This window comes from Emydura macquarii, unplaced genomic scaffold (assembly GCF_026122565.2).
Source record: "Emydura macquarii macquarii isolate MOO-44397 ecotype Brisbane River unplaced genomic scaffold, CSIRO-AGI_Emac_v2 contig_2863, whole genome shotgun sequence".
Taxonomy (NCBI): domain Eukaryota; kingdom Metazoa; phylum Chordata; order Testudines; family Chelidae; genus Emydura; species Emydura macquarii.
In genome coordinates this window covers 1270653-1414831 of record NW_027133000.1, presented here as the reverse complement: position 1 = coordinate 1414831, position 144179 = coordinate 1270653, and the positions used below count along the sequence as shown (strand labels likewise).

The following is a 144179-nucleotide window of genomic DNA, read 5'->3' as shown; positions in this document are numbered from 1 at the left end:
TGTACCTGGCCCAACATACAGTCCCTATTCCAAAGTGCATAAAGGTTAAATAATAACTTCTAATGTACCTGTAAATAATAAGAGTACAATATGGCAAAGACCTAATTTAAAAAAAAAATCTTCCATTAGTTTGATCCATATTCTTGCATCTTCATAGCACTGTCTGTCTGTTTGCACTAAGTATCACATTTTGCTGATGTCTGAAAAGTGAAGTCCTGTATTCACAAGAGAGAGAGTGCACTATTCAGCTTGGGGAGACATTTTTCTTTCCCTGGGGCTAAAAGCTGATAATTGTGTCCTTATGCCAGCTGAGTCCTAGAGCTTCCCTGAATGAGAACATCAATTCTTTCCACTTAGGTGTAGTCAAATTGTGATGTGACTTCTTGTCCTCTGGGAATTAAGCTGCTATCACTTCCATCATTTTTGTTAACCCCTTACACTTGGTAATCAGAATTTACTGACCTGCTCTATTAATGTGAAAAACACTACTGTCAGGGAGCTATCAGCCTCAACAGGGATGAGGTTAAAATAGTTCATCATGCAAGGCACTGTACATTAATTTGCACGTGAGATGAGATGACTCTGAAAGTGAGTACATAGCAAGGGGACAAAGGGTGGGGGGAAGAGAAAAAAGGAGAGCAGCATGCCAGTTTTGTTTTGTTTGCTACCTATCTGTCATGTAGATAAAAGAATGAAGGTGATTCCTTTGGGGTCACTAAAAAGCACTAGATTCGTCTTAGTACGATTGGATGAAAACCATTCTGCACACAATACTCCAGCAGTGTTGATAATTAACATCAATTGCTGATTTTCCATTAACCAGGCATTCCGGTGGACCCTGCCAGTGTATATTTTCAGCTTTAGCCAAACTGATAACGTTCTCTCACGAAAGGCTTGACCATATGCTTAAATGTTAATTTGTTGGAGGGCAGCAGTTATCAAATGTTTACACATTAAAGAACTCTAAACCGAGTTAAACTCCAAGAGGGCTTTGTTTGCAACTTTATTAACTGAATTACACTATTAGCAGCAGAAGTCATTGTGATGAGTGAATGCTTTGTTAATTTTTAATTGTTAATTTCTTGCTTTGTTAATTTTCGAAATAGGTTCAGGCAAAGCTATTCTTATTCCAAGATTTGTTTTAAATATTATTGGAACTGATAGTGCAGTTAAATAGAGTGAGAATAACAGAAAAACTCCACTTGGCTCTCAGCTATACAAGAAACAAGGAAAGCGAAGTCAGGGTTTTACCCCTGACCCTTCCCTCCGACCGTTGACTAGAAAACACTGTATTTCCTTCCTTTGACATTACTACTATATTGTACCAGCATTCAACTTCACAGTACTTCACGGAGATGGATTATACACCAGGGCAAACTGAAGCATGGCGAGGTTAAATGCCTTACCTTAGTCACACAAGTCAATGACAGAGTTGGGAGTAGAAGCCAGCAGCTCTGACTCTCATTCCTCTGCTCAAAGCACTGCTCAACGCTATTTCCACATCTCTAGGGGAGTTATCTGACTCGTGGTGGGAGGGTGAACCTCAAAGAGTCTGCGACAGCATCCAGTCTTTCAGATGCTAATCTAAATCGCTTTGGGATGGAGCCAGGTTGAAAATAGCATGAGAAGAGCCTTTCTTACTGTGTTTCTTCTTCCCATCTGAAACCAAGAGCTAAGGAGCCATACAGGCAAAAAGAAGAAGCTGAAAAGATTTAACTGTTTGTGGTTCATGGGATGGGCAAATATTCCAGTGGTTTGTTTAATCTAAACTTGTTCCCCTTTTCCCAGTTATCTCAGAAAGAGCCTGGGGTGGCTGGGAATTAGAAACTAATGGGGCTAAGCCCCACCAATATTATCACAATATCGTCATGTTGCAGATGTACTGCCGGCTGCAATATCACCTGTCACGGGAAGATTTCAGTCCTTGGATGTTGCAATATACCTGACTGCCATTCAAGAACTTCTGGCCCTGTAGCGCAAGTTCCAGAGGCAACAGAAGGAGTGGGTCCAGAGCAGAACTCATTGAAAACATCTGAAATTCAAATTTTTATATGTATGTGTGTATATATATATATTTTTTTTTGGATCGGCTATAGAGTAACTGGAGAAATTTCAAAATGTTTCCACAAGAAAAAGGGACGTTTGTAGGTCTGGGCACTTGTGAAGCTGCAGGGTTTTTTGCATGGGAGATGTTCAGAGCCCGGGGGTGTTGTATGGATAAGGTTCAGAGTTGAGGAGGAATTATTCCATGTTGTGGATAGATTAGGGCAGAAGATGAGTTCTTAGCCTGAGCAATATATGAGAGACAGTGAGAGAGAGAATGTGTGTTTGTTTCTGAGCTGGAGTATGGGGAGTATGAAGGAGTATGGGGAGTTTCTCAGGTTGGAGAGGGGTATGTTATGTTGACAGGGCTTGGTGTGAGGGGAATTAAGTTAATTGGTGAATCAGGTGAAGTAAATTTGTGATGTGGGAGGGTGGTTGAGAAAACGGTGAAAAAATGACAGGATAAATAATATTCTCTTTCACTCTACCCATTACTGTACTGCCCTGGTTTTACATTCTGAGGGAGAAGGGGAAATGGGAGAGGGGCCCTTTCTTTTTCTTCCGAGTGTCCCACCAATCTCCCTTATCTCTTAAGAAAATCCCATCAAAATACATTCTGTGACCACAGTTTCTCAAATTTTCACTTTGAAAACAAGATCCAGCAGTGGCAGGGCTGGAGCAGTGGTCGTATATAACAGCGTTATCTGTAGGTGCACCAATTATTTTGGGTTCCAGCCGTCACTGAAGGAGGACCAGTCTAAAGTGATACAGTGTTTTGTTGACTCATTTAATGAATCATCTGCCATAAATCGGAGATCTTTCACTGTGGTATCTTCCTAGTAGTATCCTTTTCTCTCTTCTTCTAGAAGAGAGCCAGAACAGTGCAAGCACTTACTTCCCCCTCGCTGCCTCCCTCCTGCCCCCCGCCCCCCCCCCCCCCCCCCAAAAAAAAAAAAAAAAAAGATGAGGTGGGATCCTCAGGAAAAATGAAGGGTGTTACTTCCAGGTTTGTAAAAGTGTAAACTTCTTACCAGTTTTGTTGATGATTGCCGCATGGCTTTAATAAAGACATCCAGTTCCCCTCAATAAGTTACAGAAGATTCCTCTGCCCCATGAATTAGATCAGGTTTAGACAAGTTACAAGCATTTTTCAAAGAGGGGCAGGTAAACAGAAGTGTTGCATTAAAAGAAAAAAAAAACGTTGAAGAAAATGTAAAGCTTATGTACATACTTGTAACCTACCATCCAAAGCAAACAGTTACCCTGTCCACTTTCCCATTAATTTTTCCTTTTTTGGAATGCCTTTGCAGTGACCACTGATTTTCCAAATTCAGGATTTAAAGCACAGCCACATACAGCAAGACTTGACTCTCACTAGAAGTTTTATACATGTTGATTTGTATACATTCTTTAGCGGTTATAGCAAGAGAGAGGTTATGGTATCAGGACTTTTGACTTTTATTCCAGACTGAATTGCTTTGTGACTTTGAGCAAATCACAAAGGCCAAATTTTCAAAGCTGGGTGCTTAAAAACCCTATATTTAGGCAGCTGCAGAAATGGCCTACTCTTCAGAGGTGATGGACACCTCCAGGTTCTGTTAATTTCAGGTGATGCTGAGGGAATACAAATCTACCTTTGTCAGGCCTGTCACTACAGGAAGGCAGAAATGACCTCCCCTACTCTGTTTTTAAACTCTGAATGCCCTGCAGTTCCTGCCTCTCCTCAGTAGGAGTAGCTGAGATGCAGCCTTCTCTTCTGTTTAACCAGCAGCATGCCCTTGCTCCGCATCCCCTCTGACCATAGCACTGTTAAGGGGGAGGGGAAAAGCACTAAAGTTCATCACCCCACATGCACAAGCATGCACAGACCATGGCAACATCCTCCCAGAGATGTGAGGCAGGAGGAGGGAGAGACAGATGAGCAAACTCATTGATTACTTTGCCTCTACGTTTAGAGGTGGGACTCATAATTCTTACTTTGCTCTTAACATTAATGATACTCATATGAGAGAGGAATTTTCTGTCACAGCTGGCGCCTCTGTACACAGTGGTCATTCGGGTGCCTAATGTTAGGTTCTCAGGGTTGTATATTGGCCTCTTTTTGTTCCTTAGTTTACCCAATTACATAATGGCTGGAATACCATCTACCTCACAAGGGTGTCCTGGTGCTTGCTTAATGCTTGTAAATAACTTATAAGATCCCTATGAAAGATAGTATAGACTGGGGTATAATTTCATATGACAGGCCTGATCCAATATTCTGCCATTTGGCATAGCCAATGTTCAGCAAAAGTTAATAAAATAGAAAGAGATAAAGATAAACCAGGTTGATAATTACTTACATTCACCATTTGACTTATCTGAAGTAACCTTTCTTTGATTTGCCGGTTTGGGGTGTCTATTCTCCAGCTGGAGAATAAGCACTCTTCAGTGCCACTTCTCCTCAGCTGGCTTGTACTGGCTTCCACCAGACATATGCCTCGCCAGAGCCTCTTAAACACAACCAAGTGGTTCTATGCTTGTATGTGAGGTTTTGCTGGATTGCTGTGCTGAAGTCTGGACTACCAGGGGGTGATTTGTAGAGCACATCACTGTGTTGCACTCTAACTTCTCCATGTGGACCTTGCTGGGGTGTGCTAAATGTTCTTTAGTACAGATTGATGTAGTCCTGTTTCAAGCAGAACTGCATCAGTGGCCAAGTCACACAGGAGAATTAGAGAGCAACATGGGTATGCTCTACAGCTCTCCTCCTGTAGTGTGGACTTGGGGTGTGCAGACAAGCCCAAAGATTCATGAGAAGGCTGCAGGTCTACTGAAACGGTTATGGGGACTGGATCCAGCTAGGGGGCCTTATGTTTGACACCCCTGGTATAGACTATAAATGGAAATTAGTAATGTCATATTATCTAGTCCTTACAAGAATTGTTTGCATATATATTGCTCAGTAGTCTGTGTCTTTGTGCAGCTCCTACTCTACATTTCCAGTCACGTTTGGACAACTGAGAAGTTATTCATACTGCGTTTGTCTGTTCATGCTATTAAATTGTTTTGCACCCCCTCTCCATGGTTTTTAACATTAAAAATGATGAAATACTAAGGCTTTTAGCCAACTGTCTTGCAGCATGAAAATGAATTAAGGATGACTTACAGGAAGTGAAACCATTGAATTACTCCATGTCCCTCTGTTTCACATTACACAACATCAAACACTTCTGCTACTGAAAAAAATCATTGGTCATATCGTTACCATTAAAAATATTAAAACACAATGGCCGTATACAAATGGTGTTCCTCAGTTGGCCATCAGCTCACATTAGAAGAGAGTTACGTTCTGTTCTTAAAACACATGCCATGGGTTTAACAGCAATAGCAAGCAGGAGAAGGAATGTGGGGAGAAGATGGGAAAATGGTTAACTCACTTAGACCCTTTGTCATAAAGCTACCACATGAGGAACTTTTCATAGGGCAGCAGCAGAAGTAGGAGGTAAAAGAGGATGCAGGGGCTGGGAAGTAGCACCACTCATGCTCCAATTGGGATGGCCTCAGAGGATATGAATCAGAAACCTTGCAAGCATCTCGACTTGAGGCTAGTTTCCTGTAACTGGAGAGATGGAATTAGGATGAGGCGTATGGCATAGGCCAGGTCCAGCCTATTAATTAAAGTCAATGGCCAGCCTTCCTTTTACTGCTGTGGGAATTGGAGTGGGCCCAGAGTGACTATGTCTGGACTGGCCCCCAGAAAAATTAGTGCCCTCCTACTCATGTATGACTGAGGCCTGTGTTTTGAGAACTGAAAGCTATGGGTTCTAGTCCTCTCTCTGGGGTCTGTGTGTGAGATCCTTTTCTCAGTTGTCTGGCTATGTTATACCCATCTGCCACTCCTTGATGAGGGTCTTAGGGAGATAGTGCCCTCACAGTATCTCTGCTGCACCTTAGTCATTACTGTAGTCATTCTTATATCACAAAGATTATTTGGTTAGCCAATCATGTTGTAGCTATCTTGGCCACCCCTCATCAAAGCCCATAAAATGCAGGTGTATGTGTGCAAACCAGCCTAAGCAGATGAGTCACTAGCACCACAGTTATTTCATTTTCTCAAACACACTCTCTCTTTAAACCTATTACTTTTTCACTGGGGAATTCTTGACTGTTCAGATTTAATGGCTAGTCTTCAAATGTTGTCATTAAAGATCTCTAGTATGAACAGTCAAGAGAAAATAACTTTTTTCAGTCAAGTTGAACCAAGTTCATCACTGATTTTTTTTTAAATTGTCACCTGGGCAATGACTTACAAAATATTTAAGCTAATGGTATAAAAAGCTTAAATAATGATATTACAGCTGTGGAAGTGCATCCTGGGATTCATAAATTATGGGAGCCACAGTCAATTGCAGTTGGAATTAGATAGATGTTTGGAAATGACCTAGTCTGAAGAGATTTAATCTAATCAGATTTTTTTTCTTTGTAAATGCTATGTACTTTTTTTTAAGTGTTGCCCCAGTTGATACTTGGGTGACCACAAAATAATGATGCTTTAATTTTGTTACTACTTTGTGTTGGCAGAGCAAATTATTTTTTTCAAATGAAAGGTTAATGGTGAGTTTTGAATTACATGAATTGAAACATTTTAAGAAAAAGTTTCCTCCCCAATGTTTTCATTATAATCTCACAATGCTGCAGTGTGATTTATTGCTCAGCAACTAATATGAAGGAAATACACTAACAACTAGGGATATGGGTACAATTTGTACCATTTGTTTAACTCTGTACATTGAGTAATCAGGGAGTGAAAAGACTGCGTTGTAATGAACAAGTGTTAAGATTGCTGTTTGAATCACTCCATTGAATGTCCTGAATTTTGTGAAGCTATGGTACGTAGAAAGACTATATATAAATAAAAAGGGGGGTGCCCATTTATATTACGTAACAGATCTTAATGGGAGCAATCCTGAAAAAGCTGAATGTGAGAAAATCCCAAAGACTTCTGTGCCTGGAGGCTTTCCTGGGTCTTTCTGGTCAGACCTGTTTGCTGTACTGCTGAACATGGATTTACTCTGCAGCACCAACATAGCCGAGAGCTGGATTATATTCTGATTGGTGCATCTACAACAACAAAATTGAATTGTGTTACAACTTCAAATAAGAAATTACATGAAATAAGGGATCAAAAGCATACACTTTTGACTTTCAGATTCTAAGAAGAGTTTCAAAGGCCAGTGGTTACATAACACGTCCCCCTATTATTTTGCTGAAAAATTGAGCAGATTTGATCTGGAATGGCTGGGACACAATAAAATGGATCTCTGCTATGCTATTTGTAGTCACTTTTCAGAGTAGAATTGCACTTCAATATAAATTAATTTAGCCTTTCTGGATAAGATACGGAAATAAAGGCACTGGAACATGTTGAGGCAGAAATATGAGATGTGTCCTAACCCAAACACCACGCAACTTTGCTTAAACTCAGAATCTGGTGTGTACCTTTTGGTTTGGGCCTTTTCTTAGCAGTACATGCAGCACAGGGCCATTTCAATTCTGTGGTTGCGTGTGGTGTGCCCTAGATCTGGTATGTGATGTAAAGAGCAGCCAGAGCTAAAGGGGTGGATGTGACCTTAGGCAGGGGGGTGGATGCCTGAGTCAGGAGGTTGCAGCTGTGGTGCCACCTGCAATTCCTCCTTGTAGCCACCATGTGGCATCAGGCACCAAAGCAACACTCCCCCACACAATGCCTTGCTTAGCTGCCTGCAGCCTGCTTCAGCTGTTCCAAAAGGGACTCTATTGTCACCTGCCACTCTATTGTCACCAAGAAGCCAGTGGAGCAGCTGTCCCCTTATCAAGGGAGTCATCGGAAGAACTGGGATGGAGGAAGGAGACTTGGAATGATGAGAGTGGAAGAGAAATGTTGGATTCTTCATCTGACACAAACCCACAGTCTCCAAGCAGTGATTTGGACAGAAGCCTGGCCTGATTTCAAATGCAGCAGCCAGTGGTAACTCACACCCTTATATACATTAAACCTGTCATCATAATAGGTAGCCTCAGGAATTACATAAAGTAGTAGAGAGGACTAGATTAACATATACCCCATACTCACCTTTCTCCCTTGCTACCATTCTGGCAGTGTAGGTTTCTGTGAGAAAACACTAAACTGTGAGAATTATGGGATATGAGACACCACAGAGAGCTAATATGTAAAAGCCAGTTCTCTGACACCGCACTGGTGGTGATCCCAGAGGATCAGTGATCAGCCAATGGCAGTTTGGTGTGATATGCTTTGTTGGCTGAGTGCTTTGTCATTCTATATCCTGCAGGGAAGTTTTCTGTAAACCAGTATGAACTGGTTTATCCTGCTTATAAGTCATTCCAATTTTCCTGTTCATGCAGTTGAATTCAGCATGACTACATTAGAGCAATTGTTTTTCTTACTTGCTTCTGGACTCTTTGAACTATGTCTGCAAACACAACGATGTTTGTGATGACCTCTTTTTATCTTCTGACATGATACTGTCAGGCCTTTCTTAATATAAGAAGAGGGATATTATTCTGCCTTGAATGGCCGTTTTCTGTGGCCTTTGGAAATTTAAGCTTTTAACATGTTACGGTAGCATCTGAGATGCTTTCATAAAATCACCAGCCTATTGCTCCCAATGCCATGAATTGGAAGTGCCTCATGCTTTCTGAGTGCCGGTATCTTAGTGCTTTTTTTGTCTGCCATCACATAATATCTGGGGAGCCACAGGTTTACCACCCCCACTTTACTTTGGAGAGGGATGCTGAGCTTGTTTCCTTCTATTGCTTTTTTAATAAATTTGCCCAAAGAGCATGTGGTGGCCTCTGTTGGTTTTTTATTCGGAAATTTTTTAAAACCCTGTAACTATAAAACAAAAATCTGCCACTGAAAATTGAAATAAAGGAGGGAAGCTACATAAGTATATATAAATCAGTGCAGGCATGGTAGCTTCACTGGGCCAGCAGTTGGGGTAGCTCAGGTACATGCATGGATCACCCACATACTGCCTGTACTCTGGGCAAGTATGATGATGCTTGCTCTTCATGATCATGTCTGTATTAAAGATTTTGGCTGAAATACTCCCCACCCTTGCGCCCACTGATTCAGTTGAAGTGCTAGCATAATTAAGTTGCTCTTGGTCACCAGATTTTTTCATTTGATGTCAGTTTGCTCTTAGTGTGGTGAGGTGATGTGGTGCTGAAAACCAGTTGTTGCCTGGAGCCTTGTCTACATGCATACTTTCGCTGGTGCTGATAGTGGTGGACGTGTGCCAGTGCTAGCAACAGGGAGAAAAACTTAGTATACACACTGCCCACACTGAATGCTAGAATTATGTGCATTCCTGCTGGATGGAAACAAACAAACTTTTTAATGGACCACACAACTAGTCCTGACAACAAACAAGGACACTGAATGGGGAATGGGGCAGGCTAGAGAAAGTTGGAATCACACAATTACAGTTAAAGTTCCCAAACCAATTAAATGAAGGTTTTCTTCCACTTAAATCAGTTAATTGGATGAATGGAAGAACTGACTTTCACATTTTCAAGTTTTAAAGGTAAATTAGTGGGGAAATGGCCGCAACAGGAAATTCATTTATCATTGAACAGCATAACACCTTTATGTCTAAAGCGAGGTAACAATGATGAGTACAAACAAGGAAAGATTATATGTGTAATTGTTCTGTTTATTATGATGGCCATTTCTACAGGGTTTTCTATTGTATCTTTGCTGTAATATCTTACTCTTAAACCTCATGAGCCTGCTTCTCCACTTTATGTGCTCATTTACAGCTGTGCAAAGTGGGTGTGACAATGCCACCAAATCAGAACGTCAGTGTGTTACACCTACTTTACACAGCTGTAAATTACTACCTCTAGATTGTAGAGTAAGGCAAGGGAGAATTTGGTCTGTTAGTATCTCCGCACACCCACCTCTCAGACTTTAGTCTCCTGTGATGTCATGTTCCTCGTTCTAAAAAGACTGACGAAGATCTTCAGGAACAGAGGTCAGCACTTGAGATATTTAATGTGGAAAAATGAAGGGGAAGGGACTATTATGAGGGTAGCTTAGAACATCACAAAGAACAGAACTGTAATTAAGCTGAAGTTCAGTTTCTCAGCTGAAGTAGGGATTCAACCTCTGTTTTGCATGAAGGATACAGTATAGCCTTCCCAAATTTACTGAACTTAGTTTGTGAGTAAATACTAAATCTTTTTCTGGAGATTTTCAACTAAATCTGTTAGTTTGACCCAAATGACTTTGAAAAAGGAAACATTTAACTATTTTTCAGTCTGGCCTATTCCTCAAACCTTTTGCTAATAAATGGCTGGTTTGAAAAGCGTGAATGATTGTATATACTTAATACTCATTGCTAGCTACCTTCAAATATATATTAGAAATAATTAGGTTCTTCACGATTGTTTTCCCCCATCTTTACCATTATATTCATAGCTTTCCTTCTTAACTTACAATTGGATTGAAGCTACCCATACCTACAGGAAAGTACTACTCCACTGAGTCATGCTGTGTGTGTGTCATAAGCCATTGAAAAGTGTGTAAAATGATGAAATGTGAAACATGTTTTGTGGAACAACACACAATGAATGACCTATTATAATGAAGGTCATTTATTTATGGTTATATTATATTATATTATATTATATTTATAATTATAATATAAAACTTATTTTTGTTGATATTTTCTCACTATATGAATTAAACAAGATAATGAAAAAAAATCCTAATTTCAATCATGTATCCCCCATTTCCATGCCCTTTACCCCCAAACTGAAGCAATTCCTTAAATAAAAAACTTAATTTAAAAGGGGTTACTCTTGCACAAATGTGACATAAGTGCATGGGTTCAATGTGTGGGGTGATACGTTTTTATGGAGGGAAGCACAAGGTTGTGATTAAGGGTTTGTGTTATTCTGTGAGGGAGATTAATGTGGTGTGTGTAGTGTGTTTCCTTATCAGTTGAGGGCAGAAGGAAGTTCCTTGTGATGCTGCAAACTCTGTCACTGTTGGTGAAAACATGCTGTGTTAGCTTTAGGACACAGTTAAATCCCATAATTTATTATTGTCTTGCTTTTGAGGATTTTGAGTGGATGGGGATGTCATACTTATCCAACCATAATACAGTATAAAATACATGTGTATGGGATGTGTGTGTGTGTGTGTGTGTGTATATGTATATATATATATATATATATAAAAAATACAATTTTTGCTTTTCATCTGTATCATAAGGACATAGGAATTGTCAGTCCAGAATAGATCAATGGCCTATCTAGTCTGGTATCCCATCTCTGACAGTAGCACTATCAGATGCTTTAGAAGATTCTCAATGTTCCAGTGAGACACCTGGCCAACTGTATAAAAGTATACCATGAGCAGATTCTCTTCCTAATCTTGAAAATTGACCATGTGTCCTTGTGCCCCCATTAACTTCAGTGGGAGTTCATATGAGCACCAGGGCTTACCTGCGTATGTTGGCTGGCAGGATCAGAGCCCCAGTGAATAGCTAATGCCTGAGAATTAAGAGCCTTGGTAATTTTTAATCTTAGCTTGTTTTACAGAAAGGTTAATTTTGGAACTCTAACTAAATGGGAAAATTGTAGTGAAATTGTTTCTGATTTATGTATTTTCAGATAGATTGTTATTGATACAAGAGATTTGGTTTTGGTCCAGCTAAATGTAGTTTTGGTCCACATTTATCATCTGAATGTTACTGATTTCTTTATTTCATGTTTACTTTTACTGCTACTGCTTCCTCAGCATTTAAGCATGGGGTTGTATTTTGCAATTGTTTCTTGTGATTGCTACATGAATGTTTTTGTAAAGATTGCTAGAACGGGAAGCTTCTTCCTTTAGCCAATGTTGTGTTTGCTTTTATAAGACCTGATTCTGATACCAAAGTGGTGGCCCAGAGGAAAGCACTATTTAGTGAGCATGTCTAACTAAAATGTGTTAATGAACATGTGTTATAACACTGTTAAAAATCCTAGTGCAGACAATCTCTGTGTGAGTAAGGCTGACAGAATGTGGCCCAAGGGGAATATATACATATATAGTGAAATTTATACCACCCTTATTAGGCAATCCTCTGTGTTAAGGCTAGTTTAAAAGAAAACTTTAAAGTGCTCAGTACAGGTCTAATTCACCTTTACTAGAAGTCCATCTCTGTTAAAATCTTTTGCAGACAAAAATAGATCTTTAAGCAATTTTGGGCTTGTCCTCTCTTTTCTTTCCTTCTATGATGTATAAATAAGACCCGGCACTCTTAAGGTTTTATTGTGTTGTTTTTCTTTTCTTTTTCTCCCCCTCCTTACTTGTATGATATCTTAGATATAGGAAATATATTTCTTCTAGGGTTTTTGTATAAAGATCTCTAGATGGTCTCAGGGATTTTTTTTAAATATAAGCCTTAACATCTTACTGGAAAGGAAAATGGTGTTGATCTTTAAAAAGGCTTCGTTTATCCCAAACTGGATAAAACTGAAATTAAATAGGTGATCATTTAAAAAAAAAAAAAAAAAAAAAAAAAAAGCTTTTCCTCTCTAATTAATTTGACTGTGTTGGCTCTTTGAATGTCACCTCTTTATTAGATATCCAGTCATCTTACAGTCTTCCAGCCTGGATGGACCAAACTTCTGTTTTAATTTGCAGATCACCTTAAAATTAAGCACAGAGAAACTGAGGGCTGGATGTGGCATAGTTAAGAAAGGGTTTGAAGGTGATTTGGCTGATTTTTTGTTTTTTAACTTACATTAAATGAAATTATTCACTGTCAATGCCCTTAAAGTTTCTGTTTTTATGCTTCTCATGGTAATATATAGCTATATGATAGGCTATGCAAAGGTGTCAGGAAATGTTTGAAAAGCCTGTTTGTGACTTTTGACCTCAGTGTATAATGTAAGTTTTGTTTAAAAAAAACTTGTTAATTTCCCTTCAAGTTAAGAATTTTCTTCTCCCTCACCTTCAGTTGTAGTTTGAGCTAAATATATTTATTAAACTAGTTACTGTGTTGCTACTGAGTGAAGCGGATAGGAAACAAAAACAAATGTTGCCAGTTCATGATATTTTGGCAATGGGTTGCGCCAAGAGGCTGCACTTCAGTTACTGTTTCTACCAAGAGGTTAAATCCCCCACCTAGCAGACATAAGCAAATGTGCATTCCCTCCCTCCTTCCCCCACAAATTATAGATGAGAGCATCTTCTCAGCCTTCCTGAATTAATGCAAGTGATCATGGCAACTCATCTTCTCCATGCCTTCTCGCTTAGCAGCTAACAGTGGGCGTTGCTCTTGAGTGCTAGTGAGTAGCAGACGGACATGTGGGGGAGAGGTTCTGCAAAACAATTTACTGAAATAATCAGCTTTTAAGGAAAATGAGACAATGAAAAATAAAAACTGCTAAAAATAAGCAGAGTCTTGAAGCCTTTTTCCTGTCAGAAGTTTTTCAACAGACTTATCCTGATACATTAATCAGGAAAAAAATGCTTAGTAGAGAGGGAACAGTGCGATACCCTGGGAGCTGTTAATAGAGCTTAGCGGTGGGCTGTTCCCTTCCCTGATCTCTGTGTCTTAACCACAGGAAGCTGTAATCAAGATTGGCCAATTTCAAATGAAAAGTTTCTTGGGGGAGGGGAAGAATGATTTCTTTCTAAGGAGGACAGGCAGTGTTCCCACTGTTCGTATTATTATATATTTATATTGCAGTAGTGCCTAAGAATCCCAAACAGGGATGATGATGATTTGTATGATGGTGGTGACTAGATGGACTATTCATCTACTCTAGCAGGGCAAGTCCAATATTCTAAATGTGTTGATTAGTATTTCCCCTGACTGCCTTATCGATACCTTCTTCCTAGCCAGTGCCACCTACTAATTGGAATGCACTAGCTCCTGGCAGATGGGTGGTTGTGGCTGCATTGTGTCACTGCGGATTTTTCTAAAGGGGGCTTGCATCACCAAGGTCCCTGCTGCTGAAGTAACTAACATAAGCCCTAAGTGAAATTTTACCTTTTTACTGCATATTTCATTTCTCATTCATTTTGTCAGCTGAGATGTAGAACCAAAGTCCTGATGACTGGTGGTCCTTTAAAAAGCACCTGGTGTTCTAACTAAAGTTGTAGGGGTGTAAAGCTGTGGCCGGCTAAATGCCAGCTCTGAAAATTATATTCTCTTTTCCTAAATTCCCCCTGCACTTTCAGTTTGTGAAATCATTTTCCATGCTAAACGATTGAGTTTCATCCCAGAGGTGGCTGAATTTCTTGGGCATACAGTAATCTTTGTTAATGGTTTGTGTTTATGTCTTTGTAAACGCCTGGGGAGATAGTAGGTGCTTTGTCAAATTATTATTTAAACAGATAACTTGTCATTAGGTAAAATACATTATCCTTTATTAGAATGCAGAGAAATTACAATCCTATAAACTAGCTGCCACCTTTCTCTTTGACTCGGCTTTCTACAGTATTGCTAAAGGTGACTCTGAATTCACACTCAAACTATCCCCTCCACCCTTCCTTTAACATAAGAACAAAAGAATGGCCATAATAGATCAGACCCATGGTCCATCAAGTCCAGTATCATGTCCTCTGATAGTGGCCAATGCCAGATGCTTCAAGGAGAATGAACAGAACGGCAATATCAAATTGTCCATCCTGTGTCATCCAGTCCCAGCATCTGGCAGTCAGAGGTTTAGCCATCTTGGCTAATAGTCATTGATGGATTCAACCTCCATGAATTTATCTAATTCTTTTTTGAACCCAATTATACTTTTGGTCTTCACCACATCCCATGGCAACAAGTTCCACAGGCTGATTGTGTGTTGTGTGAAGAAATACTTCCTTTTGTTTGTTTTAAATCAGCTGCCTATTAATTTAATCAGATGACTGTTGGTATGTGAAGAGGGAAATAATACTTCCCTGTTCACTTTTTCTAAACTATTCTTGATTTTTATAGAGCTCTGTCATATCCTGCATTAATCATCTCTTTTCTAAGATGAACAGTCGCAATCTTTTTAATCGCTTCTCATATGGAAGCTGTTCCATATCCCTAATAATTTTTATTGCCCTACTCTGTACCTTTTCCAGTCCTAATACATCTTTTTCAGATGGGGGCAACCAGAACTGCACAGAGTATTAAAGGTGTGGGTGTTTTATGGATTTGTACAGTGGCATTATGATGTTTTCTCTTGTTATCTATCTCTTTCCTAGTGACTCCTAACATTCCATTAGCTTTTTTCACTGCAGCTGCACATAGAACAAAGGTTTTCAGAGAATTATCCAAGATGATTCCAAGATCTTTGTGTTGTAACAGCTAATCTAGACCCCATCAGCTCATATGTATAATTGGGATTATGTTTTCCAATGTGCATTACCTTGCATTTATCAACGTTAAATTTCATCAGCCATTTTGTGGCCCCATCACCCCGTTTTGTGAGATGCTTTTGTAACTCTTCACATTCTGCTTTGGACTTAATTATATTGAGTGATTTTGTATGATCTGCAAACTTTGCCACCTCACTGTTTACCCTTTTTTCTAGATCATTTATGAATATGTTGAACAGCACTGGTCCCAGTATAGATCCTTGAGGGCCCCTACTATTTACCTCTCCTCATTCTGAAAACTGACCATTTATTCCTGCCCTTTGTTTCCCAACTTTTAACCAGTTACTGATCCATGAGAGGACCTTCCCTCGTATCCCATGACTGCTTACGAGACTTTAGCCTTGTCAAAGACTTTCTAAAAGTCCAAGTACACTATATCAATGTCCACACGTTTGTTGACCCCCTCAAAGAATTCTGATACATTGGTGAGACATTATTTCCCTTTACAAAAGTCATGTTGACTCTTCCGCTCAACAAATCATGTTTATGTATGTGTTTGATAATTCTGTTCTTTACTATAGTTTCAACCACCTTGCCTTGGAATGAAGTTAGGCTTACTGGCCTGAAATTGCCAAGATCACCTCTAGGGCTTTAAAAAAAAAATTGGCCTCACATTAGCTATTCTCCAGTCATCTGGTACAGAGGCTGATTTAAATGATAGGTTAAGTACGGCAGTTATTAGTTCTGCACCTTCATATTGGAGTTTCTTCAGAACTCAGATGAACTCAGGTGAATACCATCTGGGACAGTTCCTTAGATTTGTCACCTAAAAAAAATAGCTTAGGTATGGGAATCTCTGTCACACTCTCTGCAGTGAAGATGAATGCGAAGAATTCATTCAGCTTTTCTGCAACAGCCTTGTCTTTCTTGAATGCTCCCTTAGCACTTCAATCGTCCAGTGGTTCTACTGACTGTTTGGCAGGTTTCTTCTTCTGATGTACTTAAAACAAAATTTGCTTTTAGTTTTTGTGTCTTTTGCTAGTTGCTCTTCAATTTTTTTTTTCAGCCTGCCTAGTTAGATTTTTACACTTGACTTGCCAGAGTTTATGCTCCTTTTTATTTTCCTCAGTAGAATTTGACTTCCAATTGTTAAAGGCTGCCTTTTTGCCTCAGTCTGTCTCTTTTATTCTGTTGTTTAGCCATGATGGCATTTTTTAATCCTCTTATTTGTTTTTTTTTTTTAATTGAATTTGAGTCTCTATTATGGTGGTTTAAAAAAGTTTCCCTGAAGCTTGCAGGCATTTCACTCTTGTGACTGTTAGTTTTAATTTCCATTTAACTAGCTTCCTCGTTTTTGTGTTGTTCCCCTTTATAAAGTTAAATGCTACTGTGGTGGACTTCTTTGGTATTTCCTGCCCTCACGCCATCGCTGGCTGTTAAATTTAATTACATTATAGTCGCTATTTCCAACCAATGGAGCTATACTCATCCCTTGGACCCCAGTGCACCACTTAGAACCAAATCAAGAATTGCCTGTTCCCTTGTGGGTTCCAGAACTAGCTGATCCAAGAAAGTCATTAATGGTGTCTAGAAATGTTATCTCTGCATCCCATCCATCTTGAGGTGACATGGACTTAGTTAACTTGGGGATAGTTGAAATACCCCATTATTATTGGGTTTTCTGTTTTTGTAGCCTCTCTAATCTTGAGCATTTCATAATCACCATCCTGCTCAGTCAGTCAGTAGTATATTCCTATGGCTATACTCTTATTATTCAAGCATGGAAATTCTATCAATAGAGATTCTATAGTGCACTTTAATTAATTTAAGATTTTTTTATTATATTTGAGTCAATACTTTCTTTCACCAGCACGACCTACTTTGTTATATTTTTGCTTCCCGGTAGTACGGTGTCCTATTGATTATCATCCTTCCACCAAGTTTCTGTGGGGCGTTATATTAATATCCTCTTTTTAATGTCATGTTCTCAAGTTCACCCATTTTAGTATATAAACTTCTAGCATTTGTATGCAAGCACTTATAAAATTTGTCAATATTTAGTTGTCCGCCTTCATGTGATGTAATTGAATGGGATTCTTTCTAATTGGACGGTCTCTCTTCAGCTCCTACCTCTATTTAATCAATGTCTATCCTCTCCTTATTACTCCAGAGCAGACCTTATTAAGAGAGCTGTGCCTAACTGATGGGCTGAGGAGAACTAAGAGACAAATTAAGGCATTAGGCAGATGATACAAAAGGCACAGGAAGTAAGTGGGAAAGGGGGGGAGCAGAGAGAGAGAGAGAGATTGCTCTTTCCTCCTTGCCTCAGGAGTTGAGAGTTCCCTGGGATTGTAGGGGTGAGGCTATACAGTGTATAAAGGTGGTGAAAACTAGTATTGTAAATAAACTGTACTGGATGTTTTACCAGCAGAAAGGGTCTCTGAGCTGTTTGTTGGCTTGAGCAGAAGCCATACCACAGTCCCAGAAATTCTCATCTGCATATCTCTCTGCCTCCCTCACCTCCTCCAGTTCAACCATGCTGAGCTCAAGAGCCTGTATTCAATATCTGAGGGCCATGAGCTGCTTGCACCAAATGCACACATATTTCACCTGTTCACAAGGCATGTAATCATACCTGCTGCATTCAGTGCAATAAACTGGATAGCCCTACTCTGCTGCTGGATTTCTGCCTGCATCTTTTTACTCTTACAGCTTGGTGGGTGTGGGGGTGGGAAGGAAGGTGGTTTGTGTTGTTTTTTGGCCTTACTTTATTTAGACTCTGTGAGGTTTATCTGGCTTTCACATTCCCTCACAAAACTCCGGTTTGCTGCTCTTGGTCACTAGTTTCTCTGGTTGCTTAGAAGCTGGCTTTTAAAGTTCTCCCTCTTATGCCAGGATTTTGCCAGTTTTTCTTAAGAAGCAAATTGATAGCATATGGACAGAGCTTTCCTGCTCTAATTCTCCATTCCTTCTTTGCCCATCACAGACTTCAGTTACCCTCCTCCTTTTCTGTTACGAGCTTTATCTTCTTGTAATTCGTTGCATGGTGGGTACAAATGATACAGTTTATCTCATTTAGATTGTAAACAGTTTGGGTCAAGGACTATGTTTAGCCTCTGATTTGTTTACAGCCAAACCCAGTGCTGTAGATTAACTAATACTAGTGCTTGCATACAGAAAATAATACAACAATCAACTAAATGAATACAAAATTGGCTGTCTCACTTCCATGTAAATTCCTACACATTTTACAGTTACTGTTTTACAGTTACCATGTAGAAAGGCAAGATGATCTTGTCTTGCACTTTCTTGGAACCCCTCGTACTGAACGAACTAGAGCAAATGAGATCTTAATTCCATAGAGCTTTTAAGAATGGTGTCTCAGATGATGCAGCTCTCCTTTGGAAGCTTATACTTGGCAAAACTGCTGCTCTGAAGGCTGGCTGGCTGCATCTTGAAAAGTTGGTAGATAAGTACTGTGCTGTTTCCCAATGGAAAGAAATTTGTTCCATGATAGAAATCAGCATTAAAATCAGGAATATTTAATATAATCTACAGTCGATCTCTCTCCATGCTCCAGAACTTATTGTTCAGCTTTTGCAATGCCCTGTAATAATAAATTATAAATGCCATGTAGAATCGATCAAAAAGCTGAAGAAATTAAATCTATTTCTAATTCTCTCTAGGAGAATAAAAATGAGGGTGATTGTTTAAGCCAATATCAAAACAAAGGAATTATTACCCAGCTTTTGACCTTACTTGGGTCCCCACACAAAAATACTTTCAACACTACACTTCTTTCAGAACAACATTTACAAAAATTGCTTAGTGATTTCCTGTCTGCATTTTTGGGTGCCCAGCATGAGATACCTGATAGGAGCCTGAAATGGGCTGAATAGCCACACTCTGCTTATCAGGTCCGATTGATAATCAATCCCAGGCAAGATAATGGAGTGGCTGATATAGGGCTCAGTTAGTAAAGAATTAAAGGAGAGTAACGTAATTAATGCAAGTCAATTTGGATTTATGGAAAATAGATCTTGTCATACTAACCTGCTATCTCTTTTTTTGAGATTACAAGTTTGGTTGATAAAAGCAATAGCGTTGACATAATATACTTACACTTTTGCAAGGCATTTGACTTGGTGCTGCATGATGTTTGCATTTAAAAACTGCCTAGCTGATAGGTCTCAAAACATAGCTGTAAACAGGGAATCATCATTGAGCAGATCTATCTCCAATCAGGTCCCACAGGGATCGGTTTTTGGCCCTGTGCTATTGAATGTTTTTATCAGTGACCTGGAAGAACCCAAAATAATAATTGATAAAGTTTACAGATGACACAAATTGGGGAAATGGTAAATAATGAAGAGGACAAGTCAAGTCACAGATTCACAGTGATCTAGATCACTTGGTAAACTGGCCTTAAGCAAACAATATGCATTTTAATATGGCTAAATGTAAATGTATACATCTAGGAACAAAGAATGTAGTCCGTAATTATAGGACGGGGAACTCTATCCTGGGAAGCAGTGACTCTGAAAAAGAGCTAATGTGATCCTGGGATGTATAGATGGGGGAATCTCAAGTAGGAATAGAGAGGTTATTTTATCTATGTATTTGGCACCGATGTAACTGTTGCTGGAATAATGTATCCAGTTCTGGTGCCCACAATTCAAGCAGCATGTTGATAAATTGAAGCGGGCTCACAAAAGAGCCATGAGACTGGTGACAGGATGAGAAAACATAACTTAAATTGACTTAAACTGTAGTGTAGCCATAGCTGAAGACTACACGGCATGTAGCTCAGGGGTGTGAATTAGCCACTTTCCCTTAGCGACATAATTTATGCCAATTTAAGTGCTGGTGTGGACAGCATTATGGTGGTGAGAGAGCTTTTTCCCATCAACATAAGTACTGCCACTCGTGGGGGCTGAAGTAATTAAGCTGATGGGAGAGCTCTTTTCCATTATCTTAGAGTGGCTACATTATAGCGCTCATTCGTGTAGCCAGAGCCTTAAACTCAAGAAGTTCAACTTACTTAGCTTAACAAAGAGCAGGTGAAGGGATGACTTCATTACAATCTATAAGAACCTACATGGGGATCAAATATCTAACGGTGGGCTTGTCAATCTAGGAGAGGGAAGTATAACGTGATCAAATGGCTGGAAGTTGAAGCTAAACAAATTCAGACTGGAAATGAGACATATGTTTTTAACAGTGAGAGTAATTGAGCACTGGAACAATTTACCAAGGGTTGCGGTGGATTTTCTATCTTTCTGACAGTTTTTAAATCAAGATTTAAAAAAAAAAAAACTCTAGGAATTATATTGAGGAAGTTCTATGACCTGTGTTATGAAAGAGGTCAGACTAGATGACCACAATGGTCCTTCTGGCCTTAGAATCCATGAATCACTAAAAAATAATAAATTGGGAACTCAAAAGTGGAGGCACCCAAAAATCACTGGTCACTTTTGGCATGTTTAGGCTATGTAGCTCTAGAATTCTAGACCTTTTGTAAAGTTGTTTCATACGTTCCCCTATTGGGAGAATCACAGTGGCTACCTTTTGAATATTTGGTGTTAGACTGCAGTAAAGAAAGTTTAATTTTTTATTAACTTGTTATGACTCTGAGATAAAACAAGCGCACATTTAGGTCTGCTTAACAATGGATAATCCTTTTGCCTTGACTACAGCTTTATAAGCTAAAAAAAATGTTCGAGTAGTTTTTTGTAGTTTGCTATCACGAGTTTGTAATGATGATGCTCTTAATGCTCATTGAGTTGACCAAAATATTTTAGATGCATTTCTCTGCAGTGTTTCCGTCTCTGAGAGTCATTGGAGGGATTTTTAATCAGGGCAATTAGCTCACGAAGGAGACTCAGAAAAGCTTTGCACGATGAAATATTTTGTTTAGCAGCTTTTTACAGCTAGCTTCAAATGATGAGATGGACAGTGTCTGCATAATGCTGGAGGCTGTTCTTTTTGCATTAAATTTTACTCTTGCAGACAAGCTGTACTTTTGTAAAGCTGCGTGGCACTTTTCCAGTGGGAAGTTATTTCTGGCCAATACTTTTTTCAAGCTGGCCAGTAAAGTCCTAGCTGTGGTATCATTAGGCATCAGGAAATAAATAATTTGCTAAAGATCTTCATTAGCAACAGGTCAGCACGTCTATATTTGTTCTTTTGCAGACAGATGGCAGCATCTTTCCTGTCGCCTGGTGATGCGCACAGGATTTCATGGGCCATACTAAAACATTTCATTGATCACATTATGAGAAATCAATTCAAAAGTTGCCCAGGCTGTCAATCCTGTGACATCTTCTATATATACAATGACAGGTCTGACTGCTCATCATTGTGACTGAGAACAGAATACCTCGGGGTGCTCAATTATAACTGCAGTGAGAGGAAATTCAGAAGAGTAATTTTGGCTTCCTTCACTGCCTTTATGTTGGCCTCTGAATGAGCAGCCATTCCACTCCTTTCAGATTTCACAGCAGCAAGAGCACTAATGGCAACTCTCTGCAATTTCAGCTACTCTTGTCCACAGGTTTGAATGAATGCTTTTCCCTCCACATTTAGTAAAACAATTTTTCACACATGCTGAGCAGCTTTTCTTGTCTGTACATGTTTTGAGATGGGCTAGATGAACTGGAAGATTTTATGGAGAACTTTCTTTTTCTCCCTCCTTCCCCATCAGATATAGATTGACAAGTCTTTGAGAGGGTTGGGAGAGCATGCAAATGGAGGTGGGGGAAAACTCCAAAAGCAAACCCCTTTAACGGAGCTGAAGAAATACCGGAAAAATACCGGTCCAGTTAGCAAGAGCTTTTCCTTAGGGATAAAGTTTCAAATATGAAAGTGAAATGAGTTAACACAGAGCTGGTTCTAAGGGTAGTCAGTCACCCTGGGCACTAACTTTATTTTTTTTATTTTGCTGATGGACCAGGTGTGTTGTGGGGTGTTTTTTTTTTTTTTATTGTTCATTTGTTAGTTCGTTTATTGTGTTTGGCCACTGGGGGGAAGAGGGGGTGGAGTTTACTAAAAATTATTTCCCACCCTGGCTGGCAAAATGGCCAGGGCTACTCCAGAGTTAACGTAAGCAGAAAAGGACACTAAACTCCTCCATTTCTATCTAAGGTACATACACTCGTGTCCCCATTGCCAAAGTACCCGAGCACTTCACAGTCTGTAACATATTTATCTTCACAGTACCCTAGACCATAAGAATGGCCATACTTGGTCAGACCAATGGTCCATCTAGCCCTGTATCCTGTCTTCCAACAGTAGCCAATGCCAGATGCTTCAGAGAGAATGAACAAAACAGGGTAATTATTGAATGATCCATCCCCTGTTGTCCAGACCCATCGGGAGGTTTAGGGATACCCAGAGCATAGGGTTACATTCCTGACCATCTTGGTTAATAGCCTTTGTTGGAATCTTCCTTCATGAACTTACCTAGGGCTGGTCTACACTACAGAGTTTTGTCGACAAAAGTCAGCATTTGACAAGAGAGCCAGGCAGCTAGAGCCCAGCTGCCCCCTGCTCTCCTGGAGAGCTGAGTGGCTGGACCCAGCTCCCACCTGGGATGGGGCAAGAAGCCCAGGCAGTTGGACCTGCTTCTGGCTGGGAGAGGGATGAGAAGCCCGGGCAGTGGACTCTGCTCCTGGCAGGGAATGAGGTGTGTGTGTGGGGGGGAAGGAGGAACTGGGCTCGTGGCTCAGAGCTGAGAGACTTCTTAGGTCGAGGGAAGCACTTCAGGTGAGTATGCACACTTCTGACTCAAGGAGGGTAGCGTGGCCATCAGGTGGCTGTAAATCTACCTAACATAGGTCAACTTACCTTTGTAGTGTAGACAAAGCCTAATTCTGTTTTGAATCCAGTTGTTTTTGACCTTCACAATGTCCCTTGGCAATGAGTTCCACAAATTGACTGCTTTTTGTGAAGAAGTACTTCCTTATGTTTGTTTAAACCAGCTGCCTATTAATTTCATTAATTATCTTGAGAAACTTTGTATGATCTGCAAATTTTACCATTTCTCTGGTCACCCCTTTTCCAGATGATTTATGAATATGTTGAACAGCACTGGTCCCAGTGCAGATCCTTGGGGGGAGGGACCCCCACTATTTTACCTCTCCCCATTCTGAAAACTGTCCATTTATTCCTGCCCTTTGTTTAAGTCTTTTAACCAGCTACTGGTCCATGAGAGGACCTTCCCTCTTATCCCTTGACTGTTTACTTTGCTTAAGAGCCTTTGGTGTCAAAAGTTTTCTGAAAGTCCAACTACACTATATCCACTGGATCACTCTTCACATGTTTGTGGAAACTCTCAAAGAATTCTAATAGATTGATTTTTCTTTACAAAAGCTGTGTTCACTCTTCCCCAAAATATCATGTTCAGGTGTATGTGTCTGATAATTCTGTTCTTTACCACTGTTTCAACCAATTTCTCTGGCACTGAGGTTAGGCTTATCAGCCTGTAATTGCCAGGATCTTCTCTGGAGCCTTTCTTGAAAATTGGTATCACATTAGCTATCCTCCAGTCATCTTGTACAGAGGTTGATTTAAGCGATAGGTTACATACCACAGTTAGTAGTTCTGCACTTTCATATTGGAGTTCCTTCAGAAGTCTTGGGTGAATACCATCTGATCCTGGTGACTATTACTATTTAATGTATCAGTTTGTTCCAAAACCTCCTGTACTGACAGCTCAATCTGGAACAGTTCTTTAGATTTGTAACCTAAAAAGAATGGCTTACGTGTGGGAATCTCCCTCTCACCCTCTTCAGTGAAGACTGATGCAAAGAATTCAGTTAGCTTCTTTGCAACAGCTTAGTCTTCCTGGAGTGCTTCAGCAGCACCTGAAATGGTGAGTGGTCCCACTTACTGTTTGGGAGGCTTCCTGCTTCTTTTGTACTTAAAACATTTTGCTGTTAGTTTTTGTCTTTTGCTTGTTGCTCTTCAAATTCTTTTTTGGCCTGCCTAATTATACTGCTTCCCTTGGCTTGCCAGATTTTATACTGCCTTCTGTTTTCCTCAGTAGGATTTGACTTCCAATTTTTAAAAGGATGCTTTTTTGCCTCTAACCACTGTTGTACCCATTTTACAGATAAGAAACTGAAGCTTTGAGAAATTTAAGCCTACACCAACAAATATGTTTAGGGTTCTAACTTACATTGAAGGAAAGTTGCTTAAGTCCCAATTTTAGGGACCACAGCGATCCACAAAATCTTTGCCTTGCTGCCATTTAACCCTGTGGTTGCCTAAATTTTCACTATAAAATTCTCCCGGTATATAATTTTGTGCATCTGGACATGTGAACTGTAGCCTCCCTCTAGGCATCGGGGTTCAATCTTGTGCATAAGCTTCAGTGTGATCCACGAGCTGGGGGAAGATAGGTGGAGTAGTGTTTGTCTCAGCTGTGGGGCCTGATTGGGTGGGTGTACTCAGAGGCTGCCTATTGGATTGGGTCCCTCTCCAAATCTCAGGGTGGCGGATGCCCACTTTATAACTTTTAGCCCAGTGGTTAGAGCATTCACCTGGGATGTCGGAGACCCAGGTCTTTTTTCGAATGATGGTCCCTATGTGTATTCCACTGTGGGTGCGCATGCGCTCCATGTGTTGAGACCGGAAGATTGTTGCTAGTAATGTCCATTGGTTCTGCACCTTTCTTCTCCTCATACTCCTAACTGAGGATGTAAAGGGAAGTGCAGACCAACCATCTCTCCAGTTCCTTTGTATCACCCCAGAGTCTGAGAAGTCCACATAGCTTGCAAATATTTTATTAGTTCTTAGTTCTAGTTAGAATAAGTTAGAACTTTCAGTCCCCCCACCTCAATGTGAGATGACTTATACCCAGGATCCTGGGATTTAAGAACTGTGCTTCCTGCTCCCAGCCCTTCAAGGTCAGCAATGAGCATCAAAGGTGTCTCTACTACCTTAGAGAAGCTCACTTTCCTTTGAGGTGCAGTATTCGTCGATCCTTCCCCAGCTGAATCTCCCAAGTGTGAGTATCAGCTTCAAAAATTTCTTATGGATGATGCTAGGAGGATTCAGGAGATTTACCTGGGGCGTGCAGACCTTCCTGTTCAATTGTCAGAGGCACCAAGAAGCATGCCTCCTAGCATGGTGACCTCTGATCCAGGGGCTGACGAGTAGAATCCAGGACTTCTTGTCCTTGTGCTGGCAGCAGAGTATGAAGCACTCTCATAAAAGAGAATAGAGATCCCCCTCCAGATCTTCTTCCAAGAGGAAGTCTTCTTTCTCGGCAGCATCCAAGTGGGGTGAGGCTCTGTGCTCCAGTATTGGAAGCTTTGGAGCTCACAAAGGTCAATACCTCTAGACTGTCACCATCCACAACAACGGGACCATCCGTGGTACTAACCAAATGTAAACATTGAGTGCCGCCTGAAAACAAGGTTACTTACCAGTAACTGTTGTTCTTCGAGATGTGTTGCTCATATCCATTCCAATGTAGGTGTGTGCGCGCCCAGTGCACAGATTCCCGGAACCTTTTTCCCTAGCAAGCCCCGCAGGGCCAGCTCAGGCGCCCCCTGGAGTGCCGCGCTCATATCGCGGTATAACGGGCGCTGCTGGCCCCGCAGGCCCCCAGTCCCTTCTTTCTGCCAACTCCGACAGTGGGGATGGGGGGTGGGTTTGGAATGGATATGAGCAACACATCTCGAAGAACAACAGTTACTGGTAAGTAACCTTGTTTTCTATCTTCGAGTGATTGCTCATATGCATTCCAATGTAGGTGATTAATTAGCCATACCTTGGAGGAGGGTAGGAGTTATCGGTGACCTGCTCTTGACAGCACGGCTCTGCCGAACCCCGCATCGTCCCTTGCCTGCTCCACGATGGCGTAGTGCGACGTGAACGTATGGACCGACGACCAGGTCGCTGCTCTGCAGATGTCCTGCAGGGGAACCCGCTCCAGGAAGGCTGCGGAAGAGGCCTGGGCCCTAGTAGAGTGTGCTCTTACCGCACCTGGAAGGGGCACCCCTGCCTGCTCGTAACATGCTCTGATGCAGGCAGTAATCCAGTTGGAGATTCGCTGGGTGGAGACAGGAGAGCCTTTCATCCTGTCTGCCACAGCCACGAACAGCTGTGTCGACTTCCGGAAGGGCTTGGTCCGCTCGATATAGTAGGCCAAGGCTCGCCTGACATCCAGCGAATGTCCTCTCCTTTCCTCCTCCGAACCGTGGGGTTTTGGAAAGAACACAGGGAGGAAAATGTCCTGATTACAGTGGAACTGAGACACCACCTTAGGCATAAAAGCCGGGTGAGGTCTCAGCCGGACCTTATCCTTATAAAAAACTGTGTAGGGGGCTCCGAGGTCAACGCCCTTAGTTCGGAGACCCTCCTGGCCAAGGTGATGGCCACCAGGAAGGCTACCTTCCACGATAAAAGGAGAAGGGAGCATGTGGCCATGGGCTCAAAGGGGTGTCCCATCAATCTACTGAGGACCAAGTTGAGGTCCCAGGGTGGCACTGGGTCCCGCACCTGAGGGAAAGTCCTCTCCATCCCCTTAAGGAACCTCACCGACATGGGGTGAGAGAACAGGGACCGCCCTTCCATTGGCTGGTGGAAAGCTGAAATGGCTGCTAGGTGTACCTTGAGGGAAGCTAGGGCCAAGCCTTGCAGCTTAAGCTGCAGCAGGTACTCTAAGATAGCCTGTATGGGTGAGAAGCTCGGATGTAACCCTCTCGATTCTGCCCACCCCGAGACCCTCCGCCACTTAGCTGTATACGTTACTTGCGTGGACGGTTTTCTGCTGCCCAGAAGGACCTGCTGAACCTGAAAGGAACAGGCCCTCTCTCCCTCCGTCAGCCACAGAGTCTCCAGGCAGAGAGGTGGAGGGAGTCCAGCTCGGGGTGCAACAATCTCCCGTGGTCCTGGGAGATCAGGTCGCACCGTCTGGGTAGCGGAATCGGTTCGGTGATGGAGAGGTCGAGCAGCATGCTGTACCAATGCTGTCTCGGCCAAGCTGGGGCGATCAGTATGATGTTTGCCCTGTCCCTCTTGATCTTGAGAAGGACTTGGGGCAGGAGCGGAATGGGGGGGAATGCGTACATCAGATCCCCCGTCCAGTCTATCAAGAAGGCATCGGACAGCGAGCCCGGTTCTCGACCCCTGAGCGAACAGAACCTCGGGCATTTCCTGTTCCCAGCTGAAGCGAACAGGTCTAGACGGGGAACACCCCACCTTTGGAAGATTAAAGCCACTATGTCCTGGTGCAAGGACCATTCGTGGCGGGGTGAGAATGATCTGCTGAGGCGATCCGCCTCGCTGTTCCTGACCCCCGGGAGGTGAGAGGCAGATAAGTGAAATTCGTGTCTCACCGCGAAGTCCCACAGTCGGATAGCTTCCTGTCAAAGAGCCGAGGAACGCGCCCCCCCCTGCCTGTTCACGTAGAACTGGCCGCCATATTGTCCGTGAGGACTCGGACCACCCTGCCCTTCAGGAAATGAAGGAAGGCCTTGCAGGCCAACCGGACCGCTCTGAGCTCGCGTACATTGATGTGTAGAGCTCTCCCCTCCGGTGACCAAAGCCCCTGGGTGCCCTGATTGCGACAGATGTGGGCTCCCCAACCCATATCGGAAGCGTCTGTGATGATCGTCACAGATGGGAACGCCCATCATCACTTCCCTTGGGTCCCTCCACCAATTGAGAGATGACAGCACCTGTGGGGGAACCATGACCACTCTAGTTAGAGAATGCCTGTTCGGTACATACACCGAAGTCAACCACGTCTGGAGAGGTCTAAGCCTCAATCGCGCCAGCCTCACTACATATGTCGAAGCTGCCATATGTCCCAGCAGCTGCAGGCAATGCCTGGCTGTCGTCGTGGGGAACCGGTGGAGATTGGATATAATAGCCTTCATTGCCTCGAACCTCGATTGAGGGAGGAAGGCTCTGGCCTGTACCGCATCCAACCTGGCTCCAATAAACTCTATGCGTTGTACAGGAGTGAGTGTGGACTTTTGCTCATTAATAAGCAATCCTAGTCTGGTGCATAACTCGCGAGTGAGGAGTAGGCTATTTCTCACATGAGTCCTCGACCTCCCCCTAATTAGCCAGTCATCTAAATAGGGGAAGATTTGGACCCCGCTGCGGCGCAGGTGGGCCACCACCACCGCCATACACTTAGTGAAAACTCTGGGTGCCGAGGAGAGCCCAAAGGGTAAGGACCGAAACTGGTAGTGTCGCCCAGCTACCATGAACCGTAAAAACCTCCTATGGGCAGGCAATATAGAGATGTGGAAGTATGCGTCCTTCAAATCCAGGGCAGCATAACAATCCCCCGGGTCTAGGACTGGAATAATCGTGGCGAGGGAAACCATACGGAATTTAATTCGTCTGATATACTTATTCAGACGACGTAGGTCCAGAATGGGCCTAAGGCCTCCCTTCTCCTTGGGGATTAAAAAGTATCTCGAGTAAAAACCCCGACCTTCCTCGGCCACTGGGACTTCCTCCACTGCCCCCAGCATGAGGAGAGACTCAATCTCCTGTACCAGGAGTTGAACCAGGGCAGGGTCCCCAAAGGGGGACAGCCTAGGAGAGGTGTCGGGGGGAGGCAGTGAGTTGGAGGGTATACCCTTTGGCAATCACCTCTAGGACCCACCGGTCCGTAGTAATGGCTTCCCACTCTGTAAGAAAGGGGCGAAGCCTGTCTGCAAACGGACGGTTTAGATCCCAGGGAGAAGGAAGAGTGCTACCCTCCTGCACCGGGTCAAAAACGTTTATTATTACCATTACCCCCTTTGGACGGCCCTTGTTGGCCCCCCCGCAGAGGACCCTTGACGGCCTCCTCTGCCAGGACCGCGGTAGCGCTCGCGACCTCTCCTCTGCTGGGCGGGTCGAGGAGCCTGCCTGGGCGGAGGCGGCGGCTGCCTTTGGACTTGTGGCCTGGACTGCCGTCTTGAGGCCTGGGGGGTATACAACCCAAGGGACTTCAGGGTGGCCCGAGAGTCCTTGAGCGCATGGAGCTTCTCGTCAGTCTTTTCTGAAAAAAGACCTAAGCCGTCGAAAGGCAAGTCTTGTATAGCCTGTTGAACCTCCTGGGTTAGGCCAGACGCCTGCAGCCAAGAACAGCGGCGCATAACTACCGCCGAGGCCATGGCTCTACTAGCCGTGTCCGCTGCATCGCTAGCAGACTGTAATGCAGCAGTTGCCACCGCGGCCCCCTCCTGAAGCACCGTGGCGAAGTCCGCCCCTTGGTCAGGAGGCAAGTGGGACACAAACCTCTGCATCGAGGCCCATAGATTTTTGTTATACTTGCCGAAGAGGGCCTGGTGGTTAGCTACTCTAAACTGCAGCGCTGCAGTAGAGTAAATCTTTCTCCCAAACAAGTCTAGCTTGCGGCCCTCCTTGTCCTTGGGAGTATTCCCCTGGTTCCCTTGGCGGTCTCTCTGATTAGCCGCATCGACCACTAGAGAGCACGGCGCTGGGTGGTTATACAGGAACTCAAAGGGGTCTTTAGGAACATAATATTTCCTCTCCACCCCCTTAGATGTGGAGGGTAGAGAGGAAGAGGTCTGCCAGAGACTCCTGGAAATCTTCATGACCCTGTCATGAACCGGCAGGGTCGCCCGGGATGGCCCGACAGCACTCGAGGGCCCAAAGAGGGGGTCCTCCTCCTCGGACATGAGTCTGAACTCCATGCCCAGGTTCTCAGCAGCCCTTTTCAAAAGGTCCTGGTGGGCACGAAAATCAAACAGGGGGGCCCTGTGGTCTCTGGCCGCTGCCTCATCAGGAGATGAAGAGGAGGTGAGGGGTAATGGTGCTGTGGAGGGTCCCTCCCCTGGGTCAGAGTCTTCCTCCGAGACCCGCTCCTGAGCCTTAGGGAGCGGGGGCAATGGAGGTGTTAGCACCACGACCAAGGGTGTCGCTGTTGAGAAGTTTTCGCAGAAGGAGGGTCCCTGTGGTAGAGGCCCACAGGACCAGAAGAATATAACGATCAGGCCAAATGTGCTTCCAAACTGATTTATTAAAAGGGGGAAACAGGGTCACATGTAAACTAGGATGGGACAGGGATCCAATCAGGTAAGTGTCTCTTTGATTTTAAACCACGCTCACGCTTTGCTTCACCGGGCTGGCGATGTCTTCTCCCGATCGTCTGCTTCTCGTCCTGGTTTTCCTCGTCGTCTTCTCATCCTCGATATTATCCTACCCGCTCCTACAACCAGATCTACCTCCCGCAATGATACCAAAACCTAACACACCTCAAACAGACCCACCACGCAGAACCGAACACTCTCACACGCGCGCGCACACACACACACACACACAGAGAACCGTTGGTTAGGTCTTCTATATGATCTCCGAAGACTCTGAGATCCAATCAGAGTGCGGGATTTTCCCGCCTCAGAAGACCTTTGCACACGGCCCTTAGATTATACACACGGCCCTCTAATGTTGTATAGACGACCTGATTGGTCCTTGTCTAATACATATTTAAATTCAACTGCCACCTGGGCTGAACTTTTAACCCCACCTAAGTGGATTCTCTATTGACTAATATAAAAAGATAATCAAACTATATACAAGGGAGAGGGGCAGTATGGGGTCTAAGACCCACAGGTCACAGAGGGCCGCCACCGATTGTGTTGAGATCAAACCCTGGGGCATAGGGGCATTCCAGGGTCCCCAATATGGCCACTGCCAAGGGGCCTGGGTCCAACCAGGGGCTTGCAAGGGGGCGGCTGATGTCTCGCGGCCCTCTTGTCTCCTGAGCCTCCCATACGCCGCTTGCTCCGTCGACGTGTGGACTGGTCAGATGACGAAGACGATGTAGACCGGTGCCTACGTCTGCGGTGCCGGCGATAAGAGGAGACCGGGGACGACGACGAGGTGGAGGACCTGCCCCGACGTCGAGAGGACTTGCGGTGCCGCTTACCCCCTCGAGAGCGTGAGCGGTGCCGACGATGGCGATGCTGAGGAGACTCCTCCCTCCCCGCCATCGGTGCCGGGCCCATCGGCGGGGGCTCCCGGGGTACCGGTGCCGCTGGGTGTGGACCATCGCCTCTCGAGGCCACGGACAGCGACCTGGATCGATGCCGGGACGGGCTCCGCACCGGAGTTCGCGAGCCCGACAAACGGTCCTTGCCCGGGTCAGAGCTGGACTGGCGACGACTCCAGCGATGGACTCGGGACCGCCCACGGTGCTGCGGTGCCGAGTCGCTCGACGACACAGAGTCGGAGCTCGGAGGGGAGCCGACGCTCTCCACCCTCCGTGACCATCTGGAAGGAGACTGAGATTGAGAGCGTCTCCAACCACCAGGACCACCCAGCGCGGGTTTGCCCCGAGACGCAGGTCCCTTGTCCCTCGGCTGAGGGGGGGACGGAGGCGTAGGCATGGCCATAAGGGCTCGTGCCGCAGTGAACGCCTCCGGCGTCGACGGCCCTTGCAGGTGCACTCCCCCACCCCCAAGAGTCGGGGGAGGCAACCCGCGCGGAGACCCCGGGGCCGGAGTGATCTCCACGGCCCGTGGCTGGGGCATCTCCTTACTCCCCCCGCTCTGCGGCGGCCGGGGGGAGTCTTTAGGTGCGGCCAGAGGCCGTGCCGTCTTCTTCGGCCCCTTGGAAACCTGTCCCGGTGCCGAGGACGGTGCCGGTGGGGGGGCGCTCCGCACCGACGACACACTCGGTGCCGACGGAGACCGGGAAGGCTCGGACGCCGGTCAAAGCGCCGACTCCATTAAGATTGCCTTTAGCCTCGCGTCCCGTTCCTTTTGGGTCCGAGGTTTAAAGGACTTGCAAATGCGGCACTTGTCTCGTCAATGCTGTTCACCCAGGCACCGGAGACAAAGATCGTGCGGGTCACTGACCGGGAAGGCTTTAGCACACAAGTCACAGTTCTTAAAGCCTGAAGAGCCCGGCATGACTTCCAAAGAAAAAACCCCGTCCGGGGTTTTACTTAACACTAACTACTAACTAACTTTAAAACAACTATACAACAGTGAAAACTCCAAAGAACAGTAACAAAGCTAGGGAATGAGCTACTTGCACACAGCAAGAGGCGATAGTTCCAGCAACCGTCACAGGTGGAAAGAAGGAACTGGGGGCCCGCGGGGCCAGCAGCGCCCTTTATACCGCGATATGAGCGCGGCACTCCAGGGGGCGCCTGAGCTGGCCCTGCGGGGCTTGCTAGGGAAAAAGGTTTCGGGAATCTGTGCACTGGGCGCGCACACACCTACATTGGAATGGATATGAGCAATCACTCGAAGATAGAACCGATGGTACCGTCACATTCCAGAAAAGAGAGGTTGATAGCTAAATCTGCAGTCTCAGGCTAGCAATGCGTCAACCATCCTCTGTCTGAGTTGGTGTTCAACCCAATTCTATGAGACTAGGTGTCCTACCTGGCCATAGGATATAGGCACTGCCACACCCTCACTGAATTAGAGTTAACCCCAAGTCAGTTTCCCCCATCCCTTGAAAAAGTGCTCAGGGTAAGGACTGGAAATGGTCTGAAGACCGAAGGGAGAGAGGGCCTTTGAGAAGATCATATTTCATACCCAGGATTTCTAGAACCTTTGCCAGGTTTCACTTCTTCAGAAGAGAGAACATATGTTAACTTTATTGATAGGTTTATTTTCTGATGAATAAATATATTAACTTTGGCTGATCCAATAAGAACTCGGTCAATTTATTATCACTGGAAGCTAATATCAGTACAGTCCGTGCATCAGAGGATCATACCCCTGACTCTCATATCCTGGAATCGTGCAATCAGATATGATCAAATAGAGATCAATCCCATTTATAGGGAATCTGGGTTTTGTGATATTTCCAGTCATGTGTATTTATATTAAAAAATCTAGATGAGTGCAATGTTCTCACTAGAGACAAAGCCAATAAATTGTATTGTGAGATTTATATAAAGAAGCAATTAGTCCTACTCAGAAAGCATTTATCATATATACCAGCTGTAACCAGAAGAATTAACTGGGGTCTTTCTCAGGGAAAAAAACAGCAGCTGATACTCTTATCTAAAAAGGCATACATTAGTCTCTTCTGCAAGCCCGAACACATGTGCTTTACTTTATGCATACTAGTAGTTCCAGTAACGTCAATTGAACTATTCCTGTGTGAAGTTAGGGGATGTCCACCCACCCCTTGTAGTACTTTGCAACACTGAAACAGACAAAAAATTAAGCACCCACATCCTATTGTGATGTAATTTATGGATAGCCCCTTAAGCACAGGTGCAAATGCTTCCTGCATCAGGGCCATACTTAGAAAAGCCCCTCCTTTGAGGGGATCACACAATTTTCTTATCTCAGTTCTTTCTGGAAAGTAATTTAAGGCTTCCTTCCATAGCTAGTGCTGAGGAGCTCTTTGTTTAAATACAAAATGTTTCCTTCCATCTACTCTGGTTCCTCAGACTTCTTCATGCAATCGAGTTATAACATCCTAATTTGTTACCAGACATATTGTCCTATCAGACCCAGTGGACTGTATCATCTTTGCATAGAAAATGATCATAAGATGGACCCTGAGGAAACACCTCCCCCAATACAAACATTCATTAGTATTAACAAAGAAATAGTTAATAATTAAAACTCAGTCAAATCTCATTTTCCATAAATAGCAAATGTCCTGATTCCTAAACATTTTATTTTAAAATGCTCCGTGCAGTTGCTGAAATTTGTAAAGACTCTGTTTATATAGGACCTACAACATTTTCTGCATTGCTACTGTAAAAGCCAATCATCAGAGGGAGGACAAGTTTATTAGCAAGTTATTTTCCTACAGTTGTAGGTGGGAGGAATCAATGTGACTGATGCATAAATGAAGAAATTAGCTAAAGTTTTAATGTATTGATTAATTTAACTACTTAATTTCAAGTTCAATTAGGAACAGGTGGTGGTGGTCACAAAGCAATATTTGCTAAATAGTAATAATAAACACAGCAGTGGAGGCAAGGATTTTTTCTTGTATTGTAAGAAGTTGCAGACAATAGAGAAGGCGAGAGCTAAATACACTGGATATTTTTAAAGCATGTTTTTTGTTATCAAAAACCACATTTAAATCTTCAGGCTTTGTTCTGAATTTAAAATATCCAAGCAACCATGACACTATCTCGGAACACTGAAAGTTATATGATGCCACGAATTCAACACAAGCTCCAACAGCTGAAAATAAAGATTACATACCTGAAAGCAATTCCTACTGTCCTTTAAGCAGTCACCTGACAGAAACACAACTTTGTTTCATGTTCTTTGATTTCTAGAATTCATACTTTTGAGAATGTCTATACTACAATATGCTGTAGAAAGCCTCTGAAAATCCCATTTCCCTTTTTCTGGCCCCTATCTTGTCACCATTAGATAGGTACCACAACTGTGGAGGTTGATTATTGCAATCATCTACTGTCCTAACATTAGATCTCTGATTCCATCAGTTGCTGTTTGGTGGTGAAGGCTTCAGAAGGACCTAATACTTAGCACTCTTTTTATGGCTAGAGTGCTTTATGGTTGTTATCCAGTTAATCTTCACAAGAGCCAGGGAAACTGAGACAGAGAAGTTAAATGACTTGCCCCAATCCTCTTAAAGCGTGAAAGTAGGACTAGAAGTCAGAATATCCTGATTCCCAGCCCGTGTCTAAATCAGCTGAGTGCTCCCTATATCTCAATATAATTTCTTCTTTACCGGAAGTAAGTAAATAGATGGGTGAATAAATAGCACCTTCCAATTGCCACAAATTATAAGCCTAAAAGCTCCACTAAAATGCACTAGTCTATGGAGGGTAGTAGCCAATCAATACACAGCATAGCAATAGCAACAGAGGGGCAAGAGAGCGATTTGGTTACTATGATTAAAAGAACCATGGATTCTTTAAATTACATGCAGAGCAGACAGGACTTGGGTTTTAAAAGTCTTTCCTGCAAGACCCACATGGAACTTGGAAGGATGAAGGACTGAGTCAACCCTAGTGGGCTTTGAACTTGTGTTTGCAGAGAATCTGGGTATTTGAAACTTGAGGCTGAGGTTCTTCTACCCTTACAAAATGAATATGGAAAAAAAATGATATCTTCTTATCTGACAAATTGGCTCCCTTTTTGTGGTCGCAGTCACATCTGGTGACTGCAGTGACAAAAGTATTTTTTTTATTCCTGCTAGTGAAACTCAAGAGACGACACATCCAAGAGGATTGGCTCTATTCCTTGATGTACAGCAACAGAGCTATTTAAGTTTTATTCAGTTGCACCTGTGAGAAGCCACTAAAGGCACCTGGGATTGCACAAGCATCTTAAGGCACTAATTTGCCTTATGGAGTCTATTCCAGGTGATAGTGAACTAGAAATAAAACATCCATCTAGACTCAGGTTAGGAAGAAAAATATCTCTACTGGTAAACTAAGCAAGTTAGATGCAGAAATTATTGAGAAACAAACTGAGTACCCCAGGATACCACTTCTACAGTCATTTTTTAGAACAGACCCATGCTCATTTTTAGAGCAGACCCATGCAGAGCCATTCCTTCCAGCTACATCTTTTTATTGAAATGCTCTCCATTAACATTTACTATAGAAAGAAAATGGTGCTGTCCTTTTCACAACTAAACCACAACTAGAGTACAAAAATGAAGGAGGCAGATTATTTCACACATAAATCCAATGAGGTTCCAATAATTGGAAAAAAAAATGGGAACTAAGAGAACTCCTCCTCCAAAAAACAAGCCAGCAACTGCCTGTCAGACCCTGGGTAACATTTATAAAAAGTTTCTAAGTGATTTAGGAGCCTGAGGCTGTGTCTTCACTATAAAAAATAAGTGTGTGTTTCACATTGAAATAGCTAATTAATTGAAAAATCTTAGTGGAGACAATGACACTAGTAGTTTTTATCTGGATATAGCTAGTCGAGGTCAAGCCTAGGTGATGCTATAGGACTGACTTTTACTATGAGTCTATTAGAAATTAGTTCATTAAAAGAGACACACTCAGGATATTTTAAATTAAAACACGGTAGACTTTGTAAAAAGTTGAACTCAAACAGCAGTTCTGTGGCCTGTAATGTGCAGGAGGTTAGACGAGATGATCATGATGGTCCCTTCTGGCCCTTGAAGTTTGAGTTTTATAATCTGTTTGAATCCAATGCTAATGAAATTGAAAAGTGTCAGGTTTTTAGAAGCGAGCTTCATGGAGGGAGAGGGTTTGTGACTTCTTTTGGATCAGCGTGGTGTATAAACAAGGGCTGAAATGTTGTTTATTTTATTTATAGATATATTATTGTTTTATTTATAGTTATATTGTTATTGCCTATTACCTATATCAGGTATGTCACATTTGGTCATCCTGGTTTTGCTGGAACACTCATTGGAGAGCACAATATAGGTTTCTCCTCAACTTAGTTCTCCCTCCTTAACTGAAGGGTAGCATAAGGTGAAGTGGTGGATCTTTAATAAAGACAGTTTTTTCCCCACATTTCATAATAGTTGGGATTTTGGGGTGGTTTTTTTTTTTTTTTTTTTGAAAGCAGGAAAAAAAATTGGAATACTCACCAACAGTAAACCTTCTCAGGTCTCATTTTATACCAGCCCATCTTTATATTCCCTTTGCAGGTCACTGTTAGGCAGAACATAAAGTTTAATTCTGTTGAACCATCGTAAGAATTAATTCCTTTCACAATGATTACCTTAACAAAATAAAGTTAGAGAAAAAAAATCACAGACCAAAGGTGAAGGGACTCACTTAAACACATCAGCTCAGCTGGAAAACAAAATGTGTGGTAGTGAATGATGGAGAAAACGGTTGGTTGTGCCTCTTGGAAAAAATAAAATTGTTAGACCACTCTCTCTGAGATAAAATTGCCAACTACTGTATGTCTCAAAGAACAAAATGATTAGTTACTGCATAAAGTAAAAGTAATTGGGTGTAAAAGAAATGTCTAAAAAATATGCCTTTGACAGGTTCTTAGCCTTAGCCTTTAGTCAGTTAAATGACAGAGTATTAATTCACTTGCAAACTGTGAAATTTATCATTTTTAACCTCTGCACTGTTTACTTGCTTTTGAATTCTACTTGTGTACATTAAATAAAACCATGATCCAAACCTCAGTTTTGAGTATGTATAACTCAAACATGTCTGAGGAAATCTTGTTCTAAGTTGTAGATATTACAACTTGTCCTGTTTTGTAGATATTACAAAGATACAAGGCATTAGCCAGTTTTGTTGGAAATTGGTTTAGTAGCTTTATGAGCAACTGAAGTTCATGCAGGCACACTAATTTTTGCTATTTATGTTTTCTGATTGATCAGAACATCAGTTCAGAACATTTTAGGTGCAAAGAAGTGCTTTTGTTTTGGATTAGTATAAAGTGTGGCACTCCAAATCATTTCGACAATGCTGATCTACATGGAATATGATGAAAAAGCAATACTACTTGGAATAAAGGCCTGAAATATCACACCACCCTCCTTATCTCATACAACTAGAAAGCCTCTTCAAGTAGAATTAAATGGGACATAAGCATAAGCTGGTCACCCAAATCAGTTGAAGAAGAATTTAAACAGAGAAATGCAAATGATAATTGAGAATTGTTTAAGTACGCTTTGCTAGATGCCCAAAAGCCACAATCCAGAAAGAATGCTGCACTGGTTAAAAAAATCATTCTGCCTTGGAGGGGAAGTGAAGACAGCTAAAATATATAACAAATGGACAAAAGAGGAATTTGATAGTAATGAATATAAATCAGAAGTTAGGAATTGTAGAAAACTGATAAGGAAACAAAAGGACAAAGAGAATCTATAGCCACTAAAGTTAAGGACATTAGGGAATTTAAGCATATTAGGAACAAATAGAATCCTAACAATGGTATTGGTCCATTGCTAGATGGAAATGATAGAGTTGTCAATAATTCAGAAAAGGCCAAAGTGTTCAGTAAATATTTTTGTTCTGTATTTGAGGGGGGAAAAAACAGATGATGTTAAACAGCAGCTACTAAAGTTAGCCATTTTTAAATAAGCAGGTCCACATAACTTGCATCCAAGAGTTTTAAAAGAGCTGGCCAAGGAACTCACTGGACCGTTAATGTTGATTTTTTTCAGTAAATCTTTAAAGAAAGCTGCTGTTATGCTAACATTTTTTTAAAAAGAATAAATGGGATGATGTGGGTAATTATTGATCTGTTAGTCTAACATTGATTCTAGGCAAAATAATGGAATGGATGATAAAGCATTGTATTAATGAAGAATGAAAAGAGGGTAACAGAATTAATGCTAACCAACATGGAGTTATGGAAAATGGATTCTGTCAAACTAACTTTTCTTTTAGTGAGATTACTGTTTGATTGATAAAGGACATACTATTGATGTAATATGCGTAGACTTCTGTAAGGCATTTGGTTTGTTTCCACACAATAATTTGAAGGAAAAAAAAAACCCTTCCAAACCTAGAACGATACAAAACTAGCATGGCACACATTAAATGAATTTAAAATGGTCTAACTGACAGGACTCAAAATGTAAGTGTAAATGGGGAATCATCATTGGGGATGTGTTTCTAGCTGGGTCCTGCAGGCATTGGTTCTTGGCCCTACACTATTTAATGAGCTGGAAGCAAACACAAAATCACTGATAAAGTTTGTAGGTGACACAAAGATCATGGTAACTAATAACAGGTCAGGAAGACAGATCAATGCTAGAGCTCTGGATTGTTTAGTAAGCTGGGTGCAAACAAACAATATGCATTTTAATGCAGCCAAATGTAAACATCTAGGAACAAGGTATGGAGGCCATACTTACAATGGGGAACTTTTATCCTGGGAAGCAGTGACTGATAAAAACTTGGAGGTCATTCGTAGTGGATAATTAGCCGAACATGCACCCCCAGCATGACACTGTGACCAAAAGGACTAATGCAATCCTTGGATTCATAAACAGGGGAATTTTCAGTAGGAGTAGGGAGATTATATTATCTCTGTATTTGGCAGTGTTGTGACTGATATTGGAATACTGAGTCCCGTACTGCTATCCACAGTTCAAGAAGGATGTTGATAAATTGAAGGGGGTTCAGAGAAGAGCCATGAGAATCAATAAAGGATTGGAAAACATGCCTTATAGTGATAGACTGAAGGAGCTCAAGCTTAACAAAAAGAAGGTTAAGGGGTGACTTGACGGTCTGTAAGTACCTACATGGGGAACAAATATTTGACAATGGGCTCGTCCCTCTAGCAGGAAAAGGTATAACCTGACTGATTCAACATGACTGAATGGCTAGAAGTTGAAGCCAGACAAGTTCAGACCAGAAATAAGGTGTAAATTTTTAACAGTGAGGTTAAATAACCATTAGAAAAATTACCAAGTGTTGTGGGGGATTCTTCATCGCTGGAAATTTTAAAATCAAAAGTGGAAGTTTTTCTAAAGGTATGTGTAACCCCCTTCTATTTCTGGATTACTTGGGAGCCGGCAACACTCACCTGTGTGCAAAGGCGCCTAAGATTGTTAACAAAGGAGATCCTGAGAGTATCCCAGTGGTGATGTAGGATAGGTGGGAATCCTCTATCCAGCCTCCTGCTGCAGTCCCTTTACTTTTAAAGGAATTTAAACTTGGCAGTGCCTCTACCTGGCTGGCCCCTGCACACGCTTAATAGCGGGCCTTGGGAGCTTCCAGGACTAAACCTCGTCCGATGATAATAATAATAATAATTTGAGACATAGGTCTAACTTAACAATTGCAGTTATGCAAACTAAACATCCAATATACTTAAATTAGAGTTAACACAACTTTCCTTAACAAATTAAAGAAGTATGGCATAACAGACTGAAATTAAACATCACTATTATGTTAAATCCACAGGGCAGTTAATCAGTTAATAAAAATAGTATACAGCAACAAATGAAACTTGTCTAAACTTGCATTTACACTGCCACTGTTTACCCCACCTGCAGAGTATACACTCCCCTAGAGTTCAGAGCCCTGACCCCTTGCTTGCGTGGGCGCGCTTGAAGTTCTGAAGACAGCACTCTGTGGGTTCAGTGTTCCAGTTCAGCCCAGTTTTCACGCTGGAGATTTGGAGCTGGCCCAACCAAATGTCTGCAGTCCTGGCCCTGCTTGAAGGGACTCTCTCTCTGCCTCTTCTCAGGCCCAGTCAGTCTCTCTGCACTGCCCCTTCCTTTACACGCCCTGCCCCAAACAACGGGGGGGAGGGGGGAACGACACTCACACTACCTTCACTGCAGGCCCACCTCAGGCAGCTCCAGGCTCAGTCCCTGCCCTGGCTTGGGCAATGCCACCAACCTCCAAAGCTCCCTGCTCGAGCAGGCTCCAGCAGGCTCTTAACAGCAGCTTTGGGACCCCAGCAGGCACTAGCCAGCAGCTTCCAGTTTCAGCTGCACTCCACCCTAGCACCCAAAATGGAGTCCCCCACATGCTTTTCTCTGACTCCATGGAAGGGGAAGAGTCTCTATCCTTTTTCCCCAAGGCATCATGGGAGTTGTAGTCTCTCAGGATCTTCCCAACTGTAAAACTCCCAATTAAATCCCAAGGGCCCTGAAGTACAGGGTGCCTACATATGCTTGAGTTCAAACAGGAATTATTTTGGGATGTTCTGTGGCCTGTATCATCCGGGTCATATGATATAAAGATGATCACTTTAGTCCCTTCTGTCCTCAGAATTTATGAAGTCAGTTGGAGTCTAGAAGAGCACAATAAAACCACAGTATATGTACTGAGTAGTGGGTAAAGTTGTATTATAAATTCCAAGGTTGGTTTTTTTTTTTTGACAGCTATAAGAAGGAGAGAGCATATACAGTAATGAACAGAATTAAAGATTGAGCCCTCACCCTGGTCCTTTGGAATTTCCTGACTTTTGAGTGTTTGGTTGCTCAAACTTAACCTTATCACTAAGTTTTGTCATGAAATCATATTTTTATTTGTAAAGTCTGTGGGCCTTTGTCAGATCACCACATAAACGTGTTAACTAAATGATGAGGATCTACCATAGTAATAGTGCTTTCTGAAAAACTCATTAACTCCATGGTGGCAGGGTGTATTCTTCCTTTAATGTTCCAGGGGCCTTACAGTTTACACCTATACAAAGTAGGTGTAAAATGTTACCATTCTGACTTATCTAGCATTCTTTACCCACTTTTTGCACGTGTAACTGGCTTTAAAAGAATGCAAAATCAATCTTTCATTGTTAATCATTACAGTGCAAAGTTAGTATACACAACATAGATGAGACTTGTACCAAGTCTATCGGTGCCCCCATTTCCTCAAGTTTTAACCATGTATGAAAAAATACCTACTGGAAACCTAGTCTGGGCAATATATGAATAGCACCTGGAACTCTCATAAGAGCCTGTAACTTGATCCTTAATTCCTTTTTATTCCTTATACCTGTACATCTCCTAAAACCACAACTGCAGCCTTCCTGATCTCACCCAGAAAAAACACTTCCAATGCATTTGTCAGAATGGGCCTATGTGCTACATCTGGGTAGCATCAAGGCAGTAGGAGAAAGCAAACCAAATGACCAGGAGAAAAGAAGGGGGGAAGGGGAAAGGCTCCTTCCTTGAATCTAGCTTCTTAGCTGGTCACCTCAGTTAGATCCAATCAGAGTTCATCTTTTTCAATGCAGGCAAAAATGCCGTTTAGCATGTGAATTACAATTAGCTGGAACACAAAGACCAATTGCCTCCTTGTGCCAGTTTCTCACATGAGGGCAGGAACTCACCTTTGTGGGAGAAACTCAGGTAGTGGGTATCACTTGACTTCCTGACATAAATCAGCAGAGCTCTTCATATAGCACCAGCAAAGTACACAGGAAGGTTATCCTTTGTCATGGTGTCAACAAAAACTTTGTAATTTTTGGCTTGCTTCACTTAAGAGTGAGAGGTATATGTGAAAAGAGAAGATACATTCATTATTGGCTGTCATTCCCTGGAAGTCCAAGGAGGTGATAAACCTTTGTTAACGCTAGTCCCTCTGTCAGTTCTAGCTGTCTAATGCATTAAAGCACACCTGCAAACTCAAAAGAAGCAAGGCTTCACTACTGCATTGTGTAAGCCTGTCTCAAGACATTCTCATGTGAGAATGTGCTGAGAGCCAGTAGTGAGCGTTACACATCTTTTTTAAAGTTTTAAATTGCTGATCCCTCAGCTGTTTATCTATGTAAATGTGGAGAATGAGACAGCTTTCCCAAGCTGTTTAGATGTGATGGATAGGGTAACCAAGGTTGACAACAGATTCAGGGCCTTAAAAAGCTTTGGAACAACAATTATAACAGCAATATTTAACAACCACTGAGAGCAATTTCTGTGTTGCTGTGCTGGAGATACCATTTCACGGTTCAGTCATCACTTGGGAAAGACACTCAGGCTATGTCTACACTACAGACCTTACAGCTGTACCACTGTGCATCTGCGCTGCTGTAAGGGCTTCCAGTGTAGCCACTCTATGCTGATGGGAGAGAGAGCTCTCCCGCTGGCATAATTGTACCACCACCCCCAACGAGTGATGGTACCTATGTCGGGGGGAGAAGCATCTCCCGCCAACATAGCGCTTCCCACACCAGCGCTTATGTTGGTCCAGCTGCATGGAAACTTTTGAAAAACATCATAAGAGGCTCAAGCTATATGTATACCCCAAATAAAAAAATAAAAAAGAACATTAAAGCATCATGGCTAAATAACAAAGTAAAACAGACGGTTAGAGACAAAAATAAGCTTTTAAAAATTGGAAATCAAATCCTACTGAGGAAAATAGAAAGGAGCATAAACTCTGGCAAGTCAAGTGTAGAAGTATAATTAAGCAGTCCAAAAAATAATTTGAAGAGCAACTAGCAAGAGACACAAACACTAACTGCAAAAAAACCTTTTAAGTACATCAGAAGCAGGAAGCCTGCCAAATAATCAGTTAGGCCACTGGATGACTGAGGTGCTAAAGGAGCGGAGAAGCTAAATGAATTCTTTGCGTCAGTCGTCGCTGCAGAGGATATAAGGGAGATTCCCAGACCTGAGACATTCTTTTTAAGTGACAAATCTAAGGCACTATCCCAGAGGTTTTGGAACAAATTGATACATTAAATAGTAACAAGTCACCAGGACCAGATTAGTATTCACCCAAGCGTTCTCAAGGTACTCAAATATGAGAATGAAGAACCTGTGGTATATAACCTATCGCTTAAAGCTGCTTCTGTACCAGATGACTAGACTGTAACACGGCTTTTTAAAAAAGGCTCCAAAGAGGCAATCCTTGCAATTACAGGCAGGTAAGCCTAGCTTCAGCATCAAGCAATTTGGCTGAAAATGTAGTAAAGAACAAAATTATCAGACATGCTGGGGAAGATTCAGCACAGCTTTTGTAAAATGAAATCAAGTGTTACCAATGATTTAGAATTATTTGAGGGAGTAAAACATGGACAAGGGGGAATCCAATGGATATAGTGCATTTGGACTTTCAGAAAGCTTTTGATAAGGTCCATCACCAAAGGCTCTTAAGCAAAACAGGCAATCATGGGATAAGCGGGACGATCCTCTGATGGATCAGTAACTGTTTAAAAGATAGGAAACAAAGGTTAGGAATAAATGGTCAGTTTTCAGAATGGGGGGAGATAAGTGTGGGGTCTCCCCAAGAATCTGTGCTAGGACCAGTGCTGATCAACATATTCATAAGTGACCTAGAAAAGGGGTAAACCGTGAGGTGGCAAAATTTGCAGATGATACAAAATCACTCACGACTGTTAAATCCAAAGTGGACGGTGAAGAGTTACAAAAGGATTTCACAAAACTGGGTGACTGGGCAACAAACTGGCAGATGAAATTCAGTGTTGATAAGTGCAATGTCAAACATGTTGGAAAATATAATCAAACTATAAATACAAAATGATGAGGGTCTAAATTAGCTATTACCACTCAAGAAAGAGATCTTGGTGTTCTGGATAGTTCTCTGAAAAACACTGCTCAATGTGTTCAATGTGCAGCAGTGGTCAAAAAAGCTAACCAAATGTTAGGAAAGGGATGGCTGATAAGACAGAAAATATCATAATACCACTGTATACATCCATGGTATGCCCACACCTTGAATACTGCATGCAGTTAGGGTTGCCCCATCTCAGAAAAGGTATATGAGAATTGGAAAAAGTACAGACGGACAACAAAAATGAATAGGGGTATGGAACAGCTTCCATATGAGGCAAGATTTAAAAGACTGGGACAGTTCAGCTTAGTAAAGAGACAATTAAGGGGAGGGGGGCTATTATAGAGCATTATAAAATTATGAATGGTGTGGAGAAATAACATAACACGAGAACCAGGGGTCTCCCAATGAAATTAATAGGCAGTCAATTTAAATCAAACAGAAGGACGTGCATCTTCAAACAACACATAATCTGTGGAAGGTGTTTACAGAAGATGCTGTGAAGGCCGAAGTATAACTGGGTTCTAAAAAAAAATTCGATATATTCATTGAGGATAGGTCCATCAATGACTATTAGCCAGTATGGTCAGGGATGCAACCCCGTGCTCCGGGTGTCCCTTAAACCTCTGACTGCCAGGAACAGGGTCTGACTAATGGGATGGCTCATTCGATAAATTGCCCTGTTCTGTTCATTCCCACTGAAGCATCTGGTACCAGCCACTGTCAGAAGACAGGATACTTGGCTAGATGGACCATTGGTCTGACTCAGTATGGCCATAATTATATTCTTATACCAATAAAGTCAGTGGGATTAGTCCCTCATTTATATTTTCTTAGTCAGCTCCTAAGCCGGTGTCAGTGAAACTGGAATTATTGAAGCCAATGGAACTGTTGATTTGAAGTAGTTGCTATTTTGTCAAGCATCTAAATTACTGAAGTCATGCAGCTTCCAGAACTTTTAACCAGAGAGTTTTAGAGTGTAATATTTTAGATTTTAAACAGTCTGTTAGCTTTGCTTTTTCCTCATGTTCAGTCTAAATTTTCTTGTACTCAGCTGTATTAGGGTATCTAGTAGATCATTCTTCTTAACCCACTCTAAATAATCCTCCTATCTGGTGGCTACAAACTTTGCTGATAGTTATGTTTTCCCCTTTAGCAAAGCAATACCTATTAACTCTAGTTTCTCCAAATTGCTGCAGTTCTTTAATTATTTTTCTTTGACTTCTTCAAATCCTTTTCAGTTTACTGACCTCTTTCTTGACCGGAGGAAACCAGAACTATATACATCCTATTGGGCGGTATGTGCTTGATAAAAATTATTCATCATGAAAGACAAGATTCTGTAAGACAGACTTTGAGTGCATTAAATAAATATAAATTTTATTAAAAACACCCACATCTCAGCGTTATCAGGAATGATATAATAATAAACAGCTTTCAAATAACCTGCATTCATTACATTACAATACTTACAGTATTTATAATCATCCTCAGATTTTTATAGACTTATCAAACATTTCATGAAAATGAGTGAAACTAAAGTTTAAAAAAAAAAAAAAAAAAAAAAAGTAGAACATAAGCCTGGAAAACACACACAGAAGTTCATTACCTTAGTGTCAAACTGCTAAAGTTTCCTACACAAGTTAACCACTAGCTTTAGAAGTGAACTTTACACCACTGTGCGTCAATCAAGATGAAAAATTCATTCAAGTAAAGTTGACACCACTCAGAAGCATCTTCAAGTATGGCTATAGTCAACCTGATAATCCTATATAAGCAATTTTAAGTCTTTTTCATTCATTCTGAGGCAGGGTCTGTACATCAGAAATTACAGTTCAGGTATTTACAATACATAATTGAATCCCCAACTAAGCTTCCTGCTGTTGTTTGCCAGCAGTTTGGCAAATGACAGTGAATGGTATATTAACCAAACATCTACTATGGATGGCATGAAGAATATGATTCAAATAAAAAAAAATTCAAGAGATTAAATTTTAAAATGATTTAATTAACCTAATGCATAAGGTGTGATTATAGTTAAGGTTTTAAAAACTTGAAACTCTTGTTTCAATGAAAACAAACAATTTTTAAAAAAACATTTGTATTTATAGTGGGTAAAGCCAAAGACTAAGAATTTCAAAAACTGCCATAATATAAATATTTGACCAATAAAACCAAAAGGCCTCCTTTCATGTGATAGAATTGGGTTGTAATTCTGTTAGAAGACATTTCTTTAGATCAAACTTAATCTTACAGTATATTGCACAACAAATATCTAAGTGATGGAGGTTTGCTTGTTTAGGGAAGCCCACATACAGACGGTACCTTTTTAAAAAAATTTATTCATTACAGTATCCCAGCAGCTTTGTTTAGAGAGTGATTTGAAACACTCTAGCGAAGGGTCACTTGCCAAACCTCTGCCTTACAATTTTCCCTTTAATTAGCTCAGTGCATTCTACTTTCTTTTGTTTTTTGTTTGTTTGTTTGAAATAGGCAAAACAGTCTAAAACTTTTAAACACTTTCATTACAATAAAAAGAGCTAACAAATTTACAAAATTAGTTTGTTACATCAATACATATACAAGTAAAAGTAGAAGAGGGATTCAAAAGAGAAGAGTTAAATCCCTGAAAAAATAAAACCCACAAGAATAATATACTCATTAACCTATAACAGCTTTACATACACACAGGTGACATGTTGGCATAAGGAGAACATGAGCTGAAATATCCCTGAATTTGTAGGAGAAAAAAAAGTTAAAGTTCAAGTTATACTTGTTAAAATATCAAGTACTGAGAAAAAGGTATTTTTTTCAAAGGCTACTGGGGGTGTGTGTGTGGGGGGGAAGATGGTATACAATATTATAAACTTTCACTCTGTTTAATATCCTATTGCCAAACTAGTGTTGAGGTATATGACAAGTAGGAACATCACTCAAATCTTTTAATGTATTTTTAGCTCACATTATGATATATCTGTAGCAGGCTGAGTAGCACCATGATGTGAATTCAGCTTCAAACCCAAATATATATATGTGTGTGTGTGTGTGTGTGTATATGTATATAGTTTTTTTACAGTACTAAAATACTAAAGCATTGCATTAAAAAAGGTTTTGTTTACAATTTAATTTACTATACAACTTTTGCTTTTTTTTTTTAATAGAAATTAATGATTTAAAACCACCGTAGCAAGCCAGTTGCCTTTCTCCCCCCACCCCCTTTAATCACTGGAATCACACAGAACTAACCCTGTTTCATTCATCTTATGTAGGCATCAGTCTGCTCAATCTTCCTGGAAAAGAGGACACTTACACTGAGAAATGACATATACCACATTGTACATAATTATCAACACAAAAGCAATCTGCCATTCAATTATCTGAAGAGCATACAGATCTTTTAAATACAGCAGAAGCCTAAGCTAACTAGTTGTAGTCTGTCACATGCTGCTAATTATTACCTGTGGTTAATATAAAATTCTCTCCTTAAAACTGTACTCATTTGAGCAACGAACTTGTCATAATAATTGTAAAAAACTGTTACAGTATAGCTGTGAGAGATGAGCACCAGTAAAATGTGTTTTGTATACTAAAGCATTCCCTTGTATCCAGTAAACCCCATTTCTACTGTAACTGACTTCTTAAAAATGGATATGTAGCCCACCAGCAGATGTATGGCTAAAACCAAAAGTATTTAAAAACTTTTTTTTTTTTTTTTAAATTCTTTGCATTTTAAAATCAAAGTAAACTTTCTTTCTTTCTTTCTTTCTTTTAATGTCTTAGTACCTTAGCACTGTTCAAGTTGCCAAGCTTAGGTAGACAAAGTGCTTCTGAAACACTATTTAAAAAAAATATCTCTCTCTATATTATTGTCCCTTAACCAGGACTTGACTGAATGAGCAAAACCCAGAGGTCTTTCATCCCATATGTTAAAAAGTATGCTTGTTTTAGTAACAGGTAAATTTGATACAAACGTGAATGAAAAGGTCCCACCTGTTGTTCAAGGACATTTGAGTACACCATTAACATTTTAAACTAATATAAAGGCATTAACTGTTATAATAAAGACACCATTCTCTTAGATAGCACCATGTTTTAGAATATCCAAACAAATTCAGTGTTTTGCTGTCTATTCATTATGTTCTATATGTATCTATTTTGTTAAATAAAATCAAGAGCCTATTAAGATTACAGTAAAAACTGCATGTTAAAAAGCCATAATTCCAGTATTTCAGTACATCATAGATTCAGCACCAGATGGTAGTTTAAGATTCCTGCTGTTGTAATACTACAGTATTTTAATTTTTTGCTCCTGTTCCATGACTATGCAAACTCGATATTATTAGAAGTGGTCACAGATGTGCAAAACTGTAAGGAAAAAAATTACATTTGCGGATTCTTTCTTCCAATAATGGAGCCAGTGTTTTTTAATGTAAATTGTGAAACACTTTTTTTGCATAGGATGCTTTGGTCTTGTTTCTACATGCCATCTGTGACCACTTATAAGTCACTGGAAAATAAGTGCAGTGGTAAGATTACCTCTTTTTGCTGGTGTGCTGAGGTTTTTCCACTGACAAATCTAACAAAAATACTGTTTCTCTCCCTCCCTGCTCCTCCCTACAACCTAAATGAGAACTACTCTATTGACAACTTTTTTTTAAAAAAAAATGAGGTAACCAACAAAGGTATGAAGTTATATATATCTGTTGTAAGGCCCTGTAACCCGTGTAAAGGCATATGGAGATGTAGTTACTGTGGAGTTTGTGGTGACTGACATAGTTCTTTGTGCAAGAGACTTGACGAAGCGCACATATGTTGGTTCAGACGGTTCGTGTGATTCAATAGGCTCCCGCTTTGATTTTTTTCCATAAGATTTTTGAGGCATGTAGTCTGGACCATATTTTTCACACTCCTCTTCTTTTTCTCTTGCCTTCTCAGCCATCTTTGCCTCCCACAGAGCCAGACCATGTTTTGGCTCATTCATACTCTTGTGTTGGTAGAAGACAAGTGATATCCGGGTGGGATGGTTCCTGTTGGGATTTTTCAAGGGGGTTGTTGCATGGAGCTCACGTTTTGCACATTCAATGAGAATTGATCCATGAGACGGGGCAACTGCCACTCCTCCAATAGTTGGATCCAGAAAGCTGTGCTCACTATCTGACCAGATGTCATCGGGATCCTCTGCTTTTTCTGGATTCAGACTATTAGTTTTATTTAAACCTCCTTGGGGAGTAGTCCTATCGTGGTTAAGACCTGGAAGCATATTAGACAACCCATTAGCTGTATGTGAAGTCATTTCACTATCCTTATTTTGGAGCTGTAGTGAATGAGGAGGACCACTGAATATACTTGAAGTTGAGTTGTAATCAGGTGCTGGATGTGAAGGTGGATGTAGGTGATGTTCACCATTTTTATTCATGGAAGTATAGTCCACACTTGGATGACTAAAATTAGATTTTAATCTTGAGGCAACATCCATAAAGTGGCTGTCAGCCTCATGAGTGGAATAAGGGGAAAAAGACCCTGCATGGTGTACATTTGGTCTAATGGTGCAGTTATTGAAAGAGTCTACCTGCATATTTTGGTTTCCATAATTCAAGTACTTGGGAACAAAACTCTGGTTATTCCCAAGTCTATGCTGGTATAGTGTATGAATGGGTGGTAGACTTAGTTTAGATAAAGGGTCTTGGCTCTGATACCTATACAAGTCCATGTGTTGAAGTTGTGAAGGATAGGAACCCAAGAAAGAGGGGCAATTGTCCATAGGCATGTTTCCATTGCATTGGTAAGGTGGATATTGGTTATTTTGACTTAATGATCCTGAATAAGGGTTCATAGGATGAGGAGAATTCAAATAAGACCCTGCAGGCTGTGACGAGGTTGTATAAAGGTTCCTGGGACTGGATCCTCCATAGAGATCTGAAGTGTATGAAGAGCTTGGATAAGCATTAGCTGGATTAGGCAGCCTCATATAAAGATTTGCAGGAACTGAACCAGAGTAAGAGTTGATAGGATTTGACTGAGGGCTGTTAGATAGAGTACGCTGTTGATGTTGCTGCTGTTGTAGCATGGCTGATCCTGAAAGACGTAAAAGATCTGAAGATGTGAAAAGAAAAACAAAATTAAAATAAACAAAAACATTTTACATCAACTCTAGATAAAAAAAACAATGCAATTTCCATTAAATTTTCCACATATATTAGTAGAAGGATCCTTTTCTAGAGTCACAAATACAGTTCCTCTTACAGTTGACTAAACACTTCTACTTTTCCAAGTTTCTGGCAAGGTGAAATGTGAAAACCTGGAGCAAAAATCATAGTTGTGACCTGTCCTAGGGAAGAATCAAATGCATAAAATATAAAGGCTAAATTTTCAAAAACAGCTTCCAAAAGGAACCTGCAAAAGGTGCATACAAATAGATGCTAATGAAGATTAGATAATCATCTTTTTGCATGAGTGAAAGAAAGTATTTGCACATGCAAGTTCATAGATCTTTGAAAATTTGTCCCTAAGTGTGTAATTCTGCCTATGTAATACTAAAGAGTGAAATTCACTACTGGAGATAAGAATGTAGTAGTGATCAAGACTAGCACAATATACGCACAAGAGAGAACAATTTAATCCTTTTTTAATGGAGACAGTAATGTGACCTAGTGATTAGAGCACTTGACTGGGACTTGCAAGACTTGGGTCCTAACTCCAGTTCTGTCATTGACCTACTGGGTGACCTTGGGCAAGTCACATCATAGCCATGTGCTTCAGTTTCCAAAATGGAGATGACACTGACCTCTTCTGTATAGGGCTTTGAGATGTACTGATGAAATTCACTCTAGAAGAGCTAGGTATTATCAAGTGGGTTTATTTGTTTCTGGCTATGTAGAAATCATATCTATTCTTGATCCTGAAGCAGCAAATGTGGGTGATGATAGAGAAGTTCACCAGTACTTTACTGGGCTGGGACCCATCAAAACTTGGGGCCTTTCAAAAAAATCTTGAGCCTTTCTACCTCAGACAACAGTAGGTGGGGTGTGTATGCCACACAGACCACCTCCTTTGGGATCACCTTATGCTCCCCCTGATCTTATAGTATCATTATGGGACCAGGACCAAATATTTAATGTATTTAGGTGCCTAGAGATGCATATAGGCATTGAACTCCCTGTCTGTTAACTTTCCATAAATGGGAGTTAGGCACTTATCTGGAACACTAAGCACTTTAAATAAAAATCAGGACCTCTATGTCTCTCTCTTCCTCCCTGATTATTGTACTTTCGGCATGCTGCAGATCAGAGGATCCTGCTTTAATCCTCTCTTGGTAAAACTTCTATTGCTGGTGGCTTGAGGGATGAGATAACTATTCCCTACCTCCACCCCACAGATTACTTTGCATTTTTCTGCTAGAATGTCCTTAAAAAAAAAAAAAAAAAAAAGACAATACCCATTCCTTATGTAAATTTCTTAGCAAATGAAGCGTTCAGAAGTAATACAACATGAACATTATAGGGTTGTTTACATTAATTTAGTAAAGAAATGTGCCAGGGAAAGGAGATCTAGAGGCAGAAAAGCCACAGAACAAGTACAGTACAATGTGCCTAGAAGCTGTTCTGGTGGGCCCATCCAGGGCCCAAGCAAATTTTTTTCAAGCCCAGTACAAACTTGTAACATGGGCCTCCTCCCACACACATATCACAATCCCTCATCCCATACATACTATCTCACGAGACATGAAAATTTTTTTCCTCATGGTAATGGGGGTTGCAGCCTGGCCCGGGCCCTGGTAAAATGTACCCGTTCCCCTCTCCATGTGGAGACCCTGGGTGAATTTCTCAGGGGGAAGGGTAGTTAACCTAGGTCAATTCTCAGCTTCTCTCATGTCACAGGGATATCAACTGAAGCCATTTGTGAGAGTGTTATTTTGTGTTACCCTTGTCCACTAAGAATTGTACTGAGACCATATAATTCATTTCATATAGATCTAACAGCCACCAAGTAATGGGGATTTTTGGTAAATACCAACCTGGGCAAGATTTGGAAGTGGTGACCTAAAGTGGTTGCTATTTAAAAAAAAAAAAAAGAAAAAAAGAAAAAAAAAAAGCCAGTATTTACTTGCACTGGTATTTGACATGCCACATTTCCCTAAACTTAAGAATGGAAAATAACTACAGTATCTCAGATGCCCCTTGTGTAACAACTGATGGTACATGATGACTTTTTAATGGCAACAACTGTGGAGGTGACAGAATCTTTCTAGAGCTGCCTGGGAGTTTTCCATCAGAGTGATTTCCTGACAGAAAATATCCTTTTTTGCAAAATCAAAATGGGAAGACTTCAGTATTACCAAATAAATAAATATATAAATAAAAGTTATATTTTTCATTTGCCTGCAAGGAAAAAGCAAAATTAACAAGGGCCTTCCAGGTGGGCCATTGGGGAGCGTGAGGTGCCACAGAGCTCTACTTCCTCCACAACCCGGCAGCTACGCTGGAGGAGATGGTGGGGAGGAGGTGGTGGTGTTTAAAAAGAGAGTGGGGGAGCTGGCAAGCCAATAAAATTCCATTTTGGTTCTCCCATATTGAAATTTTTCAAAATTTCTGTCCCACAAAATATCCCCCCCCACAATTTTTCTCCTGAATTGGGACGCTTTCCCTTCAAAATATTGAAGTTTTCCACAAGGTGGATGTTTTGTTTTTTGGACAGTCTAGTTCTAGCCCATTGCTAATTAGCTGAGCTCTCTCAGCCCATTCACAGAGCTTTCTACTGCCATAATTTCTTTGCCATAAGGGCACGACAATTTGGCTCCCTAGTAGGGGTGCTGAGACAATTTGTATAGTGGGATGCTGAGAGCCATTGAACCAAACTGTAAACCATGTATATAATGGAAACCACTTCAAGCCAAGGGGGTGCAGTAGCACCTCCTCGCCCCCATGCTCCCTAGTATGCTAAAATAGAGTTCAGTTCGTATTTTTCTTCAGTAATACTTTGCTTTTTCCCTGTAAATGTATTATATACTGAGGCTCATAGAATCAGAGAAATGCAGGGCTGAAAGGTACCTCAAGAGGTTATCTAGTCCAGCCCCCTGCGCTGAAGCAGGACTAGGTATATCTAAATCATCCCTGACAGGGGTTTGTCCAACCTGTTCTTGAAAACCTCGAATGACGAGGATTCCATAACCTCCCTCCATAACCTATTCCAGAGCATAACTAGCCTCATAGTTAGAAAGTATTTCCTAATATCTAACATAAAACTTCCTTGCTGCAGATTAAACTGATAACTTCTTGTCTTACATCTGGCAGATGTGGAGAAAAATTTATTGCAGTCCCCTTTTTTATAGCCCTTAACATATTTGAAGACTGTTATCAGATCCCCCCTCAGTCGTCTTTTCACATGGCTAAACATGCCCAGTCTTTTTAACCTCTCCTCACAGGTCAGGTTTTCTAAACCTTTTATCATTTTTGTTGCTCTCCTCTGGACTCCCTCCAATTTGTCCACACCTTTCCAAAAGCGTGGTGCCTGGAACTGGCTGCAGTATTCCAGATGAGGGCTGAGGAGAGCAAGACAATTACTTTGTGCCTGAAAAACGACATTCCTGTTAATACAGCTCAGAGTAGTAGCCTGTTTCACAGCTGCATTACACGGTTGATTCATATTCAATTTGTGATCCTGTATAACCTCCAGATCAGTAACACATTTGCCTAGCCAGTTATTCCCCATTTTGTAGTGGTGCATTTGATTTTCTTACCTCAGTGAAGTACTTAGCACTTGTCTTAACTGAATTTCATTTTGTTGGTTTCAGACCAATTCTCCTATTTGTCAAGACCATTTTGAATTCTAATCCTGTCCTCCAAAGTGCTACCAACCTCTTCCTGCTTGGTGTCATCCATAAATTTTATAAGCATGCTCTCCACTCCATTATCCAAGACATTAATTAAAATATTGACTAGGAAGACTTCTGTGGAACCCTTCCAGTTTGGCAGCAACCCATGATAATTACTCTGAGTATGGTCTTCCAACCAGTTGTGCACCCACTTTAGAGTAATTTAATCTAGACCACATTTCTTTAGTTTTCTTACGAGAGTATCATGTAGGACTGTGTCAAAAGCCTTACGAAAATCAAGATACCACGTCTACTGCTTCTCCCCCATCTACTAAACCATTGCCGCAGGAAAGAAGGAAATTAGGTGGTATGGTATGATTTGTTCTTGACAAATCCATGTTGCCTATTACTTATAATCCTATTATCCTCGAGGTGCTTACAAATTGATTGATTAATAATTTGTTCTAGTATCTTTCCTGGTATAAGTTACACTGACTGGTCTATAAATCCCCAGGTCCTCTTTTTAAAGATAGGTACTATGTTTGCCCTTCTCCAGTCCTCAGGGACCTCACCTGTCCTCCGTGAGTTCTCGAAGATAATTGCTAATGGTTCGGAGATTGATTTAGCTAGTTTCTTAAGTACCCTTGGATGAATTTCATCAGGCCAGGCTGACTTGAATACACCTAATTTATCAAAATATTCTTTAACCTTTTTCTCCCTATTTTGGCTTGCATTCCTTCCCTCTTGTTGTTAACATTAATCGCATTAAGTCTCTGATCACAATTTACTTTTTTAGTGAAGACTGAAGCAAAATAGAATATTAAACATCTCAGCCTTCTTGACATCTTCCGTTATTAGCTCTCTTTCCCCTAATTAGACGACCTACACTTTCCTTTGGCTCTTACTGCTAATATATTTATAGAACCTCTTCTTACTGGCCTTTCATGTCCCTTGCTAGATGTAACACAGTTTGTGCCTTAGCCTTTCTGATTTTGGCTCTATATGCTTGTGCTATTCTTTTGTACTCCTCATGAGCAATTTGTCTATGTTACCACTTTTTGCAGGATTCCTTTTTTATTTTCAGGTTATTAAAGAGCTCTTGATAGTCATGCTGGCCTTTTACTATTCTTCCTATCTCTCCTTCGCCTAAGAATAATTTGCTGTTGCACTTTTAATATTGTCTCTCAGAGAAATTGCCAGGTCTCCTGAGCTCCTTTTTCCCTTAGATTTTCTTTCAATAGGACCTCATTTATCAATTCTCTGAGTTTGCTAAATTCAGCTTTTTTGAAATCCATTGTCCTTATTCTGTTGCTCTTATTCCTTCCTTTTCTTAGCATCATAAAATCTATCATTTCATTTTCACCCAAATTGCCTTCAACCTTCAGATTCACAACCAATTCCTCACTGTTAGTTAGAATGAAGTCTAAAATGGCTGTGCTTCCTCCACCTTCTGAAACCAAAAGTTGTTCCAATACATTTCAAGGACATTTTGTGTTTTGCTGTGTTACTTTTACAACAGAAGTTTGGGTAGTTAAAGTCACCCATTACTACCAGGTCTTGTGTTTTGGAGAGTTCTGTTATTTGTTCCAAAAATGCCTCATCCACCTCCTCCTCTTGAGATGGTGGTCTATAGTTAGGCTTGGCAGGATTCAATATATAGATCAATCTGTGCTGGTAAACGTTGATTTCACTTGACTCACTGAAATCGATGAACAAATATTGATCGGTAATGGAGGCAGTGCAGTCTGCCCTGCTTGTGCCTGCAGGGATTTGGTGTCACCAGCCTTGCAGTCAGAAGCCATCTGCAGCTCTGCTGTCATGGCCCTGCTCGTTCGCTCGCTCACTCACCCAGCAGCCAGCAATATGCGGGCTGTCCCTGGGCAGGAAAGGTTCATCCGTACACTGTGGCGGGGAGCTCGTCCATGCCATTGAAGTTCTGGCCGGGAGTCTCTGCTCTGCTGGGCCAAGATTGCAGCCTCCTCCACACCTTGCTCCCCAGTGTTGTGGGCCCCTTGGCTGTAGAGAGAACTCCGTGGCACCGCTGTCTGTGCTGGGAGACCCCTACAGGCCCGCTGTCAGCGCTACCCTAACCCCAGTCCCAATCCTATCCCCCCCTTCATTTCCAACAACTGTAAACATTGTAAAAATAAATCTTAAACAAAAAATTATTAATCTTCAAAATCAGAAAAAAATAAAAATCAATGATATCACCCGTTTCCCCCCTTTTATCTTCACCAGTGACTTGCTGTTGGTCTGTCTCTTTCTGGACCTCATGGTTTTCTTAAGGCTGTTTATAAACTGCCTCCCTATCTACGGCTAATTGTTGTTATTAACAAGCATACTTACTAACAGAAGATTCTTGCATTTACCTGCTAACTGTTTCGCATGACCCGCAGCCTCCAAGCTGGTTTGTTTGTGGCGTGCTGCAGCAGACTTGTCTTTTTCAGTTTTGCCAGAGCTATTCTCCAAGGAAGAAAGCTTTTCTGCTGCCGCTTTCTTGGCTTCTAACTTCTTTTGCCGGCATGTCTTAACAGGCTCTGCCAGCATCCTTACTTTGCGCTTAAAGGAGCTGAGGACTTGGATGCTGCCATCCTTCTTTTTCTCTTCCTGGGCTTCAGTGCTTCCAAACTCATCCACATCAGAGACTTTGTATAATGGGAGTACATGCAGCTGTTCATCTTCCGGCATTTGGCCAATTTCACGATTGTCTTCTCTGGTTAGAGTGCACACCTGTCAGAAAGGGACAGTAGAAAAACTCTCTCAAATCCACCTGAGAAGAACAGAAATCTCTGGAGTTTTGCTTTACACTGTCATGATAACTGTAAAATAGCATATAGTTGGCCAGTAACATCAGATTGCAAGGTTTATGACATGACAGATGTAATGCCAAAGAGAACATCCAATGTAGGTATAAACTGAATGCTAACCTTTTTTTGAAAAGTTAGTTGTAAGCTTTAACTTCTTTTTTACTTCTAGATTCAGCATCCATGCACGCAACTTTTCCCCCCCTCACCCTTCCCATATTTGGCAATATTAATGGACACTTTTTTATATAAATGCGTATTTTCCTCACATTCCATATATTGGTCGTGGAGGTAAGCAGCATAGCCAAGTGTTCCCAAAAGTTACGTGAATTCTTTGGCCAATGGTTCCATGTTCAGAGAACTGACATGCTAGAATCCCTGGAACTCTACAGCCAGCAAGATTTTTTTAAGGGCATGGCACGATAGCTAGCTTCATATTGGCAATGCTGTTGAATATATAAAAAAAAAAATTCTCAGAACATTTCATATACTTTAAAAGACTACCCTGAAATTCCAAGTTTAGTGTAACAATATGGCAGACTCTAGGGTCTTGCACTGGAATGCAAGGCTCCTTTGTTGAGTCATCCTCATGTTAGATATTTGAACACCATATATAGATTAAAGAAACTGCGGCGGAGAAACAGAAGTAGGCACATTTTATGAACTGCATCCAGAAATATAAGAGGTGTTGCGGGTGTCTCTCAAAGGGAATAAGGGGCTGAGAGAGAGTAAGATCTGCAGGAAAACCATAGGATCAGCCAGTCTTGGGACAACTCAGACAGAAGTGTATATTTTGTTAATGTTGTTTAAAAAATCAAGCAAGTCAAGTCCAGGGGGAGTATGTTTAGACTTTGTAAAATATTTGGATGTTCTGCTCAGACCTTGGTGGGAATGGCACCTGCTTACAGGCACTGATGCAGTTACTGCAAATTACAGCAGGCTCGTCATGATTTTTTTGGCATGTTTTCACAGCATCTATATTTCGACTGACAGCGGGCAGCAGATAGAAAGAACCCATCAAACTCTCCAAATCAATGAAGCCAGCTAGTCTTGCTCATGTATATTTTTACAGTGTCGAGTTCTGGAGAGTAGCAGAGTTTTGTGGGGCAAAAGCAAGAGTTTTATTTAGTACTGGGCAAAGAATGGAAATGATGCTCTAAAGGATTTTGACATTTTGTTTTTATTCTGATTTGAAATGAAACCTGAAAATTTTGAATTTTCTGCAGCGTAAAATGGAGGAAAAAACCTTTCCAACTCAAAATGTTTCGGTTATAATATAATAGAAAATAAAGTTGAAATTTATAATGTAATACAACATTTTAAAAATTCAAAGTGAAAAGTCATTTTGAAAGGAAAAATCAAAATATTTCACTTCCAAAATGTCAAAATGGGAAGTTTTAACATCATCAGAAATTCCCCTCTTTTTACTCCTAAATGGAGTTTTGGTAAAATCAACATGATTTCACAACCTCTTTCAATTTCAATGGAAAATGGTTCCACTGAAGTTTTTCCACCCGTATCTATTTTAGATCTTTCTTTAAAGTCTCATTTAAATGAAAAATCCTGTAGGGACTGCACATTTTAGCTCCAGCTACTGCTGTTCTCTTCTTTTTGCAGTTAGCATTATGTGCAAACTTAATAGAAATGTAGATAATGAATTAAATGAGAGAAATCAGTGCTGAAACAAGGCAGCTTTATGCAGCACTGACTTACCAATGTACTCCCATTCTGCATATTGTGCAAGTCTCTGTGAGCATGAGCACAAAAATCCAGGCAGGCAGTGACCCCTGAGAATGGACGACCTTCTTTTAAACCGAGACGGCACTCTGGCGCTCTGTGTTCATACTCAATCTGGAAACAGAAGTCAAGTTTTTATCACTGAAACTTATCTGGACAGCCCATTACATGGAATTACTACTCAATATCCTATCACTACAGAGCATGTTAGCCTCCTAATATCTTGGCAATGGCAAAGTATAGATCTTAGAGGTGAACAATTCCAAGAAATTACTTTACGGTAATAAAAATGTCAGGGGAATACAAGCTCTTCTTTCTTTTCTTGCTACTCAGTTCCATGTTGCCTTCCATTGTTCATCCTCCATGCTTCTGCTATTATCGTATTTGTGTATTTAGCTGATTAAGACTTCTCCTTCAAGATTACATGTCATTTTCCTGCCATTGGCCAATTTCTTCAACTGATAAAATACAGGGTAGTTTGAATGTCTGGCATGTTGGTAAATTATAAACACAGGCTCAGAAATACTGAGTTACTTAGGAAGAATGCAGTTCCTTGGAAAATTGACTTCAGATGGGCTGTATGGAGAAGTTGTTAGTGGAGAATTTGACCATTAGATTGTAATTTCTTGGCACACTGACACTCTTTCACTACATTTGATATAACACCAAGTACGATGGTGCTCAAAAATAGATAAATGATCATCAGCACAATATTTTCTATATATGTATTCATTACTAAAGGAGCTTTGTGAAATGTTCACAATGAAACCACAAGTCACACACAATTCTTGGTTTCATGTTTTATTAGAAAGTTAAAAATTGGACCACATTTGTCAAAAGCATCAACAAGATTCATGAACCTTTCAGGTGAACATGAGGAAATTTATGGGTTGGCATTAAAATGTGAAACCTGAGGTTTGGATTCCATACCAGGAGAAACCTGGCCCATTTGCTGATTATTTTATTTTTAAATTTGAGATATTTATTTCATTCAAATCTGAAAATCAAAGCAAAACTTGAGAGATGTGAACCTGTGCAATCTGAAACAAGAGACAGTATTTGAATTCAAATCTGGATTAGAGTGAGGTTAGGGTTCTGGTTCATAACTAGTACAGAGATAGGGATCATGTTCAGATTCCATGGGGCTGAAGTTTCATGAGATGTTGTTGCAGAATTTCTGCAGGATCTAAACTGGAAAATCTAATAATGGATTTGCCCTGGAACCAAACATGCAAAGACAGGTTTGGATTAGAGCAAATCAGGGAAATTGAAGATCTGTCAGCCTAGCCAGTGAATAATGCTGACTCTGGAGACCTTAAGGACCCTATCAATCATAAGGGCAAAGTGTTCGCTAAATGCTATATAATGTATTTAGACAAGAGCAGCCAGTAGCTTTCTTACTGGGCCAGATACTGTTGATTCTACTCTTGAAAGTAGTTTAACTGAAATCAGTATCTCTACTTGTTTGAATGAGCAGGATTTAGTCGAATATAAGAGCAATATTGGCATAAACTCTAAACAATTACTTGCAGCAAAGAACATGCATTGGCAAACTAAAGCAAAAATCAAATTATTTTAGTGACTTTACCAACTCTTTTCAACCTACCTGGTTGTTATATGCATCTGGAGCAAGTTTCTTATAGGTAGGTGCCATTAGAGTTGATAGGTTCTGCAAATTGGACTCTAGTTTTTCTTCCTGTTATCAAATGAAATAATTTTACATATCATCTAACCACTCATATTGGTATACATGCAATCTACCATCTTCAGAAGGTACTGGATATTATGATACCACACAGATGACTGGTATAAATGCCTAGTATGCATTCTTGCTGAGGTAACAGCCCCTATAAATCTCAGTTATAATGATCCCTTTACTGTTTTTAAAAGCACAACATATATCCAGAAACCTGAGCTTCTATGATTCTTATGAGGAGGCATCACATAACCCTTATCTGATTTATAAGAAAAGACATGCCCTAGTGGAGTGGTTCTTAACCTTTCCAAACTACTGTACCCCTGAAGCCTGAGTCCCACCCCCACGGGGCTGAGGCATGTAACTTAGTTTCATGGCGCCCCTGTGGCTCCAGGCAATTGCCTTTCTTGCCACCCCCAATACCAGCTCTGCACTTGCGACCCCTCTAAAACCCCAGGTTAAGAAACACTGCCCTAGTGTGTAAAGTTTAAACCCAAACATGATATGACTAGTTATTACAGTTATCTGAAAAATAAAAATATTCTCCCCTTTAAAAACCTTAAGAGGAAAAAGAAAAAAAAAAAAAGCAGAATGCTCAAGCAGTTATCAATTTAATCCATCTAATTTGAGAGTTTTACATACTGAAATTATAACACTTCAACACACTGAAATTATCTCTCCATGTAGTAATTTAAAATTATTGAAATACTTCAGACTTTGAAAAAAACCCGATAGTTTTTAAGCAATTAAGAGTTGTGGGTGTGCTTAGTGCAGAGCAATTTGGGATACAAATGACCACTTACTTTTTATTTTTTGAGTGGTACAAACTTTCAAAATGAAAGGCTCTTAAAAACATGAAGTGCTCTAATAATTTTAAATTGTTCCACTGTTTTTTCATGCCCAGAATCCTAATTTCAGATCTGTTGCTTAAATTAAAAAAACACAGGTCTCATTCCAAATGTTTAAAAAGAGCAGCAGATTTACAGAGAGAGAGAGATGTAAACATTTTTAGGAGTTTGTATATTCATGAAATCAAGTAAAAAGCTGTGAAAAATCCATCAGTTTTGGTATGCACTAGTTTCGTTAAAATTTTTTGACCTGTTAGTGTCAATTTAAGCTCTGGGTCCACAGGAATCCAAAATCACAATATGAAATTATCAAAAACCTTTCACTGTGCCCCTTTCTTTGGCTGCTATTAAGATCTGGAACCAGTATGCTGCTTTCATTTTCAGCCTACAAGTTACAATTCATAAAATGTCACTTCTTATTTGTGTAGATCACATGTGTAATGTGTATTATGCTTTCTTCATTGCAGCATCATCTATCATAGCTATTTTATAATAGAGGGGAAAAGAGGGTCAAAAGTGATGTGAAAGTTTTTAAGAGTCTATCTAGTATGCTGATGTCCATATGATGACTGCTATAATACAACACCATAAAAATATCACATGAACAGATGGTTTAAAAAAAAAGGTAAAAAAAATTCCATTAAAAATGTTATCAAAATGTTTGCCTTGTTTTGACTCCAAAAAAATTGGACCAGCTCTCTAATTACATGATAATTCACTGACTACATGTAAGAAATTATAAATATTAGGGGTTTTGCATAGACTGTCCCCAGCTTTTAGTAGTTATGGCCCATCCATCAACAGACAAGTCCCATCGTAGGGGCCATGTCTACACTGGTACATGCCATAAAGAAAGGCAGGCCATCAGAGAGAACCCTCCACAGAGAGGCAGCAGATTAACAGTTAGCTGGCCTGTTAGCTGTGGGTATCTGGGACTCATGGTAGTCAGAACTTCAAAGTCAATTTGTGCCCCAGCTACAGGCAAAGCTGCTTGCTCCATGACATGCTCTGAATGATCAGCATGCAGTTCTGGGGACTTACTGCATCTTAGAGCCCACTCTGGAAACCTTTACTGTACTCTCAGCATCGTCCATCAAATGAGTATTCCCAGTCCTCTCATTCTTCACTCCTACTGTATTTCACAGCTCCCTCACACTGTCTCCATTCAATTTATTCCAGCTTGGAACTGCAAAAAGTTGTATGCCTCAACCTAGTACAGCCTCTATTCTGCCATTTTGGAAACTGCATGTGCAAAGAGTATCCATGGGCCTGATGTAGCCACAACTGTTCTGGCTGTGCCCCTTCTTACCCTTTCATGAAACCTGAATATGTGATTTCACGTCTCATGGTTTTGACCTGCTGCCAGCATTTTGGCAGTCAATTAAGCTGATTCAGTGGCTGGGGTAAATCCATTTTGACTGGCATCTACTTAATTTCCCTATGTGGGTGGAATTCAAGTGAGATTCTGGCCCTGTGTCTACTGTACCTCAACTCCACAAGAACAACAGAAACATTTAATACAATGAGGCAAACACCCCTTTAAAATTAATACCAACCTCTTTGGGATCATCCCCCAGCAGTTTAAATTTCCTTGGGACCTTGCTTCTGGCAAACTTGCACCCATTGTAGTACATGCTCCAGGAGCAACCAAAGGAAAAAGAAGCACCACAGGTTTCAGGGTCCAGCCCTTGACATGCACAAGTCCGTCTAAGAAACAAAAGAATCATTTACGTGGCTATCAACAGCAAGCAAGCTTGCAAGTGTGAAAATTCATGCAATATATGTCAAGAGGGCACATTTTCATCTATATGGGGGCAGATTCCTTTTGTGTGGCATTTCTCCTTATTTGTCCACTATCCATGCAGGATTTCTGCTCCTTTTTGCCTTTCTATGCTTGAATATCCTGGTCCAGATTTTGGCCTCGTAAGATAAAGCTTTGTCCAAAAAGGGGTCTTTTGACTTTCTAGGAAAAACTAAACTCACTGTTGTTTGCCACCTGGGATAGGACTCAGTTCCTGAAACAAAGCCATACCCATGTTACCAAAAAGAGAGAACAGAATATTTGTAATAAAATCAATCTTGTTCTGAATGGGGTTTCTTTCTGTGTATAGCCATCAAAGGGAGAAAGAGGAAAAGGAGAGCAAGCTTACAATTTCCTAGCTGTAAAATAGTTTGCTCAAACAAAGATTTTACAAATCATTAAATATTTTTACAGACTATCAAGATTTTGTTAGCCCCAAAGCTTTTTAAAGTGCTTCTCTGGTTAGATGAAGCCTTGAGAGAATCTGTGTTCACTTCTCTAATTTTCTTTTGTGCGTGAAGGGGGATTTAAAATTAATTGTAATTAAAAACTGTAGCCACATAATTAATGTTACATAGGAATCATACAACTAATTCTCTTTGCAGGGCAATGGTATGCATTCCCATGAGCCTAAATGGGAAAGCACATATATTGAATACTTGTTTTATATTGAGATATTTTGTAAGTGTGAGTGTGGGAAGAGGTCTTCATTAACTTTATGAAGCTTAATTTGTCTCCCTCACAAGGACAGTAGGGTTTCAAAGTCTCAAAAGTAGCTTGCTCTTGAGAGAAGTTTCTACAAACCCTGAATGTGAAACTTGAATTGGCTAATTTTAAAAGTGATGTTTTGCAACTTCTGAACCAGAATCCTCCCCCATCCCCCATATGACTTCACTGGTGTTACAGGGGGTGGAGCCCAGCACAGAATTTGGCCTACTGGACTAGATAAACTTTTGTGAGTCAAATTCTGCTCTCTATTAGATCAGGACAACTACAATTCCCACTGAAGCCATGAGCCCTGTCATGCTCTCATTTACACCAGCCTAAATCAAGAGTAACTCCAGTGAGGTTAATAAGGACACCAGTGTAAAATCAGTGAGAGGAAAGTCAGATCTAAGACTTAAGTGGGACTTGCATTTATTTGAGAGCAGCCTTTTTGGCTGTAGCTTGACTGCATAATCCAGGGAAAGGAGAATATGATTTGTTTCACTTACTCTTCATTTAGGGCACACCGTCGGTTTGTGAGTGTGCCATACTTCCTTAGAGTGTCGGTGAGTTCAGAATACAGCTTGTCTGCCAGACTCGGGGAAATCCCCTCCCATACAAGGATAAGGATCACTATCACTGCTGTTTCACAGGTATGGCCAGCTCGTTCCCGCACCAAGCAAAGCAGCTTTTCTTCGTCACTACTTCTACGAACTACCTGCATGTACGGCAATACCATCGTCCCCCCCACCCCCCAAAAGGCATTTCTTAGAAAGAAGCAAGAGAACATGAAATCTCAGCAGTCATGGTAAAAAGTTACATTTGCCAATATATGTTTTCCCCCCTCAATGCTTCTGAGACACAGATTCTTGCCTCCATTGATTAGTATATTGATAAGGGCCAGGAAGCTTCCTGAAACAGAGGGAGTCTAGATTAGATAAATCCTGGCCAAAGGGCATAGAAGAGCTGGGGTAGGTGCAATGCCACCTTTGCAGAATATCTCCTTTATTCTCTGAGCCAAAAGAAATGTGTCCAGAACGGAGAAGCTGTATACTCCCTATGGTATTTCCCTCTGTAGAGATGGTAATTATCTGTACCCAAATAAATCTCCCTAAAGCAAGTCTGTGAATAATTTAGGCCTCTCTTCTGCATGAGCCACACAAGTTGGGGGAAGAGACTAGAAAAGCTTCACAGAGAAGCATGCCCTCAATTTCTCACCCCTGATTCCTGCTGTGCCCAGATGATAAATTGGAAACTTGAGCTCAGACTCTGAGTTTCATGACTTCGTATGCCTCTATTATTAATTATCATGTATAAACATTATGGTAGCACCCACACTGTGGTAGGTGAAATTCAAACAAAGCAGAAAGACAGTTCCTGCCCCTTAGCGCCCATATTACCATGGCTATTTCTACAAGAGGGTACAGTCTGCCGTACAAAAAGACTATTATTAAAAAGGCATCAATTTGTCCTCATCTTGTCTTTTATCCAACAACCCGAAATACTCAGAGCAGACAGTGTTTACTAAGAGGGTGTGTTACAGCCTCTGTTGAGTGCATTTTCAAAACATTGTAGTAGTGCTGTTGTACCTATTAATTATTTCTAAGTTAAATGGAACAGTAAGAAGAGTGTCTGACCTTCTGGATCTTAAATCTAAAAGAACATACCTTTCTTTTCATAACTGTAGACCAAATTTTTGCTTTCCCTCACTCCCATGCAATTCAGCTGAAGGAACTGCACAGGGCTGAGGGCAGGAATTAGCTTAGAGTATGGAATTGGGCAGCCTGAGATATTGTTGATAGTTAGCTATTTTAATTCTACTTCAATTAAAATAAATACATGTGTCATTCCCCTTTACTTACATGAATGATCAACCTGAACTAGATTATTCTTAACGAAATATGGACATCACTCTTACCCATTTAGCAATAGGACATCCCTGAGAACTTTTGCCTTCTTTTCCAGTATAGATGACCCTCTCAATTCTTATAGCTTTACCCTTTTGTCCAAATCTTAAACAAACAAGCAAACAAAAAATACAGTAAGCAGCTGAATTTGAATATGGTCTTCACAAACACTTAAAGTTTGAGTACATTTGTGAGTCTTATCTTAAGAAATAAACTCTTAACTCTCAGCAAGAAGGGATGAATCATAATGTTTCAGTCTCAGTCATATCAGTACAGTAATATGCTGCTACAGTAAGAAAGGCCATTTTGTAGAATGCATTTTTAGTTGGTCATAACGGAATAAAAATCATGCATCTGTGCTAAATTTTTTCAACCCTATAGCTCCTTTCTATAGTGAATTTGCATTATTTGGTCATTTGTTAGTTATTTTAAAACCTTTTGTTTAACTCTGGGTAGTCATTTTTTAAGTTTATCTTTGTCATGGAATAGTTGGGATGCAATAGTTACGTTCAACTCACCCTCAGCTCACTCTCTGATTTCTGCTTTAGACACTGCATAAGTCAGCAAAAAGACATGAATCATTTATTTTAAGACATACTCATTCTAGATTATCGTCCATTCCTAGTCACCTGCATTTAGTTATTAATTATGAATAAGGATTATGCCTGCCTTCTATACCTAAACAGGGCTATAAGGAAGCACTAAAATAAATACCTTTGTTAGTGTGTCCATAACCCTTTGCAGATTTGAAGACCTGGTCTGATTCTCACTAATCTTTGAGTAATTACATTTTTGGAGTGGAATCTGGCCCAAAGTTGTGAGTGTGTAAGAACCACAGGCAGTAGCTTACACCACAAGGGGACGTAATCAGCCCTCCATGCCCTCCTGGCCTCCCATGCACCAGCTGGCAGTTTGAGGCCTGTGTTGTGTGGAGCAATCACTGCAACTATAAAAGACGTGTGAGATCTGTTGTCATTTCTAAACACACTCCCCCTTCAGTGTCCTCCAGAGGCATTTGCCTTAGGCCCCTGCTGCTGTTGTGGTGCCATTCTGCATAACACAATAGCACACCAAACTGAAACTGCCATATACATGCAAATTTAAACAGCTCTCAATAAACACAACCTCATGGTTCCAACAACAAACAGTGACTTAGCCACATTTCACAACTGGGCCAAATTATGTTTTCAGGTGCACTTGTGCAACTCCACGGACATCAGTGGTGTTGTATGAATATAGATGAGGATAGTATTTGGCCCTAATTATAGTCTGCTGTATATGTAAAAGTCTAACCAGGAATAAAAAGCATTATGCATGTGCTGTGTGGCCAAGTTAGCATTGCTATTGGAACGTTCAGTTTGTTTTTTCTTATTTATGTATTCAAATTAAAGACCAATGGGGACCCTGGCAAGAGAGAGCACCTGGTCAGCCAGCATCACACACCCTGGTTGGAGTTGCTAATGTTGCTTACCATGCTAGCCAGAAGGACTTGGGGGAGTGCAAGGACTGTGGCTGGGGCCAGCCCTGCACAGGCGTCACAGGGGAAAGACGCTCCTTATACTGTACCACTCCCCTTTGCCCCTGCCAGCTTCAATCTGGCCCTAATAGATCAGGTCCAAATCCTGCAGTCCTTACTCAAGCAAACTCCAAATAGCCTGGGTAAGGACTAAGTAAAAAGAGAGAGACAGCAATGTGAGGACCTCAGGCTTTGGCACTTCGTGTCTATGCACGCCGTATAATGGATGGGCTGGGCAGTATGGCAGAGTTCAAGTGGCAGGAGAACCTCTCTGCTGTATGCTGGAGTCCTCCACTTTAACACTCTGTTAATGCTAGCACATCTCTATATAACTATTATATGCATCTCCTAAGCATTTGTTTTGCTGGTAATCTGAAGAATGCCAGTAACGCAGCACCCTCTGACATATAATTTATTCTATCCATCAGAATAATGCTCCATTCATACAACGCGAGGGGGAGGTTTTGGTTTTAGGACCAAATCTTGCTTCCTTTGCTCCCATTTTCTCACATGAGTATAGTGAGCAGGATTTAGCCATTTGAAATCTTTTTATATATAACATTTTGCTTGACGTTTGCTTTTTGATACCCTCCTCCCTCCATCTTCTTCCTATCTTGGCATGTTCATCCCCCACTGGGAACACCAGGTCTGTGCTTTCACAGCCACCGCCAACACTCTTGCTTGGCAGGCTCATGGATACTTGTCCCTGCTTGGGTTTGCTGGCATCTGCCTCAAAGTGGGCAGCCTGTGCCAGCCAGCAGACTATTAGCCCTGTCAAATATTGTGACTCCCTGGTGAATAGAACAGTGCGTAGTGCTGACAACACTGGCTAGTAGCTAAGCCTACAAGTAATTACTCCATTTGCAGTTGTTTACCACTTTATGTGCAACGGCTGGAAAAATTCTGACATACACAAAAGGATAAATGTTAATCTGCACTGTGCCCTGGTGCTAATTACCTTTCTTCCATGATTTCTCTAATAGCTGCCACATTAGGACCAGCTCCTAGATGGGTATAGAAGGGACCTTCGTCTTTTTCAATAATTTGCTCTGTTTAAAATAAAATAAAAAGGTTATTGCCTTAAAGCATAATTTTTTAACATCAGAAGTTGCATTGCAAAGCTTACCCACAACTAGCTAGGCAGGACCCTGTTATGAATTTTTTGGGGCCAAATTTTTCACAATATGTGTCTAATGTAGGCCCAAAAGTTATGCCCAAGGATATTTACAAAACACAAATTTACACGTGTGTAACGTGACAGTGTGTGCAAGTAGGTGATGCACACCATTATCCCGTTTGCAAGCACAAATGCTTGTTTTATATTTGCAGTTACAGTGAAATTAAAATCAGTATTTCCCAGTAGTTACTGTCCAGTGAATTCTCACCCAAATAATTTAGAAGGGAAGACTTCTGTGGTCACATTGGCAAACATCGTTATCAGTGGGCTGTCAAGTATCTGTTTTTTGCATGTATGTGTAAGTTATGCACCTAAGGCTTGAAAATGTGGCCCCTAAAGTTAAACACAACTTGAGTGGGGGGAGGACTCTCTTTGTTGAGTCCACAACTGCTGTATTAGTTGAAAAGGGGAGCATAGGAAAGATTGGGGGTAAAGCTGAGATGAATGCTAGATGTTGAAGAAAAGCCTCTTTGTGCCAAATATGTTGGAGAAATTGTCTTAAAATATCCATTGTGTGAAAATGCAGGGTGATCTCCTCTGCAAGTATCAGTGACAAGTTAAAACTACATATGCAAAGTTTTGATTTCCTCATTCCATTTCTACAAGGTTTCTCAAAACGTGGCAAGGAGAAACAAGAACCCTGCTTCCAGTTTTCTATTCCTCCCTGCAGTATGGTAATGCACTACTTCTTCCCTTTGCCCCATGTCAGTTTTCCTGAGATTCAACTCAAAACATTTTAGAAGGGGGAAAAGATCAACTTTGCATTTGTAGAGAACTATCCTGGAGCAAGAGGGACAGGGTATAAATCAGGGAGGTCACAATAAAACTATCTCACTTCACAATGAAGCACTGCACATTTTGTCTCAATCCAAGACAGCAGAGAATCATTTCTCCAGAAATAAGACTTGAAAATGTGCTCATAGTAAGAGGCAGTGTGGAGACTCATTGCTCAAAAAAAATGGTGCATGGCAGAATGAAAAGGAGAGACATGCCAGCTACTATGCTCCAGCTCTCCTCACAGTGCCAAAGCATAGAGACTGAAATTCTTCCCAAAGCACAGGGGCTGAAATACTTCCCAAAACACAGGGACTGAAATTCTGCTTGGCCCTGACACTGGTCATTGCCAGAGGAGTGGAAGGGAAGAAAGGAAGAAGGCACCTATGTAAGGGTCATGCAAAATCCAACCTCCTATTTTTAGACATCCCTTACTTGGCCAAACTCTCAGTAATTTCACTGTGTGTTTGAGTGAAAATGGAGCAAGGATCTCAGGTTTTGGCTCAAGACATCTTTCGTACAAACAGTTTTCTCCAACCTTGACTTAAATACCACTGCATCAAATTAAATTGTGATTCTTATCTTTTTTATCAGATGTGTTTGCATAATATATGCCTGTTTCTGAAGGAGACTGGTTACAAAAAGATAAACAGATTGAATACCTTATATTAAATGTGTATGCCATACATTAGTGTGGTACCACACAAAACCAGATAGATTACTGCTTTGTAAGACACATACCATGGTGTTCCATTTTTAGTGTAAAAACTAGTGTTGTTGGAAAGAAACTGAAACATTCCCTTACTAATGGCTGGCACTCTCAAAAATCATCCTAAAATAAAAAACAAAACCCCAACAACTTCGAAAACTACCTTCCTAATTGTGAATTAACAATATGCTTTTTGGTACATTTCTTGACACTTACCAACACAACTGCATGATGGGAAATCATACTGGGTTTTGACAGGTGTGTCCAATAAATTTTTTACAGGAGTATCCAATAACTTGGAAGGTGATTCTAAAAAGTTATTGAGAACAGATCCAGCTGTTCTTTTAGTTGGGGTTTTTTCAGCAGAAGGAATTGCTTGTTGATCTAAGGCTGGGGTGTGACTGTCAAATTCTGCAGCAGTAGAATTTCTTGATAGGATAGTGATAGGGCCTGCTGTTTCAACCTTCACATGTTTAAGTGATTTGATAGTAAGAGCTTTGTGATCAAACAATGATTTGACCTGAATCTGTTTCAGCTGCTGTTCCATTGTCTCAATGATACTTTTTTGTTGCATGTTCTCACAACCAAAGTGCTGATTCTCTTGTTTAATTGTTTTTTTCCATGTTTTGTTTTCTAGCTGTCCAGTTGATGGATGCATGCAGACATTAGATTTTGAGCCAGCCTCAACTTTTATAGGCTTGTGCATCACAATGGGACAAATTTCAGGTTTGGCTTGTTGGTGTATTTGCTGCTCTTGTTTTTGTAAGAGATGCCACCTGAGAGCAGCATGGTTTTGAAAATCCTTGTGGGGTTGAGACTGAAGGTGACACCCTTTCTGGTCTTGTGGGAGAGTTTGTTGGCTGTGTGGTAAGTACCTTTGCTGAATCTGTGTAGCTTGTTGGCTGGAGGCATCTTGTTTCACATTACTACCACATCCCTCTGGTTGTTGAAGTGGTAGCTGTATAACTGAAGCCTGCTGAGTCTGTTGCTCTTGAAAGCAATGATGAATATCTTGCTTTGGGGTCATGCTATTTGGATAATATTGCGCAGGTTGCAAGCCCTGCATTTTGTTTACTCCAAAGAGTTCAGCACTTATGGTGTTTTCTTTCTTCTCAGAAACCAAGTGTACATGGCCAGGATGCTGCAGATTAGTATTTGTTTTCAGAATCTGATTGTAAAGGGAAGTTTTACTGTTCACACTTTGTACCTGCTCTAGTCCAAGCTGAGGGTTATGTGGGAACTCGGCTGTTTTTATATACTTATTCTCGGTTTGAAAACATTCTTCTTGTTTAAGCTGACTATAGGATGCACCATCTATTTGCTGTTCATTGTTGCTTTGGGAATGGAAAAAAGTCTGAGACAATTCTTTACTTTTCATTTGCAGGGCTTGCTGGTGGTGGTGGTTTGGGGTTAGCTGTGGACTCCGTGACAGTTGTGTTTGCTGGGTCTGTTTTTGCAACATCTGTTGTAAAATGTTTGAATGTAAGAACTGTTCATTCTCTGTTGTCTGGAGATTCAAGTGCTGCTGTTTTAACAGGGCCCCCAAAGGCTGCTCAGTTTGTTGTTCTTGTCTGGGTTGAAAATGAAGCTGCTGCGTATGGTGTTGCTGCACATGAGACTTTACCAGAGAATTCATCTTTGTGAGCTGTGGCTGGGGTGAGTGCTTTTGGAACTGCAGCTGCTGGTCAGCTATGGGATGGAGTTGCAGTTGTGCTGCCTCACTTTTGTACACTTGAGGCAATTGTTCCTGTTGAATTATTTTCTGGCTAGGGGACTGTCCTGAAGGCCCTTTTAATGCATCAGGATTCCCAGTATACTGGTTTGAATGTGTCTGTTCCATTGGATTTGGCTGGAATTGAAGAATTGACCTCAGTAATGCCTCATTAGGCTTCTGGGGAGAGTCTCTATGGTGAAAATGAGTGGAAATCAATTCTATCCAACCTGGTTTTGGATAACGTTGTGTCTGCTGCTTCACTTGGCCTTTTCCTTTCTCAGGAGGGCTCTCATGTTCTTTTTGTCCCAGGAGCTGCTGATAGTGTTGCTGCAATTCTCCATTACTCCCAACTACCTGCAGATCTTGGGTGTGAGGTTCTGACGTTGGCTTTATTTCTTCTGTGCATTGCTGAATGGAGGTTATCACGGTGGCTGGCAAATCACTTTCACTGCCATCCTGTTGTAATACCTTGGGCTCCTGTGGAAGCTTCTGTTGAGGGTTAGGTTGTTGCTGGGCAAGGCCAGGACTCTTGGAAATTGGTCCCTCCTGCTGCCCTTTATTCTTCACGTCCCTAGGAAGAGTTTCATCATTTCTGTTGTCATAGGAGTGATGTCCTTCTGTAACCCCAATGGACAGAGTGCTGTTCATTTCTGGAGCTGGAGGAGGAGCAGAAGCAGGAGAAGAACTGAACACTGAGTTGTGTTTAAATAAAGCACCATTTTTTTCTGCTTTCTCTGAAAACCCCTCCAGGCTATTGATTTGAGCTTGCAGATTACTGCTGGAACTAAGAGAAAGATCTTGTTTGGGTACCTGCCCCATATTTCCATGAACACTACTGTTTCCTATGGGTAACTGGTGTGTATCATAGCCTGGGTTTTGTTGCTGTAGCTGTAGTTCCGATTTCTGAAGTGAATAGCTACCTGGTAATACAGGTGGTTTACTGGAGTCTTCCATATTGTAGACCTCAGTAGCCACTACAGCTGGCACTTGAGGCAGCTCAGAGTTTGAGGTCTGTAGGGAAATGATGTGCCCTGAGATATGGGATGAATGTGTTGTCTCACAGGACAACTCATTAGTAGCCTGACTGTTAATGGCATTTATGTGAGATGTGTTTTTCTGCATTGCAATGGAAACATGATCTGGATAATAGTGAGAGAATGTCTTCTCCAGGAGTTCACCATGCATGTTTTCCACGGAAGAGGCAGAAACTGTAGCACCATTAGGCATTGGCATTGCCTTGTTCTTAAGTAGTAAGACAATGTCCTTTTTGTGGCAATTAATGTTTTCCCTCTCTTGCTCATTCTGAATCTGGAGATCACTAGGATTTTCTGAAACATCACAATTGTATCTTGAAGACTGTATAACATCTGAAGCTGCATTTTCTTGTCCAGTAAAACTCACAGATTCCTTCTCATTGCATGAACTGGAGACACTTGGTTTTTCTTCTTTTTCCTCTGGCTCATCTTTTTCTCCGTTTACCTCTTCATCTTGTTTAATTTTCTTATTCTGATGAAGGCCATATAGAGAAGGCTCACTAAAAGTGCGTTTTATCCCACCATTTTGCATATACTTGGAATACACTCTCTTTTCCTGGAGGAGGTCAGGGCTGGTACGGTTATTTGGATTTCCCTTCACGTGAGGTATTCCATAGCTGTTCTTAAAAAGTAGCCACTTACGGTCGCCATTTACTTCAGTATGGATTCTCTCTGTTACTGGGCTTCCATTCTGCAGCTTCACTGATAAAGGCTCCACCTGGCAAACTTGAGAAGGATATGGTATTAAAAATGGACTCAATCTATTGCCTTCAACATGGTTGGTTCTATCCTGTTCCATCTGGCCTGCTCCAGGGCCATCCACAAGGCTGCCCTCTTAACGTATCTGAAAGAGAAAAAGGGAGGGGAAAGAATCTGTTTAGTTTTACTTGATATACATAAATCATGGACAAGATGCACAATATTTGAGCCTCTGCCCTCCTGACCTATATCTGTGCACTGCATGTCAGATTACAGTGGTCTCCTCCACCTGTTTAATAAAAAATGTTTTCTGAGGGTATTTTCAATAGTATTGGACGTTGATATTATAAAGTGTTGCTTTTACATACAGTGTTGTGATATAATTTTAATAAATGAAGGGTAAAACTTCAACTGAAACAATATCAGATTGGGCGCGAACATGTGAAGCTGATGGTGGTATGCAAGCAGAGTGAAACTGAACCAGGCACTCTTTTTGCTACTGAAAAGGATTTGCTTTTAAAATTGTGCAACGAAAATGCTTGGCTTGTTATCTTGAAACCATTATAGCAAAATACTGTCTGAATTCACATTTTAATTTGACATATGTTCTGAAGTTCAGCAGATGACTAGTTCAAGTGTGTTTTCAAACTTTGATAAGAACATTATCAGCACTGAGTAAATTTCTAACAATGGATGCACAGGAGAGAAACTCAGATCAGTATGGAAAAGGGCATGCAAAAATAAACTGGGGATGAGAAAATGCTGTTCAAACACACAAAGAGAAAAATAAATTCTTATCTTAATGCTAAAACTCCTGCATGATTAGTGATCATTTTAATGAAAATATAAGTATTTACTACTTGCATACTCTTCGCCTGTACTTTTCTGTAATGCTTTTTCTTCCAAGTAAGGTGGAAAATCATGCAGAAACTGTAGTTCCCAGACTTAGAGCTAATCCTGTTGTTTGATTATAGTATGCGAAGCCTCTTTTGTGTGAGTTGAAGGATTATTGCCACCAAGCTTGCCAATTAGAGAGGCACCCCTGCCCCTTTACTCGTCAGCTGTCTGACAAGGTCATGTAAAGTTGGTGTTTCAACAATCTCACCCTTAGCAAAATACGCACATGTAAAAACACATGGACTACTCTCCGCTGAAATCCCTACACTCATCCTTTATTGTTACAGTACTAACACTCCCATGATGCATTTACTTATGGGAAAAAATTAAAGTCATCTACCTATGGAACCGACTGTATTTTCTTGACATTCACAATGCAGCCATTGTATTGCAGCAATTGTATTTTTGTTGTCATTGCACAGCAAAGCCTAAAATCTGTGTCTTTGGATTTGAGTTGGGTCATTTGGAAGTTCTTCTCTTGACTAATCTTCATTTTATTTATAAAAAGAAGCTTTCTCGTGCTGCCAGCGTGTACTGAATAAATTCCAACCAACGACTGTCTAATTCTGTTTGGGCAGGTCAACTGAAGATTCATAATACCAATAATACAGAGAAAGCTGTTGTTGCACACTCTCCATAATTTGTTCTTTATTGGTTTTATCATTCTTCACCAACACCCCAAATGACAGAAGTCAGACTGACAGAGCACCTTGCAGATGTTAGAAGGATTTCAGACAGGGAAAGTTAGGAAAATGAGTAAAATAATACATAATGTACTAATGGTATGAATTAGTCTGAGGTAAACATTTTAACTCAGGCAAACTTTTACAATGAAGACATTACTTCTAGTCTGCACAGAAAGAGGATATGAATGGCTCTCCATTATTAATTCATCTTTGTTTGCATTGCTCTAGCGCCTCACAAGTGGCTGCTGATATTACCATTCCACAGAAAGGAGTATTACATTTGAAAATTTCTCATATCGCAGTAGATTTGCCTCCAAGAGAACGGAACAGGAATATTTATCCTTCTCTAATTTTTTTACAATATCAAATTACACCTAATTTATACAATGTGCACTGAATTCTGGGGTATTATTGCCTTACTGAGCTCAAGTGAGTAATAGAATTCAGAAATGCTCTTTAAATAAGAATTGCTCTTGGGGGGGCCATGTAAAATCACTATAAGCAGAACTGATAGCATTATATAAGATTACTTGGATTCCCTTTCCATTCAGGGCTTTGATTTCAGAACAGGGACAATCTAAGCATCGCAGGTGCATGCCAGTCAAAACTTGACAGCTGGACATATACTACTCACACCCCCTCAATTGTTCTTAAATGTACTTTTAACCCCTAAAACTCTTTTCTCCATGTGCTCAGATTCATTTTTACACATTGAAAATAGGCTACTGTCACTTTGCTTCCCAAACCCCATCACTAACAAAGTGAATCTATAAAGTAATTTGAAAAACAGAAACTGGAGCTGGAAAAGATCAATTATGTCATCTACTCTACTCCCTCCCTCCCCAACAGAGCAGAATTCTTCTTCGTACAATATATATTCCAGCATCTTGTCCTGTCTAGCGTTCAGTGTGCCAGGTGACAAGGCATTTGTAACTTCCCTAGGGAGACTATTTCATAGCATAAGAGACATCACTGTAGAAAGTTTCCCCAATATGCCAGACTAAGTTCCCCTCATCCAGATGCAGTTCTTTGAAGTAGAAATGCAAAATAAAGGATGCTGCAGAATTACATTGCCTCCCAACAGGGTTCAAGAAACAGACTTTCACCCTAACCTGAAATTCCTTCTTTTTCATTCCCTACCTGCATTCTTTTGATACCTTAGCTGGCAGCTGAACAATTCCCAAGGGTGAAAAATGCATGTGTAAGCAGCTAAATCACACAGTATTCTCAGCAAAGTACAAAGTGAAATAAAAGGAACAGTAATTAATACTGCACTGTCAGATTATTTTTTATTTCTATCAAAACAAGGTATTAGTTTATATGAGTGAGCTAAGAGAAACCTCTGAATGGTCCTCAAAGCATATCACTATTTTAACACTGGCGGTTGAACTCTGGTTTATCACACATGGTAAAGTTTAACTCTTGGCTGTATGTTTTCAAAAGCTCCTTTTGCTCTGTTTTCATAGATGGGTAAAGAAGTCTTACTGCTTGGGGAGTGTGTCCTATATCTAAGCTCAGCATGCTAACCTCTGTGCAAAGTGTGTCAGCTCCTCAGGAGGGAATCTCATGATCACACAGGCCTTGAAAGCCATGCATTTTCTTCCTTACTATATATGACAAAGAATACATGCACTCTTCACAGGCTTCTCAAAAGCCTCACACTACAAATCAACCAACCCCTTGGATTCTGATTGGCTCCAGCATAAAGGGAGGTGGTAAAAAGCATTCCAAAGCAGGATTTAACAGTTTGACTCTTCAAAGTCTAGTCTTTACTCATTGGTTTAAAAAGCCTCACATTTCCTTTCTTCAGAATAAATGTAGGATTGCAGTTACTTTGCATTATTCTTGATTTCCCCATGTCTAAATGCAGTCGTTCACAGTCCTCCCGAGTCTGGTCTTATTACAAACCATAAAAGGTGCTCAGAAAAATCACAGTAATTTTTTGTAATGTAATTTAAAATTAGGAAAAACCAAGCAACAGGAATACCTCTAGTATTTATTTCAGCTAGTACACCATGCATGTGCTTTACATGCTACTGCTGAACAGAATTGTTTAGGATTACAATGGACTCTATGGGCTTTTTACATTTGTTGTGGGTTGAACTACATTTCTTTTAAAGAAAGCTGTATATTTTTTTCTCCTCTAGTAAGAGCTGTGTTTGAGTCAATGCACTTAGCAGCTCCACATATTTTCCCCTAGCTATAATTTATTAGAAATTCAAGTCACATCAGCTGCATCTGTGAAACAATTACTGCACCTAGGACTGACTCTGCAGTCTAATCCATCATAATTATGACTGGCCTCTTTGAAGATGCCGTGATGCATGACTTAAAAATAGCATATTACTGGGAAAATGGATCAGCATCTCAAATTCCACTGTTATAATTCTGCCCGCCACTATTTGACTTCTCGAAATACCCAGGGATGTACATGTATTTCTTGCCACATATGGGGCACAAACGGCGAAAAAGGAGTTAGAAGTATATTACGGTTGGTTAGTTTTTTAAAAGATTTGTGAGTGCCTTTTTTGGAGTGCTCCTGCAATCTTCACGAACAAAAAAATTAGAGTAATTTATGTACAATTAGATAACAAGAAAAAACATGTTTTGGGTCAAAAGTAACCTTACTTACGTTGATTTGCTCTCTTTTGATAACTTCTCTATTTTGAGCCAATTCCTGAGGTTCAAATTTTATTATCTTTGCATTCACAAAGTCCCTAGCACACCAGCACAATACAAATAGTTGTTTGGCTGAGTAAACATCCATAGTCAGATTCTAATCAGCCGCTGTGCATGCATCTTGTGCAGGAGGAATAGGAAGGAAAACTGGAGTGAGTTTCCTCTTCCTTGTGCTCTTCCGCAAGAGCTGGCTTGAATCCCACTAGGAAAAGCAGTGGCTGTTAGGATGTCCATGATCACTTGCTGGCTGACAGAATTAAGATGGGTGGTACAACAGCCCCTCCATATCAACCAGAAACGGAGCAGAGAACATATTGCATCTTCTCCAAGATTTGCTGATAGCCCAGTCATTCACAGTGTATTTATGCAGCCACAGCTCCTTGGGCTGTGATCTCAATGGTGTTGAACTTGATCAGTAGTTTGTTGGGAGAACGCAGAGTACAAGTCAAGGAACTACAGATGATAGCAATGATATGACAGTTCCCTCTGTGTCATTACTAAATTACTGTCCTGCCCCAGCATGAAGTTCGGAGTCACTGTACTGAAATGGTAGCTTCTGAATGAAACAGAAGTCAAAATCATTTGCAGTCATTAAATTCCCTGGCAGTTTCTGCAAGAGAGGAGTAGTCATCAAGGTGCCCTGGCCAAATTCCAGTTGGGATAGTTAAAGTCTGCCTACTTAAATTCCCCTACTAATATCAACTGAATACAATAGTAGGCTCACTTCCTGACTCGATTTGTTGTTTAGTGTTACTCTGCATAGTTAAACAGTGACCTATCCCACCAAAGAAGTGGCTGAATTTCAGTGATTGGTAACCTCATGATTTTATATAGTTTGTAAAGCACTTTGAGAGTCTTCGGGTTGAAAGAAGCTACAAAAGGAATTTCAGAAAAGAAAGGAAAAAGCTCACAGCAGCCCTTCTCTGTAACATTATGGGCTAAATCCTGAAGTTCTTACTCAGGCAAAAGAACTCTGGAAGCCAGTGGGAGTTTTCTCCTGAGTGAAAACTTCCAGAATAAGTGTCCACACTTTAAATTAACCAGGATTAGTTGATCAGGAATAACTCCATGTGTAGACAAGCATTTGAAAATTTTAGGTTTTTGCTTTAAAGTTTTCATACTGAACCATTTGGAGTCTGAAAATTCCACCTACCCTGAAGGATGGGGATTCAATGTGATTCAGTGGACTTCACCCAGCAGGGTACAAAAAGCCCACCGGGTCAGAAAGAATTTTCAGATTTATCTAAGCATATATAACCATGCTCATCACTATAGTATTACCTACCTCTCAGCAATATTATTGCTTATAAAGAAAAGCTTGTTCTGTGTTTCTGTTAAGTTCAAAATAAACATCACTACACCTAGATTTCTGGCCATGTCACTGCATGGTTACCATGGCATGTCTTTTTTCTTCTATCTATTTTGAAGCAGCTGGTGATTATAGTCCTTTTGCAATCTGCAAATGTCACCACTGAGAGGTAATAACGGGCAATTGAACATACCCAAACCTCTCACCATATTCTGTTCTTTGAAGACTCTGTATACATAATCTGTACATTTGGGTAGATTTTACTGAGCTAACTCTATTAACATACAAGTCATAGTGATGTGCTTCTGTAATATTTTAAACTAAATATCTGTGTGTGGTGTGTGTGTGTGTGTGTGTGTGTGTGTTTATATATAAAGTTAATTAATGTAAAATATTTTCTTTCCTCCTCCCCACAAATAAACCAAAATGACAACCCTAACCTCAACCTGCTTGATAAGAGCTTAAGAGGGGAGAGAGACCAAAACAACATGCTGTAATAGTCAATGGACTCCAATCAGTCACAGTGAGAGAAAGCACATTCCATAGTAGAGGATATTTTATCGAGGATACTGTGCCCCTATCTTCTAGACATTCAAATCTAGGAACTATTGATATAAGTGTCTGAACTGACTTACATTGCTATGGAGGCACATGGGGAGAAGTTACTAGGACAAAGACATTCTCAGGTACCAAGGTATCAAATCACAAAGGCCTTAGTAGATCAATATCCATAATTTGAATGTCACCTGGTAGACGATAAGAATTTAATGCAATTTTATCCCTGAAGAAGTGCTGTCAGGCAGTCACAGTTTGAGCTTCTGTGTGGTTTTCAAGAATAGTACTGTGTACTTCACAATGGATTATTGTAATCTATAAGCACCAATGGCGTGGATTATTTTGCTAAATTCTGTGTCTGAGGAAATGACCACAGTTGCTTTACCAGATATACAACAGATGAAAAAGGGGTGCTTTTGACCACCAGCACCAGCTGAGAATCCAAAAGCAGTCAGATCCAAAAACAAAGAAGTGAAGCTCTTTGACAACTTCCCCTAAAGAAAAGTGGGCAGGCACCATCTCTCCAGAACCTCAAGATGCCAGCAACATACCCCAATCCACTAGCAGCTCCTTTGACTTCCTTGTATTGAGCAACATATTCATCCAAGTTCCCATCTCAGCCAAGCACTTGGAAAAACGGAAACAGCACATCTAGATTAGTTATAAGCTTCGTGTCATCCATATATTGAGGGTACCAGAGTGAAAACCATCTTATCTCCTCAGCATTGTCGTGTGCACAATGAACAATTTGTGTGACAGAAAAGAAGCCTGAGAACGCCTGATGTTTTCACTGATTCCAATGGGCTTTGGAACCCAAAATAATTAAAAAAAAAAAAAAAGGGGGGAAAAAAAAGTCTCTCTTAGATGCAACATAATGAATATACATACACAAAAGTGGTTGAGCATATTCTAACCATGGATTTCTAGGTCTCAAAACCCTTATGGACTGTCAACATTCATCCGATTGCCTTGTTTTAGATTTTGTATTTGCACCACTTATTTGGCTAACTGCTCATTAGTAACTGTACATCTGAGGAAGTACTAAGGAATAATGTATTCCTTCCCAAGTCAATTGTAATTGATCCATCTTTTTCAAACAGTAAAATAGAAACAGTTTAGCAAAATATACCCTCTCTTGGAGCTCTGCCATGAGAAATACAGAGGATGTGTGGAACTGAGGCACTGCATTTTTTGGAGATGAGCAAAAACACCGTAGGAGCAAATGTTTGGTATGGATATCCCCTCAAATACATTACGTTTTCAGCTTCTGGAGACTAATATGGATTGGAAAAGAGAACTTGGTCCTAAGTCTTGATCTTATTTTTGGAATAGTCAATAAACTATCTTAAGGAGATCTCCACTGATCTCAGAGAAAACAGCATACGTCCCAAATTGTGCACTAATTATAAGTCAAAAGAAGCAATTTTCAAATCATGTCAATATTTAACAAGGAGCCACAGTGCGACTCCCTCAGGACAGTCGGAATATGGAAAGCTTGTTTTCTGAGGTTAATGTTCTGGTAATAGTATTTCTTTTTCCCAGGAGCTGGAGCCCCATTTTATTTTTCTGGAAGGCCATTAATGAAGACATTTGTACTAATCCAAGTTTGGGGTGAAAGCCACGGACTCTAGTCTCTGGCTAATGCTCCTACATCATTGTGACAAATTTTTGACTTCTCCCTTTACTCAGCTTACTCCAGTACCCACAACTTGTTTTATTTTCATTGTCTTTTAAAACTTGGCAATAGTTTAGTAAGAAACTGAGAAGGGAAATTAATGTATTTCATGGCATGAAACATTTGGCTAGAATGCTGTTAGGAAAAAAGTTGGAGGGAGACAGGTGGCTGGCCTTTTTATGGAAACTGTGCCTCAGAGGTGAACCAGGAAAACCAGTAGTCTTTATAGACAGGAAGTCTATTTAAAGGTATTGTTTTAAAGGTAAGCTTCTCTCATGTCACCAATTTCTAGAACAGCATAAAAATTCAGCACTAGTGTGTTGACAAAGATTATGGGTTAGAATCCCAGAATGAGCTGACATTTCAACTTTCCTTCAATTTCCTATGATTCAAAGCACATTCGTTGCCGTGTTAAAATGTTCTCTTTTTATGGCACGATGCAGCATGAAGAGATGTAGAACTAACTAAAAGAGGAGAAAAATGGCAGATTGTGTTTTTTTAACTCTAGTTAAGGCTTTTAGGCTCCAACAGCAGATCCTCATAACAGTGATATTTATTCAGTCCTGTAGGGAACTTCAGCATTCCTCTCTGTCACTCCTTTTAAAATATTTTCAAAGCTTTAAAAACAGGCTGCCTTTCCTCATTCTGGCAGGCTGCCATTCACTGCCAACTCAATTCAGCTCACAATCTTCCAAGGCCTCCAAGAGCCCATGTGGATTTAAGCGAGTTTTAAATGACTGAAGTACTAATGAAGGACTTAAGATACTTTGGGGTATTAAAAAAAGCATATGACAAATGGTAAATTAAAACAAAACACAACAACACAAACATTTGTCAGTTTTCTACAACGTTTCCTTCATATTCTGCCAAGAAGTCACAAGATGCTATTTCACTAATTGTCTGTCCAAGACATGGACCCACTTCTGGTGCACAAAGAAGCAGTATGAATACAAAGCTCATCATTTTAAAGGAGTAATGCTACTTGTTTTAGCACGCTGAGGTCAATTTATATACCTATCTCTTTGGCAGAGACTTGGGTGTTGTACTAGGTTTGAATTAAACTTTTATGATTAATCTAGCTGACAAGTCTGAGCTTGGAGAAACATCTTGAGTTTATCAAGCACTTATAAGGCAAAATTTAAAAAGCAACTAAATAAGAATTAAATTACTTCATCCATCCATCCCTCTTTGCTCTTCCATGAAAGGGCAGCAGATGAACTTTGTTTTTCTTATTTAAATATACAAATCCCACCTGCAAGGCGTAGTGCTTACAACCATGAATAGTTCCACTATCATAAGTGCTTGCAGGACTGGGCTTTTAGCCTGAAATCTGATAAATATGGTAGGCTTCACTTAAAGTAAGAAGTTAAAGGAATGTCTTTTGTTTGTTAGTCAAATTCCAAGGAGAAGTGAGTGTGTGTGTTTGTGTGTGTGTGTGTGTGTTTAAAGCTGAAGAACTGTAATTGTATTCAGTTTCATACCACAGCTGCTCCTTATCATGCCAGCAGCAATCTTCAATTTTTGGGTTTTTTTTTTTTTTAATAGGCAGGTGGGGGCAGGAATGAGGGCAATCAGGCTTTAAGCTCCAACATCTACAACTGCTTTTGCTCAAAAGAAAAAAAATCTGCATTTGGTAATATAACTTCTATAGAGCCTTTGGGAAAATGAACAGCTGCTTTTTCTTAAAAAAAATGGAAAGAAGGGGGAGGGGAGAGACAGTCATCAAGATACTAAATGTTCAATGTAGCCATTTAAACTGAAACGCATACTGCTGTCAAATGCATAAAGGGACATTAGATTTTGGATTTCCTAAAAATATGATGGCCAGCCAGGTTGATTATGACAAAATGAGCTAGTAATTTCACTGTAGGGGGGAAAAAATTGACAAGAAGAGCTGATCTGCTCATTACACAACCCAGTAGACAACCCATCATAAAAGCCCCATCTAGCTCACAAATGTTTGTGTGTAATTGATATGTAATAAATCAGAAACATATTTCAACCAATATCTTAAAAATTCATGATGGGTACTGATGACTAACAAAATGTTGGGGAAAGCTAGCTATGCCTAAACATGGAAGACTAAAAAGGAGAGAGATCTGCCCTGGGGTACATGCAATTAACTTGCAATAAAGCAGTATACAGGGAACCAAAGCAAATCAGACCAGCATCAACATTTTAATGGCAAAAATAATCTGTTTAATTGCGCACTTTAAAGGGCACAATTCTGCAAAGTGCTGAATGCTTCATAGAAGTTATTACTTATTGTTTGTATTGTGGTGGTGCCTGGAGGCCTAGACCAGCTGAGAGCCCTGTTGAGCTATGCACCACACAAGTGTGAGAGAGTGGTCCTAAAGGGTCCTGAATCTCCTCAACTCCCATTAAAGTCAATGGGAGGTGAGAATGGCGAACAGCTTTCTGAAGTGCTTAGTAACCTGCAGGGTAAAACCCCTACATTTAGGGTTTTAATATTAGATCTCCCTATTTTCTGCTCTTAAATGGAGGATGCTTAAGAATGTAAAAATGGTCATACTGGTTCATCTAGCCCAGTATCCTGTCTTCTGACAATGGCTATATGCTTCAGAGGGAATTAACAGAACAGGACAGTTATCCATCCTGTCATCCAGTCCCAGCTCATGGCAGTCAGAGGCTTAAGGACACCCAGAATATGGGATTGTATCCTTGACCATTTTGGCTAATAGCCACTGAAGAACGTATTCCCCCATGAACTTACTTAAAGGACACTACCATTCAAAAACACAATGAAAATGAAGGGACATTTTTCAATGAAAAGCAAATATATACGTGCCATTATCAATTATTTCTCTTCAGAACATCTTGATCCATCATCCAGAACTTCTTTTTAACATTTAAGGACGTGCTTAAATGATTTGGGGTTTTAATGAACATTTACATAGCAGTAGCCCAATAGTTGTCTACTAGGCTCAAAATGAGGGAAATATCTATTTCTGTGAAAAAGTATGTGTGCAGCAGAGTTCTGAAGATCAGCTGTACAACAGAATCATGCATTTACATTAAAGTATAACCCCTAAAGTATATGCAATATTCAAGGTCTAGTTTTCTTGACCGTGTACCCATAGAAAAAGAAAGGAAATGGTCTTAAACGCCGAAACAGCACAGCCGTAAGTTATATTGCTTGAGACCCTAACTGTCAAGCACATTAGTATTTTCATAAGGTTGCGAATGGCACTTTACAGACAGATCAATGACACAGTCCTACCCAAACAAGCTCAAATCTATCCTGCAATAAGGTCATTTGGTTTGCTTTGGTTTGTGGTGTATGAACCATGATGGTCTTGCATTTTATTGGTTTGGTTGTTTGTTTATAAATTTATCATAAAAGTTATTTCACACAGTGAAGTCCACTTGTATTTTAAAAATAACCTATACTCATTGGACACACTTGAGGATAGCAGGGAAAAAATCTTGCACTGTTGATTTTAAATATGGTAGTCTGACTTTTTCTTGGCAATTTGATAAGAATCCAAAGGTATTTCTTGGCTATAGAACAGTTAGAGGCAATGTCCTGTATCCTTTGGCGCATGTATTTTATATCAAGAAACATGAAAAAATACTGAGATGATTCAGGTTCTTTACAATAATGGCCTAATTTTTCTCACCCTTATCAAGAATACCGACATGCACATTACATGAATTTCACTGATAAATACTATGTGGGCTGCATATTGCCTGTGTGATGTTCACCTCTTTGTCTCCTGAACTTATTGTAACTACTTCACTAGGCTGGTTCCCGTGTTATGTGATATTCAGCAGTCACATTTAAAGCCAAATCCTGTAGTACGCACATAGGACATCAACTGATCTCATATGGGTAAAATAATCATTGAGGATACAAGGATTTGGGCCCCTATTCAGCAAAGCACTTAAACATGTTCTAATCAGGGTCCTTGTCTTTAAATTCTACTGTCTTTAGCCCTTGCCACAGCCTCTTCCTCAGAACTGCTAATTGTTCTCTGACCCACAGAACGTCATTTGCTGACAATTATTCCTTCTGAGGAGGAAGAATTGTTTTCTTTTAATTGATGCAGTAGTGCCTTGTTCCCTGTTTGTCATGGCAGAGCACCACATTGCAAAGGCAGACTAACAGGAATAGCTACCTATTTGCAAAAACAAACATTGAAATGTTCCATGACTACTTGGGTTGGAGAACGCAACAGTTTACTGTGCTGAATAAGCTTCTGATTTGAACAGGGTTTGTTTTGGGTTTTTTTGTTCAATTTCCTTACTTTTGAGTAAAATAAAGAAACTACCACAGAATTCCCAGAGTAAGGAAACAATTTAAGTTCCATTTATACTTTTTATTGTTGTTTTTGTAAACTATATGGGAAAAGATTGCCTTGAATGGGTCTCTATAAAACATTCTTGAAAATTTAACTTTTCAACAAATATCACTTGGCACAACAGTAGCCAAGTTAGACAGACACATGGAATAGGAAGGAAGAAAGAATGGTCTTTTCCTCTCATTTCTGTCTAGGATATATTAGTACAATTTTCAGCTCTGCCACAGATTTCCTGTGTGACCCTGAGAAAGTCACATAAGGTCTGTATATACTGCAATTAAATGCCTGCAGCTGGTCCATGTCGGATGCCTTGGGCTTGTGAGGCTGTTTAATTAGTGTAGATATTCAGGCTCAGGCTGGAGCCTGGTCTCTGGAGCTGTCCCCCGTTTCTTGCTCTTACCATGTGTATATACAGTGCTTAGCACAATGGGGCTCTGATCTTAGTGGAGGCCTCCAGGCGCTGTTATTAGTCAAACAAAAAAGGAAGTAGGGAATAGAGAAAGAGAAGTAAAACCACTAATAAATGTGTTCCTCCCTGCCTTCACTTGAGAACTTTTTCCAAAGTTGTAGGAAGCATAAAACTAGGCCATGATCCACTCAGGCAGACCCCGATTGCATACAGTACAACATACTGAGGTAACCAGGCAAAACAGGACCTTGTTCTATGCCTTTTGATTTCTTGGCTACATTAAAAAAAAAGTTATTGTTGTTAACTAAGTGATAAGGGGTCGCACACAGTGGATTCTGTAGGGTGGACTCATTGCACACCCCAGGGGCTCCTGGCCTCCCTCACTTCCATCCATATGCCCTGTGGGTGCAACCTTTGCATCCCCCTCTATTTCACAGACTAGCATGTTACAAAGGGACATTATCTATCGGGGGAATATATTGTCCCACACGCAGGCATCTTTTAAAGAAGAGAAATACCTTAAACTAAATACTCTGCAAACTGGCACCTCATTGTGCCAGTAAAGCATCTTGCATCCCACAGGACAGTAATTCGGTTCCATGCTATGACAGCGTGTATGTGTGAATATGACAGACACCCACTAGGGTGCCACAGGAGCTCTGCGGTAGGAGATTCTCAGCTGGATAAGTAGAGTCTCCCACTGCCTTGGCCTGGGTCCTTAGGCAGTGGTTCCCTTCTGCAATCAGCGAGAGGGGAGCAGTGGGCCACTTTGAAAGCTGCCAGGGGTTGGGAACCACTGCTATAAATAGTAAGGGGGCCAGCCCCCTCCTCCCATAATTAGAGCACTGCTCATAACCACAGTAACTGAGGCTGCACTACAACCTGGTCCACCAGTGAAGATTTCATCATCAGGGTCCACACCAAATGGTGTAATCTGGCAGAGACCCTCAGTCAATTTGACTCCGAACCTGCAAGAAGCACAGAGGTGTCACTTAAACAATATAGGGTTTTCACAAGCGTTTGAGGGGAAATGGGCTTTTACATACTACATGCCACTGTGACGCTATATTTCAAAAGCTTGCCAAGTTGATTCCTCAACCTGTGTCTTATGATGGAGCCTTGCATTTCTTTAAAATTCTAGTTCTTGCTTTGTAACTACAATAGGCCTCTCAGGTGATTGATTAAAAATCATGTTTGTCTTTATATAAACCTTAAAATAAGAGTGACCCACTGTACCTTCTATGGCTATGTCTATACTTAACAGTGGCACACTGCCCTAACATGGGTATAAACAGCAATGTAGATGTCGCCATCTGCTGAGGCGACTAAAGACATGGCTGAACCTTTGGGTATGTACTCTATGCAGCTCTCTGCACCTTCAAGCAGTGCTTCCCATCTACACTGCTGTTTTTAGTGGTGTAGGGTCCCACTGCCTTTTTGCAGTGGGGAAAGGCTCCAGAGGTGGGGAGCTGCTAGGGCCTTTCCCTACAACCTCCCCCAGCCAGAGCCTTTCACTGCCACATGTAGCCACACACCACTGTGTAGACAGCTTGCTTTTCACCACAGCATGTAGTTCGTTACCTGTACCTTACACACAGCTGCCAGTGTAGACAAGGCCTATATAAGAGTAGTATTACATATCTGTGTTGATCACCCTTATCCTTCATACTTGCACCAGAATATTCTCCTCCCATCTAATCTACTTATTACTTTTAAAGATAGCCTAGTTTGAACTACTCCTTTTCTGAATCACCAACTGCAAGATGTATAAGGCCACAGCACTGGGTCTAACTGTATCTGGAAAACCTTCCTCCATCTTGCAGTGAGTGGGGGTTATTGAATGGCTCTGTGGATTAACAGCATGCCCCAGCACATGGTCAGCATGTCACCTTCCAACTAAAACAGGATATCAATCAGTCAACTCTGGAGAATTATTTTTCTTATAGGTTACAGAACTTAATACAAATTGACTTTATTATTAGTTTACAAGCTAATATGGTACAAAGTTCAGGTAACATGAATTTTGAAAGTGTTCAATGCTAACCATTCATAACTAACCCTTTCGGATTAGAACTTTTATATAAAAATTGGATATTGTAGATAATCAAAGCGTAATGCCAAATTTAGCCAATTCCTTCGACAAAAATTTGCATTTCCCACCAGGAAACTGGGATTGTGACTACTGCACGCACCATGCTAAATAATGAGTGTTTCAAGGACCCATGCTGGTTAAACATCTCCCAGAGCTATTAGGTTAGGAGACCATATCACCTCCCCCATTCCTTGTTTACAGCCCAGTTTGAAAAAACTTAAGGCAGGATGTAGCCTTTCTATCAGCCAGTTTGTAGGTTTGCAAACACAAATTTTGCATGTACAATCACTTATATGCACAATATCTGCATTTAAACATGCACATTGAATTTGGTACTAGTATGAAACATTGATAACTCTACATCTAAATACTCTATTTGTAGTATGTGTGTGAAATGGCAACAGTCTGCAAATGCATATTTTTGGAGGGGCAAAACTTAAAGACAATGGTTCCAAGCATAGCCATTGGATTTCAGAGATGAAACAGCAATTATAGTGGGCCTGGTAAAAGGAAGGGCAGCTTTTCCATGTCCAGGTAAATCTTACATGAAAGCAATTAACTTGAAATCTATTTTCAATCCACTTCTAGAAATTAAACAGATTTCAGGTGCTATCTCTGTTCCTGAAACACTCTACTCATTTGTGGTTTTACAACTACATTTTTCTCTTGTTTTAATGTCTGGGTGTAGTATGAAAACCCTGGACAATGAAGCTGACTATAAACAAAGTGCTGTCAAATACACACATTGAAGAAACTGGAAAGATAGAGGGTGAAATCCTGGCCCCGCTGAAATCAATAGCAAAACTCCCATTGACTTCATCAGGGCCAGGATTTCACCCAGAGAATTGATAGTTATAGTAACCTGAGGTGTCAGCTGTAACAACTGTAGGTGAACAAAAAAAAAAAAAAAAAAAAATCAGGCAAAAGTATCATTGTTTTATATTTGTGGTGTCTCTAACTGTCAGAGAAGTATTTTGCAACACTGAGTCTCTTCATTGTTTGAATATTTTTATTTGCATTCTCTTCATATTTTCTAGAAAGGGAAATTTTTGTGCAAATTTGTGAGGGTTTTGTTTTTAAAAGATATTTTAATTTTAGGGTCATATTGTACTTCTCTGATCTGGAAAAAATAGAAAGTAAAATGTAGCCTGGATTCACCAGGTCTGAATAAAGGAAAAAATGACTGGTAAATAGTAAACTTCTGTCCTTTTGTAAGAGTGAAAATGGATCTTCCTCCCCCTCCCCCTTTTTATGGATATATAATAAATAAGTTTAATAGACAAACTGTCAAATATATCACATATTAGAAAATGTAATACATCTGCCAGCATTCTATCATTCATTAACTTTCTGGTTTGACACAATTTAGATATGTGACTTTGTAATTTTCTTCTACTTGAAGAACCTTGATGACAAATGTGCAGTGTTCTGGTCGCAGTCTCATGCCCCCGATGTACTTCGGAACATAAATCTAAAACATTCCTATCAGTCTTCATTGCCATCTTATTGCCTCACATACGCATGCTCAATTTAAGATCTGAGGGCCTGATCCAAAGCCCAACGAAATCAAAGGAACCCCAAGCCTTTACAAAGAAAAGATGATAAAAACAAATAGCTGTAATGCCATTTAAGAGCAATATCCATGGGCCAGACATTTCTAGTGTGCATACAACTTTATTTTTGTAAACATCTTTATTCCAACACAATCTGAAGACATTTTACAGTCAAACACAGTTAGTAACACAAGGCAAAAGGGAAGGGTGAAAAGATATATTTTCAGTTGGAATTTTACATGAGATGATGAGTTGGAGTTCTATCCTGCAAGGTACAGAAAACTCTGGTCCTATTCCAGCATAGCACTTATGCACATGCTTAAGAACAAGAGTGGTCTCATTGGCTTAAATGAGACTACTCACCTGCTTAAAGTTTAGCACATGCCTAAGTGCTTTCCTGGGAGCTCCATATTGTTTAGATCTTGCATGATAGAGTTTTTGATGAGGCAGAGAGATACAAGAAGGTTAAAGAAAATGGTCTCCCCCATTACCAGCTAGATTGTAAGGAAGAACAGAAGAGCACATAGAAGGAAAGCTGGAGTAAGGTCAGATGTTAAATTGGTGGAGGGATTCAAAAATAAAGCAGGCAGCTTTTAACTTCCCTTGAAACGAATGCAGAACAACTAGAGAAAAGTGAGGATGATGAGAGATTTCTCACACTGTGGTTTGAGATGGCAGGCAGGCAGTATTCTGCACATACTGATTGGAGTTTGGGGAGCCAGGGCTTGGAGACAATAGTAAAGGAAGAAAGATGGAAGAGGAAGATATATTCTCCTATGTAAGAGGCAGTATTGGCTGTACTAAGGGTCTCTAAGAAGAGGAGTCTGTTTAACTTGAGTAGCCAAGTCACCCTTTTACATTTACTTCTCAGGGAAAAAGCCCTAATGATAAAGAGGCCTGGCTTCCCCATTTAGCTGTACTCTTGGGATGGAGGTTGGATATAATAAATACTGTATTCTCTCACAGAGCTAAGAGGAAGCTTTTAAAATTTCAGGAGCAAGGAAGATCATTCTGGAATCGAGGCGTGCCATTTAAACTTTAAACACTGGTAAAGAAATCCTGAATTAGAAGCTTCTGGCATGATGAAAAGCAGAAGCTTTTACCAGAACCAGCCTAGGGAAATATTGGATGAAATTATTGTTTAATGGATGAGCTCTACTGTTGGAGTGCAGGCACAGAATAAGAATCTCTTTGGAGTCGGGGATAGGGGTTATAGGAATAAATGATCTTTGTCACCATTGACATTGTTTCTCCTTCCATTTTTTGGGGTGTTTTTCCAAGTCATAGAGAATCTGCTGGCTCATGCTATGCAGGGGCAAGATAAAGACTCTGTATTAGGGGGAGTGTCTTCCAAATAAGTAGGCTGCTATTTAAAGGGGAAGGGAAAGAACAAACTGGTTTGGGCAGATAATTTGCTCAGGGAAAGAAGAAAGCACGCAATATCAATGATACTGGTAGGACCCTAGGAAAAGTAGATGGAAAATTTAAAACAAAAACCAGACCAAACCAAAAAACCACCCAAAGCTTGGGAGAAGGGAATTTTATCCATGTAAAATTAACTGGAAACCAAAGATAAGCATTCAGCTAGCAAATCTAACTGAGCTTTCAGAGAGAAAGAGAGAACTTTTATTTATATATATATATATATATATAATCATCTGATGTAATGTTTCTTTGGAGGAGGGAGGGGAAGGTAAAACAGGAAGAGTTTCCTGCTTGTTGGCTACAGGAACTAAATAATCCCTATAAGCCTTTACCTGTTAAAGGCAAGCATGACTTGCCAATTCCATGCTAAAAACAAAGCTGAGTTACACTGATGCATGACAGATCCAACAACATGACTCTGAAATGGGACAGTTTCTCCATGACTACAGATGATGGGAGTTTATCGGAGGATAAAAGAGGAGGGATTCCCTGCACAAGGTCAGTTTAGGAGAAACGTTCAGATTGGGAGCAGCTGTCTGCATTCTCAAACTTCTAATCTTTACTGCGTTACATCCCTAAAAGAGAGGTTAGACTGCACTGCTGATAGAGTATCAACCATTTAAAATGTTTTCTGTTTCACTGAATTTTGTTTTCTTCCCTATTCATATGTAAAATAAAATCTAGGGGATTCCTAAATTGATCTTATCTTGCTTCTTTTCTAATGGTAGCACCACACTCAACCCTGCTGTCATGCTGAGGGCTTTTCAGCATTTCCCAAGAGCTCTAATGATAATATATTCATTCAGGTCTTCCCCAATAGATAATAGAGAAAGGACTTTGAGTTTTATGTTATTTCTGTTTTTCCATTTTTGATGCAGCCTTCTCAGTTGCTGTGAATTGCCTGTTTGCTATAGAAACAACTCATTTGCTTTGAATCTGCATTTTAGCTGCAAATATTAGCAAGAAATGAAGCAATATGGCAACGACTGCCTTGCCAGGTATTGTACGGCAAGTCACTGGTGTCAGGACAGCTCTGAAATCAAGGAAAGTAATGAACATTCAAGGCCAAATTCTACTTTAATCTATGTCCTGTGTAACCTGATTGGTGTATCAGGATGATAAGATGGTACAATTCATTTTCTGCTTAACCCGCTTTTTAAACTTCATCACCTTCACCATCGATATCTTCTCCTCCTCCTATCTTAAAAGTATTTCCACGTAAGTGGGCTGTTTAGGTGCTCTGCTGGCTCAGTTTACCATAAAAGAAGGGCCCAAATTGAACTTTTGACTAACTCTTTTGACATCCATAGTTACACTAGGGACTAATTTGGTCTATTACATATACATTATGTATAGGGTTGGCAGAATTTTGTATTTGATTTTTTTTTTTTTTCCATCCATTAAAATTTTCACAGTTGCAGGAAATTTGATAACAGATTCAAAAAGTTAAAGCTTTATAGGTGTTAAAATACAAATGGTCAACATCAGATGTCAAAACAGAGTAAATATCCTTAAATCAAACCCTAATAAGTTCTCTGGCAGCATTTTTTTTCACTTTGCTTTTCTGTCAATTTTTACTATGGATAGAAATATTTTTAATCAGTTGGTGTATACACAGTGAAATCAACATTTACCAATACAAATCTAATCCTCCCAAGTCCAACTGTGTACATGAAAAAGTTCATTAGTCATTAACATCAGGAAGTTGCATAAATGTGAAAGTGGACAGGATAGTCAAACTTTTATTTATTTTTGCTTTGTGCTGTGCAGTTTGTCTTTGGTATAGAACAGCCCCCAGGCTGCTGTTCTCTTTCACTAATACACTGTACTTCCTCAGGCTGCACATCCTTCACTTGCCATCCATGTCACAGTTCTTCACCAATCTCTCAAACTCCCATTTACACAGGCTTGGCACAAAGCCATATCTTCTGTCCCAGGGTCTATTAAATTGAGGGGGAACAAGAAGGCGGCAATATGAGCAAGTGATCAGAGTGGTGGCCTAGTTGCTATGTGAACAGCGGTATATGGAAACATTTTCCTCCCTGTGCCATATGAGGGGAGAGGGGCCCTTTGATATTCCCCTTGCAGAATTTTTCAAGATTGTTCCACTGGAGAAGGCAAAAGCTTGCTTTCACCCCTGAAGGACTGGCAGTGGATTGGCTCCAAAAACTCTCATGCCCCAAGACCAAATGGAGGCCCAGACTCTCAGCCTTCAGACCACTTGTAGCACCGAATGAAGTCACACAACCACAGGCTATCCTGTGCAGATGGAGTTGGTAGAAAACCTGAACTTTTGAAAGTATAGCAGCTCTGTTGACTCCTGAAGTGAAAACTATGATGGTCTTTTGGCTAGAACAAGGGTCTGATAGTCTGGCTAGAGCAAGACCCTCCTGGTTCTCTATTCCTGCTTCTTCCACTAACTTAAGTGACTTGTGCAGGTCACATAATAAAACTTGCCTACACTAGGAAAATTACACATTGACAACTGCTGTCAGCAATGGGGGGCAGCTGGAATTTGGGCTGAATATGGTTTGTCCGTTCAAATTTGCAAAACTTGCAGTTAAACTATATGCAGCACCTGTTACTGACATGCAGCAGTGGACAGCCATCATAGCTTAGACAAAATTAATTTGTCTGTGCCTCAGTTTCCCCATCTGTAACACTGGGATACAAAGAGTAAGTATCTCATAGAGGTGCTGGGAAGTGTAAATCATGTTTCAGTTACTTTGAGATAGTCCACTTTGAAAACTTTTCTAGAAATGCAAATCATTATGTCTCACTATCACACAGATTATTTCAGTGATATATATATTTTTTTTTTGGGTGGTGGAGTTGGGCCGGGAAATGATGCTGATGCAAACCTGAGCTGAAACTGGTGATAAAAACAGAGAGAAGGGTGTGTTCAGAAAACTGAAAAACTGCACATTTAGGTGCCTCCTCTGCCCTGTTAATGTTAGTTAAAGCCCTTCCAGACTAATCATCCCAGAATGTCTGATTCTTTGGAAATTTGGTCACCAGGCAGATTTCCTTGAGTCTCTGATCGAAATATCATCAAACTTATTTTTCTTTTCTGTTTTAAAAAAAAACCCAACAGCAACCACACACACAACCTACCTTCTGCATTATTTTACAATTAACATGCTGAAAAAAAATGCCACTGCAGTCTTCCGGCAGTTTCAGTGATCCAAAATATCATTTCACTGTGACACACAAAGCTGGAACCCTGTTAAATGTAAAGTGACTTGTGTTTTGAAGCCTGAGAAGCAGTAACAACATCTTTTTAAAAAAACTTGAGAGAGAGAGAGAGAGAGAAAAACCCTCGAAGACTTGGTGGATGCCTTAGTTTGTGCAAAGAAGCATCAGTAGCTGACAAAAGCTACCCAGCTATTTCAGCTCATTGTGCTGGGATACATTTACACTGTGTTGGCTTGAATCCTTCCTTCTTCCTATTCCTATTTGTCCATAACTCATCCTGCTTTGATAACGTATGGCTAGAAAGAGCTTCCTGCTCAGATCGGTGTTCCCAAACTGCTGCTACTCCTGATCCATACAGCTACTCCATTCCTAAAGAAGCCAAGCCAGAGTTTACTGAACAGCTGGTCACTGGCTTCACTTAGATACACCCACAGTACATAACCCCTCCCCTTCCTAGTAAGTGGGAGGGGGAAAAAAAACAAACAAACCAACCCTCTGCAAGCCAGAGACCGAGGCTGATCCAAGTCTGCCCACAGGGAAATGTTAATTGAGAATGCTGCTTGGCAGCAGAGACTACACAAATGTTCACAAAATGACCCCAAACAGTATACAGCGGGTTGAAAGATATTTGCTTTTTACCCTCTCTTCCTCCCTTCAGGAAAGGGAATGCTGTGAACACAGATTTTTCCTTTGTTTACTTTGAACAAAAGACAAGAACAGGTGAAGAAGGGACCCCTTAAGGGACAGTTTCATCTGAAGAAAAAGCAAAAGATTACTTCCCGACTGTAGTCTTTTTAGCTAACATTAGTGTGAAGATGTGTACTGGTTCTTTAAAACTGGAACAGAAAGCCAGGCAACAAGGGCATTTGGGTAGTTTCTACACAGAAGCTTTACCCAAAAGGTGAGAGAGACAAAAGGTAATTAGGGATAATAACTGTTGTTCTAATAAACTCTTCCAATGTTGAAAAAAGGAAAAGTGACTCTGAATCACAGAACAGTTGTCAAGAGAGACTGTTTAGAAATTAGAAAGCATTGCAGAAGTGGAGTGGAAACTGGAAAATATGCTGCATATTATAATTCCCTGTGAAAAGCATGAATGTATCAAATGGACATACTACTTAATTACACCATAGATAATCATGCTGCAATCACAGAAACATGCAAGGAATGGGAGTTTTAATTTATGAAAAATAACTAGTTTGTGTGGTTGGGGAAAACCATCCGCAGGAGAAAGAAAGCAACCCTGAGATGGTTATGGATTAATGGGTAAAAACAAGGATTTTCTCATTAATCTGAGATCATGGCAATAGAGAGGCTCCTCAGATATATTTACATATGTGCAAACTGTGTATATTTGTCCTGTACAATAAAAAGCTACAGAACTGATCATGATTTCACTCTGGTATAAGGGAGTAACTCCATGATCACAGGGGACATAAAACTGTTATAAGTGAGATCAGGGCCTGTGTCTGCTCTGCATCCCATTAAATTGAAATGTTTTAACAAGTACATACTATCTAGCATGTTCTTCACGAGAAGATGGATTTGCTCACAGTGGAAGCCTCATCTGCAGGGTTGGAGAGGAGCACAGGCCGATGCCCTTTTTAGCAGAAGGCCTCTGCCCTCCATGTGCCAGCAAGGTGGTCCACCTTCTTACGCCAGAGAGGAATGCCTTCAGGCTCCCAGAGAGGAGTATGCTGAGAAAGGGACCATTGGACTCATTCTTCTGCCACCCTATGGTCAGGAACCTGCATGTGGGGTATGGAGACAAAGCGCTCTATGAGCTGGAACACTAGTTGTAATGGGGCTGTGCAGTGCCCCCATGACTTGCCCCTGCATTGCAGGTAGATTTTGCTCCCTTCAAAAACTCATTTTAGGACACCCCCAATGAAATTGTTTCAATGGCTCCAATTTTTTTTCTTTGACCGAAACAACTTAAATAGAGACGAATTCACAAAATGTTTCAGTCGACCCAAATCTGCATTTTTTCCAGTGGGAAAAATATTTCGCATGAAAATTTCCCCCCAGCTTTAAGCTTAGGTCAAACTGCTAAAAAGAAAAAGGCAGCAGCCATTTGAGCTGTGAGATCAGTTCTCACAGGCTAAGCAGGGCCAGATTAATTTAGGAGAAGAAAGAACAGGTGCTGCAGGAAGTGGGGTGAATGTTTTGTTCAATGTGTGGTTATCGTCTCTTGCTGCCGGTGCTGGGCCCACCAAAGTAAGGTCAGGTTGGCATAATGTATTACTGTTCATTTCCACTCTGCACAGAACCAGGGTCATTGTCCAACCCAGAAGTGACTGTATTTCGATCCTGGGAGAAAGTGATCCTCAGATTGCGTGAGAGTTTTCTGTGTTTTATACAAAGTGTGTAAAACAGACCCATTTATCCTGAAGAATTTCAGAGTATCAACTCACTAATAAAACTTCACTCTTTAAGGCCAGACTATTGCCCTGGATTTTTCAGCCGTGATGGATTTTGTTTCTTGTGCTGATAGTTTTCTAGCACTACTTCATCATTTAGAATGAAATGCTACTGCTTGTTAAGGTGGTACAATACTTTATGAAAATTGCATGTTCTGAGACTTCCTCAATTGCCAAGTTGTTTTGCAGTTTCTACTGGGTAAATACCTAATCAGGATTTTTATTTTTTAGATTGCTGTTCTATACCCTAAATCAGGTAATTCTGCAATTAGTGGATTATTGTAAAAATCAGCTTTTCATAAGAATGGAGACATTATCCTGTATTGTATTTCTATCATACTCCATTTAGAGAGTCAGTGGATCTATAAACCAGTAAACTGTGATGGTTCCCTCCAGAGCTTATTGCATTGAAGAGCACTTAGAGAACTTTTTTGCTCTTGCATCACTAATCCAAGAGACAAATACCTCTCTCCAAGCCAACACAATCCACTGAATTAAATGTGGGTGCTGAACATGCGCAAGTAATTTGACGATAAAACTCTTTTTAAAATCATACTGTGTATGCACAGTAGATACTTAGAATAGCTCTAATAATGTCATTAATAAATAATTATAATTTTATTGTTTGTTTTCAGAATGCAACTGATAACTTCAATAATCAGCCAGCAATTCATGTTCTTAAAAAAAAAATTTCTAGGTAAAACAAGGATGACTTGGTAGGATCAGTACTCATTGGTGGAATGAGTGATGAAGTGAGACAATACTAGTCTTACTGGAATTAAAGGGTTAAGAGAATACCATGAATGCCAAGATTAGAAAACTATACAAGAGGCAATTCCTCAACTGTGATTTTTTTCTTCAAGCACTAGACAAGGAGAGGAGACCAGACGATATATGGGACAATCTTTGGAGGCAAGATGGGGGATTGGAGGGGGTGGGCGCGCAACTGGTAGAGAAACACAGAGAAGGTTGTAATTAAGTGCAAAGCTAGCTAGTACTTCCAGAGACTCCTTGACTTTGTGAAACAGGATTAAGGTTGTAAGTAGGTCTGTTAAAGGCCCTTTCTGCAGTGTAATTTCATAGCTGCTACTGCAAATGTCACAATGGTAACAATCTTTGGGTGCAGTGAGATGGGAGGGAAGAAGACACACGCAAACAAACAAGCCTTTCTGAGCCAGGGATGGCTTATTGTTTATGACAGATCTATGGAATGAAAACCAATAGGTTGTTTTGTGACAGAGGTGGTAATTTGCATTGACTGTTTTCCTGTTGTTGTAAGGAGAGAAACTTAGCAACTGTAGTGTTTTGTGGAAACCAAAGAACAGAATTGTTTGCTTGTACAACAGCCATACTGCTGACAAGAGCAATGCAGAGATATGGAGTAGTCAGTAGTGCATTTTAGAAATATCTCCTGGGATCATGTGGTTTTATTCACACACAATTGTTTTTGTATGAATTTTATTATTGTGATCATGAGTTATCTCAGAGAAGCATTAGAAAGGTTCTCAGAGTCCAAAGGGAAAGGAAGTTGAAGTACAGTATGTTAAAAATCTACAAAGGGACTTATTCTAATTTGACCACCTTTGGGAAAAAAGTTGGTTGCAAAGTTTGATGATAGGAACAGATGAGAAAAAAGTTGAAGGCTGTGATGAGAAACAGGATAGATACTGAAGCACAAAAAGCAGAATGGAAGATTAGAGGGGAAAAAACACACAATCAAACCTGATACTATCATAGCAAACAGACTGCAATGAATTAAGTAGAGAGAAGGAGTTGTAATTTCCAGCTCTAAATGCAGGTCTTAATTAGATTACAGAAATCAGATGTGAAACCTTCTTTGGGCATAGAAGAAAGGAGGAGAGGGGAGGCAAATCAAAAGAAGGGACCTGAAAGAGGCCAAAATGGATGAATGAGAATGTGAAACAAGAAAGGTTAGAATTAAAAGAAAAGAGGTTACAGATACAGTAGAGGCAAAAGTCTATGAAGGCAAGTTTTTAAATAAAGAAGTGATCCTTTTCACCCTGTAGGAAGTGAGCAGAGCAAGGAAAAGGTCAAACCAAAGTTTACAGTTAAAGGAGACCATAAAAATATTAAAGACCTCCTTGTTTCTATTCTTTTAAAGTCGTGGCACTAAGGGAGTTGTGACTTATTCACTCCCTATACTTGGTGATTGTTCTTGCCTCATTCTAAGCCAAGTGCAGAGTGACCAGATACTTTATGGTGATGGGCATAATACAAATGCCTGTAATAACGAAGGCAATAAGATTTCCAAACCAAATAAAAACAGAGGTTAGGATAATTTATACAGGTTAATTGTGTAGTGGCTGTGTCACTTTCATATTCAAAATGATCAACAAGCATATACAATTCACCACCACCATCAGAAGAACTGAATCTGTGTCACAGTATGAGGTCAGTGCACTGTCAGTTGGCTGACAAACCTAGTTGAAGTGTTTACTAGGGATCGGTGGCTTTCAGCAAGTGGATGTGGGGCATGTTACAGAAATGATGCATTAGCTCTTTTGATGGAAAAGTTCCAGCCAATCAGTTTTATACAGTGCCTGTCTCGTGTTACCTAATTCATAGAGAGGCAATTGCGCCATCGCTGAAGATGGTTGCTTGTCTGACCATCTTGATAGATGCAGCGCTGTCCTGGCAGTGGTTAAAATAATCAGAGAAAAAAGATGACTAGTCAATAGTCAGGTGCCATTCATATCTAGCTTCCTAGGAAGTCTCAAATTGCTCACAGTGGGCGTACTATTTGCCTTGGCCAGGAGTTTCTGGAAGTTTTGTGAGAAATGAAGATAATTAGCCAGCTCTTCAGCTGGTGAAAGTCAGGATAGCTCCACTGATTAATAGATTTACACCAACTAAGATCTGGCCCACCATTCCTGTATGATTGCACCGGAATCTGATCTCAGTTACATCTGTGTGAAATCTGGAGTAAGTCATGGCTTTTCAGGGTGTTACTCTGGAAATACAATGGCGTAACTGAAAGCTGAATCTGTCCCACTGTTGTTAATGTTGATACTTGCTCAGGTTTTGTTAGTGGGTTATCATAAATAAAAACGACCTTGGCTGTAGATCAATCCTCTAAACAACACCATGATGACTGTATGTGGCTATGCCTGTCAGGTTCAAGCAAGGACAGAGGCGTACACTACACCACTGGAGCAGCAAATGAGGTAATGCATTATCAGCAGGCAGGTCAGAGGCTTCATATATCAACTCTTATAGTGTACAGAGACTAAAAATAACTTTCTATTACAAGCACCCATTTCCTGAAGAAGGAAATGCCCTTATTTTAACACCTTCCACTCCAAACATAACCAGGAAGGGCTTATCACAATTCCGATATCCTCCAAGAGTAGGTCTGGCTGCATTAGTGGATAACGTGTTCTCCTTTCATCCTACCACCAGAAATCAAGTGTAATTTAAAGTCCTAAATTAAATGAATTTGGTAATTCTAGCTCAGTTTCCGTCACCAAGCTACCACCACACGTAATTTTGCAGTTAGATACCATTGTCTGTCTCTGCTCAGGCAAGGGTCATGACTGAGCTAGGGTGAGAATTAACTACTTCTCATCCCTACGGAGGCAGGTATCTCCAGGTCAAGACCAGCAAAAGCATAAGCAAATTCACATGGCAGCTGCCATATTGCACCTGAATTGTCGGTAGAGAGAGGACTTCACTTTCTATTATTTACTTTCATAAGATTGAGCATTCACTCATATTTTACATACGTAAAAAAAAAGAGAGATCTTGAACAAACAGTATTATGATGTAGCATGCAAAAAAAAACCTCAGGAAGGCAGGACTATGTTAATTTTCAGCCTATAGTATATCCTGAGGTGTACATTTTGGGTAGGCTGTAGCTGGCGTTTTAGTTTTCACCAAGTTTGAAAAGCATGTAAAGATAGTGGGCCTGATTCTGATATCACCAACTCTGGTGTTAGTTAGCAGTAACTTCAGTGAAGTCTCTGCTCTCAGATTTATACTCCTGTAATTCCAGAGAGAGAGAGAGAGAGAGAGAGAGAGACCCAGTTTCTCAAGAATTCAGACAAAAATTTACAAACCTGGGTGCCTGAAGCTAGGTATCCAAATCCATTTTAAAAGCTGCTTTTATTTGACTGCTTAATTTAAAACATCTGTGGGCGACACATTTTACTTTCTTGTACAGCTATGAATAATTGTGGCCCTGTAGCTTTCAGTTCCCCATGCAGTTTCTACTTCCCCTTTCCCCACTGTTCTCTTCCAAAGGTTTAATGCTAATAATTTACTGACCATTCTAATGATCCTTAATTACGATGAGTGGAGGAGTTATGACTGTACAGCACTACAGCAAAAGGCAGTATAATCTTTTCCTAAAGATAATACTAATAGGACAATGTCAAACAGAGGGCAAGACGTGTTTAAAAAAAAAAAAAAAAAAAGTAACCGTCTTACTTATTTAGTTTTAAATCAAGTGCTACTTCCCAGTTGCCTTGCTCATCGATACAGTATTCTGACATCAAATGATTGCTTCAATGCCAAAGGAATAGAACATTTTAAAAACATGTGATTCAAGTTTACTTAAACATATGAAAAATAGCTTGTATTCTGAAGACTAAAAATTTCAGGAGGTTAACACATACACTAGGTCTGAGTTCAATCTATTGTGAAAGCAGGCCAAATTGCTTCACTTAAGTCAGGTCTGGATTTGGTCCATGACTAAGTACATAGGAAAAATAAGTGCTACTACTGAACATAGTCCTCCTCCCACATACTGCACATCTTGGCAGCAAGTTAATTTTATCTTTAGTAGTAAGACTTCCTATCCCACTCCCTGTTGAAACTGCTCTCCCATCACCCTACTCAGGCAACTTTCTCTTTGCTTAAAATAGTTTATCCTGACAGTTGCCACTTTGGTAACAGCACATTACACGTGGTAATTTTATTTTTCTATTCCTTTCAAAGGTTAAACTAAGTGAAGGTTATTCTTTGTAACACATAATTGACATGCATGAGCCAATTTTCCATTCAGAACAAAAATTGTATTCTTGGGAGACTGTTGAGTATTCTTGTTCATATTGCCTGTTCCTCGAAGGGATCAGGAGCAGTGGAGGAGGTGGAGAAGAGAAGAAGCTTTTAAACTTTGGCTCACAAGAGTCATACAGAAACACCAAGCTTTTGGCTCTAGCAAATAAATGGTAATGTTACCACATGACATACTGCACAGTAGCGCATATTGCCAGAATAAGAGCAGAGGCAAAACTGGAGAGGGCTGGGAGAACATAAACTGATTTTTGGCATTGTGGGATTTTTATCTCCTTAAATATGCATTACCAGAAACCTTCATTCATTGTGTAACATGCTTGATGAGACATTTTACTCATGAAGGTTCCTAAAACAAGTGCTTAACTATAAGCATATGAGTAGTCCAATTAAAAATCGATGGGACTATTCACATGCTTGCTGAATTAGAATCTAGGGGCTTGATCCAAAGCTTGCTGAAGTCAATGAGTTGTCCCATTAATTTCAAAGTGCTTTGGATTGGGCCCAAGAAAGCACCACATTTTTTCTTAGTGTTTTAAGAGGATTGCTTTTCTTATTTTAAAAAAAAAAAAAAAGTCTTTTTTCATGTGGTTTCATCCCTTGTGAGAAACGTATACATGTTGACACACACTATTAAAATACAACACCTGTAATTTAGAACATTGCTCAAAGGAGATTATATCCATACTCCTCAAAGATGTCAAGACGTGTTGTGGTACAGTTGCACATTCCTTGTAATGTCATAGCTATCACTTCAGGCTTTTGTTTCTGAAACAAAGGGGAATCCTTTTCTGGAATATCCATCTTTTGCAAAAGTAATTCTTCTAAATTTGCAAGATTATGTGTATCTCACAACCTATAGCGGCTAACAGCTTTAGTAAATTTATCAAGTATTGTGTGTTTGTTAATTCATATTTAAGGACTTGATAGTCACACTTTTCTCAAGCAATAAATACAAGGCTTAAATCCTGCTTGCCTTACTATGTAATTTCAATTAGACTTCTCACAGTTCTAAAAATTAGATTTTTTTAATAAATTATTTTTATACCAGAAATGTGCACGAAGGATGAAATATACCCCTGTGCAGATGATCAGCATAATATTATGCACTTAAGTCTCACTATCACAGCTTAATGGGACTTAAATAGTGAATAGGCCTTGTGCTAGTATTCTGAACTGGGTTGAATGTCACTCAACATTAACTTGCTTTGAAAACCGTATTGGATTTATACTGCATACTGTAAAGGTGGTGTACAGAATGCCAGTAACGATACCATGGCACTTTTAGGACCAATCATGTAGTCCTTCCTCATTTAAGACTCCTCTAGATTGGGGTGGTTGACAATTGTTTTTGTTAATTTTGTGGTGTTAATTTTTACTTGTGTTGAATCAATGCAGGTTAGATGTGGGACCCTACAACAGCTTTTGCTTCCACCATCTAGTGCATCCATAAATAAGAATTCTGAGCACTAGAATTGTGTCTATTACATTTACTCTGCAAATTCCATACGCAAAATAAAAACAAAAAACCCACATGCGTGTTATTCATTGGTAGTCTGGAAAATAAATGACACTATTTATTCTGCTTTCACTTTATAATAGATTAAGTGGAAGGATAAATAGACTGTAAATTCCCACCTACACACCCAGCCTAATTAAAGCCATGGATGTACTCCTTGAAAGTTGAGACATTAATTTCTCCAAACAAATTTCTCAGAATTGTCAGATGCCAGAAAATGTTAGAGGCAGAGAGCATTCATGTCCCCATGTTCTTAAGATATTGTGGTTGCCATTTAACTATAAATAATTCCCAACAACTATCACTTGTGCCTGAGGTACAGCTGTTTTCACTTATCATGAACAGTACCTGAGATCCCAGTTATTTCCTATAAGTATGGGTCCAGTTGGGAGTTCCTTGTTCACATCGGCAATCAGTTAATCCCACAAATGGTTCCACTGACTGCAGTGCACCCACATAAGACATTTATAATATAGCCTCTGGAAAGGAACTCTGGTATCTCAGCTACTTATGTGAGATAATCAAGAAGTCAATATTTGCCAGCAGTTATCTCTGTTCACTTATACTACTGCTCATGCTATTGTGAATGACTATTTATATTACAATAGGCAGGTAGTGGCATGTGACTATTGCATACCATGCCAAACTTTCATTATCTCGTCCTCTTGCCATCTGTTTGATTCATCTACCTGTTATAGCTTTTATGGAAAAATACATTTTAAAAAACTCTTTGGCGGAGGGGAAGGGCACAGGAATTGGTCTTTCCTATGTGTTTGCACACCACTTAGCATAATAGAACACCTGCGAGATAGGGCCTCATTGTGCTAGGCCTTGAACAAAAGTATGTTGTCAGAGAAGCTCTTCAGAGAAAGGACTACAATTCTAAATGGACAAATCAGGCAGAGGCCAGGTGGGGAGTTAAAGGCACAGAGATGTAGCCACTTGCCCGTGATCACAGTGGTTTAATGGCACAGTGTGAAATAGAACCCAGGGGGACCACGTGGTCTCCCAATATTACTTATGATGGGATACAAGGGACTGATTTCTCCTGTTCAGCTTTGTCCTGTATGAAGCCTTCTTTCTTGAGTGCTGTCATGTAATTACCTAAAATAGCTCATAATATATCTATCCTGAGCCCAGCCAGGAAAAGTTCCTTCATGCTATCAGTCATGGATAAAAATATTCCTGTTACAAAAACAGACATGTTATATATAGGGGGGAGTATGTCTGCCTCATGGCAAGTTAATTAGCCCAGAAAATGTGAATGTTATCAGTGTGCTGGACAGTTGTTCAGTATCACAATAAGGATTTGGAGTTGTTATGGAAAAATCATTGAAACTATCAGGGGCATTTTTGTAATATAAACACCACTTTGGTTTGCTTCTTGTTTGTTTGTTTGTTTGTTTTAGCAGAGGGATAGTGTATAGACAAGAAAGGTGATGCCATTAGATCAAATGGCACTTGTTAAACTTCATCTGGAAAGCTGTACAGCATGGTTTACTCTACCACAGAAAGAATCTTGCTGAACTGATGAGGGATACATAAATAAGGGATGCTTACTCTAAAATTTAGTATAAATACACAATGAAGTCAGGACTCCGGAATAGTGTGTATGAAATAAATTTACCAATTAAAGTAATTAAAACAAAGTGTGGCCAAGGAATACCTTGATTTGTCTCTGGAGAAAGAAGTTGAGGATAGCAACAAAGCAGGAAGGTGGGATACAAAAAGAAGAGGCATTCTGGTTCACACGGTTTTTTTCTACCCATTTTTTTTTTTTTTTATGTTCTAACAGGAATCCATAAAGGAATCAGATGTTACCATACAGAAATAACTAATTAAATGAGTAAGTGTGAAGATGGGGCTCTCTCTGTGTCATTATTACTAAGTGACAATATGCTCAACACTGTACAAGACAGACTACAGACAGTCCATGCCCTGAAGACCTTAAGTAAAAGCAAGAGCAAGGGTGTTGTTTAATGGGGGAAAGGGAAAACTGACACAAACATGGGAAATGGGTGATGTAGGAATGAAGAGGACTGATTGGTTAAAACCTACAAGGGATGGAGCAAAAGGATTGCAAAATTGGTCTGTGAGCCCTAGGAACCTTTACTCAGCGTAGATCAGGATTTATTGCTGATTAGACCTCATGAGTTTCAGCAAGATGCCTAGGTTTTACGAAAGGGTGTCTCTTTCTTATAGTTGTTGTTGCTGGAACTTTGTAAGTCAGATGAATGAACTTCTTATGGGATTTTAAAATTCAAATCCCCCTTTATTTTTTTTTTAAATCCTTACAATGGGCTTCTGACTTCTTTCTGCCCTTCCTCTCACCACGGTTTCTGTATCTTATTCTTATCTCCTGTGCTAAAACTGTAGTATGACAGACACCCACTTTTCAATCCACTAGACAGCCAGAAAAGTTTGCTCACATCCAGATGAGGATGTACCTTTTCTGTCTGGTTTTACACAAAAGAGCTCCTCATCCACCAAAAAAGACCTGCTGTTTCTATTACTAATAATTTGGTACTTCTCTTCATTTTTTATTTAAATAGGATACTTAGAGAGTGAGTGAGACAGCTGTAAAAAGACAGCCAAAAATTTGTTTTTTATTCTCCAAACGGAAGTCAAACCAGTGGGCACAAAAATACTAATATGAAAAATGGGACAAAACACTAATATTGAGGTGCTAGTATGTTTCTACACACAGAGGAAAATGAGTCTGTCTGAATTTACTTTTATTCTAGATGAAGGAAAACAAAAAATAAAACCAAGTCTCCATGAGAGCACACAGTGTATATCTCCCCTGTGTCACAGGCTGTAACAGCTCTGAGAACAAAGGGGTTGCAAAGTTCTTAGATATGCAAAGGTACAATAAAAAGACAGGCATGACAGTTTCATAGCTACACATCTAAACATTGGATTTGAACACTCAAGAGATCATGGTGTCTAGATCATTTATTTTGGTTCCAAACAATCTCTAATACAAGATCATTAAGTTATCCATGTTTCCTGTGGATTTTTCAGGAAAATTCCCTAATAGAACTTAAGTTCTCCTTTTTGTTTTTAAACTACTTTTGCTTATCATGTATCACATTTAGTGTAGTTTCAAGCAGCTCCTCAGTTAGCCACAAAAATATTAAATATCCAGTTCAGTTTAAGTGGGTCCCAGGTTAAATAAATAGTCTACACAGGCATACTAACTTTCTTTTCCTTTCTGTGTTAGTCCTTCATGTGCTTACTTCATATAGATCAAGGACATTTAAATTGTTTAGTGAGGAGACCATACACTTAGTGAGGAGACCATGTACTGCAGAAAGTATTGCTTTCATAGTGCTGTGTTTCTATAGAAACCATCTTATTAAAGCACTACAACCATCTGCTTTAAATATTAACTTCACAAGACCATCAGGACTAGCTTTAAAACAATATCACATGTTCATTAAATATTAAAACTAGAAACAAAGGGATAGAGGAGAGAGCTTTCCTGTTCCTTGAATTTGCTCTTTAAAAAAATGCTGTCTGTTGCCTTTAAAAGTTAAAAAAAATCTAGGGTTTGTTCCACTGGTTTAGAAATAATGGTTTAGATGACCATGCTAGGTTGTGTCTCTAAAGATTGAGCATAGTTTTCTAGACACACCAAATGAATGAAGAATACAGTTTGACGGGTTAGGTGGTCCATTTTCTTATATTTCCTGTAATAATCAGTTTTATCTACTGTGTTTTTTGTAGTAGTAGTCTTCTGAATATTGAAGTTGAGAAAATTTTGTGGGCTGCGGACACAGGGACATGCCATACTGAACAAGACCAATTATCCATTTAGTTCTGGTCTGCTACAATGCGTATGCTTCAGAGAAAGGTCTACAGTCCCATAGTAATGTACCTGTCCAAGTGAGCAATATTGTTTTCATTCTGGTTACAGTTAGAGATCTGCTTATATCCTGAAGCATGAAAACAGAAAACCCCTATAACTTTTATCCTAGTTAGTATAATGCCAGTTACATTTATTCCATGTAAATGTCTGCTACTTTCACTACTTTAAAAAAACAAACAAACAAAAAAAAACCCTAAGTGACTTGCCTCAGTAATATCCTGTGGCAGCCAGTTCCTTCTATAATTACACTAGTTTGTATTCATTTCCTTTTATCCAGTTAAAATGTATTGCCCTTTAATTTCACCCTCATTTTCCTCAGACCATACTATGGGAATGAATAAACACAAATGCCTGGTTGGCTGTATATACCTCTATCCTACTGTATCTATTCTTATTTTTCTACATCATTCCTTCCTTCGCCCAGTTGCTTTCATTGCCCTTTACTTGATGTTTTCTATTTCTGCTCTTTTCTTTTGTGAGATGTAACCCAAACTTGTATACAGTATGCAAAGTGATGAGGTACATGGCCATCTAGGGCTTCCCTGTGGTGGCTCAGAACTCCATGGCAACAAGGGGGATATAGAATTCAGATCCTCCTGTGCCAACAGCACAGGCCTCTGCCACTTGTTAAAGAAAAATCTCTTGTAGTATAAGTCCATTGGCACAGTCAAGCAGTTCTAATTCCATCCAGTAGAGGTCAATGATATATATATAGATAGGTCAAAAGTTCCGCGGGACAGCCATGTTAGTCTGTATAGGCAAAAATAATGAGAAACCTGCACCCAGATGCATCTGACGAAGTGGATTGCAGCCCACGAAAGCTTATGCCCGCAGCAATTTGTTAGTATTTAAGGTGCTACAGGATTCTCGTTGGTTTTTTTTTTTTTTTTTTTAATAGATAGGTCAGTGATAATTTCAGTATTGTACTCTAACCCCTGCTTAACTCAGCCTCACGTCTTTGGGTTTTTTGATCATTGCTAAATATTGAGCAAGATGCCTTCATTTAGCTGTCTGAAATATTGTCTAGATTTTTTTTCCTTGAGAGGTTATTTTTATTATGTTTTGAGTGCCAACAGTGTGCTCAGCTTCATACAGACTTAAGTACATGGTCCTTTCTCCAAGAAATTTACCGTCTAGTTTTAGTCTCAGAAAAAACAGATTACAGATTCAGAACTCAGTGTTTCATATACTTTAAAGTTTATCCAACGTACACTTCCATGTACTTGTCAACATTGACTTAATCTGTTCTCATGCAGTCTGATGTCTTCTTAGGTGCTTCTGGAGTTTCTTGCACTCCTAACCTAAATATAGTGTCTCATCAGCAGAACTTGCCATCTCACTCAGTAATCACCCCGTCTTTCTCATTATTTGTCCTAGCACCAATACTAGCACGAATTCTTACTATTAGCATCTTCCTCTGTGAACTTTTCCAAGTTTGATTCTAATCAAATTTGTGGTTTCTTAGGTCACAGGCCTTGAAGTTAAAAAATCCTATTTTCCACATGGTCAGATCTTCATGCAAATACATAGGCAATGTTCACATTAGGTCAACTGATATGCTTTTGTATCGGTTCTTGTGGGATTGGAGGGATTGGGGCATCCTTCCCTTCAAGAACGGTCAAACTACTGCAAGAAAAACCCATCAAAACGTAATGTTGCTGCAGCTGTCTGACATCTATGGGAGTCTTTCCATATATTTGAATGGGCTCTCCATCAGGGTCATTGTGTAATTTCTCCTCTGTTCTCTCCACTGAAAGAGGAAATAGGTTGTAGACATGGTAGGAAACTATGTTCTGTTGAGGGAACAATGGGTAACGGAAATCAAAGAGCAACATGGAGGAGATGATGCTCTCTACTAGATCAATGGAGGAGCTTCTTCTCCTTGTGAATCACTATGCTCCATATGTTTTAGTGGCTACGCCTCTTATCCTATCCACAAGGCAATAATTCCTTTCCCTCCAGGATAGAAATCAGTAGAAACTCTAGGAGGTAAATAAGTCTCTCTCAAGTTTGTTTCACCCTTCTGTGGGATTTTGGTCCCATCTACTGGGAGGTTATGATTGTCTAGTGTCCTCTCTTCTTGCGTGCTCCAAAATGAATTGTTCCTAGATATAATTATTATTGTGTTAAGAAATGCTTTCTCCACACCATGACTTTCAACCAGCAGATTTTCTACATGTAACTGAAATTAGAATAAGGTTCCAAGACAGCCTTCAGATAACTGGGTGCAACTCATTCACTTCAGTAGGAAGTGTGCCCATGTATATGAAGACATAATTGGACTTTAGGTGTGGCTTTTGCTAAACTTGTTAGACAGGATTTCCTTTACCTTTTTATCTAGATGTCAAACCCATGACAGAGTCTGTAATTTGAGATATACATCTAAACTGACACAATATCAGTACTTACCTTTTACCATGCAAAGCTTATCTCACCATTCTCTCTCCCACCCCTCCCATCTCATGTGCAAAGAAGTTAATATTCATCAGCAGTAACAGATCTTTGATTATACCTGCTTTATGGAGCAACTCAAAGATGTTCTTTTACAATGACAATTACTATGAGAAAAATGTGACCAAAAATTTCTGGTGTCATCAAAATGTGTTTTTTTAAGAACACAAAGTTAAATATGAACTACAACTACATTTTAATTACAGTCTGCATGTTCACCTCACCACCTATTTGGATCTTATAAGTAAGTGCGAACAACTTCCATCCTAAACAAAATACTATAGGTGTCATTAACACTAATAAAAAGTAAAAAGCAACCTTGAGTCTTTCAGTTTCTGAGCATTTTCAAAATGCTTTCAGCTTTTCTGGAAAGATGTTCCACTATTACTCTTGATGAGAATTCTAGTGTAGGATGTGCCCACTGAAAAGCTACCGTTACATTTAAGAGAGGACTTTAATACCAGCACCCTATTTGGCCTTCCATCATATTCACCTGTAACTGCAGAGATTCATAATGAAGTCTAAGTGCTATGTGGTTGGTTATACACACACGATATATGCAGACAGGAATTATCCATTTTCAATAGTTTTCCCTTTTTAAAGGGCTATTAATTTCTAGTCTCCTATATACAACGTAAAAAACACTTAAAACACCCATCAGGAAGAAGACATCAGTAACAAATGCAAATGTCTTTGTTCTCACCTATTGAATACAATTTAAAATTAGCCAAATAGGGAGGCTGGATGCTCTCAGTGTCAAGTCAGGGCTTAGGATACAGAGCATTTCTTTTTCTGCTGTGGTTATCTGACAGCTATTTGATAGCCCATATGAAATGAATTAGTGCTTAGTTCAGAATTGGTAAGCATCAACATAAAAAAAATCACCATAGCTGGTACAGATGTTGGCAGACCCAGCAGAGGTGTCACGGACTGAACAGGCGTGGAAGTGAAGTATTGAAATGAATGGGAAAAAGATATGGAAAATGAACTACCCTCATGTTTACAAATGGTTCCTCCAGTAGTGAGTTGGAGGTATATTGGCAGAGTGATGTGGGGAAACTTGTACTGAATCTATCTTAAGAAATTTATTCTCTAGAGCTTTCAGTCAGGCACCTTTTGTAAGTATCCATGTCCTTTTAAAGAGAATGAAGGGTTAATCAAATATATCCAAGTAATCTGTAACAGCATGACAAGTAATATATCCAAGTCATTTACAGCATATCATGTAACCCTTAAAGTAAATTAATTTAGTTATAACTTTTTGCTAGATCCTCAGCAATTTATTTTCAAGGTACCTACCTATACGTGTACACTTGTAGAATGATTGATTTATGGCAATGCAAACCCTTACAATAATCATGCAGTTGATGTTAACAGCCAACCATTCTGGACCATATATATTCAAAACAGAGAAGAATTATATTATTAAATACCATAAAGTCATTAAGTTGAGTCATGTAGTGTAGTCACCATGCAAAAAGGTGTGAGCCAGTTGTATCTGATTCTATTTAATATACTTTTATGACTAAGCAGAATAGGTAACTTTACTACTTCTGGGGGAAGAAAGTCCTTTATCAAATAACTGGTTTCTACAAAGATGGGATTAAATAGTTTGATTCCAAAATTGAAAATAGGAAGTGATTTATTAAAGGGGTGTAGATTATTTTCAGTTAATTTAGCAGCTTTTTCAGGAAAAGCCTGTCTATATCTGGCAACCAGTCACATTTATGGTTCTCTTTTCAAGATACAAAATAGCATCTTCTCACAAATGAGATTTTTTTTGCTATATCACCTAACCCAACAATGGAATCTGTCAAAAATTAATTTTCTGATGGTTTGCTTGCAGTTTCTAGTGAACTGTTAATTTCTAGCAAGACTATTGTTTTAATGGAACTTAAACAGCTTTTTTAAGTTGACATGACGTATTTAATGTACACAATGGTCAGTGAACTGTTGTTGAAATAGCTTATGGAGAATTTGGTAAATTAAATCTGATTCTTGGTTTGCTCCTGGGGCAGCGTGACTATACAGCACAATTTTCCCAAAGCTTCTTGTCAAAGTACAGTTGAGTCTTCAAGCAGTATTTCTTCTCTGTGTGTCCAGGTACATAACTTCACAATATTAAGACTTTTAATCTTTCCACAACTGAATTTTCAAGCAGGAAGTTTGCTACACAATATGCACACAATGTCTGTGGAAATGTTTTAGTAAGGAATAAAAAGGAACTGGGAGACTGTGGTCACAAGATCACAGTGTTGGTTTATTTTATGCAGTGAGAATGTGGCAGTAGCTTTATATTGCTTTGTGTCTTTTAGAAAACATTATCTGAGTTAGTTTGGTTAAGAAACAAAATTATGATGCTTCAGAACACAGTCACTTTTATCCCTGAGTTGCTGAAACTCTTACTCACTGGTACTAGTTAATACCTGCTATTTTAAGTCTACAGTGGAAAATTCTCTTCTGATGGCAGGGATATTTCCAAACAACCTCAGAAGCAAAATGATCTGCTCAAATGTCCGTGTTCTCCAGTTTGTGTTTTCTACACAAAAGGCATCTTAATATTCCCTACCAACACTCAAAATCCAGGTCACCATAGCTTGCGAGATACGGCACTTGCTGGCTGTTTCATAACAGACCTTACGAATTCTAGGATCATGTTTGTAAACACTCTAACCATGTGCGCATGGCCACGTGGCGAAGCATCAGAATGACCTGGAACTCCCTACTTGAGAGGTAAATCCTGGCGCCAATACTAATGTAACTAAGCCAACTAGCTCTCTAACTCTCTCTTCAGCGTACTCCCATTGAAGTCGTGTGAAGCAGAGCAGAAGGTTATTTGAAGGGGAAAGCGGATTTTTTGCTTGTATACAGTACACATGAGCGTTTGTTACATTTGTTTGTGTCAAAACAGACCCCCCTCCTCAGATGTAAACAAATTAACAGGGCTGAGTATTTCATTATTTCCCTTTAAAACATAAGAAGTACTTATTGCTGCTCCCAGAAAGACAATGCAAATTTGAGCTTGTGGGTCCCTGTAATACAGCTCTTTGAAAAACATAAAACAGCGCCCCATCACCGTCCCAAATCCCTCTAACATTCATGGCTTTGGAAGGGCACATAGCCAAAATTCCCAACTCAACTTTGGACACAGATAACACCGATACCATGGCTGTAGTATTTTGCTGCTTTCTACTGCTGAAATTAAGACCAAAGGTTCAGATATTTGAGGAACTAGCCTCTAAATTATTTCAGTTTATCAGTAGAAGTTGCAAGAAGCTATAGATATGGCCAGTACAAATAAAAGTCACAAGTCTTTCATTTCCTCTTAACACAAGATTAGCAATTACAGCCATCCAAAGAAAGTTTCTTCTGGCTCTAACCATGTGCTGTATCTGTTTCAATGAATAGGTCAGGAAAAGGGGGGGAAATAAGTGTTGTTCCTGCCAATCTATAGTGATTCTGTTTCAAGTGCAGCTGTGAATCTCATTTGCTGTTGACCTTTGCTGTGAGAGCTGAGAATAGGACAAAGAGTTAAACTGTTACCAATCCCTGCTGAGTTTGCACTTCTCAGGCCATTTAAGACTGGCTGGGTGGGAGGGGAAGGAAGAAAGATAAACAGATCACACCCCAAACCAAAACAAGGGAAAAAGTACAAAAAATGTGAATATTTTTGGTTTATTTTCCTGAGTAATTACATCTTGTTATCTTAATGCAAGGTACAGTAGATAAATGAGTCCTTGAACTATGAACTCATAAGGAGAGCTGCAAAAAGTCAATACAATTTTAGCTAAGTGACTGGGGAAAAAGAGAGCTTTGTCTTTTCTGCCTAGGCTACAGAAAGCAATTTAATCCAGTGGCACACAGCTATTTAAACCTCTTGTGTTCTATATTCCAATGGCCTGCTAAAACAAACCAAAAAGGATGGCATTTCTCTCCTAGCGATACTGGGTCTGTGGCGTCAAATATAGCAGCTCTAAACTATTTACATTTTGCTGAAGCTCATCACTTGAATCTGAATAGGAAACACTCCCAAGTTTGCTAATTAAATGGAAATGAGAAAAAGTATCCATTGGTTTAAAAATGTGTTTGAAATCTGGGCAAATTGTAAATGTTACTGGAATTCCTAGTAGTCTGTGTGGCAAGCAGAAAAGAATTTTACTCCCTATCACACGAGAGTCTAACTAGCGCTATCCAACTCCATTCCGTTGTCACGCAATAAAACTTCTATTTTTGGTTCACCACAGATGACCTCATTCTAAACCCTAGTGCCGAATATCACTTAATCGCAACACAAGGGGGATTAAAACAGAATTTGTTCATGAAATACCCTGATCAGTCCGCCCATTAATTTGTGATGGTGGCTGTCAGTAACTGGAAACCTGGATGGGAAATATGGATTTTGGGAATCTCTGCTAAGTCGCTGACTCTTGAAATATTGCACCCTCTCGACTGTTACATAACAGCCCCATGGAAATTCTGGGACTATGTTTGTAAACAGTGCAGCCATGTGCGCGCAATCCACGTTGTGGCTTGAGTCTCGCTGGATTTGAAAACTCTTAATGAAAAGAAACTGTGGAAGCAAGAGAGAAAAGTCCAAGCTTTTTTCTCTCAACTCTTTCTCAAGGTGTTGACAGCAGAATTGGATTCATAAATATGGCAAGAAAAATCCCTATACTCTAGTGACCATTGCCTTGGTCAGGATTTGTAGCAATAGCTGTCAAACTCATTCTCTATAACAAAATTGTTTAACTGCTGAAGAAACAGGATACATTTTTATTTTGTTGTAGAATACATTTCAAGTTTAACTATACCATGAGGGACTGAATATACCATAATTACTGGTACAGTCTCTCAGTAAATGAATTGCAAACTGAAGTTTTCAGATTAGATTAGCCAAGATTACACCGAGCAGGGATACTCCCAAATAAAAACTAAAGAAAGAGCCAAGTATCAGTGTTAAGGATCAGTGGAATTAAGAGAGAGATAAATTTACGTGGGTGATTCAGGTTTCAGAGAAAACAGATGACATTTAAAGGCTATTAGTGCTTTTAGGATTGTATTACAGGCCCCTCCTCTCACTCATAACCAGGTCTGTATATTCTACCTCCTACAACAGGGAACATTTTTGACAACAAATGGAACTTGCTCTTTTGAGATGACCTCAACTACTAAGTATGACATTTGTGTGAGGGTTCATGAGCTCCACTTGGCCTTAAAATTGATAAGCCAAGTCATAATGGCATTGACATAGTAGATTTGAGCAAATTGATGGGAACAGTTTGCAGACTATGGGAGAGCTTGTCTTGATGGGAGGATTTAGGGCATTAAAGGTTAATGGGAATTATCAGAGTACTTTGCTCATTGAGATGACACTATACACCCCTCTACGCAGGGGTGGGCATGGGGGAGACAAGCTGGGGCACTGCCCCCACCCTGTAATCGGGGGAGGGGGAGAGAGGCACAGAGCTTCTCCGAGGCCCTGCTGGGGGCACAGAATGTGCGCCTCCAAAACTGTTGAGATTGAAATTTCTGTGCACACCCTTGCCTCTCCCATACACTGCAATTAGCTGACACAACATGCTATTTTTAACTCAAATTAGCTCATTGTGAGAGCTTTTTTGTTAGAGGTGTGCAGAGGCACTTGTAGGGGCACTGAAACTGTGATAGTTTCCTTTCCTCTTGCTCTCCTCCCCCCCACAAATCTTACCTGAAGGGGTTGTTTTAATTATTTTGCCATCAAAGTAATAGTCACTAGCAACCCCTCCCTCAAATGAAAAATAATATTTAACAACAACTTGCTGCGTCATTTTGTTTCAGAGTGGTGCCAGCTTAAAACCACAGAACTGTTCACAAAAGAAGGTTGTACTCATTCATGGACAGAAAAATGTGCCTTTGAAATAAGTGAAAAGCCATTTGTTTCTGCTTCTAGTTTCCATTTCTTAAAATTGCTACTTCTGTTATCTTAGTAAGAACAGCCAGTTATCTGGTAAAGTCTGCTTGGACAGGAAGGAGGGTGAAGGCACTGGGACTCAGGAGATGTGGGTTCCGTTCCCTCTCTGCCACAAACTTCCCGTGTGTAGTTGGGTTAAACCATTTAGGGTTTGATTCAAAGACTACTGAAGTGAATGGAAAGACTCTCACTGGCTTCAGAGGGCCTGCTATAAATTGTATCCCTTCCTCCCACCTTTTGTCTGTCTGTCTTGTCTATTCATAATATTAGAATTTTAAGGCAGAAATTTTCTTTTGTAACGTTGTTTGGGATTTCTAGGCCTCCTGTATTACAAATATCAAGTCATTTTGCTTTATTTTTCTGGAAAATATTCAAGAAAAGGATTTTCTGAATCTCCCTCTGTAGTAATGCTTCTGCTGTTAGCTTCTAAAAGCAAGCTACCACTTTTACCATGTTTCACTACCATCATCTTATTTTTTTGACAAGCTACTTGGTTGTATTAAGTAGGATAAGGACTGCCTTATTTTATGTTTGTAAATCTGTGAGCCCGGTCCTTGATCGGAGCCCAAGGTGCTACTATAATACAAATAATAAATCATTCACTATCCAGTCTGCTTATTTTTAAGAATAGCAGGATTGCCATACCAAACTAGACTAGTGATCCATCTGATCTCTGGCCCTTTAGTATTCTGTACCAGATGCTTCAGAAGAAGATTTAAAAAAGCTGCAAACAACTGCAGTTATAGACCATCTTGTTCAGAGGGAAAGTTTCTTCCCAATCCCCAGTTGTTACAGGGTATATTTTTAAAGGGAAATCATTAACTTGAAATCTAGTCAATTTTTAAAACTATTACCAGTAATTTCAGGTACTACACCTGCCTCTGAGTTCTTCTGCCCCTTTCTTTGGTTTAACATCTACATTTTTACTTATTTTTGGTTTAAAAAAAAAAAAAAAAATACAACATTTTTCTCCCCCGCCCCCATTGCTGAAAAACCACAGGACCTTGACTATATAATGCCTCAATTCTCCAAGCTGCTCTGCGTGCACAGGCCCTTTTGTCCCTGTGGAACCCCTGTGAAGTCAGTGGGGTTTGTGCAAGCACCATGTTTGCTAGCACAGAGCAATTTGCAGGATCACGGCCTAGCTCGCTATACAAAGGAGAAAGCAGAACTGCCATAAAGTGCTGACAAATGCAAAACTGGAAAAAAAATACACTTTTCCCTCCAGTCTCTTTCTGTTACAGTTCTCAGGTGTGACTCGTAGCAATTGTAGGCAGAAAACATTCAGAAAGGAGCATGATTAAGTTGAAGGTGTCCCTTCCAATTATATGGACATCTTTAGGTTATGCAGTTGATTTGCTCTTCTTCCCCATTCCCTTCCCAAACCCCAATCTTTCTTACTACAACAAAGGTGGAGTGCAAATAAAAAAGGGCACAATTAAAGGAAAAACTTTTCACTTAAAGGATGTGTGGTGGCCTGCAATATTTCTAAAGTGGGAAAAGAGGACAAATGCAAGTCTGATCTTTCCTGGTTTTGGTGGACCACCTCTTGGATGCCTCAGACTAGAGGAAATGCAGTGTGTGCTCGCACACATCAATTTAATGGGCGGAGTGCTGAATATTTAACTCAGTCTTCCTTTCCTCAAAATGTCTGAGTCATACAAGTTAAATAGGTGTTAAAAACAACCTAATTTATAATCCCTTTCCCTTTCAATTGGTCAGCTTTCACTCTCTTGACTTTTGTGATGTTGTCATTTCAATAACTCCTCAAGCTTTCTGGACAGATAAGATCTGAATTTCTTATATTAAAAAAAAAAACAACAACCCCAAAACACAACAAAACCAAACCTTAGTTAATTTAAAGAAATATTTTCAGGCCTTCTTTAATATACCAAAAAGGACCAAGGGAAAGACAAAGCCCAATTTATTTTTATCTGTTGCAGGTTTCCTTTCAAGAGTGGAAGTGCATTTACTCTAAATTCTTCATGGATTTTATACTTACGGGCAGTCACTATTCTGTGACCTTTTGGGGGGAGAAGGGGAAGCAATTTATGGATTTAGTGCAACAACTAAACATTTTCCTTACAGTAGTCATTGCCACACAAAAGGCAGTAAAGCCATTTTTATACAAGAAGAAATATGCAGTCATTCTTTTCTTTTTGCTTACATAACTGCTGAAGGAGTTTTGTGTGCTTTGGCAAGTATAAAAATTGTATAACTTCAAAGTATAAGACTTCAAATAAAAATGAAAGAGTACTGAAAGAACACACAGATTAAACAAAGATTAAAAAAGTAGTAGCAGCAAGAGTAAGAAAGCGTGGTGTGATGCAGGAACAGTTGCTGCCTCTAGAGCTAACTAGAGAAAGAACACAAGCAATACTGATACTGGATTAGGCCTTAAAGTCAAGGGCAATGCCATCTAATACCAAGATCAGGACCAATATTAACACTGCATACTGTTTTGCCTCTCTCTGTATCGGCACCAGTGGCCCAAGAGGTGGAATAAAAAGGCAACGCAAACTCAGAAGTGCCATTTTCTAACATCTGCCCTCCTCCATAATCTTTACTCCTGTCTTCCTTATTTTTTTACTCATCTGCTGCAAAACTAATCTTGGCTCAAGAAAAACTCCAAAAAGAAAACAAGACGAGCCCCTCTTCACCCATGTGAAACGTTTGAATGAAACAGAATCAGAAGTTGGATGCTATGCAGACAACTGCACCAAGGAAATGAAGTAATAGATCAAAAAGAACCCATGAGTATGTAATGGTAAAGCACAACCACTGTAATTAAATTAACACAAGATGGAAGTAACATGAAACAAATTAGGCTATGCCACTAAATAGCAGCAGAAATGCATACAACACTGCATGTGGATTATTAAACAGTTTGTTTTATGACAGCAAAATCCAGACTCATTTGGACGAAATCAAAATATGAAGAAGGATCCTGCTGCTTGTAGGTTAAAGCATCAATTGCTTTCCTGTCCACAAGAAAAAAAAAACCCACATACCCTATATTCATTTCCCAAAGCATGCAATAAGTACTTGCGTGTAGAAAGTGGTTATAAAGAATTTAGAGTTTTATCAGCCAGCAAAGACTGAAACCCTGCTTGAAGCTGGAGCTAATGTTTTCAGGCTGAATAATAGTTTACACCATAACCTGTTTGGCAACTTTTTGTCAAATTCACAGTGAAGTATGAACTATATTGTCAGTTGGGGTGCTTCCAACAGATTTATTTTTATTTGCTCTTTCTGCAATCATCCTGGCAAACCAACAAAATAACTACCACCTCCTTTTTAAGCAGATTGAAGGCATTGTTCTTTTGGTTGGGTAAATAGGGAGATGTCTATAGAGCTTCTTATGCTTAACTGAGAACTGAAACTTCCCTTACAGTGGTATTTGCTTTCGCAACAATAACGCCTCTGTGTGTGTCAACATGTCTCATTAAGTAATAAATCCTTCCAAAAATTGATCTATAAAGTTAGTATGATTCAGGATTTCATTTTTGTTCTTTAAAGATGGGATTGTTCCAGTATTCAAGGGGAATAAGTCATTCCCAATTAAGGAAGAAAATTACAATACAAGGATCCCACAGTAAATTGTTAAGAGCAGTTTGTGGTGAAAGCTTCTGGTGATGGAATCTTCAAAGAAGAGGAAAGGGGAAAAAAAAAGCAGCCCCAACTCTCACCCCTTTACAGCATTTCTTTAACCGCTCCTGAACCTGAACCTATACCTGAACCAGTCAACCCCAAGTAAGTCTGCTTGCATTGCTTGAATACAATCAGAACAAGGGGGGGAGGGGGGGAAAAGCATTATTTGACAAAGGAAATCATAGTCTCTAATGTAACACAAATGCAGAAGATTTGGCCAAAACCAACCTATTGCATTTTTTTTCCCCCTCGGACCCTGGCAGATCCAAAATTCACAATCATTATTTCCCTGTTAGGAGCAACGTAATTCTTATGCCTCTTGTCTGCACTGACTGACTATTTCAGGGCATTTACTAGGAATTCTGGGATAGTGTTTGTAAACACTATAACCATGTGCACACAACCACATGGAGAGTCATCATCCTGACTTTAAACATTTACCCACTTAATAAGCTGTGGCATCGGTGTCATTGCAATGAAACCAAATCAGTTTCCAATATTATGCTACTTACAGAATTTCAAGACAGAACAGTTAGAAGACAGAGAGAACTCCGAGTGCTTAAGCATTATAAAGAGCCAAGTCATTTTAATCTTAAGAACCGAAATGTAATAGTAAGTATAGTGTGTTTCATGTGCACAGTAAAGAATACATAGACATGTTTAGGTAATTATCCTACCCTTACATGCCAATGAAAAATTCATGTTTAAACTTGAAGAGTCCGCTAGGATTTTTCTTTGGTGAAGCACAAGTTTTCAAGGTCTCACGCTCTCATGGTTTCTAAAATTTATGCAAGCTTAGTAGTGGTATTGTACAAGACAGACACTTCTCCTTACAAGTAGATTACATCATTCTAATTATTTAGAAAACGCTAAAATGGCTGACCTGCATGTGTGGAAAACTGTCTTGTTGCTCTCCTTAAAGTCCACTTTGTAAAGTTATCTAACCCACTCACATCCTCACTTATTCATTACCTCACACAAGAAGAGCTCAGAATATTCTTCTTATGCACAATAGGCTTTTTGTAAACTCAATCTCCCTGGCTCACTCTTTTAGCTAAGCATCTCTGAGGTATTCTCACCCAAAAGCAAAGTGCCATTCTCACTACCCTCACGTGCAAAGTATGCTTTTGATCATAAAAATCCCAAAAAGATTTTCCAATAAGTGGCGGTGTAGACACTGCAGTGAAGAACTGGGAAAACATTAACTTATGTCTCATTGTGGAAGTTTTACTCATCTCTTTTTTGTTCAGCAAAGTCTATGAAGTAAATACATCTTTCACAAATTACGTTTCTATCGTATCAATATGTGGAGATGCTTTCTTAAAGCACACACAAATACTCTTCTGAAAACTATGAAATACCATTTAAAGTGCTTAATTTTAATTTCCTGCTAAACTTGAGCATATGACTGACCTGTTACGCTGCATGGCAGTGGAAATTAAATGATTTTCTTTATATATCAGACCAAGCTGAAAGCTCAATCCTGCAAACCATTACTCGTGTCTGACTTTGCTGGGGCTTCTTGCATGAGTAAGTACTATCTCATGAGGGAAGGAGGCCAAGACTGGGCTTTGCTTTGATAGTCATTCTACACACTGCTACAACAGAGCATCTGAATTTTTAACCCAGAATTCACAACCCCACAGAACACTTATCAACCCAGATAGACTTCTGGGTCTCTTTTGAAAAGTTTTTGGAAGATGCATGGAAAGAAGTATATGCCAGACTCTGAAATGAACAAATCTCGATGTTGAACACCCAAGTCTGTGTTGTTAAAGGGGGCTTTAAAGCATCACACATCTTTAGTGCATTTCTCGGGTTTAGAGTTTAAAATTCTTCATTATGAGTGATTGGTTAGGCTTTCTTTCTCTTCTATTAAGTCAGTGCAATTTTTAAAAATGAACCTCTCTTCTCTTCCACCTTAAAAACAAAGTTCAGGTCATTTGGAAGGTCTTGAAATATCAATCAAAACTTTAAGAAACTTTTATTTCCTCTACCGTCCTTCCCTTGTCCACCCTCATACCACAAGACACACATCCAATATTTGAAACCGAACAACCCTTTACTTCTAGTCAGCGGGTCATTGATTACCCTTGGGATTAGCCCAGTTGATATTTCAAGTTCACAGTTTTGTTACTTGATCTCAGATGTCTGTATGCATTGAGCAATTCCCTGGGACTATGGTAATTGACTTAACACAGATGATAGGATGCCAGAAAGATGACTATCTTCCCTCCCCATCCCTCAACCACCACTGAGAAGACCATTACTCATGGTACTTTCTATTTCTAATTCTTTGTGTCTGTGGCATAGTAGGCAAGTTAAATATACATTCACTGATCATCTGAAAAACATACTAAATCAAGCCATGATAGTTTGTTCAGTTCTCACCAAACTCTTTTAGTGTGTAAAAGGACATTTTTTCCAGAAGTCAGTTAAATGGATAGGTGAGTGTTTGCTGTAACATACTGTACAGGATCAGAATAATGCTGGAAATGATTGATGCACATAATTCCTATTTGGCTTCCAGCCATGATGTAGTCATATGCTTTATCTCTGGTTCAGACTACAGTCTTTTTTCCCCTTCCCTTTTGAATCATAATACATCCCACTCCCTTTCAGAATCAGCGGATCAAGCACATAGCCTTTCTAAATGATGTCACAACACTCACTGCTGGCAGAGTGCCTTGACAATAATCTGAGAACTGGACTACTACATTTGGCAAAATGGCTTGTGGTTGTGTTCTCCAGCACAGTTTTCAAGATAACCACCAACTTTACTTGAAACTTGGCAACTTTATACACTTTAGGGCTCCAATTGTAAAGCTAGCTGGCAAGAATTTTTGCTGTTGCTGGCTTTGCTGATGCTACTACCACACTTAGAGCTACTGTGTAGCAGTCAAGCGAGTGCGGAAGAGGTTAGTTTGATAAGCCAGAATTTGAGCTCATCCAAAGTTTTAACTTGAAAAATAGGTGCCTTAATAAGGGATCCTCTTTGCTTTTTATAAAAACAAAAAAAAAAGTGTACCACTTAACGTTTAACTGAACAAATTATTTAAAGTTACTAGTTAGGTACTCTATTAGAAAACCACTCTATTAGAAAACCACTCTACTGTCATTTAAACAAAAGCAATTTAGAAGAACTCCAACATGAAACATTTCCCCATAGCTCCCAGAATGTTTTGGTAACATTAGCACTACCAGTAAAACATGAATTGGAAATCTGAACACATTTTATTTTGAAACATGCTTTGTTTTTAGGACCATTTAGATGTCATTAATATTTGCAAATGATCAAGTGGGGGGGGGGGGGGAGTCCCAGGAGTGAAAGAAGGAGCTGTAGTAAGTCTTATGATGACTGCTCAGATGAAGTGAAAATGGCCCTCTCTAGTTATGGCAGCTAAAAATTCCAGCTCTGGGGGTAGGAGAGTAATTCTGAAAGTGCCCCAAGTCTGCACACTGAAACCAGACATTTATGGCCATCTATTTCTGTTACTTAATACAGTACCAGTGACAATGAGAGACCTTGGAAATCTGTCCGTCATAACAACTCCTCGCCAGGCACATGTTCCTTGTTCTTTAAACAATGTTTACATGCCAAAGTCTAGGACCATGCGCACTATACCAAAACAATACCAGTCACCATGGCTCCGGGCCAGGAACCAACACAATGCCAAAGTCCTAGTTAAAAAGCCTTACTACTAACAACAATTTGGCCGGTTTATGAATTTAAGTAACAAAAATGTCTCCCTTCCCTCCCTGCGAATATTTATTAACTCTTCCGTATGTGAAAGATTCCAAAAAGGGCAACACACACAACTAATCTCAGAGGTCCTTGGAACCACTGAGATAATTTCTGAGGAACTCTTCTCCAAACAAAATAATGTTTTCCATTTAAATATTGTTCAGATGCAACGAAGAATGAGAAAATAGAGATCTAATTAACAAGCTAACCACTAAATTTCCCCACCCTACCTACTGGATTTAAACATGGACTTCTCTGAGAGGATTTCTTTGTTACTACATTATATTTCCTGAGCAACTGGGGAAGAGAGTGAATGTATTGCCCATTGGTGGACTATTTTGGTTCCAAATTGTTACTTTCCTACAGAGAAAGTAAAAGGTAACAAAGTGCTAACAACAAAAACTATGATACACGTAAATAGTACTTGTGCGTGTTATCAAAATATAATGGACTACACAACATAATGAGAAAAACTTTATTTGCTTGAAAGAGTAGAAATAAATCCAAGTGGCTCAACTCAGATTTATCAAGATTCTATGGATATTAATGTTTAATTTCGTGTAATCCTTTTGAAAATTAGATGCTTTAGTTACCTAAAAGGGAAGGGAAATAATCTACAATGGTAAAAAGCTTGCAAGGAGAGTAGCAAGCGTATTAAAATACTACAGGTCTGAGAGATGAAGAGCTGAAACGAAGTGTATCTTTATGACATAAGATGGTTTATTCAACTATTAATTGATTGCTGTAACTCATGGAACTTTACTTGCAAAGTGATTTACAAAGAGTAATGTATAAACAAAATGGGTTCTACCTTTTATTTATTTATTGGGTGGAGTGTGTTATTTAAGTGTTGAGAAATATGGGGAAGTACCCATTTAAAAAAATAAAACTATCATTGGCCACGCCTTATGGCTACTTACAATGAACTATGCTTATCTTCTGGAGACACGAGTAAGGTGTCCCTTTAATCTGCGAAAGCAGCTCATGTGATGGACACTCACTGTTTAAAACAAATTTGCCTAACTCAAAGATAAGTAGAAGAATGATTTACAAGTGCAGTGTTCAACAAATAATTTTGGGGGTGTAATTTAAAAGGGTTATGTATGCTTTGTGGTGTGGGTTTCTTCACCTTTTGATCAGCCACATCACCTTTTAACTGAAGCTTATTCATGACTCTTGACTGTTAACACCTCTCTGTTGAATTTCTTTTACAAACATCCCCTATTTTGCAATTCACAGCCTCCACTGAAAGTGCCATCATGGAATACACATGCAAATACACAAATGAATATACATGTTGTTATCCCCTCCATTGCAGTAAGTCAACTTGTCATTAAAATGCAAATGTAATGGCCTCATTAGCCAATAAACACCACCCACTCACCTGCTTTTACTGAGGATAACGACTCCTCGGCTCTGAAATTCCTAAATTTCTGGTTTTAAGATAAATTACACAGCCACACTCCCATTCACTGTTCCTTTTCTCAGTTGCTTATCATGTAGTGCTATCATAGTGTGCATTTGCATACTCTCCATCATGGAAAAATCTCATAATGAGACCTTTGATTGAAACATTTCCGTGGAAGGCAGATACTAAACCACATCACTTTTCTCCCCCACTTCACACTTTGAAAAGGAAAATTGCTAAACAGAAAAAGGGCTAGCTGAATTTCCAAGAATAGAACATCAAGCAAAAAAAAAAAAGTCTATTACCCAGGGTATGAAAATGACTGCTAGTGGCTGGAGGAATGGTTTTAAAATGCTAATATAAACACATCAGGCTATGGTGATGCTTTTCAGACCTGACACGTGTTTTGGATTTTTTTCTATCAGACTGTAGGTACAGGCCTGAAAGGCATTTTTAAAAGGTGCATAATAAAGCTTTTTTTCTTAGTCACACTGTGCAAGTGGCCCAGATCACAGGATTTAACAAGGATGACAAAGTGTGTTGCAGCTCGCAAAGAAAAAGGAAGGCCTTGCTACAACCTCTCCTCTCCTTTTCTCTTTTCCCCCTAAGATTGGGTTTTATTTCCTTCAGTGCCTCTGACCTTGTAGTCCTCAAACTCCCCAATCCTCCTCCCCCCCCTTCTTCTCCCCCTTTGACTGTGCCTGCCTTTGTGTCTGCCTGTCACTCATCGGCAAACCAAATGAAAGCTGATTCATGAGAAGCACAAAGCCAGAAACCGGACTTTCCACGTCCAAATTCTCTCGTAGCTGTTCCCCCCAAAACCGGCCAGCATGCCCAGGCTGTAAGCACCAGATCTATCTTTAGCAGCAAGAAAAGAGTTTTCGGTCCCAAGAAACTATTCCTCTCCCCAGCTTCCCCCATAACACCCCCTTTTGCACTAAATCAAACAATAGATAAAAGCGAGATGCAGACAATTCCCCCCAGCTCTCTCATTCAATCGGGGGGTGGGAAGGGGGGAATCCACCTGAAGCGGGGGGACGGGACCCAGAAATCCACCGCCGGTTTAAAGCACCTCCCGGGGCTCTTTAAAGAACACAATAAAACCCAGTGACAGACACGGAGCAGGGAAAGGAGGAAACCCCCGGCCCGGGGCGGGGGGCGAGGGAAGTGTGACAACCCCACCAGCAGCCACTGATCAGCGGAATCAGCATGAAGTCTTTAAAAAATAAATAAAAGCAGCGATCCACGCTTCCTTGCGTTACTAAGAATAATAATATTTAAACAAAAACAACCCACCCCAGCCAGCCCTAGGCGCTGAGAAGAGCTGAAAAGCAAAGTTGAGGCGGGGGGGGGGGAGAGAAGCAGCCCAGCCCGGCGGAGGAAAGCTGCCCGGCCCCGCTGGCTTTTAAAAACATTTTTAAAAACTCTTATTTGTCAGCCATGTTGGAGAAGCTGGAGTAAAATTCGTCCGTTCCCCCCCCCACTTTCTCTCTACTTGTAGCACGGGCTGCAGCCCCCCGGCGGCGAGCGCCTCGGCTAAGCCCAGCTGCAGGGAAGGGAGAGTGGCGGGGCGCTCCGCTGCGCTCCGAGAGAACCGCTCTGACCTCTGGCTCGTCCCTCCGCCTTGCAGCGATCCGGCACACGTAGCCCGCTCCCCTGGCTAACCAATCCTAAAGAGCAGCCATCTTGCTTCCTTCTGCCTCCTTTAGCACAGCAGCAGCCCGAGCCTCCGCATCAATATTCATAAGGGCCCCTTTGACGTCTGTGCTCAGCCCTGGGTGAAGCCCCGGTGTCGCTGTTCTGCGGCTCCCGGCAGCGGGCGTGACTCGCATGTGAACGGGCTCGGCCGCGCCGCGGGTGCTTCTGCAGCCCCAGCGGCTCGGCTCGGCTCGGCTCTGCTGCACCTCCTGGCTGGCTCGGCCGCGCGCTACATCCCTCACTGAGCGAGGCGGCTCCCTTCCCTTCCCTTCCCTTCCTTCCCACACAAAGCCTGGCAATGTTTGGGGGGCTGATCAATGGACGAGCGGGCCAGGACAGGGCTGCCCTGAAGCTATGGAGTGGAGTCCAAAACGAGAAGGGCCTGGATGGTTCTCCTGGGCTTTTTGTTGTTGCTTAATGGGTTTGGTTTTTGGGGGTTGTTTGGTTGGGGGTTTTTTGCACTCCAACGTGAGGATGGCTGTGGAGCAAGTCCGGGGTCAGCTAGCTCCCTTCTGGCCCAGAAAAGGTCATTTCTGGCATGCCGAATTAGATTTTCTTTTCTAGATCAGGCTATAGGTTCTCACGCTTTAATTAGGATCGTCACACTTTCTCAACTCCTGGCCATCCTCATCTCAGCACGAGATCCCTCCCCAACATTTCCATATACCATGCTCTTTCAGCACCCTTTTGGTCGCAAGTGTGGGCAGCGTGCTGGGCTTTAAAAGTTGGCTCTCAACTTTTAAAAGTGATTGAATCATCATTCCCCTCGCCGTACTAGCCAATGCCCACGTCCTGCTTACTTCGGCCACAAAACAGAACTTTAACTTCTTTAACTTTAACTTCTTCCACTGACTTTCTCCTTGTTTCCCCCAAACATTTTGTGACCGTAATAATAATAAACAAAATAATAAACAAAAGTCCGGTGTTGACAGCATTTCAGTCCATGTGCTAAAGCAATGGATCTAGAGATCATTAAAAAACAGAAAACTAGACATGTGCTAGATAAACATTCACTTTCTCGCATCTCTAAAATCTTCAACTGGGTCACTCAAGTGACATTGGTTGTTTTCTTTGTGGGTGAGACTAACTAGACTAACTAGTCCTTTGAACACTCTGAAATAATAACTTCATTTTTCTCCGCTAGAGGAAATGATTCTATATGCACTGACTGCTTGAGTCTTAAAGCCAAATTCTGCTTTTGGTTACACTTGTGCAATCCCACTTACATCAGTGCGTTTCTACAGGAGTAATCTGTCCTTCTAGGCTATGAGCATGGAAACCTGCAAAAGGAATGTATCAGGACAGAGGATCTGGCCCAGTAATTTCAGTGAAGAACAATTTAGGGGTTAGTTTGACAATAAATTATTAAATCACAAAAATTTTATTGTTAACCTTATTGCTTGGACTCTTGGGACTGGCGCATATACAGAAGGGAGCTGTCTCTCACCCATAGTGCACCACATTTTCATGGGGAACCTGGTGCTAAATCATTCATAGACAACCTGATTCTGGGTCAGCGTTTTCTACCTAGCAGAGCAGCTACCTCTATTAAAAGTCAGCCCCTGATGCAAGTGCATTACTTGGTACTTTGGTGTATTTTTAAAAACATTTTCTGCAATATGAAAATCTATTTAGTGAAACGTTTCCCTTTCTTAAAAAGAAAAGAAGAAAAGGAAAAAAAAAAAAGAAAAACAAAGAAAGATTTGTTCTTACTAAAAAAGGAGGAACTTGGTCCAACGTAGCACCATTTTTGTTTGTTTGTATTTGTTTAAACAATGTTAGAACAGTGTGTCAGTTTTATTATTAAAGTTTTTTTTTTTTTTTAAAAAGAACCATCAAAAATAGAATTCTTAGTTCTGTGTGGTATGAAAAGAAAATTTTCTGGACAGTGAGATCTTTTTGTTTTCAAAGATTGGACCCAATTCTCCTCTCACACTGGTTTTGTGGCAGTGTGAGATAACTGACATCAGTAGAGTTTCACAGTTTAAATGATACCAGAATGAGTCTCTCTCTCTCTCTCTCTCTGTGCACACTAGCTTATCTGAAGATAATAAGTTTTTCATTTTGTTTGCCATCACTTTTTGTCCTTTCATTGCAGTTGCCTAGCATCTACCAGGCTTTCACCAGTATTTCAAGCTGTTTAAAGTCTACATATTTAATAAAACACAGAGGTTTTTCCTTTCCTTTATTTTTATGAGGCAAATTCATTGGATACAAGAAGAGAACTATCTGACAGAGGCTACAGGCTTGATCCTGGTGTCTGGTGATGTTACTTCATTGAATTCAATGGAGCTAAGCTGATTTTACACCAGCTGTGGTTGTAGGCCTATATCTTTTGTATCTCCTCAGTTTACCTTATGAAGATACAAAATTTACATGTTTAAATTAGAGAGGCAAGGAGGGCGAGGTAATATCTCTTGTTGGACCAACTGCTGTTGGTGAGAGAGACAAGATTTCGAGCTTACACAGATCTCTTCTTCAGGCATTTCTATCTGCATTGTTCTTTGGCATTTGCATTGTGTTTGGTAAAGTGATCCTTAAGGTCACCTCTTTTTCATTTCATCTTTGAAATCTCTTCCCATCTCCCTCCATGTCCTTCTCTGTTGTAACAGGTGGTTCTTGTTGGCCTGGAATCTTCTCTGGCTTGCACCCAGCTTGGAAACAAGCCTGGTCCCTTTCTTGCCAACTATCCCCTTTGCTTCCACTATGACATTTGTTGTTTTAAAAAAGGAGAACACCAACCCCCCTTTCCTCCTCACTAGCAAGCAACTGCAAACACCAATCACTTGAAATTTACAAAGAAAACAGCAGATTCTCTATAATGAATTTGGATTTATTTTGAAGTCTATGCAATTAGGGCAAAAGAGAAGCAAAAGACAAGCAACCACATCTTACTCCCAAAGCTACTTGCAGTAAATGGGTGCATTCTTAAAATGCTTCCTCTTGTAGGTGTGGTTAACTGCTTTGCTCTTTGTGTGTGCGCGCGTGTGTGTGTGTGAAAGATAATTTATTGCTGTAACAGCAGTCTGTTATAATCAAGTTCCTCACAGACTTGATAAAGCCAGGATTAACACTTCTGATGAAACAGCAGTACTTTCTTTCTCCACAAAATGTAACCCACACTTACAAGAGTATCCTCTGCTCAGTTCTGCTGCTCTAAACTACCTTGGGCTGCAGGTCTCCTGGCTGACCTAGTGCCCTGTTGTAGTATTGTCACATTTTGATGGACAGCGGCTATCGTTTGGCTTTCAAATCTGCTGCTGTCCATGACACATGCAGCTGTCAAGTGCAGCTTGCTTTACAATGCAAATTTCCTGACTTCTATTAGCAGCCTAATAGATAGAGCTAAAATTCTCTCCTGGAGTAATTCCATTAACTTCAATGGATTTATACAATCAGAAAATCTGACCCATGTATCTCAACCTATCTCCACTTATCAAATGGGAAAAATTCATCAATTAAAATGCTCAGATACCGTGGTGATGACTGACCTTATAAAAACCTAAATAGATAGGAGAGAAATAGAAAACAAAGTAAGAACTGGTAGCCAGTTCCTAGACTTGAAAATGAAAATTGAAATCATGGTGCAGTGTATTTGCATCCATTCCTAGCTTCCAAATGTTGATTTCTGAAAAACAAGAGACTAAAACATATGCCACATATTTATGGGATAAGCAATTTTTGTACAGTACATCAGTGGTTATTGTGAAGGATGCCAGACCTGCTTGTTTCTTTTCTCTGATGGCAGCAATGCTTGCAGAGTTAAAGAGCATGTTAAATTCAGTAGGAATGCTGGACGTCTCAGAAGTTATTTTAAAAGAAAACACCCTTCTCCCCCTTTTAAACTTTTACAGTTTGGACATAAAGTTCTAGCCTGAAGATATAAAAAAAATTTGTCATGAATATTTTTCAAATTTTTTTTTTTTTTTTTTTTAAAAAGGACACACAACTTTATTAGGCCTTAAAATTCACTTAGCTCAAAAGTTGTTTGTTCTGCCTTTCTTTAGGCTGTCTTTTGATCCATCATTTTCTTCTAATAAATTGATCCTTGCAGCAGTGAGAAATGCAAATGATTAAATATAGGGCTTTTTGTGAATCCTACAGAAAAAGTAGTACAGCATCTATCATACATTGTTGTTGTGGTAAGGAACATCTTTTGGTCATTTTGGGACATAACGAATTGGACAGTGTGTCTTTTAAGACACAAGTGTGGTCTAACAGACTGAGCATGGGACCAGGAAGTTCTGTGGCCTACTGTGGCACTGAGATGGAATCATTAAAGGGTAGCATTTTAAAACTGTGCTGAACTGTGAGTGTATTTGCACAGTATGGACAAGTTGCTACCCTAGTTATATGTGAAAACTGATAACCGTATGCACAAAAGATCAATTAGAAGCATTACTGGACATTTGCCGATACAACTGAAGTAATCACAGGTACAAATTAGGTGAACAAGTGTGGCCTAGTAGATAGCACAGTAAACAGGAACATGAGAGGCCTGTCTTCTATTCTCAGTTCTGCTGCTGGCTGACCGTGGGCAAGTAACTCCTTTTTGTGTCTCAGTTTTCCCATCTGTAAAATGGGGATAATGATACTGCCCTGCTTTGAGATTTACTGATGAAAGGTGTTCTATAAAGGCTAGGTAGTATTATTTCTAAATCTTTGATCCAGCCCTCAGTGTCCTTCGCATTTCTATTGTTTTATGAATGGCAATGTTTGTGAAGGATGTCAAGTCAGTTTGATAGAGATGCAAATTGAGAGTCATAGCCCAAAGTTCCCGGTGGACTTCAAAAGCCTTAGTGAGAAAAGCAGGCTCTAACTCATGGAAGGAATGCTGTCACAGGGAGGTTGACACCTGTAAATGAGTTAGATCCAGCACCCCTGTGCCAGGACATGGTCTCATTTGGCCAGTTAAGAGGGTGAAACTATAAAGGATCCAGGAGAGACCTAATCAGAGGGAGTCCTAGTGATTCAAAGCAGGCTGGTTCAGTCTGAGGCAGGTATGAGCTGACAGAGCTCAGGAGGAAGTTCTACAAGGAGGCAGAAAGTGTTTCCTGGGGCTGAAGGCTGAACTGAAGGTAAGAAAAGTAACAAGAGCTGCTTGCTGACTGGTGTCCCCAAACTGAAGGTGGCAGTAGCAGCAGCAGCAGCACAAGTTGTTACCTGCTGGCTGTGAGCTGGAGAAGTGAAGTCAACGGCTGGAGTGGGCGGAAGGCAGGTGAGCAAAAGAGGTTCTTACACGTAGGCATCTGTGGGGCCAAAGAGGTGAATCCCGAGGAACAGCGACACGGCCATGGGAAGTGAGGGATGCTCGTCTGGGAAAGATGATCTCCCAGCAGAGTGGCTGTGGTGATTCCCACTGCGAAGAGCAGGGTTGCACTTCAGCTGGAAGGTCTGGGGTGATTGTCTTGAAAAAAGGGATGGAAGAGGATGGACAAGGAGCCTAGTGGAGGGGAAGACACTGGAGGAAGGGGAGGATGCACTCCCAACAGAGAGGCAGGGATGGATCCCACTGGTAAGAGCAGGGTTTTAAGGACTATGTGCACTGGAGGTAATAGGTACTATGTTTTGGGATTCTCGTTATGGGTTGATTTGCATATGTTTTGTAATAAAGTGGCTCCCAAAAGGGTGTTATTCAAACAAGAGAACTAGTGTAGAAACCTGAAAGGGGATGCCTGTCCTGCTGAGGACTGCCGCAGGAGCATGTTCCAGGCAGGGCTGTCTGATAACCAATACAATACATTGGGTCCTTGTGGATCTGTTTGTTAATTATGTAGGAAGAGATAATGAGTTACATGAAGTATTTTTTTTGTCACACAGTGCCCCACATTAATGTAAAACATGGCTTATTTTAACTGTTACAGCATGCAAGACCAAATTCTGCCCTGACTTAAACTTCAGTGCAAACCCCTTTGACTCCAATGAAGTTGCGCAGGATTTATGTCAAAGCAGAATTTTGTTAATTATATTTATACCCTTACTCAGTCTGTGGCTTTTGATTTTGTTGTGTTCATGAGTCCATTCATGTGTTATTTAGAATAATAAAGAGTTTGGGTGGCAGGGAAAGAATAAATTAATCAGATAATACTCATATTCTATCTTACCTAATCATTTTATCCCCTGGAATTTAGAAAATTAGCACAAACAAAAGAGCAGGCTTTTACATTCTCATACATCCCTTTGCCTCTCTCTTTTACTCAGAGAGTAGATCTATCCTGCAGCTGAAGGTGACATACCCATTCTAGCTTTGATTGAGCTAGCATGCTAAAAATAGCAGTGCAGCTTCATGCACAGCAGGATGGGGTAGCTGCCTCACATATATACCAAGAGTCTCAGACAAGTTTGTACTGAGAAAACTTACCCTATTACACCCTGCCATGAAGAGCTAACTAGATAATAACCCTTATTGACATTGCTGTGCAATAGCGTAACAGAGCTTTCACTATTATTTTAGCTGCGCTACTTAAATACTGTAACTTTCAGGCAGGGCAGTGGCTTTTATATTAGTGTTCTTCCATTACTTCAGAAAACAATCCTTCACAAATAAATACAAAAAAAGGGAGCTATGGTTATTATTCATATGCATGGTCCAGAACACATTGAATCCAATTCACTTGGTAACATTCAGGACAAAAGCCCCCTTTCCTTCTCCCCAGATTTGACACATGACTTCTGGGATTTCGGGATGATGACCTCCTGCAGAGCTCTCTGCTCTCTGAGCAGGGAGCAAGCAGTTAGCCATAGGCCCAAGTCCCTGTACTGAAAGAAAGGTTTGCCAGAATATCTGCTTCCAATGGATGAAGTGGGCTGCTAGTGTTTTTTCCATGAGAAACTCTGTCCCTGTTGAAGAGGCCTAATGATGGCCTATCCTCAACAGCTAAGAACCTTCTGCAGAACCCATGCCATCAGCGCCCCACAATGTTACTAAGGCAATGTCACATAGGCCAGATCTGACATAAATCTATCTATCTTCTCTTTGATGTATATAGTAGAACCTCAGCGTTACGAACATCTCGGGAATGGAACTTGTTCGTAACTCTGAAATGTTCATAATGCTGAACAAAACATTATGGTTGTTCTTTCAAAAGTTTACAACTGAACATTGACTTAATATAGCTTTGAAACTTTACAATGCAAAAGAAAAATGCTACTTTTAACCATCTTAATTTACATGAAACAAGCACAGAAACAGTTTCCTTACCTTGCCAAATCTTTTTTATTTTTTATTTTTTAGCAGTTTACATTGAACACAGTACTGTACTGTACTGTATTTGTTTTTGTTTTTGTTTCTGGTTTTTTTTTTGTCTCTGCTGCTACTCAATTGCGTATTTCCGGATCCAAATGAGGTGTGTGATTGACCAGTCAGTTCGTAACTCTGGTCTTCATAACTCTGAGGTTCTACTGTATTAGATGTAAGTAGCCTTTCTGGCTCTAGGGCTCATTGAAAGAAACTTAGTTTGTGAATATTACTGAATGGCTTTGACATTGGATCTATTTGTTGTGTCAGTCATGAATTGCATTATTTTTAGGTTATTTAAAAGTCTGCCAATGGTTTTTGACATCTGGAGATTTAGCATTGGTCTCTGATGGCCATATCTGCAAGCTTAACTGCCTAAAGTTAGGCTCCTAAATCTATATTTACACACCCAGCTAAAAGTGGCTTTATTTTCAGAGGCACTGAACACCTACTAATCCCAGTGAAGTTAATGGGAGTTGCAGGCACCTCGCACATTTGAAAATTGGGTCACTTTTATTTAGCTGCCTAAATATAGATTAAAACCCAGGATTGACATTTTGGTCACATTAAACAGTTTGCCACACATGTACTATGGCAGCTGATAAAAAGGCTTGCCATTTATAGGGAAGTGCCAAGAACGTACTGGGTGTGCCACTGATTACAACACCACCTATGACTTCCTGGTAGATTTGAAGACTAGTTCCTGTAGCAGAGTTAGAGAACAACTAGCAAAGGAAAAATTGAATAGGATAAGCAAGAAGAGATGAATCAGACAGAGACCCATGATGGGGTACATCTCCAGTATTGGTTTTTTGTTTTTTTTTTCAGATAAATACTGGCATTTGAAGAAGTCTTAGCTATAAATCTGTGGGGACTTTGTAAACCCCCGTTAGGGATTTGCTTGTTTGTGTTTTCTAGGGTGTCTTGAGAGTAGAGCCCAGAGACATAGCAGCTCTGAAAAAAGGAGATCTGACTGGCTCTAGGGATTGGTAATGGACTCTGCCTTTCACCTTGAGATTATCAAGTCAAAACCAAATGTAATTTCTTTAACAAACTACGGGGGATTTTGTTTATTGTTTTTCCTTTCTCCCAGTGCAATCAGGATTAAAAACCTGAAAAAAGGAGTTGGTAGCATCTCTCTCCCTTCCCCTCTTACTCTCTCTGGCTTTGTCTACGTTAGAAATCTTACACTGCCATAACTAAAATCACTCATTTCATTAGGTTTAAAATCCTAATATAAACACAATAAAACCTGTTTGTATCTGCTCAAACTAATTTACTACATAAAGCTAAATAGGTCTGTGTGCTTTAAAGCACTTTAAGTGCACCTATGTAAAAGCATTTATACCAGTATAACTGGATCAATTTTAATTTACAGTGCAGGTTTTCTAATATAGACAATGTCTCTGTGTGTTTGTATGAGAGACAGTTGTAGATACCTGCCTTTGACTGTCTCCTATTTTTCTTCACTGGCCAGGCAATTCCTTTTCAGTCTTTTTATTCTTTCAGGTGGTGGTATCATCTTTCCTCTATTTTTCTTTGCAAGCCAGTGTAGAGGACAATCTTTGCACAAGGACAGGGATCATCAGTTTAGCACCTCCAGGTTCAGTGTTTTGGCTTCTGATATGGCTTGGCTGCAGTTGGAGGATTTTATACCTCTGGTATAGGAATGGGGAGGAAGGTATTTTTTGCTGTCTTTTTTGAACATGGAGATTTTATGTTTAGCTTTTTTTCCTTTAAAAAAGTGGAAAATGCTCTAGTAAAAGCACTTATTTAAAAGGGTTACAAGAAGCTGTGCACTACACAGAAGCAACAGTTAAGCAGCCATCTTATAAGTATACAAATTAGATGAGGATTTTGAGAAAAAAAACAAATGCCTGATGTGACAATTTCTAATACTCTTAATCACATACTGAGTTGTGCCTTGCTCTGTATGAAGTTCCATTGAAATCAAAGGAGTAAAAGTATCAGCATTTATCTCATTATGGCATAGCATCAATATTCCATTCTATAAGAGAGCATTTCTATTTCAAAGTTTCTTTTTGCATGCACCAGATCTAGGTCTGGCTCTAAACATTGTGTCTGGTTCCAGTCTCTAATAGCGTGTAAAGACAAAAACCAAAACACACAAGAACATGGGAAAGTTTGCATGTGTCCAAACTCTGGGCCTGATCCACCATTTCTTCATACAATTTTTATAGAGGTGTAACTGTTGCAGTCAGATCAGCTATCTCAGCATCAAACTCATGTAGCAGAGTGGAGACTTATGTGCCATGAGCTCATCTGAAAGTAAGACTAAGCATTTCTAAGCTGAGTGCTTGTGGTACCCTACTCTTACGGAATGAAACTAGTTAGCCAAGGAGACTGCTTACTCCCTCCAGCATGACTGTTTTCTAAATTGGTGTAAATTTCACTCATACTCACACTAAATATAATTTTCACTTTGTTTTGTAAGTTGTGGGTATATGTGAAATATTTTTTAAAGCACAACCCCTTCAATCCCTCTCTGTTGTGGATAACAATTATTTTTGGTGGGGGGTTGTTTTAGTTTTAGTTTTAGTTTATGGTTTTTTTAGGGCAGAAAAGAACAAACTTTGGACCCAATCTTACTTCCACTGAAGTCATTGGAAGCTTTGCCTTTAATTTCAATGGGCTCTTTTGTTTTGTGATTTGTAATAGACTGTTTACAGAAAACAACCCTGCCTAAAGCAAGTGTCCATTTCCAGCAGGTTCATCAAAGCCTGCCTAGAAACAGCTCAAGTTCTTCTACAGAAAACACAGGAGGGCATGTTAGGAGACTGGTGAATTCAAGAATTTCCAGAGCAAATGTGAAAACACATTTGCTAATAATTGCTAATAGGGAGGTCTTTGAACTGAGAAAATGACTGAGAGGTGATGGGGTTAAATTATAGTTTAACAAAGGGACCGGGGGAGGGGGAGAGCAAGAGGGGACTCTGTTACCAGGGAAGAATGTTATGAGATATTTAGCTCATGTAGCCGAGACAGCTTGAATCGAAGGTAGTCAGGTAATTCTTGGGTGTTGCCATATCCCTCCAAGGCAATTAGAAAGCAGATAAGGAAATATGAGAAAAAACAGTACTTTATTTTTTCTCCTCAAAAACATCTGAGAGAGTGAAAGCCATTATAGTTTAATATGATAGAGAACAACAACCTCATTGAAGTCTAATACATGCTGTATATTTAAATGACTCCCTCCCCCTTGAGATCTTTATTTTGTTTTAATTGAAAATGGGCATTAGCCAAAACATTCATATCTGGATTTGGATCTGAAATTTCTCAAAGCTCAAGGTGTTGGGATCTGAGTTTTTGGCTTAGCTCAGCTAGCTATGAAGTGTGGAACTGGATCTGAGTTCAGACTTCTGCAACGTTCAGGGGGGTTTGGTCTGAGGTTTTATCCTCTTGTTTTAACGTATTTGACCCCAGTAAGGATAAAGGAAGAAGAACTGTCTTGTTTTGAATCAGTGATTCCGGTCTTTTATGTAATGAAAAATGAAAATCACTACAGAGAAAATAGGCGACAGCCAGTAAAGCAGATGTTATGCCCATCGATTCCATGATAACAACCATACCGGAGTCAGCTAGGCAGCTTATCATACTAGAGCTGTACAGAAATGTCATGCTTCCTTTCATGAAACAGAAACAATTTAACAGCACTATAGGAATAATAAGACAAAACTTACTGAGATTTATGGGTAATGGTGAACAATGAAACATGCAAAAGCAAATGATCAAATGCCAGTAACCATTAATATGTGCAGAATGCTCAGTGGCCAGGACAGGAAGGGGATATAGCATATTATTATCTAAAACTCTTCCACCTTCTTCTCCATTCAGATATTAATAATCTTGGGTCTAGAGTGCCCTCTGCATTCTGTGCCATTGTAGGAATTGCCAGACTGACTCACATCCATTTAGTTCAGGATCCTATCTGCAACAGTGGCTGGAACCATATATTTCAGAGGACAGCATAAGAGCCCTGCAGTAGGGTCAGGTGGAACAATCTGCTCCCCACATTAGGTCTCATCTTGGTCTCTGTTAGTTAGAGATTGGGTTAAGACCTAAGCATGAGGTTTAATAGCCCTTTCAAAAATTTTATTGTCATTAATTATAATTCTGGATATTCTCATTATCCATATAAATATCCAATCCCTTTTTGAATCCTGTGAAATTCTTGGTCTCAATGATTTCATGTGGCAATGAGTTCCATGGCTTAATTACACGTTATGTAAAAAATAATTTATCTTGTATCAGTTTTGAATTTCCACCATTTAATTTAATGGAATGTTCCCTTGTCCTAGTGTTATGAGTAAGCAGAACAGAAGTTCCCAATCTATCTTCTTTACAGCATTCATCATTTCATATACTTTTATCTTTCTCTTATTTGTCTCTTTTCTAAGATAAACAACCATAGTGTTTTCAGTCTCTTTCACATAATGGCACATCAGTCCTAGACCTTACAGCAAGCAAATTCTATAGTAGCATCAAATGAATAGAAAAAGAGGCCCAGATGGCTCCAGAAATTGGCAATGGGTCTTGTAGCCTTTCACTTCTAGGTCTCCAGGTCAGCAGAGATTGGAAGTTGTTACCACGTGAATGCTGTTTGATGGCCTATGTGAAAGGAATTGGTGATCTGCAGCTAGTTTCAATTATAGAGGTATTCACATCACAAATGGCACTAGCTGACAGTGTCAGGACCTGAGCTATGTTTTCACTTCTAAAGGACAAGATACTGGAAATAATATTATTGTTCTAATAATTCATTATCTGTGTGATAGCAGAACCCAGATCTGGTGTGCACTTTACAGATATCCGGGAAGACACATTTCCTGCCCTGCATACGAACTAAAGAGACAAATAACAAAGTGATGGGGAAAAGGGATACAACATAAAAGCAAAAGTGGTCAGGCTGACATGTCAGTTCAGTTTTTCATATAGGTAATATCATTGCTTACCACTGCCTAATTTCTCTTATCAGCTTCTATATTTCAGTTGCTTGGCTCACTGCTATTTCCCCTTCGATTACTAGTTAGTTTGTAGACTTTATCCAAAATGTAAAGTGTCTTTTTCTCCCTCCTCATCACTCTCTTTTCCTGATCCTTTTCTATTTGTTTGTGTGTGTGTGTGTTCAGAATTACAACTATACTGGTTCCTAAGGACAGAGAGGAGTCACTGAAATAGGAACAGGGGCATTGCTGTATGTAATAAAGATCTCACTGAACGGGCAAAATCTACACGAAATATAGGGTTATTTTACTTGGCTGTGTGAGGGTGCAAAAGGGAGTAAAGTTTCCTTCCACCTTGCTGTGTACCTCAGCAAGGCTTCCTAAATTCACAGCCTATGAGGTCAAGGTTGTGTAGAGGCTCTGTCCTAGCTGCTTCCTCCAGGAGCAACTGAGCAGGGAATGGCTGGGGATGGAGAGCAGCAGGCTTTGGATAGTAGGAAGAGCCATGTCAGTTTGTTTCAGTTTATTTTTCTTTGACATGCTCCCACAATAGTAAATGGTAGAAAATGGGGAGCAAATGAGTAATGATGAGCAATGAAATGTGCCCTTTCATAGCAGAGATAAATGCCATATTTCCTAATATTCCGTATTCCATATTCCCAATTTTCTTTTCCCAGACCTGAAGAAGAGCTCTGTGGCTCTTGAAAGTTTGTCTCTCACCAACAGAAATTGGTTCATTAAAAGATATTACCTCACCCACTTTGTCTCTCTCATGTTCCCTAAAGATAACCACAGCTGGACAAGCAGTTATGGTGATTAATCATGAGACATTTGCATGTGATGTTCAGGTGTGTTGCTTCACTAAGGGCCTGATCTTGCCAAGTGTTGAGCCCTGTTACCCTGTCAATGCAGGGCAGGGAAACATCTTTGTACTGCCAAGTTGTCAACCACCCTCCTCACGAAGAAATGCCAGAAGAGAGAGACAACTGGCAGGGCCATTCTCTTTCCTCATGAATCTGGCTAGTGTAGGGGTAGCGTAGGATGAATGGCTGTGTGTTCTTCCTTTTCAACTAGAGTCAGGAGAGAGCTGGGGCTTTTCCTCTTTGTCTCCCTGGCAGAGTGGGCGAACCAGCAGAGGACAGACTTCCCTATAGAGAAAAGAAGACAGATAAGACTCCCAGCTTAGATAGTTCTCCCATAAGGTGCCTGTGCTGCTCCACCTACTGGTGGGAAAGGCCTTAAGTCCTGTTAACTTCTCAGCCAGACACCAGCTCCATCTGCTGCTCCCAGTTCAAATTCTCCTCCCAGTGAATAGGCAGGAAGAGGGGGAATTTTCAAAGCCCAGGAAAGGGAAAGGAGGGGGAGCACTATAACTGTTTTAGCAGAGGAAGGGGAGTTGTGCTCCCTGAACTCTCCCTTCGTTTAACCCCCATCTAATAAGAACTTAGCAAGTTCAGCACCCTATGAAAGGGGCTCAAGCGCTTTGTAGGATGGGACCCTAAATCTTGCATTTTCAGCTGCATGGAGTTCATATGGAGCTCCCATTGATTTCAGTGGGTATTGGATTGAGCCCCTCAACCTCTAATACACGTCTATTGCCAAAATTGCACTAGCTTTAAAAGGATGTGAGTTTCTACTGTTCAGTCAGTCAGAAATGTTTCACAGTCTAGAACTCAGTGTCTTTCTTGGCCTGCCTATTGGGCACAGTCAGAAGTTACTGGTAAAGTCAGTGTAACTTTAAAAAACGAAATGCCGTCTCAGAAGCTTCTTATTAAACCATTTTTTAAAAGAGCAGAAAAAAGGCTTGTCTTCTGTGCCTAGTGGCAACATTGGCAAAGTTACTAGTTTAACTGACTTAATGTGCAAAATGTCCTGCAAAATTTTGTATGAAACCACTGCTTCTGCCACTCCTGTATCACTTTTCTCCTATCACTGAGGAGCAGAACTACCTGGCAAAAGACTAACACAGCATGATAACAGTAGCAGGATGCAAACAAACACTGCAGTGCTATTCAGCATACCATGGGAGTGCATTGTCCTTTTCTTCTCCATTGGTGGGGCCAAAAGCCCTCACATTCAACACCTGGTATGAATCACTTTCTTATTATTAACTCAGCAGATATGTCAAAGGATGGTTGATATCCTGACAGTGAAAAAAAGTGAGTTGTGGTAAGCCTTGAACCTGTGTCTTGGCACATGTCCACACAGGTAGCGCCTCAACTGCACTATATTGCTGGCTGTAAAATTGAAAAATAGCAGTGACAGCCTGCTCTGTCTCCTACTCTACTTAATAGAGTGTTGAAAGACCAAGGCAAAAAAGATTTTGTGATGCTGACAGGAACCAAAATCTCATAGCTGCTGGGATGATCTGTGTGTAGTTAATTTAATCCTAAACAGTTTGTGGGAAAAAAATAGAAAATATATTAAGAATTGGGGTGGCTATGAGAAAGGTACATTAGCTGTGGCTGTGGATTCTTGAGGGCAATAGAACATATTTTCGTTCTCTCTAGGGAAAAGCTGTGGGTGATGTCCTTTTCTCTCCCTCTGATAACAAGCATCCTAAATTTTCCAGTGACTATGATTTCTGAATGCCGTAGATTTTGTAAAGGGGTCTGTTTTTCAGAGGGTGGTTACTCTGCACTTCCTGAAAATCAGGCTTTTTAAAGTTACCTAAAGTTAGGGAACCAAAGATCACTAGTCATCTTGGAAAATTTGGGCCAGTATGTGGCCAAATTGTATCTTGCATCCCCAAAAGCATTTAAACAACTGCTGCCGCTGTTAATAATGACAACAATGATGTTGTCAGTTCTCATGATTTTATTGCACATTGCATAATATTTGGTGTTTTTCTTAAAACACCATCTTCTGGAGTCAAGTGATTATGTCAGAATCTTTTTTTTTTTGAATATGTCAAATGCTCATGACTGCAGAGAAAAGACTGAAAACATGACCTGATTTTAAAAGAACAGAAGCCAGAAGACAAATAGGAAGAACACAACTGTGGTGCTCCCAATGGTGATGCAAGAACGCAGGTACCAACCTCAGGGCAGACTGTTAAAAATCAGAGCATAAATTCCAAATTGGTAGTCAGTCTGCAGCTTAGATTTCACCAACCAACTGAACCAAGTGCAAACTCCTCAGGCACTTTAAGAGCCCTAACACGGAGTCACAGACAATCCCCTTAGGTACTCCAGTCTGTCTTGCCAGCTGTCTACTCAAGGGAGCATATCTCTGTGATAGATGGTTCTTTTTACCAAGAATCACAGCAATATTCAGGTTACCTGTAATCCCAAAGGACCAATCACTTACCCCAGCTCAAATGCATCTTAGATCTCACACCAAAGACAACGCTTGTAGCCAATCCTGTAATAAACTATATGAAGATTTATTAAATAAGAAAAGGAAATGTGAGAGTTATTTACAAGGGTAAAGCAAGTAGAATATAGACACACAAATGAGTTACAGCTTTAGATTTTAAAAATAATATAGGCTTCTATAATCAGCCAGCTGTATTTCTCCTTTAGGGCTAACCCAAGCTAAGCATCTGGAGATCTTTTGCTTATGCCTAGAAACACCTTGCTCTGACCAGAAGCCCAAGAAGAATAGAGATCTTTAGCTCTTTCGGTCTGGGGTTTTAATCTCCTTTCTTTCATGTGCTCTGAGCTGCAAACTCTGTTGATGGGAGGAATCTATTTGCATGATTCATCTTCACAGGACGGAGAGCAGAGCAACAAGAGTTTTTAGTTCTTGTTTTGATGGTTCCTCAATCCAGATGTGGACAGTTTTCATTTGCAAGATCCAACCATAGCGTGTCTGGTATTGATGGGTGTCCTCTTTTGGTGGGGGAAGGAGGGCATAACAATTTCTCTAGAAGAGCAGCTCTTCATACTATTTAATGTCCTTCTCCTGTATGGCGATTAATATATCACAGAGGCTCACAATACAAACACTCAAATATTATATTACAACATGGAATGCAGATATTACAAATAAGATGAATGCATGCAGCAATTCAGAAGCATTTGATACAGTCCAAACACTGAAAACATTCTCGTAATTCTAATACCTCTTTTATCAACATTAACCCACAAGTGAGCCAGACAGATTCCAGCTACGTATCTGTAAGTGTCCAGTTGAGACACGGGGATCTTGACATGAGCTGACACTTGGCTGGCCAGTGTCCCACCAACATTTATTATTCTTTGAAAAACTTCATGATTTTTAAGCCAATCTCCTGCTTTTTTTGAGGCTAACCCTTGAGTTTTGAATGCTTGGAGTTGGCAATACTGTAATAATATTTTGTACTTGCAGGTGCATAGCAGCTTGCATCTGAGAAAAGTGCTTTACAGTGATGGATAGGTATTATGTTTGTTTACAGAAAGACAACTGAAGCACTGGGATGGATATGGTCAAAATGTGAATCCTTAGTACAGCTGAGGTTAGGTCCAACATTTACTATCTGTAAAAAGGCGCTGTGGACTTCCTCGGAGCCTGGGCCCGAGGAAGGGTCATGATCCCCCTACTGGATAGAACCAGGCCCTGTGGGCCAAACAACCCGGAAGAAAAGGGGTGGAGCCAGGGTAGGGAGGGGAAGTTTAAGAGGCCGGCCCAGCAGCTCAGATGGGGGAGGTTGCCGCCAGAGGCAGACGTGTCTTCCCAGAGGCTGCGGTCTAGGTCTGACCCAGGTCCTGCGGCTGTTCAGAGCAACCGCCCCACCGACCGGAGCCTCCAAAGCCTGTCCGGGCTGCCAGACCCTAATGACTGGATAGGGCCGCCGAGCCCTAGTAGCTGGGAAAAGCTACCTGAGACTGCTGAGTGGGAGAAACCCCCTGAAGCTGGTTCTAACCTGGAGGAGCTGTCCAAAGTTGGGGACCCACTGGAGCGGCCTGAGCCTGGTGTACTGGAGGACCCCCTGGAACCCTGCGACCTGGAGGAGCTGCCCTCCGCTGATGACCCTGAGGAGTTTCTGGACATGCTGCCAGTCGACGGTGAAGGATTCGTGAGACTCCTGCTCGCTGTCTACCCCAGCGACCCAGAGGGAGATGACTGGCCGCAGGTACCTGGGTACAGGGTGGGAGGAAATAGCCCAGGGACAGCCGACAATAGTTTGGCTGAGTCTGCAGTCAAACCAGTCAGCGTGTTGCGGTTGGAGCCCCACTGACTCAGTGGCAGTTTGCAGTGGAATTGGGTGGGCCTGCGTCCCCCTCTTGCCTTCCCTAGCCACCCCAGGAGTGTGTGGCTTCCTCTGAGCGTTCCCAGAGGACCCCGAGCTTTATTGACCTCGCCTGCCTGCAAGGCTGGGGGCTCAAGACTATCTTTCCTGCCCTTCCCGCTTGAGGGCCAGGGACTGTAACCTGCTTATCCTACCCCGCCTGCTGGAGGGCTGGGGGCAACAGACCGCTTACCCTGGCCTGCCCGCTTAAGGGCTGGGGGCCCCAGTCTGCTTACCAGCCCACCCTGTTTGAGGGCTGGGGGCTATAGATTGTTTGTGCTTGCCTGCCCTGTTTGAGTGCCGGGGGTTAAAGACCACTTAGCCTGCCCTGCCCTGCCTGAGGGCCAGGGACAATAGACTGCTTTCCCACCCCACCTGTTGGAAGGTGGGGGAGTTGTGGACCCCTTGCCAGCCCTGCCCTGCAGGGCCAGGGGGGCTACAGACTGCCAGGACAGCCCGACCCGCCTGGGGGCCGGGGCTACAGACTCAGGCCATGTCTATACCGACGGCGGCAAATTCGCTGCCGCCAGATCGATCTTTCCGGATGTAGACCCGCTCAATTGATCAGGAAGTCGACTGAGTAAAACCCACCCTGTCAAGCAGCGCAGTGTAGACAGCGTGCAGAAGAGAAGCTCTGCGAAGTTTGCGTAACTCCCGTCGACTGCTGCCGAATCGCCAGGTAAGTGTGGACCAGGGCTCATAAGCAGGGAGCTTATTGCCCTAGAGAAAGGCGCTGTGGCTTTCCTCAGAGCCTGGGCCCGAGGAAAGGTCGCGATGCCCCGGCTGGACCGTGCCACCAGCCTACGCTATCATACACCTGCTCTATCCCTAGACCATACTGTCTGCCTAATCCATCTCATCCTAATCACCCTTCCTTCCTGAGTTAGCTGCAACATACACTACATGCTAAATGATTTTCTTTAGGGCAGTGGTGACAGTTGCTTGAAAGAAGTACAGTGAGTTCTGCCTACCTATATATTGATCTCAGATATAGTAAAACAACTGATAGTGAAGTAGAATGAAAGTCTC

The 144179-nt window shown here is 40.4% G+C and overlaps 1 protein-coding gene across 2 annotated transcripts; it reads right to left on the bottom strand.

Annotated features, from left to right (window-relative positions):
* Positions 1-45553: 45553 nt before the first annotated feature.
* On the bottom strand, positions 45554-125881 carry TET2 (tet methylcytosine dioxygenase 2). Of its 2 annotated transcripts, XM_067568267.1 has the most exons (10): positions 125644-125881; positions 69963-73338; positions 68045-68135; positions 65582-65675; positions 64173-64381; positions 62714-62864; positions 60220-60309; positions 58590-58727; positions 56442-56802; positions 45554-50354 (listed from the first exon to the last, which is right to left on the bottom strand). In XM_067568267.1, exons 2-10 carry the CDS (start codon positions 73291-73293, stop codon positions 48952-48954), a joined length of 5868 nt encoding a protein of 1955 aa, XP_067424368.1. In that variant the 5' UTR covers positions 73294-73338; positions 125644-125881; the 3' UTR covers positions 45554-48951. The 2 variants fall into 2 exon arrangements, with proteins under 2 accessions (XP_067424368.1, XP_067424369.1); XM_067568268.1 differs by lacking the exon at positions 125644-125881 and having other exon boundaries at positions 69963-73704.
* Between the last annotated feature and the right edge of the window lie 18298 nt (positions 125882-144179).

Bases quoted from the DNA above. Each gene is read 5' to 3' on its own strand.
- TET2 (XM_067568267.1), bottom strand. From the start codon at position 73,293: ATGGAACAGGATAGAACCAACCATGTTGAAGGCAATAGATTGAGTCCA. The intron at 68,136-69,962 runs GTAAGTGTCAAG...TATTTTAAACAG, and splicing joins CCCATCATGCAGTTGTGTTG to AGCAAATTATTGAAAAAGAC. The intron at 64,382-65,581 runs GTAAGAGTGATG...CCGTACATGCAG, and splicing joins GATGTCCTATTGCTAAATGG to GTAGTTCGTAGAAGTAGTGA.